General features: G+C 39.0%; 1 protein-coding gene across 1 annotated transcript; it reads right to left on the bottom strand.

Annotated features, from left to right (window-relative positions):
- Positions 1–36,651: 36,651 nt before the first annotated feature.
- ALKBH8 (alkB homolog 8, tRNA methyltransferase) lies at positions 36,652–98,530 on the bottom strand (the record flags this gene model as incomplete). Its single annotated transcript, XM_080700837.1, has 12 exons — positions 98,496–98,530; positions 91,381–91,516; positions 86,148–86,385; positions 84,183–84,314; positions 83,031–83,126; positions 80,629–80,733; positions 79,528–79,598; positions 63,914–64,020; positions 56,488–56,639; positions 50,050–50,306; positions 41,189–41,338; positions 36,652–37,206 (listed from the first exon to the last, which is right to left on the bottom strand). Exons 1-12 carry the CDS (start codon positions 98,507–98,509, stop codon positions 36,652–36,654), a joined length of 2,013 nt encoding a protein of 670 aa, XP_080556963.1. The 5' UTR covers positions 98,510–98,530.
- Positions 98,531–138,446: the final 39,916 nt, after the last annotated feature.

The raw sequence follows: 138,446 nt of genomic DNA, 5'->3' as shown, positions 1-138,446 counted from the left end.
TCTATCTGCCTGATGAGTCCTCCTCGACTCCTGGCTTTCCTTCCACTGTGTTAAATTGGGGCTGGATTCTGGACGTGGAACCTAGTTCTGAGTCTCTGCTTGGTTGGAGGAAGATTCTGGGTCATCTTCTCCTTTTTCTAGGGCTAGACTCTGTTTTTGTTATCTCTTACACTATTCTGAATGACTGCCCAATCTATGCTTCTGATCCCCACCAGAGTACTGTCAAGGCCCTTTCACTTGACCCCTTAGATACTGATACCTTCCCTAGTTAGAACAGACTTAAGCTTCCCTGATCTTGGTAACTTACCATGTTGTTTCTCCATACAGGTGGTTTAGACTAGCTCTTCCCACTCAATAAAAAACATTGGTGTGCTATATGACTTGGAACCAAGTGATCCCACCCAACTCAGTGGTTTGAAACTCAGACTGTTTGGCCTGGTAAAGCTTTTACTCATCCATCATCTGAGTTGGCTGAGCCTGTATCTGGCAGATTTGTAATCCTCTAAGCAAAGTGGGAAGGGAATGATCATCTATGAATTTCTATTTCTCATACATAAACATCATTGCATTTTGAGTACTGATGAACTCTTAATTATCCACAATAATAAAAAGGGTAATGCCATGTTTCTATACAGCATTATCCTGAACCACATGTGATTTTCTCCAGTAGCAGATTCACTTTGCTAGTTATGATATGCTCATAATTTTATCAAAGTGAGTCTATTTCCCTCAACACTATGCTTTATGATTGTAGGAGAAGGAATCACAATGGCCTATTTGGTTGCGAGTGTCAGTCAGTCTTGGATTAGATATTTAGATTAGCTACTTACTATAGAAACACTGAATGCATCTGTTGAAGGGGCATTCGTTGTGACTGCTTTAGACATCACGTAACAAGATCATTGATGGGATTAGGGTTGCAAATGGGGTACATTTGAAATGAGGCATTGAAAATGTAGATACCAAACACTAACAAAAGAACAATAATAGGCAAAAACTCAGAAAATGAGAGAATAAATAATAGGAAAATAAATAATAGTCAAAAGCTAAAAAATGAGAGGATAAATAACAACTTGTTGCAATATTCATATGTTTAGAGACCACTGTTATTTATTTCATGGGGAAAATCATTTCGTGCTGTAATAGTGAAAGGTTAGAGGGCTGGAAAGAGAAGAGGACAGACTGAGGAGAAGGATGGAGGGGAAAGGTCACATATCCTGAGTGTGTCCTTCAGGACAAGCAATTTACATTAGTCTTTGCAGCAACCTTATTAGGAAGGTAGTATCATCATCGTCATTTTACACACAGGCAAAAGTGACTCAAAGAAGTGGAGATATATAGGAATCCAGGATGAGGCAGGAGCCTGGCTATGTCCTTGAAGAGTACCCTTAGCTAGAAGACTAGAAATAAAATTTAAAAAGTAAAGCTTCTTCACAGGCTCTCTCTGAGGGGAACAAAGCAGAGCCCTGCTTTCCTGGGCCCTGCAAGATAAGGCACTGAACTGCTAGAATAAAGAGAATCAATATACAGACTGCCATCCTGCTTCTGGATACTGCTCATGCTAGGCAAAACAAATCCACGCACACACCTCCCTTCTGAAAATTATGTGAGCAAATGCATAAAAGAAGTTACATGTTCTGAGATCAAGGCTCAGAACTGGAGCTTTGCTCACTGAGCTGTATCAGTGAATAAAAAAACCTGCTATCCGTCTCTGGCCTCTGTTTACTTATTCTCCGTGGACTCAGCCCCCTGCAATAGTTTGGTGAGCCAGCTAGAAGGCACTTTCGGGCCAGGCCCGTCCTGAAGATGGGACCCATCTGTGTCTTGGGAGTCGGCCTCCCCCATTGCAGATGTCAGACCACTGAGCCTGCTGGAGGCCTTATTGCCACTGTATGGGAGACCCCACCTGGAGGTGGGAGACTCTGGGACTAACAGCCACTGAGATGGGAGGCCAGGGATGGAAGAGGTCATTTTGTAGTGCTGATGTCAGAATCATAGTAGCCTTCCCTGGAGCTCAGTCTGGTCCCACTGTTAGAATAGAGGAAGAGGAGTCTGATAACCCTCTGGGAAATTCTCCGAGTAGTGTCTGAGGGACATGAAACTAAATTCATCATGTTTCAGATCAGGTGTGTGTGTGTGTGTGTGTGTGTGTGTGTGTGTGTGTGTATGTGTGTGTGTGTGTGTGTGTGTGTGTGTGTGTGTGTGTAGACAGACCAAGATCAAATTCAGTCTCTAGGTAAAAATGTAAAAAAAAATGAATAGAGTAAATTGCAACTACTTTGGCCATCTGCGTAAGTTCCCCTTGGGGTGTACACCATAACGCTTTGATTCCTCATGTGTAGCTCCCTCTTTTTGATTTGAGGCCTTTGGTTAGTTCCCTTTGTGAGAACATCTATGGCCCCTCTCATGCTGGAATCTCATTTAAGTAGAAAACTGAAAATCTTATCCGGGAGACTTGTCCCCATCTATAAACAGGGGTTTTTGTCCTGCTGGATTATCTGCTGTCTAGATTCCCATCCTCTGTCTGTGGGCCCATCTGATTGATTCTCTCTGTGTGTGTCTATTTGTATCTGTTTCCCCAGAACTACCAGTGCTATGTCACTCCTGGCTCCCCCAAAGGATCTCTTTGATAGTTTCAGCTAAATGTTTTGCTTATAATTGTAAGGGTAAAAGTAAAAACAAAAATCAGGAAGTTAAACAAATCATAGAGGGTTTTAAAAATTGTTAATCATTTGTAAAGGATAAAACATAAAAACTTTATACATATAATAAGGTTGGTTATCATTAAGAGGAATTTTTAAAGGGTTTTTTTTTAAAGTCACATTTAATGATTTGATTTTATGTTTAAAACAATTATGTTTTCTTAAGACATTAATCTACTCTTGGTAAAAGTTTACAAAAACTAGCCTAGAGAGAAAAAATCTGGCTTTTTTTGTGGTAATGGGTATTGAACCCAGAGGCATTATATCTCTGAGCTATACCCCAGACCTATTTTTTAGTCTTTTTTTTTTTTTAAAGAAAGGCAGACTCCCACATGCAGCACCTCATTTGGATGTGTCTGGAGTCTTAGAAGCTTGACTACCCTAGGTTCTCCTACAAATGGACCTTGAGAGCTTGTTTGGAGGTTCTAGCAGGGGAGCACAGCCACTCATATACCCTCGACCGAAGACCAGTCCTCCTCTATTCGGGGAAGGTCGTCCTCTTCAACCGAGCACGCAGCTTCGGGAGGGACGCACATGAACCAGTGAGGGAGGAAGGGGACACCCGCCTAGCCAGCCAGATCAGCCGAATCAACCCTGGCGATCAATGGGGTGACAGATGTCGCAGCCAGATCGCCCTCACATCCTAGTCTTTTATTTTTGAAACGGTCTCACTGAGTTGCAAAGGGCCTCACTAAGTAACTGAGGTTGTCTGTGAACTGCGATCCTCCAGTCTCTGCCTCCCAAATGCTGGGATTAAAAGTGTGCACTACCACACCTGGCTGCATATTTCTTTGTATTTACTTTGAACCTTACTATAATGTATAATTACAATCACTAATAAAAGTATAAAAGGTCTATATTTAGGGAAAATAGTTTTGTTTTATCACCATTCCCAAAGCCATCAACACTGTGCCAAATTCTTTGCCATCTTCTGACTTCTTATTATTGCCCTCTTGTCTGTGATTTCTTGGGAACACTACTCTTTTTTTATTCTCTAGATCCCTTTCCATGAAAACATGTGTGTCACAGAGATTGGTAGAAGACAAAAAGAGATTGTCCCTGAAAAGATTTAAAATTAGTATTAGACATTATCACAGAGAACAGAGTATAGTTTTGTAAAGCATCTCTGCTTGGGTCTGGGTAAACTACAACTGAGGAAAAACCGTATGGAATAAAGGGGAAAGTCTTTGGGATCCTAGAAAAGGAAAAAGTATTAGCCATAACCCAAGAGAGAAAAGACTTTTTTTTTTTTTTTGGTAGTACTGGGGTTCCTGGAAGCCCTTCTACCTCTGGGCTACACTCCCAGACCTATTTTATATTTTTATTTGGAAACAGGGTCTCCTAAGCCAGCACTGCTGGCTTCGAACCTGTGCGATCCTCCTGTCTCGCCTCCCAAGCGCGGGGATTACAAGCGTGCGCCACCACGCCCGGCGAGAGAAAAGACTTTAACATGCTAAGCACCAGAGAGATTTGATAATGTTGATAATTTTCATAGTATATGATAAATGCTCCTCATAAGTCTCTAATTACCCATGCTATGATTCCTACTGCTGTCACATTGCACAAATCTAGGAGACTCTATTCCTATTCTATTTTATGGATTCTACAATTACCCTTTGATCATTAATTGAGCCTCCTAAGAACCTTAGTACTAAAACAAGGGAGTTTCTGGAACCACAGTAGGGAATATACAATAATGTCATTATTGATGTCTAGTATCTGGAAAGAAATGTCTTTTATTACATAAGAACAAAGGGGCTTGATCAGATCTTTCTTTTCTTGTTATATTGTGGATGGAACCCAGGAGCATTGTACCTCCATGCTACACCCCCAGAGCTATATTTTAGTCTTTTTTATTTTTTGAAACAGGGTCTCACTAAATTACAAAGGGCCTTGGTAAGTAGCTGAAGTTGTCGGTGAACTGCCGTCCTCCAGTCTCAGACTCCTGCCATGCCTGGCTTAATCAGACCGTTTTAGGGAACAAAGAGTCGGTCCTCTGCTCCAGATCAACTCCTATTGCACCATCAGAATTGAGTTTCTGGACCTACAACCTTAAGCCCAAACCTGAACTTATGTTAATCACCAAGAACCTTTCAAGTCAAGTAGGACACCCTATCTGAGCAGCATCAAGTCTCCGATCAATACACCTATCAATGCAACTCCTATCAATACAAAATTATTGATAACTCAATAATTCACATTAATGTATATTAGCTGAATGTCATCAATGACCAAATGCTATATATCTCACAAAATAAACATAAGGTCATTCTCTAGTAAATATGTAGTATGAAGAGATGGTTCTCCAAGGGACAAGATTTTAATGGTGCACATACAGTTAGACATCATTCATTCATTAGAATTTTAATAAGAAGAATTTTATCCATTATTAAGATAGAAACCTTATCCTGTTTGCTAGGATACAACATATTTTCAAAGTACCTCAGCTCACACAGAGTAGTTAAAATACACAATGGAAACTCATGTTTGCAGTGAGGATTTATCTGATAATGTCCACTTGCTTCTATGAACAAGTTTCACTACAAAAGATAGCATTTACCAAAAAGAGGTAAATATGAAAAGTACAACACGGAAAGCTGTAGATAATGTCTTTTTAATGTTTATCCCTAAATTCAAATTTTGAGAACAGTACTCTTGGGATTGTTAGCCTGTTTATTGTATATTTTCCCCTAAGGTTGATGCTTCCTACAATAGTGCTGTCCAATAGAACTTTCTATGATGATGAAAATATCCTATTTCTACTATCCACTCTGGTAACTACTAACTACATGTGGCTATTGAGCACTTGGAATGTGACTAGTCCCACTGGGGAACTCAACTTTAATGTGATTTCAATTAATTTAAATTCAAATAGCCTCATGTGACTGGTGGCTACCATATTGGACAATGTAGGTCCAGAGCAAGGAAGAGTTTAAGACCTTGCCTGTGTCAGAGAACTATTAAAAAGTATTCTCCCTGCTTCCATGGAACTCACCATCAAAGGCCAATGACAATGTCACTGGTGGTAAACAGGACCAGAAAACAATATTTTATAATTTCCTTCAGTCATCCAGTGAGTTATAAAAGAGCAACAGCTGCCAAAAGCTTAAGTATGTTTATGACTTGAAGGTGGTACTTCATAAACAAAAGCTTGACTTGCATAAAACAGGTCTCCTAAATACGATTTGCAGATTGGGGTTACTTTTCACTAGATCACCAATTAGTCTCCTTTCCAATTTTCTCTGGTCAAAGTAGTTGTTAAATCTTTTTAATAGAATTTTCACAACCAATTTTTTCTTTTTCCTCCCACAATTATCGAACCACCTTAGTTTTATATCAGCTCATTGTCAAAGTCAGTTAAGCAAAGAAAATCACCCATAATTTTTACATTAACATTTTTTTCCAAAGTATAATTATCTGAACAACATTACTAAAGCATTTGAAGCTACTAATAGGCACCAGAGAGCTTTAAATCTGTTGTAAGAAAAGAAGGGGAACAAAAGAGTGAACAATAAAATTTCTGAGGTAAAATAATTGTCTTCTCTTCATATTAATAGGTTACAGATCAATTATCATAGTGTAAAGGAGCTAAAAATACATTCATGCTGACAACTTTCTTTAACCTTCAATCTAACTGTCAAACATTACAGTTTCAGAGTTAAGCAAGGAAGTTAAGGAAAGAGTTAAGGAAAAAAGTTTATTTTTCTGCTCTTATTTCTTTATAAGGAAGCTATATACGTTTTTCTATCACATCATCCATGATCTGTTTTTAGTCAGTTTTTTATTACACTAATCAAGTACCATAGACTTGGTAACTTATAAAAAGAGAGGCTTAGTTATCTCATGGTTCTGAAGACTTGAAAGTCCAAGAACATGGTACTGGCATCTAGTGAGGGCCTCTTGTTTCACTGAACATGGTAGAGGGGATCATAAGGCAAGACAAAGAAAGTGTGCCAGCTCAGGCCTCTCTTCCTTTTCTTATAAACCCACTGGTGTCATAATGGGGACTCACCCTCATGGAGCTCATCTAATTCTAATCACCTCCCCTAAGACTCGTCTCCAAATCTATTAACATATAAATTTTGGGATTTTCTTTCCAACATATGATCCTCCAGGGTTCATATGTTTGACAGAGTCAAACCATCACTCATAGTCTTCTCTACTAGCCTCTGGAATGATCTTCAGGCACCCTGATTTGCTATCCCTCCTCCAATCCCAATCCACTTTACATACACAATCAGATTTATCTTCTTGAATTACTTACTGCTTTAATTTAAATTGGCTTTAGGTGGCCCAGACTTTTGTGGTTTTAAATCTCCTCAGGGTACTCTGATGTGCACCAAGGTAGAAAACCACTGATCTAGTCAAACTAGATTTTTACTGTTAGCAATTTCTTCCCTATTTGCATCTATTAAAATTCTTTGTTAAAAATCAATTGGCTGATCCGGGTGTGGTGGTGCACACTTGTAATGCCCACACTTGGGAGGTGGCGACAGGAGGATCACACAGATTCGAAGTCAGTCTCGCTGGCTTAAGAGACCCTGTTTCCAAAAATAGGTCTGGGAGTGTAGCCTGGAGGTAGAAGGGTTTCCAGGAGCCCCAGTACCACCAAAGAGAAAAAAAAATTAATTGCCTCTAAGTATACAAATTTGTTTCTATTCTTCTCCATTGGTCTATGTGTCTGTTTTTGCGCCAGTACCATGCCGTTTTTATTACAGTGGCTTTGTAGTATAGTTTAAGGTCAGGTATTGTGATTCTTCCTGCATGGCTTTTGTTGCTGAGAATTACTTTGGCTATTCTGGGATTTTTGTTGTTCCAAATGAATTAAAGAAATGATTTTTCTATGTCTGTGAATTATCTTGGTAAATTAATGGGCCTTGCACTGAATATGTAGATCTTTTTTGGAAGTATGGCCATTTTGATGATATTTATTTTGCCTATTCATGGATACAGAGATCTTTCCATCATGTAAGGTCTTCTTCATTTTCTCTTTTTAATTGTTTATAAGTTTCTTTGTAAAGGTCTTTTACCTACTTGGTTAAGTTTATTCCTAAGTATTTTATTTTTTGTGGGCTATCCTGAGTGGAAGTATTTCCTGGATTTCTTTTTCAGTACAGAAAAGTTTCTGATTTTTATGATTGATTTTGTATCCAGACACTTTCCTGAATTTGTTGATCAGTTCCATAAGCCTTTTGGATGAGTTTGTTGGGTTTTCTAAGTATAGTATCATGTCATCTGCAAATAGTGAAAGTTTGTGTTCTTTTTCTATTTATACTCCGTTGATTTCCTTTTCTTGCCTTATTGCTCTGGCTAGAGTCTCAAGTATTACACTGAAAAGAAGTGGTGATAATGGACATACTTGTCTTGTTCCCGTTTTGAGGGGGAATTCTCAAAGTTTTTCCCCATTTAATATGATGTTGGCTTTGGGCCTATTATAGATTGCCTTTAACACTGTAGATGTCTCTACAGTGTTTTTAACATAAATAATGTTGGATTTTATCAAAGGCTTTTTTTATCAAAGGCTTCAGCATCTATTAAAATGATTGGGTGATTTTTGTCTTTGGTTCTGTGTATGTGATGAACTCCAACTAGAATGGCAATCATTCAAAGAACAAACAACAACAAATGCTGACAAATTGGGAACTCTAATAACTATTGGTGGGACTGAAAATTAGTGCAACCATTTTGGAAAACAGTATGGAGGATTCTCAGAAGAATGGGAACAAACTCACCATATGATCCGCAATACCACTTCTGGAATCTACCCCCCAAAAATGGAAACCAAACCACTAAACTAATGCGTGTGTATCTATGTTCAAAGCTGCACAATTCACCATTGCCAAACTTTGGAACCAGCCAAATTGTCCATCAACAACAGATGAGTGGATTCCAAAAATATGGGATATGAACACAATGGAATTTTACTCAGCCATAAAGAAAAACACAATTATGTCATTTACAGGGAAATAGATGGAACTGGAGAACATTATGCTAAGTGAGATTAGTCAGTCACAAAAATTAAGACATTGGATACTCTCTCTAATATGAAGAAGCTAGGGAGAAAATGGGTTATAAAAGGAACTCTAGACAAAGAAGGAGATACTATAGATGAGCAAATAAGGTGACCTACCTGAGGGGGATAGGAAGGGGAAAGAGGGAAATTCTTTAATGTACATGATGTACATTAATAAATATATCAATGCCAATTACTAAGCCAAATATAGAAGGAGGGAGGGGGAGGGAATGGGGTGGGAATTGGGTATGCACTAATTGGGTGATGTGTACATGTATGCCTCTTTTACTCCATTAAGATGTATGACCATAATGCACCAACAAAAAAAAATAATTAAAAACCAATAAAATCCTTAACCAGCCGGGCGTGGTGGCCCACGCTTGTAATCCCCGCGCTTGGGAGGCAGAGACAGGAGGATCGCGCAGGTTCGAAGCCAGCCGCGCTGGCGTAAGAGACCCTGTTTCAAAAATATAAAATAGGTCTGGGAGTGTAGCCCGGAGGTAGAAGGGCTTCCAGGAACCCCAGTACCACCAAAAAAAAAAAAAAATCCTTAACCATTCCTCCAAGTCAGCCAAATGCCACATTTTCCATGAAGAGTCCTCTAGTTTCCATAGCCCAACATTATTACAGCCTTTCCCTAAATTCCTGTACCAATTTGTCCCACTCACATATTTCATAGTTATAGTAATCAAATATTATTTACTTAGATACTAAAAATTTTGGAAGTTCTCCCATAGATCTTTCTTCTAATCTTTTATCCACTGTATAATGGAAGCTTACTGTCCCCACTTATAAATGAGGAAACTGATTCAGAGAAAATATGTAATTTCTTTCCCAAGCCCACAAAGTTAGTAAGTCATATTCTGAGTCCCAGTCTCTTCATCATGTAATTCTGCTGGTGGAAACATTTTAAAAAGAAATAGAATCAATTTCCTTTTCACCAGCAGAGTACACAAGCATCACCTTAAAAAGTGTATCAAAATGCACTCGCCGAGGTCCCAGCCTCAGAGACTCTTGCTGGATATTGCTGAAACCTAGGAGTCTGAATTTTCATCAGGCATTGCCAGGTAATTCTCATGAAGGTGGCGAGAGGCTACATTTTGAAAAACACTGCTCTAGGTGAATGTACGCCATATGGAGATTGTAGGAAAATCTCCAAAGGGGCCTTTTATCCATGTAAAGTGATAACTCAAAAATAATTAAGAATTAATAGATGGAAAAACCTTTCTTGGCCAGGATAGATCACAGCCCTGGGCCCAGGAGCACTTTCTCTGTAATTGTGAAAGTGTTTCTTTAAACCCCCATCTGTCGATTTCCAGACCAGCAAACAGTGCACTGACCAGATGTCTGCCTGGTGGTCAGTGCAAGCCTCTTCCCCCTCAATGGAGATGATGTGCCCACTTGGCCCCTCTCCTCTTGGAAACCCAGAGCTCACTCTGAACATTTCTCATTTCAGAAGGGTTTTAGAGGAAAGTTTATTTGGTTCAGAGTTTTCAAACCAAAATTTTCTCCTGAGAGAATTTTCCTGACATTTTGTTCAGTTCATTCAGGGCAATGTTCTATGGCCACCTGGAAGAAAAATCTCTGCTCAGGTTAGAAAAAGACCATCTGCATACACAGGAAAAGGATTTAGTATTTTTTGAGTCTTTACTTGGACAGTCTCCTTTTCAAGTATTCTAGATTTAAAAGAATGTTTGCTTTTAAATCAACTACCTTCATTTACAACATTTTCTGACTTTTTTGCCTTTGAATGCCTATTGCAATACCCCATCCTCATTTTTATTTTGGTTTATAATAACAAATAACAAATGTTTGCTTGTCTTTTTCTTGTTTCACAGCAACCCTGTAAATTAGATAGCCCAATTATTGTCATCTTCATTTTTATAAATGAACTAACTTAATGAGATCAAAAGAGAAAAAGATAAACATGTTTTGAGCATGTTAAACTGTTCGCCTTGCACTTATATTCTAAAGATGCTTCCTAAATGCACAACATTGTATTCAATCACTCTGAACACTTCAGGCATCTCGTTTGCTGTCATCATGTCTCCATGAAAACTATTCATCCATGTCAGTGGCCATCAGCTGACGCAAGTACTAATACAATCAGGCATGGTGGTGCATGCCTGCGATCCCAGGGCTTGGAAGAGAAGGGCTGCAGGATTAAGGACAACTCTGGCAACATAGGAAGACTCTCAACAATCTAGTGAGACCCTGTTTCAAGACAAAATATTAAAAACGTTTGGAGGTTAGCTCATAGCTTGGAAGTAGAATGCCCCTGGGTTCAATCCCAGTAGTGTGGAAGTGTGTGCGCTCACGCAAGCATGCACACACACAGACACAGACACAGACACACACGGTACTGATACATATCACACTGTACATTATACATCACATTAAGGGATCTAGAGACCAAGTGCAGTGTGCACATGTTTGCATCACTGTGGACCTCCCTATGATGTATACTTACAACCACAGAAGTACATTTTATTTTTTAGATCAAGTGATTTTAAATAAGATGCAATTTCACAATCAAGAAACTCTAAAGAAGATATATCATTTTAGTACCATCCAAGATAGAAACTGCCATTTGGCATAAACTCTCTCCTATAGGTCCAAATGTGTTGACATACCTGGCTGATATGTATGAACTTTGTGTAGTCCAAGAAGATGATTTGGGTCTATTTCTCAAGCAGGATGTCTAAAGAAAGTTGCTCCACCAGACATAATGGTGCATACCTGTACTCCCAGTATTTGAGAGAACTGAGGAAGATCACAGGCTCAAAACCAGCTTCAGCAACTTAGTGAGGCCTTAGAAACTTAGCAAGACCATTTAGAATAAAAATTAAAATAGGGCTCGGGTTGTAACTCAGAGGCAAATTGCCTCTAGGTTCAATTCCCACACCACAAAATGAAAGAGAAAAATAAAGTTGTTTTATAACTGGAAGCACATAGATTTTTCATTCCTTAAAGAAATCTTCACTCACTATGTAGCATTATGTAGAGAGAGGACAAAACAAACACTGTATTGGTTAAGGCCCTGTACCAAGTATAAAATGAAATTTAAAATAGAGTACAAGAGCCGGGCGTGGTGGCGCATGCTTGTAATCCCCGCACTTGGGAGGCAGAGACAGGAGGATCGCGCAGGTTCGAAGCCAGCCGCACATGCTGGCTTAGGAGACCCTGTTTCCAAATAAAAATGTAAAAATAGGTCTGGGAGTGTAGCCTGGAGGTAGAAGGGCTTCCAGGAACCCCAGTACCATCACCCAAAAAAAAAATAGAGTACAAGCTCTCCATTGTCTTTATTTACACTGGACTATTTAATTTAATTTCAAATCCTATATTCTTTCATTTTCTCTTTTTTTTGTGTGTGTGGTACTGGGGATGGAACCCAGGGGCATTCTACTTCCGAGCTACACCCCAGCCCTAGTTTTTATTCTTTTTATTTTGAAACAGGGTCTCACTGAGTTTCAAAGAGCCTTACTAAGTGAAGCTGTCCATGAATCATGATCCTCTGATCACAGCCTCCCAAATGTTGGGATTACAAGCATGTGCCACTACACATGGCATAATTTTCTCTCTATTGACACCAATAGCTACAGTTCCAATAACAGCAAAAAAGGGGGTGAGAAATATTTTACAGGGGTTTGGGTTCCGTTGCTAATTATTAAAAGTCATTACATTATTGGTGAAACTGCAAATTAATAAACCACTATGGAGATCACTTTGGAGGTTCTTCAAAAGCCTAGGAATGAGACCACCATATGACCCAGCTATACCACTCCTCAGTATTTTTAAAAAAGAATATAAGTCAGACATGCATATACATGTTTATGGCAGCACAATTCACAATAGCCAAATTATAAAATCAGCCTAGGTATCCTAGGTTTATCATGAATAATGAAGATGTGGTATATACCCACAATGGAGATTTACTCAACCGTAAAGAAGAACAAAATTATGTCATCTGCAAGGAAATGGATGGAACTAGAAAATCTTATGCTGAGATCAGCCACTCTCAGAAGGACAAGGGTTGAGTGTTTTCTCTCATAGAAGAAACTATAAAGAAAATAAGAAATAAAAGGGACCTTAGGTCATTGTGGAGACCAGTAGAAGAGTAGAAGAGGAAAAGGGAAAGAGGTGTGAAGAGGAAAAAGGAGAACTGAGGGAAAAATTTCAAATAATGTTATGTCCATATATGAAGGTGTCACTACCAACCTCACTAGTATGTGCAGGGAGGGGTGGGTAGCAGGGTGGGAATCCAACAGAAACACATCAAGTCCCGTGTGCCCTTGTGTCTGTATCATGCTAAACCTCACTATGATGTATAGTTACAATGTACCCGTAGAACTATTTAAAAAAAAAGAATCCGACGTCATTAAAAAAATTCAGTCAAAGAGAGATATATGTTGATTTTATAGAACCCATTTTGGCAGTCGCATAGAAAACCAGAAAAGAGGCGAGGCTTGAGACTGGATGAAATGCACAAGAAACGTGTAGAAGTCTTAGCAGGGTTTGGTGACCTAAGGAATAACAAGTGGTTACAAAGGCAACTGAAGCGTGAACGCAGAGCTCTTCAAGGATGCTGCGGTCTCCCCCCAAATTTAAGCTCTCCTTGAAGGTGAGATCATCTCTATTCACTGGCATGCTGCCAGCCCCACTCCTGCTTTTAACACCTCCTGCGTGGCGCTAAAGTTATGTCTGGCTGATACTTGAAACCAAAGCAACCTCACTGTTCTTCCTGTCATTGCAGACATTGCTACACTGTGGGCATCAGAAGATGCTGCTGCATCATAGCTGCCCTGCCAGAAAGCCTTTCTCTGTCAGAGCTGCAAGGGTGTACAGTGTAGGTTCATCTGTAGCCTTTTTTAAAGGGGACTTAGAATTTAAAACAATTGTAAATTTCTTGTTGTCACAGCCCAGCATGCAGCCTTTCTAGTCAGTATGGACCAAATTTCCTGTGAAACTTTCTTCCCCATTTCCAATCCCACAGTTTTATGGGACTAAGGTTACCCAAAGATATACAAGAAGACCCTGATCATCTGAATCCAGTCAAGGAATCCCATTCTCCTGGCCAAAGAGTTAGGTGCAAAGAAATACACACAGCCCAGGCATGAGTCAGTCAGCTCCTGCCACAGGAAGAAACAAAAAGATCAGAGATTAAATGTACAGTCTAGTAAAGAGGGACAGTCTGTAAAGGTTTCTTTATTTTTTTATTTTTATTTTTTTATTTTTTATTTTTTGGTGGTACTGGGGTTCCTGAAAACCATTCTCCCTTCTACCTGGCTATACTCCCAGACCTATTTTTATACTTTTTTAAATTTGGAAACAGGGTCTCCTAAGCCAGCATGGCTGGCTTCGAACCTGTGCAATCCTCCCGTCTCCGCCACACAAGTACAGGGATTACAAATGTGCACCATCATGCCTGGCTTGTAAAAGGTTTCTTAAAAATTATTAGCTTAAGACGGGCGTGGTGGCGCACGCTTGTAATCCCCGCGCTTGGGAGGCAGAGACAGGAGGATCGCGCAGGTTCGAAGCCAGCTGCGCGCGCTGGCTTAGGAGACCCTGTTTCCAAATAAAAAAATGTAAAAATAGGTCTGGGAGTGTAGCCCAGAGGTAGAAGGGCTTCCAGGAACCCCAGTACCACAAAAAAAAATTATTAGCTTATTGTTTTATCTGGTCTGCCTGAAAGTGTAGAGGTTTCATTATTTTCAATTTAACAGGGACATTTATTAGCATGGGTTCTTATGATTTCTGTGAAGAGGGGTAAAAAAGGGAGCCATGGCTTCTGTATGAAATATCCCTAGTATCCTGAATAACACTTACTTATCTTGCTTCTTCTATCCCTGCCTCAAGGTTAACCACAAATAAAGCTGTAAGGCACGTACCACATACTCATTGAGTTTTCACTCACAGTCTCTTTCCTACATAGGGTCCAAAGGGCTGGACTGGAGACTATTCAGATAACAATCATCCAACATACCATCCTCCACCCACACAAACTTTGGCCACGTCTTTTCTCCAGCGTATGAGTTTGGACCCTTCGTCAAAGATCAGTTGACTATAGATGTGTGGGTTTGTTTCTCTGTCTTCTATTCTGTTCCACTGGTCAGGCTGCCTATTGTTGTGCCAATACCATGCTGTTTTTACTACTATTGCTCTATAGTATAATTTGAAGTCCGGGATTGTGATGCCTCCTGCCTGGTTCTTGTTGCTGAGAATTGCTTTGGCTATTCTGGATCTTTTCTTCCTCCATACAAAATTCATAACTGATTTTTCCAGGTCTATGAGAAATGTTTTTGGTATTTTAATGGGGATTGCATTGAATCTATAGATCATTGTTGGCAGAATGGCCATTTTGAGGATATTAATTCTGCCTATCCACGAGCAAGGGAGATCTTTCCATCTTCCAAGGTCTTCTTCAATTTCTTTCTTTAATGTTTTGTAGTTTTCTCTGTAGAGGTCTTTTACATCTTTGGTTAGGTTTATTCCTAGGTATTTTATTGGTTAAGAGGTTATAGTAAATGGATAGTTTTCTTTAGGAGAAAAGACAGCCTTTTCAACAAATGGTGCTGGGAAAACTGGCTATCCATTTTTAGAAAGTTGGATCTGAATCCTTACTTCTCACCATGCACAGGAATCAACTCAAGATGGATCAAAGACTTAGAAATTAGACCTGAGACTGTGAAGTTATTAGAGAAAGGAATAGGATCTACACTCCAACATATAGGTATAGGGAGTAACTTTCTCAATAAGACTTCCAAAGCACAGGAAATTAAAGCAAGAATTAATAAGTGGGATATCTTCAAACTAGAAAGTTTCTTCTCATCAAAGGAAACCATAAAGAACCTAAAGAGGAAGTCTACAGAATGGGAGAAGATCTTTACCAGCCACCACTCTGATAGGGGGCTAATATCCAGAATATACAAAGAGCTCAAAAGACTCTACACTAGCAAAACAAACAACCCAATCAAGAAATGGGCAACTGAAATAAATAGACATTTCACAAAAGAAGAGATACAAATGGCCAATAGATACATGAAAAGATGTTCTACATCATTAGCCATCAGGGAGATGCAAATCAAAACTACACTGAGATTCCATCTAACCCCAGTCAGAGTGACAAACATAAAGAAACCAAAGAACAACAATTGTTGGCGAGGATGTGGGGAAAGAGGAACTCTTTTATACTGTTGGTGGGAGTGCAAATTAGTTCAGCCACTATGGATATCAGTATGGAAATTCCTTAGAAAACTGGGAATAGATCCACCATTTGATCTGCCTATACCACTCCTGGGTATCTTTCCAAAAAGGTTGAAATCAGAGAACTATGTTAACATATGCATACCCATGTTCATAGCAGCACAGTTTGTAATAGCCAAACTATGGAACCAACCTAGATCTCCATCAACAGATGAATGGATTGCAAAATTATGGGAAATACACACAATGGAATTCTATTCAGCTATAAAGAAGAATAAAATAATAGCATTTGCAAGAAGATGGAAGGAACTGGAGAACATTATGTTCAGTGAGATTAGTCAAGCACAGAAAGAGAAGGGACATATGTTTTCTCTAATATGCCCAAGCTAGGGAGTAGTGGTAAAACCAGAGGGACTCCAGATGATGGAGGGGAAATCTCAGCAAAGCTTGAATGGAAGGATAGGAGAGGAAGAAAGCGGAGGTTGGAGGAGCTACATACGAGTATGTGTAATAGCACAAATACAACATGGTTAACCTGGACACTCTCTATTGGGGGGGAGGGAAAGGGAGGGAGAAGGGCATGAAGCACAATGTAAATGTACACCACTCTCAATATGTTCCACTTATAAAAATAAAATTAAATAAAAAATAAATAAATAAAAAATAAAAAATGCATAAGCAAAAAAATAATTTATTTTTTTCCTTCTTAAAACAAAAGAATTTTATTTTATTTTTTATAACAATTTTTTATTGAACATAAATAGTATACATTTACACTATATTTGGTGCCCTCTCCCCCCCGCCCCCATCTTCCCTTCCCCCCTCCCACCAATGGTTGTCCAGGTTAACCATGTCTTATTCATAATTTTACACATGTTCAGGTGTAGAGCCTCATTAATCAAGACCGGCCTTCCTCCTCTCCTATCTTACCATCCAAACTTAGCTAATATTTCCCCTTCAATATCTGGAGTCCCACTGGTATTCTTTGTGTTTCCTAGTTTGGGCATATTAGAGGAAACATATGTATCTTCTTCTTCTGTGCTTGGCTGATCTCACTTAACATAATGTTCTCCAGGGCTTTCCATCTTCTTGCAAATGATATAATTTTGTTCTTCTTTATGGCTGAATAGAATTCCATTGTGTGTATTTCCCACAGTTTTGCTATCCATTCATCTGTTGATGGTGATCTGGGTTGGTTCCATATTTTGGCTATTACAAATTGTGCTGCTATGAACATAGGTATGCATATGTTGCTGTAGTTCTCTGAATTCAACCCCTTTGGAAAGATACCCAGGAGTGGTATAGCTGGATCATATGGTGGATCTATTCCCACCTTTCTTAGGAATCTCCACACAGATCTCCATAGTGGCTGAACTAGTTTGCATTCCCACCAATAGTGTAAAAGAGTTCCTCTTTCCCCGCATCCTCGCCAGCATTTGTTGTTATTTGATTTCTTTATGCTTGCTACTCTGACTGGGGTTAGATGGAATCTCAGTGTAGTTTTGATTTGCATCTCCCTGATGGCCAGTGATGAAGAACATCTTTTCATGTATCTATTGGCCCTTTGTATCTCTTCTTTTGTGAAGTGTCTATTTAGTTCATTTACCCATTTCTTGATTGGGTTGTTTGTTTTGCTAGTGTAGAGTCTTTTGAGCTCTTTGTATACTCTGGATATTAGCCCCCTATCAGAGTGGTGGCTGGTAAAGATCCTTTCCCATTCTGTGGGCTTCCTCTTTAGGTTATTGATAGTTTCCTTTGATGAGAAGAAACTTTTTAGTTTGATGTTATCCCACTTGTTTATTCTTGCTTTAATTTCCTGAGCTTTGGAGGTTTTGTTGAGAAAGTTACTGCCTGTGCCAATATGTTGTAGTGTTGAACCTATGCTTTCCTCTACTAACTTCACAGTCTCAGGTCTAATTTCTAAGTCTTTGATCCATCTTGAGTTGATTCCTGTGTTAGGTGAGATATAGGGGTTTAGATTCATCTTTTTACAAATGGTTAGCCAGTTCTCCCAGCACCACTTGTTGAAAAGGCTGTCTTTTCTCCAGCGTATGTGTTTGGCCCCTTTGTCAAAGATTAATTGACTAAAGATGTGTGGGTTTGTTTCTGTATCTTCTATTCTAATCCACTGGTCAGTATATCTGTTTTTGTGCCAGTACCATGCTGTTTTTACTACTATTGCTCTATAGTATAGTTTGAAGTCTGGGATTGTAATGCCTCCTGCGTGTTTCTTGTTATTGAGAATTGCTTTGGCTATTCTAGGTCTTTTCTTTCTCCATATGAAATTCATGATTGATTTTTCTAGGTCTCTGAAGAATGTCACTGGTATTTTAATGGGAATTGCATTGAACCTATATATCAGTTTTGGCAGAATGGCCATTTTGATGATATTTATTCTGCCTATCCATGAGCACGGGAGATCTTTCCATCTTCCAAGGTCTTCTTCAATTTCTTTCTTTAATGTTTTATAGTTTTTGTTGTAGAGGTCTTTTACATCTTGGGTTAGGTTTATTCCTAGGTATTTTATTGGTTTTGAGGTTATAGTGAATGGAATTGTTGTTTTTATTTCTTTCATTGTGGATTCGTTGTTGGCATAAAGAAAAGCCACTGATTTCTTTAGGTTGATTTTGTAACCTGCGACTTTGCTGAATTTGTCAATCAGGTCCAGAAGTCTTTTGGTTGAGTTCTTTGGGTCTTCCAGATAAAGGATCATGTCATCTGCGAATAAGGATAATTTTAATTCCTCTCTTCCTATGTGAATTCCTTTGATTTCCTTCTCTTGTCTGATTGCTGCAGCAAGAGTCTCAAGGACTATATTGAAAAGGAGTGGTGATAGTGGGCATCCTTGTCCTGTTCCTGACTGTAGCGGAAATTCTTGCAGTTTTTCCCCATTCAATATAATGTTGGCTTTGGGTTTGTAGTATATTGCCTTGATGATGTTGAAGTACTTTCCTTCTATCCCAATTTTTTGCAGTGTTTTTAACATAAATGGGTGTTGGATTTTGTCGAATGCTTTTTCAGCATCTATTGCTATGATGATGTGGTTTTTGTTCTTGGTTCTATTTATGTGGTGAATAACATGTATTGATTTGCGTATGTTGAACCAGCCTTGTTTTTCTGGGATGAAACCAACTTGGTCATGATGTACTATTCTCTTGATATAGTTTTGAATGCATATAGCTAGTATTTTGTTTAGAATTTTTGCATCTATGTTCATTAAGGATATTGGTCTGTAGTTTTCCTTTCTTGAGGTATCTTTATTTGGTTTGGGGATTAATGTAATACTGGCCTCATAGAAGGAATTTGGAAGAGTTCCATCTCTTTCAATTTCCCGGAACATGTTATGCAGTATTGGTATTAGTTGTTCACTGAAGGTTTTGTAGAATTCAGCTGGGAACCCATCTGGGCCTGGGCTTTTCTTTGGTGGAAAAATTTTTATTGCCATTTCTATTTCTTTAGTTGTTATTGGTTGGTTTAGGCTTGCTATGTCCTCTTGGCTAAGTGTAGGAAGGTTAACTGTGCTTAGAAATCTATCAATTTCTTCCAGGTTTTCAAGTCTATTGGAGTATAAATTTTTAAAGTAGTTTCTGATAATATTTTGAATTTCTTCACTATCTGTGGTGATATCTCCTTTTTCATTTCTAATTTTGATGATTTGAGTTGATTCTCTTTTTCTTTTGGTTAGTTTGGCCAGGGGTTTATCAATTCTATTAATCTTTTCAAAGAACCAACTTTTTGTTTTATTGATTCTTTGAATTGTTTTTTTGTTCTCTATTTCATTTATTTCTGCTCTAATTTTGATGATTTCTTGCCTTCTGCTGGCTTTGGGAATAGACTGTTGCAGAATTTCTAGATCCTTGAGTTGTGTCATTAGGTTCTTTACTTGGTGGTTCTCCGTCCTTTTTATGTGGGCACTCAATGCAATAAACTTTCCTCTTAGTACTGCCTTCATGGTGTCCCATAGGTTTTGGTAGGTTGTGTCTCTGTTTTCATTTGTTTCCATAAATTTCTTTATTTCTTCCCTAATTTCTGCTCTTACCCATTCGTCGTTCAATAGTGTATCATTCATTCTCCATGAATTTGAATACTTTCTTTCGAGTTTCCTGTTGTTAATTTCTACTTTTATTCCGTTGTGGTCTGAAAAGATGCAAGGAATTATATTACATTTTTTGAATTTGCTGGTATTTTCTTTGTGTCCCAGGATGTGATCAGTTTTGGAGAAGATTCCATGGGCTGCTGAGAAGAAAGTGTATTCTGTAGTTCCTGGTTGAAATACTCTGAAAATGTCTATTAGGTCCATTTGGTTTATGGTTTCCTTTAGTTCTAAAACGTCTTTACTCATCTTTTGCCTTGAAGATTGATCCAGTGGTGTGAGAGGCGTATTAAAGTCTCCCAGAATTATTGTATTTGGGTCTACTTGGGATCTTATGTCCAGAAGGGTTTGTTTTACAAATGTGGTTGCACCCATATTTGGGGCATAAATATTTACTATCATTATATCTTCTTGGTATATTGTTCCTTTTAGTAAAAGGAGGTGCCCTGATTTGTCTCTTTTGATGTGTTTTAGTTTAAAGTCTGTTTTGTTGGATATTAGGGTTGCTACCCCTGCTCTTTTTTGGTCAGTGGTGGCATGGTATATCTTTTTCCATCCTTTCACCTTCAGCCTGTGAATGTCTTTGGCTGTGAGGTGTGTTTCTTGCAGACAGCATATATTTGGATTATGTTTCCTAATCCACATTGCCAGTCTATGTCTTTTGATTGGTGAGTTAAGTCCTTTGACATTAAGAGATATTATTGAAATATGATTTTTGTTTTCTGCCATTTTGTGTTCTGTCTACTCTTGGGTGGTGTGATCTTTCTTCTTTACTTAAGTGGCCCACTTATTAACTTCCTCTCTTCTCTGATTCTGAAGTCTTCTTCTTTTTTCTTCCTTATGGTTTATTTCTTTAAGAATTTTCTCTAGTGTTGGCTTTGAACTCATGAATTTTTTGAGATTCTGTTTATCGTGAAAGACTTTGGATTCACCATTGATCTTGAATAGTAGTTTTGCTGGATAGATTAGTTTGGGCTGGAAGTTATTTCTTCCAGGGTCTGAATCACGTCGTACCAGTCTCTCCTAGCATTCCTAACCTGGGTTGTATAGTCTGGGGTGATTCTTATTGTTTTGCCTCTATATGTCACCCGTCCTTTTTTTCTCGCTGCTTTTAAGATTCCTTCCTTAGCCTCTATATTGGTCATTTTGGTTATTATGTGGCGTGGAGTGGTCTTTCTTTGGTTTTGTCTCAGTGGAGTTCTGTATGCCTCCTGGACTTGAAGATCGAAGTCTCTTTCCATATTTGGAAAATTCTCTGACATTATTTCCTTGAAGATATTACAGATGCCCTTGGTCTGTACCTCTATCCCTTCCTCAATGCCTATTATCCATAAATTAGGGCGCTTCATATTATCCCATAATTGCTGGATGTTTAGGTTTTGTTGCTGTAAAGATTTCTGTATATCGCTGACTGTGTTTTCGGTTTGGGATGTACTGTCTTCTAATATTGATATTCTGTTTTCCATTTCATCTAATCTTCCAGAGTTTCTTTCAATTGCTGTCTTCATTTCACTCATTGCCTCTTTCATTTCATTCCAGACCTCTTTCTGATTCTTTTTTAGTGTTTCTATTTCACCTTTAACCTCCTCTATACTTGTTTTAAATCCTTTCATCATATTGAACAACAAGATTCTGAACTCCCCTTCTTGCATTTCTAGTAGGTCAGTATTCGTGATTTCTGCTGTCTCTTCATAATTCCTGGTTCTCATATTTGTAGCGTTCTCTGTCCTGTTTTTCTGGTTTCTACCCATCGTTCGTGAGTATTATGCTTAGTCAAATTTTAATATTAGGAGTTGGGGTATCGGCTAGTCAGCAGAGCATTTCCAGTGTTGAGGGTGGGTGATGTGGGAGGAGCTGGGGTGATTAGTAAAGGAGTCGGATTAGGTAGAGGATATGTTTAGGTTGAGAAAGACTTTAAGTATGGTAAGGTGAAATCTTGCTAGGAATGAGAGAGAGTTAACTACTAGGACTCTTGTCGTTCGTGGAGTAATTATGGATGTAAGAAATACTTAGAGTATTAGACCAGGAGGTATATTATGTGGAAAAGTTTTGGGGGGGAAAAGTGTGTAGGGTTAGTGTGGGAAGGTTTGTAAATAGGGGTGATGGAAGGAGCAGACAGACATAAAAAAAGAATAGAAAAAAAAATCCACACAAGATACCAAGACTATTATGTAATCCAAGAAAAAGGGAGGAAAACCAATCAAAGGAGGAGAATGAAAATAAAGGAAGGAAAGAGGAAGAAAGAGGAAAAAAGAACAAGAATAAAATAAAAGGAACTAGCAGCTGTGTGAAATAAAAAAATAAGGCAAACTGTCCAATATATATATATATATATATATATATATATATATATATATATATATATATATACAACATGTGAAAGTAAGAGAAGTGTGGGTTAAAAGAAAAAAAAATAAAACAGCAATAACCATACCAAAACAAAAGCACTGTAAAAGCAAAATAAAACAAAACATCCACATTAAAAGTAAAATAAACAGTCCTCCTTATTTACGCATATGGGGTCAGGTCTATATAATATGTGCGTATCTGATTGCTTTGGTAACTTTCAGAATACCATCCAATGTCTCTTAGTTTTCTTTGTACTCTATTTTTTATCTTCTTAGGTCACTCTGGGTGTTTGGACACCTTCTCTCCTTTAGTTGCTTTAGGTTTATGTGTCCGAATGTCTGGTTTCACTTTTATTTGATTCTGTACAATTCACAGGTTCTGCGAAATTCTAACCTGTGGTCAGTACCTCTGCACTCACCACCCTAGACTCCAGCCTGTGCTTCCCTACAACATGGGTGGAGCATGACCAAGGTATAATTAGAACCTCCCCCTGAGGTCCTGTGCAGATATTGTGGCCCGATGGATTTTCCTGTGTCTCTGGAAATTCCAGCTGGGTTAGCCGGTGTGTCCCAAGATGTACCCTGGGCAAATGGGTGCTGGTTCCTGGGTGCCCACGCTTGCTGCCAGAGCTCTGCCTATTCCAAGAGTGCAGGCTGGGTGTGCTGCTTTTACTGGACCCAGGAGTAAGTGGATGCAGCTGTCTGTTGCTGCTGGTATGCTCTTCCAAGGTGTATTGAGCTGAGTTCTCGCTTAGAACTAAGCATCTGGCTACCAGGAGTGTGGGAACACCCAGCGGTGGGGCTGGAGTGCAGGATAGGTGTTCAAGGATCCAGTGCGTGGTGCCCAGTAATGGTCTCTGCCTCCCGCGGGATGTAGAAACTGGGGGTGCCCCAAGGAGATTTTCGGTTTACACAGGGCTTTCGCAGCCTGGAAGGCAATCTCTGGCAAGGTGGCAGGGGGGCTAGACACACAGGCAGGCTCCAATTTAGTGGAGAGAGTGGGACAGGCACTGACTGCTAACAGGGGACCGGGGCGCAGACAAGGTGCGCAGAGGGGAGTGCTTGGGTCTGAGGCTTGGGCGTGCTGGGGGGTTGGGGTGCAGTGCACGCTAGGGTCCGCACTTCCCTGGGCGCCCGCAGGTACCTGTCTTCCTTGGTTCAGGATTCGTGGGAGTCTCTATGCTGTTGTGATCCAGTCGCTGGTGAGCACACAGAATTCTGACGTGGGTGCTGCTCGCTGTTTTCAGTCCCGGATTATCTTGCTGTGGGACTATCGGGACTATTGGGCAGGCAGCTCCGCGGGCCCGTGAAAGCAGCCCGCTGCCGGTGATTGTATCTGCAACTGGTCCGGTGTCCGATCTATGTTCTTCTTCTTCAAGTTCAGAGTTCCCCCGAGGTACCAGGATTTGTTTTGGTTCCTGGTATGTATTTATTTTGTTGATTAAGACACAGCTTTCTAAGTATTTGAACTTTATTTGCTTCAGCTACTGAGGAGTGCTGTGTCCCTCAGTCGCCATTTTGAAGGAAAAAAAAAAACAAAAAAATAATTTAAAAAAAAACTTTGGCCACGTGTTTGGAAGCTTTGTATGATACAAAATCCAGGGGTATCTTTCATCTCGTGTTTAGACTTTGGGGCTGTCTTCAAATCTCCATAACATAAACAAGGAAGGTCACACCTGTTTCTTGTTAGTGATCTTAACTTTTTGTGCAACACTAACAGAAGCACAGACCCTTTCACAAAGAAGACATGCACACACAGTTGGAGTTTTGTATACAACCGCAGGACATTTCACAAGCTCTCTGAAGCTTATCCAAGGACCATAGTTTAAGAATACCTTCCTTAACTTGAAAGAACTTTTAGCTCTTTGTGTTGCCTTACAAACAGCCTCTAAGGGATCTTATTTCCTTAAATGCCCTGTTTTTCTTACTGGGAACTACAAAAACCAGAGTGGACACTCCTAAAAATATTAGATATTTGTTCGCTATTTCTCATTAATCAATAAAAATTCTAGCTGCTTTTGCAAAAGTGAAGACAATGAAGCTGTCCAGAATGACAAAATGTTTGTTTTTATCCTTTGCACCTGTGTTTTTTTTTATTTGGAGGGGCTTATGGAAGATCTATAGAGAGCCACATCAGAAGATGAGACAGCAATAAAGCTCTTAACTCCCTCTTTCTTTCCATCACCATTATCCCCCTTTGTTTTTGCAAAAAGTATTTGAAGGTTATGCCCATGGATGCCTAGACCTTCTAGGGGAAGAATGTCTATTTAGGGATTTACTAAAAACTAAAAGTACCATCCATCACCAGCCCTTCCATTGCTTACAGTGATTTGGAATCCCCGAGTGTGTGCCTAATGGTCTCTAAGGGAATTAATGATCACCATCCTTCACTGTGTTCTGTTTATTTGTATTTTCAACACTGACTGCACATCATACTGCTCAGCAGTGCATGGAATATCTGAGCTTTAAGTAACTGCTGAGTTTGTCCACAGATATTTTGAGGAGGATTTGCTCAAAAGAACACCCTAGTGCCTAAAAGCAAGGGAGAAAAGAAACGGACAAACCAAAATTGCATGTGAACTAAATAATGGCAGATGTGAGCACTGTAGAGAACTTCTGCTTACGCAAATGTGGGCAGAGTGCTGACTTCATCTATTCTCATACTCATAACCAACGTATCAGAAATCCCAAGGGTTCAGCTAGGTGTGGCGGTGCAAGCCTGCCATCCCAGTATTTGGGAGGCTGAGACAAAAGGATCACAGGTTTGATGATGTTTCAAGCAAGTAGTGAGACTCCTAGCAACCTAGTAAGAACTTGTTTCAAGACAAAAATTTAAAAAAGGGCTGGGGGTATAGCTTGGGGTTAGAATGCCCCTGAGTTCAATCTCCAGAGTCACAAAAATGGGGGGCTTTATGTCTAAATCTCATGTTCAGAGGCCTATTATTTCTCACTGACTTCACTACTATAACATTGTCGGGAGCCCCCTATTTCTGATCCCTTTACTGTTGAATCTCCACACAGCTATAACAGACTACTACAACACTTTCTGTGCCCCTCTTACACTCTTATCCCTTTAGTGTCTACTCTAAACTGCATCCAGAGGACCCCTTCAAAATGGAATTCAGTATGTCACGTCTCTGCCCCAAACCTTTCAAATACCTCACCATCTTACAATGAAAATCAGACTTTTTTGCATGTCCTATGTGATCTACCTCACTTCCCCGGTAACTCTTGCACCTTATCTCCAGTGACAGTCATCCCTTAGCATCCATGGGGGTTGGTTCCAGGACCTCCTGAGATACCCAAACCCACAGGTACTCAAATCCCTGGGGTAAAATGGCACAGTGTTTGCATCTAAGCCACACATTGCTCCCACATTATTTATAATACCCCAAGCAATGTAAATGTTATGTCAATAGTTTTTATGCTCTTTCATTTAGGGAATAATGTCAAGAAAAATGTTTGTACACGTTTATTTCTGGTGCAGCCTTCCTCCCAATATTTTTTATCCACAGTTGGTTGGACACATGAACCCATGCCCATGAGGGGCTGACAGTGCTCTCAGGCACTGAGCTCCAGCCTTGCAGTTCTTCATCTTTGGCCTTTCACTTAAGGAGTTCCCATGAGCCTTTTCCCCTGTAAGGAAGATTCTTTCCTCAGATAAGTACATAGTTACCCCACCCTTCTTAAAGACTTTGCTCAAATGTCACCTTCTTATAAAGAACCACCCTGGATACACTTTTAAAAAAATTGGAACTCACCTGCCCTTCCCATTTCTCAACTTCCTTTTTATGCTCTACCTCTTCTTTTCTCTGTGGAGAAAAAAATATATGTCAATTTATAACACAATATAGTTTACTTATTTATCATGCTTCTTACTGTCTATTCTACCACATTCCGTTATATTATTCCTTCCAACTATAATGGAAGCTTTGAATGTAACTATTATCTAGAGTCATGCCTGAAACAGTAAGCAATCAGTAAATGTTCTTGATTGAATTGTATGAATTAATGTATTAATATCAATGTCAAACTGACCACACACACACACACACACACACACACACACACACACACACACACGGCTAAAGAGCAAAAGACTACTGGGAGTGGTGGGGCATGCTTGTAATTCCAAAACTAGGCTAAGACAGGTTTATGGCCAGCCCCAGAAGCTTACTGAGGCTTACAGCAACTTAGTGAGACCCTATTTTCTAAATAATATTTGAAAATAGGGCTTGGGGTACAGATCAAATATAGAATTCTCTTGGATTTTACCTCTAGTACCATGAAACAAAAGGAGAGAGAGAAAAAAAAAGGAGGAGGAAGAGGAGGAGGAGGACGAGGACGAGGAGGAGGAGAAGAAACTGGAGCAGAGAGGAGAGAAAGAAAAGATGAGGGGAGAAGTGGAGAGGAGAGGAGGGGAGAGGAGAGTGGGGGAGGGGAATAGAGGGGAGGGGAGGGGAGAGGGGAATGGTAAAGACCAAGTTGCTCTTGAGTATACAATTAAGGCAGGAGATGGAGAAGGAACATAAAATAAGTATAATGCTTGATACTTTACATGCTCTGTCACATAATTCATCAAACAAACTTGCAGGTAGGTTTTAACTATCCTCTTTCATATATAGATTCTCCGAAGTTTCATAGCCACTAAGAGGTAGCGTTCCATTTCAAATCTGTAGCTGACTTGAAAATTAAGTCATTTATTCATTCATTAATTTGTACTGGGGACTTCTACATCTGATCATACCTACCTGACCCTGTTTTTTTTTTTTTTTTTTTCTTCTCTTTTTTAAACAGGAACTTTGTAAATTGCTGAGGTTGACCTTGAGCATGGGATCCTCTTCATCTTAGCCTACCAAGTACTGGGATTACAGGCATGTGTCATCATGCCTAGCTTAAAATACTCTGTTTTTTTAGAACTACCAGACCAATTTACCTCTAGTCAGAAGTACACTGGCTGAGGTTATTTAGGAAGTCATGTGATAAAAAATAAAGTAGGCATATAGTTGCCACCATGCTATGACAAGCATGAATAAATTTTCAAAGATTCAGCTATAATTCTTAAAGCATACAAAACATGATTTGGGTGCTCATAGCTCCATAATTTCTTATACTTTTATTTAATGGTGTGCTAATGTGGACAATACTACCTTCCATAATGTACATAAAGTTTTAAAATCAAATGTGGGAGCTAGGTGTGGTGGCACATGCTTGTAATCCCAGCACTTGGGAGGCTGAGACAGGAGGATCATGTAGGTTTGAAGCCAGTCTCAGCTACTTAGTGAAGCTCTCAGCAACTTAGTCAGACCCTATTTCCAAATAAAATATAAAATAGGTCTGGGAGTGTAACCCAGAGGTAGAAAACCCTGGGTTCCATCCCCAGTAACACACACACACACACACACACACACACACACACACACACACACACAAAATCAAATGTGGGGAGCTAATATTTCTTTCTTTTATTTTCAATACTGGAGATTGAAACCAGGGGCATTCTTCTTTCAGGCTACAACCCCAACCCTATTTTTTATTTTTTATTTTTGAAACAGGGTCTCACTAAGTTGTGGGGGGCCTCAGTAAATAGATGAGACTGGCCGCGAACCTGTGATCCTCCTGTCTCACCCTCCCAAGTACTGGGATTACAAGCCTGTGCCACCAAGCCTGGCAGTGGAGCTAATATTTCTTTTTTATTATTATTTTTATTTTTTTGCAGTACTGGGGATGGAATCCAGGGGCATTCCACCTCTGAGCAACACCCAGCCCTATTTCTAAAATTCTTTATAATTGAAACAGGGTCTCACTGAGTTGCAAAGGACTTCACTAAGTAGCTGAGGCTGTCCTTGAACCACAATCCTCCTGTCTCAGCCTCCCAGATGCTGGGAGTGTGGGTTTATTTCTGTATCTTCTATTCTGTTCCACTGGTCAGTCTGCCTATTGTTGTGCCAATACCATGCTGTTTTTACTACTATTGCTCTATAGTATAGTTTGAAGTCCAGGATTGTGATACCTCCTGCCTAGTTCTTATTGTTGAGAATTGATTTGGCTATTCTGGGTCTTTTCTTTCTCCATATAAAATTCATGACTGATTTTTCTAGGTCTATGAAGAATGTTATTGGTATTTTAATGGGAGTTGCATTGAATTTATAGATCACTTTTGGCAGAATGCCCATTTTGATGATATTTATTCGGCTAATCCATGAGCAAGGGAGATCTTTTCATCTTCCAAGGACTTCTTCAATTTTTTTCCTTAATGTTTTATAGTTTTCTTTGTAGAGGTCTTTTACAACTTTGGTTAGGTTTATTCCTAGGTATTTTGTTGGTTTTGAGGTTATAGTGAATGGAATTGTTTTCTTTATGTCTTTCATTGTGGATTCATTGTTGGCATAAAGAAAAGCAACTAATTTCTTTAGGTTGATTTTGTATTCTGCAACTTTGCTGAATTGGTTAAACAACTCCAGAAGTCTTTTAGTTGAGTTCTTTGGGTCTTCTAGATAAAGGATCATGTCATCTGCAAATAAGAATAGTTTTAATTCCTCTCTTCCTACTTGAATTCCTTTGATTTCCTTCTCTTGTCTTATTGCTGTGGCAAGAGTGTCAAGGACTATATTAAAAAGGAGAGCTGATAATGGGCATCCTTGTCTTGTTCCTGATATGAGAGGAAATTCTTGAAGTTTTTCCCCATTCAATATGATGTTGGCTTTGGGTTTTTTGTATATTGCCTTAATGGTGTTGAAATATGTTCCTTCTATTCCAATTTTCTGCATTGTTTTTAACATAAATGATTGTTGGTTTTTGTCAAATGCTTTAGCCCTACAGAATGGGAGAAGATCTTTACCAGCCACCACTCAGATAGAGGGCTAATATCCAAAATATACAAAGAGCTCAAAAGACTCTACACTAGCAAAACAAATAACCCAATCAAGAAATGGGCAACTAAACAGAATAGACACTTCACAAAAGAAGAGATACAAATGGCCAAAAGATACATGAAAAGATGTTCTACATCATTAGCCATCAGGGAGATGCAAATCAAAACTATGCTGAGATTCCATCTAACCCCAATCGGAGTGGCAAGCATAAAGTAATAAAAAAAAAATGCTGGCAAGGATTTGGGGAAAGAGGAACTCTTTCACATTGGTGGTGGGAGTGCAAGCTAGTTAAGCCACTATGGAGATAGGTGTGGAGATTCTTTATTTTTTTTATTTTTTTTACATATGCTGTGAGATTTATTTTATTTTTTCCCCTCAGGTATTAACTTTATTTTTTTTTTACTTTTTTAAGTTTTTTGGTAATCATACATCACTTTGGAATACAAGACTTGAGAGGATATACAAGCACACATCATCCAATAAGCCCTCATCCAATACCCATCCCATTCCCTCCCCCTCACTCGATCCCATGCTTAATTGGGGATTATCTTTGATATATTTGTTTATGTACCTCATGAGTTTTAAAGAAATTCCAATCTCCCCTATCCCCTCCCCTCTGTTTGGTCACCTTAATTGCTTCTCAATAGGGCCCTTTCTACTACTCGACCTCCTCCTATTACCCCTTTCCTCCTAGTTCTTGCTAATTAGGGGAAGCACCTGGATTTCATTTTCTGTGCTATTTCTCTGTGCATGCTGCATTGCAAGTTCCGATCCCACTCTTGATGGCCCCAGTAGTGGCCTGACCACCCGGAGGACTCTGATCCCGACCTCGCTGGCTCCAGCACCAGTCTTGCCTCATGGGAGGCCCAGATCCTGGCTTCGCTGGCCCCCACACCAAACTAAACCCTCGGCTGGCTCCACTCCCAGCCTCAGAGGCCCCAGCACCAGCCTAGCCTCATGACAGGCTCCGATTCCGGTCTTGCTGACCCTGGTACCGGCCTAACCCCTCAACAGGCTCCTATCCTGGTCTCTCAAGTCCCAGCTCCGTCCTTGCCTCATGGCAGTTTCCAATCCCAGCCTCGTTGGCCCCGGCACTGGCCTTACACCTCGGCAGAGTCCGATCCCGGCCTCAGAGGTCCCAGCACCGGTCTTGCCTCACAGCAGGCTCCAATCCCGACCTTGCTGGCCCCGGCACCGGCCTAACCCCTTGGCTGGCGCCGATCCCTGCTTCAGAGGCTTCAGTGGTGGCCTTGCCTCACAGCAGGCTCAGATCCCAGCCTCGTTCGCCCTGGCACTGACCTCGCCCCTCAGCAGGCTCCGATCCTGGCCTCGGAGACCCCAGCACTGACTGGCCATACCTCAAGGCAGGCTCCAATCCCGGCCTTGCTGGCCCCGGCACTGGCCTAACCCCTCAGCAGGCTCCTGTCCAGGCCTCAAAGGCCCCAGCACCGGCCTTGCCTCACAGCAGTCTCTGATCTGGCCTCGCTGGCTTTGGCACTGGCCTAACACATCAGCTGGCTCCGATCCTGGCCTCGGAGGCCCTAGCACTGGCCTTGCCTCATGGCTGGCTCCGATCCCAGTCTCGCTGACCCCGGCACCGGCCTAACCACTCGGCTGCCTCCAATTCTGGCCACGGAGGCCCCAGCACCGGCCTTGCCTCATGGCAGGCTCCGATCCTGGCCTCGCTGACTCCGGGACTGGCCTAACCCCTTGGCAGGCTCCGATCCTGGCCTCAGAGGCCTCAGTAGCAGCCTTGCCTCACAGCAGGCTCCGATCCTGGCCTCGCTGGCCCCGGCACCTACCTAACCCCTCGGCAGGCTCTGATCCCGGCCTCGTAGGCCCCATCACGTGCCTTGCCTCACGGCAGACTCCGATCCCGGCCTCGCTGGCCCCGCCACCGACCTAACCCCTCGGCAGGCTCCTATCCTGGTCTCTCAAGTCCCAGCTCCATCCTTGCCTCACGGCAGTTTCCGATCCCGACCTCGCTGGCCCCAGCACTGGCCTTACCCCTCAGCAGAGTCCAATCCCAGCCTCGGAGGACCCAGCACCGGTCTTGCCTCACAGCAGGCTCTGATCCCGACCTTGCTGGCCCCAGCACCGGCCTAACCCCTTGGCTGGCGCCAATTCCTGCCTCGGAGGCCTCAGTGGCGGCCTTGCCTCATGGCAGGCTCCGATCCCAACCTCGCTTGCCCCGGCACTGACCTCACTCCTCGGCAGGCTCTGATCCTGGCCTCGGAGGCCCCAGCACCGGCCATACCTCAAGGCAGGCTCCAATCCTAGCTTCGCTGGCACCGGCACTGGCCTTACCCCTCAGCAGGCTCCTATCCAGGCCTTGGAGGCCCCAGCACCGGCCTTGCCTCACAGCAGGCTCCGATCTGGCCTTGATGGCCCCGGCACTGGCCTGACCCTTCGGCATGCTCTGATCCCAGCCTCGGAGGCCTCAGCGCCAGCCTTGCCTCATGGCAGGCTCTGTTCCCAGCCTCGCTGGCTCTGCCACTGGCCTAACGCATCAGCTGGCTCCAATCCCAACCTCAGAGACCCCAGCACCGGTCTTGCCTCATGGCAGGCTCCAATTCCGGCCTCGCTGGCCCCGGCACTGGCCTAAACCCTCGGCAGGCTCCAATCCCGGCCTCGGAGGCCCCAGCACCGGCCTTGCCTCACAGCAGGCTCCAATCCTGGCCTCGCTGACTCTGGGACTGGCCTAACTCCTTGGCAGGCTCCGATCCCGGCCTCGGAGGCCTCAGTAGTGGCCTTGAATTGAGTTTATACTTTTACATCTTTAAGCCTGCCATAGGTGGGGGATCTGATTTCTGAAACATCTCTCCTATTATTTCACTGTAAAATACTTAGCTCTTTTTATTTGGCCCTAATATTTTGTGTGGTACTGGAGATTGAACTCAGGGGCATTCTACCTCTGAGCTATACCCTCAGGCCTATTGTCTCACTGAATTTCAGAGGACTCCACTAAGTTGTTGAAGTTGGCTGTGAACCTGTGATCCTCCTGTCTCAGCCTCCCAAGTGCTGGGATTACAAGCATGTGCCAACAAGTCTGGCTCTTAAAGGTACTAATTTCTCTAACAACTGTACCCTCCTTGGCAGGGCTTCCTACCCACACACCTTGGCACTGGGGATCAAACTTAGGGCTTCATGCATACAAGGGAAGTACTCTCCCACTGAGCTATATATCCTGCCTCAACAACACCTTTATGTTACTCCTTTCCTGGCCTAACCTAAAGTTTTCCAAATTGTTCCACTCTGCTCCTCTTTGCTCCTAATTCTACCAATAAATCTGTTTAAAAGTACTGAGTAATATCCATGAAGCTGCCTGAAAGCTATGGTGCCTTCAAGTCTACCCCTCCCCCCATAAACTAGTCCATTACCTTTAAATTTTGCTTTGTAATATGGATGACTTCTAGTTTTCCCAATAGAGTATTTACTTTCATTTGAAGCTTCTGGAGCATTACCTTTACTGTCCCCATTTCAGCATTTTGGTTTTCTGAGACCTAGTTTTCCTAGTTTTTTCTTCAAATGTTTCCAAATTCCATCCATAAACTAATCCCAAATGCTCTTCCACATCTTTTCCACTATAATCACAAAGTGGCCTTACACTTGGTACAATTTTTTTCTGTTAGGTACCTTTCTGTTACTGTGACAAAATATGAGATAGTCAATTTAAAGAAGAAAGGTTTCTTTTGGCTCCATTTCAGAAGTTCCAGTCCATGGTTGATGGCCCCATTGTTTGGGAGCCTGTAGCTCCCAAACATTATGGTGAGAATATATGGTTGAGATGGCTTACCTCATGGCAGGTAGGAAATTAATGATAGAGATGGAAAAGAGCCAAGGTCCCAATAACCACCTCAAGGGCACACTCCCAGTGACCTAAATTCCTTTCCCTAGGCCCCTCCTATTAAATATTCTACCACCTCCCAATAGCACCATGTTATGAAATATATTTAAAATATTTACCTGTGCATTATTTTAGAACTTTCTATTATAAATTGCCATTATATGCACCAAAAAGGTATACAAAGCCTAAGTGTACATTTCAGTGAATTTTCACAAAGCAAACACCCATGTAAATACCACACAGGGAAAGAAAGAGAACACACTGTGAACACCACAGAAGGCCCATTCAATCTCTCCACATACACATTTCCTATTACTAATCCTTGTAAAAATGACCTTTTGTATGGTTATTTTTTAATCTTTTAAAGTAAATCATCTGATTTACTTTAAAAATCTTCTACAAAGATCTTGTTCTGGCCTTTTTTTCTAGGTTCCTAGAAAGTGATCTCTACCTATGAAATGTCCTGCCTGATAAATGTGTTTATTTGGGGACCTTAGGCCAAGCAGTATCAGTTCAACCTCCAGAGAGACTGGAGACTAAAGGTCAGCCGCATTTGTAGTCAACCATGTCTACATAACTGAATCTCAATAAAAACTCAGAACACCAAAGCTCAAGGAGCTTCCTGGTTGGTAATCATCCATGTGTATTGTCATACAACATTGCCAGAAGTCAGTTCTGTCCACAGCTCTCCTGTGAGAAGACAACTAAAACCTCCATGGTGAAAGTCTTCTGGACTCTGCCCAATGCATGTATTCTGCTGGCTGATTTTTAACTTATATCTTTTTCTGTAATAAACTATATAACCATGAGTATAGCAGTTTCAGTAAGTTCTGTGATCCCTTCTTGGAAATTATCAAACGTGAGGTGGTCTTAGGAACCCAGATGACATCAAACTGTGGGTATTCATGGGGATGGCTAAACTTTGTAGTTGGTATCAGAAGAGATGGTGGTCTTAATGGACTCTTGAACTTCTACAAAAATCATATGGTACTATTTGTATATGGCTTATTTTACTCAATATTATGTTCCTGATTCATTCATACTGTAGCTTGTAAGTATAGTTTCTTTAATTCCTTGTGTAGTAACATATTGTATAAGTTGACTATAATTACTGCTGATGGACATTTGAATGTTTTGATATTTGCACTATTATTATTGACAGTCCTACAAGAACAGAATAGAAAAATTCATAATCATAGCATGAGACTTTAACACACCTGTTTCAACTGATAAGAACAAGCAGACAAAAAAGTAATGGTTTGAGTTTAGAATGACCTTTAGCCTGTATGGAAAAAAGATAGCAATGTTGAAAACACAGCTTGGTTGCTAAGGAGGGGTCCCTCCAGAATGTGGCCTTGGGGATTATATAAAATCTCCTCTCCCCTTACTCCCTCTCTGCTCCAGGCCTCCAGGAGATGACAGCAAAGCTTAACTCTCTTCCTCTCTGCTTCCTGCTGCGTGCCCTGAGCTCTACATACCCAGCCTGAGATGGACTGAACATCTAAATCTCCAAAACTGAGAGCAAATAAATCTTCCTTACTCTAAATTATGTGGTCAGTCGCTTTGGATTATGCCACTGAGAATGTGTCCAAGACGATCAGTAAAAAACATATTTTTAATATATGATTAACAAATTGAACTTGACTTCACTCAATTCCTAAAACTTCTCTGGGCCTTCTTAGGGAACAATAATAAGAAACATCTCCCAAATGCATACTGTATTCTACGAATCTAAGACCTACATAAGTAGTATTTCATTGAATTTTCAAATAACTCTTCCAACTTTACAGCTAAGAAAACTGAAGTATAGAAAAGGTATGAAGTTTGCCCAAAGTCACAACTAAAAAATGGCAGATCTAAAATTCAACTTTCAGGAAATATGATTCTAGAACCAACTTCTGAATTTCTATGCTATTTTTCACATGTTCTATTTTTCTCTCAATCACTTCTTAAGCCAATTTTAAGTTTTTTGTATATTCCTAGAAAAGCATTTATTTCATCTAGGTTTTAAAATTTATTAACATGACTCACAGTTTTTTGATGTGAAGTCTTAGAATTTGTATCAAAAATAAAGCTATTTTTAGGCATATATTTTTCCTTCCCACATCGTGAATCTTATAAATTCACTTGAAGGTAACAGTACATCTCAATCTTTTACTGAAATTCCATGACAAAAATATTCATTATCACATCTAAGACCAATTATTTATCACTACAGATTTCTCAAAATTTAATGCTTTAAGATTAAACATCTCTAGCATTCAAAACAAGACATATAATTATTTAGACAGTTATAATTCACAGAAAGCATTTTTACTTTAAAAGTATATTAAGCATGATTACTAAAAAAGCAATGCCCGCTAGAAAAAAGTGTTTAAATTTTTGTTTCTAAGCATTTCTCTTCTGCATGATATTTTAACTATTATAAATTTTCTACCTTTGTTCCTCTTAGAAACTTGACATAAGTTGTTAACTGAGTTAGTATGCAATATAATGTATATAAATAAATAACCCTTGATTGTTCCTGGACTGAGATGAACTATGAATAAACTAGTAATGACAGCATAGCTTTGACTATAAGGACATAGTTAGGTCTGATGGACAGCATTCTAAGTTTCCTACTTAAATGTGAAAGGGGCATTTTGAGATTGTCTTCAATGTCTAGACCAATGAAAGGGAATGACACTGACTTATGGTAATAAATTATAGCCAGGATTAGTTGTTATTTCATCCGTTAAAAAAAATCTTTTAGATGAATGCATCTTTACTTTCCATTTTATCTTTTCATGGTATTTATCACTTCCTGACATGTAGTATCTATTCATTTGCTTATTATTGTCTTTCTTCCCTTATAGCTCCATAGGGCAAAAGCTTTGTTCTTTCTTGTTTTGCTTTGTGGTGCTGGGGACTGATCCCAGGACCTCACTCATGCTAAGCATTTGCTCTATCACTGAGCTTCATTCCCAGCTTCTGTTCTTTCTTCTTCACTACCCCATTCCCAGTACTTAAAATTATACTTTACTTGGCTATAAAGGCATAGTTAGGAAGGAATGACTATAAGAGCATAGTTAGTAGAAATGAACCTCCTACTAACTTATGGGTATTATCTGACTTACTTAGTTTTTACTGAGTACCCACCACATGTTAAGTCCTGTGGTGAGAAATTGATTATAACTGCAAGGAGACAACAGTTGTAGACTAAACTTCAAATAATTTTTCTATTGTCCGGGAATATTCTTTATTAAAATGTTACATAATTACTTCACTAAGGACATTTTATAAAAAAATGTTATCTTCAAAATGTTATACTCCTATGCAAAGATGTCAAATAGTTTACAAATGACTCTAATCACTTTAAACACTATTCTTAGTAGGAATGTAGGCGAATTCTACAATTATGAAATTAGCCAGCAATAGGAGCCTGAATATTTCCTAAATAATCTCTATTTCCAAATTCCTCTCAGGAACTCTCCTTTGGTACTTTATCACAAGTTTTCTCTTCAATGAAAAGAAAATTAATTTTTTATAAGTTAAATATTTCTTCTGTATATGGTATTTTTATATAAATAATCAGACTTTTTGCAGAATCACACACCAGTTTCCCTGATCATAGTAGCTTTGCAGAATGCTGACGTTACTGAGAGTCTGGCAGGCAGCTTCCAATTCTCCATCACAGAACACATGGTAGTAACGATGAAACACAGAACTTGGGTCTGGACTAGATGGCTCAACTGGACTAGATGGCTCAACAGGTTTGTCTTTACCAGGGTTTCCTTTATGATGCCAGGGAACCAGGACATCTTGAGACTGAAAAGACGTCCTGTTAGTATGAATAGGCAGTTCAGAATTAGCAATTTTCCTTGAATTACATCCTCCCTCCTCAACATCAGTAATGGAGGAAACAGAAGATGGTGAGTCTTGATTGCCCATTTGATCTACAAGCGACCCTTGCATAGATGTATCACTGATGATCTCTTCTTTCTTTCCTTTGCTAATTCTGTTTCCTCTAAGATACTTAGACTTCTGATGATTATATTCTTGTTCCATTGCCCAGACGTAAATAAGTGCCTTCCCACCAGGTCTCAAGAGTCGAGCAAGTTCTTGGAGAGCTGCCACTCTCCGCTCCTAAGAAAAAGAAAAAGAAAAGCATATTGCCATTTATCAACCCAGAACAGGCACAGAAAGAAAATGTAAAAACATAACTAACTGTAGGAATATTTTGACTATAATGAATTGTAAAAAAAAAATCTAAAAGAATATTTACATAAACAACAACAAAAAAGAAAGTGGAATTTTGTTCTGGATTAAGGAAAAAAGATCTGAGGATATATGAAAAAGGACATTTTTAATTCTGTTAATCTTTCCTGTGCCTTTCCTTACCTGACTGGCTGGAATACATGAAACAACTTGTAGGTACTTGTAGGGCTATGAATATGAGGCACTTTTGGGTGATTCAGTACATCTATATAATACTATTTACAAAAAAAAAAATTGTGTACCAGGCCTGGTGGTGCACACTTGGAATCCCAGTACTTGGGAGGCTGAGACAGGAGGATCCGGGTTTGTGGCCAGCCTCAGATACTGAGTGAGGCCCTCCACAACTAGTGAGACCCTGTTGCAAAAAATAAAAAATAAAAAATTAGGCTGAAGGTGTAGCTCAGAGGTAGAATGCCCCTGGGTTCAATCCCTAGTACTACACACACACACACACACACACACACACACACACACACACACACACATTTTATGTAAACTATGTTATAGAGACTTCTTGTAACCTTAATGAAGTAATTGGTATTAATTCTCCCACTGAGACCATTTACAAAGTCTAAGTGAAATACAGTAGATTATCCCTTACCAGAAATACTTGGGACTAGAAGTGTTTCAGATTTTGGATTCTAAAACATTTTCATTTAATGAGATTTCTTGAGGATGGGACCCAAGTCTAAACAAAAAATTCATTTATGTTTTATGTATACCCATACAAATAGCCTGAAGGTAATTTTATACAATAATTTTAATGTGCCTATGTTTTGCTCATGACTCACCTCTAGAGAAAAAAGATCACAAAATAAAAGGCTCAAGCATAACTATGATTAATATGTTCATAAAACTAGAAGAAAGAAATTTCAGTAAGAAAATTCACCATGTGAATTCAAATGTAAAGTGGTATCATGTTGGTGCTCAAAATGTTTTCGGTTTTGGAAAACTGCTAAAGTTTAGAGTAGGGGTACTCAATCTGTACATAAAACAGATGCCTAAGGGCAGTAGAGATTAATTCTACAGACTATATCCAAAGGGTTATCATCCTTGAGAGAATTTGCTAATTCACAGTGTAGAGAAAGAGAGTAAGAGCAGAAAGCAGAAGTCTCACTGGCCTGAGGTGACAAGGTTCAGAATCCAGAGAAGCCAGAATCCCTGGGAATTGCAGGACAGATTCATAGATAAATGAGGAACTATAAGGAAGTGATTCCAAAAAACTATATACAAACTGCCCTAGTGGGTATTTTCCACCTCCTGACTGCACTAGCTCAAGGTAAAATTCAAAGAACTCAGCAGAGGAGCAGCTGGAAAGCTAAAAAGCTAGGCAGATATTTTAATAGCCAAACAGTGTTAGAGAGAAAGAGAATGAGTTATGGTCCACCAAGCAGTAATGGACCTGGAATACACCCCAGGCTTTCACTTTAGATCCAAAGGGCCATATTCCAAAAGTAGAGAAAAATAAAAAGATATAAATCAGCCCTAATAAAGCCTAAAACCAATTCTTTAAAAAATTAAAGTTAATTGCTTATATTTATGTACTTGTCCTATAATCCCTTTTTGAGGACAAGTATTCAAATCTTTCAATACAAAATGTCCAGCATCCAATAAAAAATTATAATGTATGTCAAAATCAATCATGACCACATGACTGAAAACTAGAGAAAAAAGATCACAGAAATAAAAGGCTCAAGCATAACTATGATGAATATGTTCATAAGACTAGAAGAAAGAAATTTCAGTAAAGACATAAACCATTAAGAAGTCAGGTACAAATTCTAGAACAGAAAATAGATAATGCTTTAATTGTCAAAATGACACAGTACTGAAGTATCTAAGTAGCCCATTCAAAATGGCCCAAAAGCCCAAGAAATAATCTCAGGTTATGTGTTAAAACAGGAGGAAGCATCCTCAGCATGAGTAAGTGAGTTAATAAGAGAAAACTTAGAATTTTTTAAAGTGGTGTCTTAGGAGCTGGAGAATATCGTGATATCAATCTAAAAATATAAACATTTCTCCCACTCTGTAGGTTGCATTTTCATTCTATTGAAAGTATTGTTTAATGTGAAAAGTGTTTTTGATGAAGTCCAATTTATCTATTTTTTATTTTCCCCCATTTTGCCTATTTTTGTTGTTCTTACCTATGTTTTCTGTGCCATATCCAAAAAGTCATTGTCAAATTCAATGTTATGAAGCTTTTTTCCCTATATTTTCTTTTTAGGTTTTTATAATTTAGGATTTTATGTATTGGTCATTAGTCTTTACTGCACTTTGAGTTGTTTTTTGCATATGGTCTAAGAAAAGGAAAGGGCCAATTTAATTTTTTATATGTGGTCAATGCATTTTTTTTTTTCCAGTACTGGGGTTGGAACCCAGGGGCATTCTACCTCTAAGCCATGCCCTTGCCCTATTTTTTATTCTTTATTTTGAAACCTGGTCTCAAAGGGCCTAAGTAGCTAAGGCTGTCCATGAATCCAGATCCTCCTGTCTCAGCCTCAATGCATTATTTTTAAATAAATGACAAGAGATATGGAGTAAAATAAAAAGATTATGCAGAAGTTCATGTAAAGGATAAGATCCAAGATTCACCTACAATTACCAAGAAAAAAAAATGGAAATGTATTTTACTTTCTTTATAACTTGAAGATAAATAATCCACTACTACCAAATGAGTTGTGGCTGAAGAAAGTAGAATATACCAAACATGTCTCCCAAATGAAGGGGATTTAAAAAATTTACTGGGATAGCTGTTGCTTGCAAGCCTTTCTGTTTGCAGTAATGCTTCTAAGTGTACTGACAATTAATGGCTTTTACTTTGAAGAGCCCCCTCCCACTGTTTGCTGTACCAAGCAGAATCCATTGGTTACTACTAAGAAAAAGTTAGCAATTAAGGGATAAATGACATACAGGGTTTTCTATTTTGTTTTGTTTTTAACTCAGTTATGGTCATATGGTCTTCAGAAACTGCCGGTGACCCAGGAGATGAGCTGTTAAGTTCTTGTTTAGATCATAGGAGAAATCACATGAACCTAGGGAAAATGTTTTTTTTTTCCTTTAAGGAAACTGTAAAATAAATTTAAATTCACTTATTTAAAAATTAAGAAAATTTAAAGAGTCAACATGTTATTACCAACTAAATAAGAGAGTTTTGAAGAAAGAATAAGAAAGGATTAGAAAGACATTAAGAATGACATGTTAGTGATAAGAGTATGGGGCTGAGAAAAAAAATAAAAAAGAGAAACAAAGTAAAGATTCAGTCTGAAAAGCAAGTATATTCAAGAAGTCTGGAACTGATCTCTTCCAGCTAAAAATCTGCGATTCTGTGGGTTTAAAGGAAGCCTGTGTGTGTGTGTGTGTGTGTGTGTGTGTGTGTGTGTGTGTGTGTGGTACTGGGGTTCCTGGAAACCCTTCTACCTCCAGGCTACACTCTCAGAACTATTTTATATTTTTTATTTGGAAACAGGGTCTCTTAAGCCAGAGAGGCTAGCTTTGAACCAGCACGATCCTCCTGTCTCTGCCTCCCAAGCCCGGGGATTACAAGCGTGCGCCACCACGCCTGCTTAAAGGGAAGCCATTTAGAAGCAAATGAGGGCTAGGGTAGAAAAACAGCTACAACATACTGGTATAAAAGTAGATTCTCATCAGGGCCTGTTGAAGTAAACAGGAGATTCCATGTAGCCCATCTTAATTATTCATGTTCTCTTACCAAAAAAAAAAAAAGTGTGTGATCAGAAGTGGAAAAAAAAATAAAATAAAAAGCTAAAACAAGGTCCTGAATCAGAAAAATCCATGAACTTTTCTTCCTATTTTCATTATAAGAACTTGGAGAAATAAAAACAATACTTACTGCTGTTGCAAAATGGTGAATAACAGCAATGGAGATACAGGCATCACAAGACCCACTGCGAATGGGAACAGCCAACGCATCGCAGACAAAGGCCTGAAACTGCCTCTCTCTGCAGATGTCCGTAAGCTTTTGGCTACGATCACATCCAATCTATAAGAAAGAAAACATTCATTGTATTTTGTTTAAATGTCACAAAAAATTAAGAGCTATTGGTTTAATCCATACATTAAAGTCACTACACAGATTTTATATTCACTGTAAAATGGTCTGAGACCATGGTATTATTAGTTCTTACAGTTAATACAATGTCAAAATATATAATTGTTCAAGGGATCCTTTATTACCCTAACAAATATCAAACCAAACTCAGTGACAGAAACAAAATGACCAGAAAAAAATGACAATGATGGAAATGGAAGGTCAGATTTACACTTAATTTGTCACCATTCAGAATACAGATATTTCTATAATGTTACATATTAAAAAATGAAAACTGTCCCATAAACATAGACATTTCAACCTTTGGAAGGGAGCTGCAAAGACGATGCTATAAAGTTTCACACATTCCTATATACTAATTATATTGTAATGACTTAAGTAGCAGGATGGGTGAATGTTTTCACTGCTTCTTTATGTTTTTCAACATGAATTACTTTTTGATCAGAAACCTCACCCCACAACAACAAAATAAAATAACATTTCATTTTTCAAAGCTCTTGAGTCTTTTTCTATTAAGCATCTAGTTTTTATCAAGATTAAAGTACTGAATTCAAAATTTATAAAAGGATACTTAGTTAAACCTTTTAGCATAACCAAACCATCCTATGGGAGCAATGTCACTGAAACATCTGGCAACATGCTTTCATCTCCCCAAGCAGGGAAGGCCTAACCGCCCTATGTTGGTCTCTGGATCTGTGGAAAGTGTTGGGGGACTAAGACTTCCCATCTTCTCTGCTGTTGTTCTTGTACACAGATCTGCTATTTAATTCTAACAATATACATACATACATACGTACGTACTTACATCCATCCATACATACATACATAATATATACATGCGTGCATACATACACACACATGCACACACACATAAAAGATGCACATAAAAACAAGAGAAAAAATGAGGGAGACTTAAGAAATGTTAAATCAGCTGGGTGTGGTGGCGCACGCTTGTAATCCCAGCATTTGGGAGGCTGAGACTGGAGGATAGCAGTTCATAGACAGCCTCAGCTACTTAGTCAGGTCCTCTGCAACTTAGTGAGAACCTGTTTCAAAATAAAGAATAAAAAATAGGGCAGCAGGTATAGCTCGGAGGTCAAATGCCCCTGGGTTCCATCCCCAAACCCGCAAAAAAAAAAAAAAAGAAAGAAAGAAAGATGATCACTAATGAATAATTATCCAATGATATCTCTTCTTAACCTAATCTCTATAATTAGGAAAAAATTGCATCATCAAATTTAACCAAATGGAAGTGGCCAATTCAAGATCTTACTTACTTAATTTTTTGATATAATGAACACCGATCCTTAGGGTTTTCTCAGTCCTTCTGAGAATAAAAAATATTAATCCTCATATCAAAACAATTCTTGAGGAGTTAAACTACACTGCCATGATGGTCATATTTAATGAGTTTGCTCAACTTCTAATTTGTATTAAACAGTTTCTATATTTTATCTTAAAGTTGCTTTAATTTATAAAGTGGAATAAAAGGTCAGGGAGAGGTAAAGTATAGCAATTTCCTATGATATATTTTAAGATGGAAAAGTACTAGGGGCTATTAATAACAACAGGGACACAATTCCTAGTTAACTGCTCTCTTTATTTAATACCCATGCCTGACATCAATTTCATTCATCTTTACCCATATTCTATGTTACTCAGCCAACCTTCACAAAATCAAGATACTTATACCACTCAAATAACATATATAGTATAGTCTAGCACTTGCTACCTTTTGTTACATTTAAATTCAGTTTACAGAGTCATAAGTTTCAAGTATGCCCAATTCTGACAAATAGCTAAACCTTACCAAAAGTGAATAAAAAGAAATCCAACCTGCCTATAAAACAAATCCTCAGAGATAGTTCTTCGGAGGAGAAGAGTTATTTTTGGAGAATCACAGATTTAAAAAAAAAAAAAAAAGAAACGTAGCCAAACAAAACAAGAATAAATTTCTCCTTGCCAGTCTCTTATGGATATTTGTACATAGCTCTCCTTTTCATGCACAAGTAACAGCAAAACAATTTTAATAATAAAGCACCAGGTCTATGATAGATTCCCAATAACATGGAACTGACTCACATCTAACTTAGTACGTAACCTCTTTAATTATTTTTTCTGAAGTTTTCTATATACTATAATCTATTCATCATAGTTGTTTTCCCTTCCTTTTCTATTTTTAAACTCCTTTAGAATTTTGTACTAAGTATAATAAAAAGTATTTGAAATTCTCCCTAATAATGCTGCATAATGTCAACAACCAAACGGAAAATGGCTTACTTATGAACACTCACATATATTCAAGTATTCTTGTAAAGCCACATACTTCTGTATGTCAGATGAAAATCATATATATATATATCTTCAATAAAAAAATTAAATATACAAATCCAGAAGATAGGTAAACATGAAAAATAGCCAGCCTAGTAATCAAAGGTACAAATTTAAACAAGGTTCCATTTTTCTATTAAACTATCAAAAGTATTTTAAAACCAAAATATATCACAGTGATAGAAATATGAAAAACTTTCTTTCATTCAGTGTTTGTGTGAGTATGAATTAGCGCAATCATTTAAAGACCAACTGATCAAACTTTTTAAATTGAGATAAAAATGTTTACTTTGGACCCAATAATTGTCCTTCTAAAATTTATTTTTAATAATAATCTAAAATATAAAAAAGCTAAGTAAGTTAACTAAAAAATACCTTTTCCTGAGTTTCCTATACATATTAAGATAGATTCTTTGTATTAACATACTTAATTCTCATAACACACTTTGATTTAGGTAGTATATCACCATGTTACAGATGAGAACACATGTCTCAAAGAAAATAAGTAGTGTGTCCAAAGTTGAACTATAGTTAGGTGGTGGAGCAGAGATTTAAAAACCTGGCCTTTTCATTCTAAAAATCCACAATGTTCTTCCTTTGTCCCAATTTTCTCTCAATAGGTACATTCATTACAGTGTTATTTATAATTGCTCAAAACTGAACACAACCAAATGTCCAGGAACATTCACTAATACTATCAAGACCAAAAATTTTTATAAAATTACATATTAAAATGAAAACTTTAAATGATATGAGTTATCAAATTGTATACTTGCTCATTTCTATACAAAACATTTATAGGAAAACAATGGAAGGATAGTCATCATAATAAACTGATTTAATAGGGTAATATGGTGAATATCTTCCATTAACTTCCCAAATGATAGTTATATTATTTTATTTCTTAAGAATTTGCATTTTTAGCTGAGCATGGTGGTACACACCTGTAATCCCAGAGTTTAGGAGGCTGAGACAGGAGGATTGCACAGGTTCGAAGTCAGCCTCAGCTACTTAGCGAGGCTCTCAGCAACCTAGTGAGACCCTGTTTCCAAATAAAATAAAAATAGGTCTGGGAGTATAGCCAGGAGGTAGAAAGCCCCTGGGTTCCACCCCCAGTACCACCAAAAAAAAAAAAAAAAGAAGAATATGCTTTTTGTGTGTGTGTGTGGTACTGGGGACGGAACCCTTCTACCTCTGGGCTACACTCCCAGACCTATTTTTTACATTTTATTTGGAAACAGGGTCTCTTAAGCCAGCGAGGCTGGCTTCAAACCTGCGCCATCCTCCTGTCTCCACCTCCCAAGCGCAGGGATTACAAGCGTGCGTCACCACGCCTGGCAGAATATGCATCTTTCAAACTATTAAAAAGACATGCAAGCCAGCTCTGGTGGCACACGCTTGTATTTCCAGTACTTGGGAGGCTGAGACAGGAAGATGACAGGTTCAAAGCCTGTCAGGGAAGCGCATAGCTTGGAGGAAGAATGCCACCAGGTTCAATTGCCAGTACAAAAAACAAAAAGGCATGGAATTGTAAGAAACTCATCCTGGCAGTAAATTGTTTAAAGGGCTTAGAAATAGGAAAAGCAGTAAGCTACAGAAAAGAGAGACACTACACTCTATTCCTGAACCCTGGCTTCAGCAATAACTAGATTAATAATTAGGAAAGCTACTTAGTATTTCATAGCTTCTTTCTAAAAAGTAAAAATAAAAATATCTACTTCTTAGGGTTAATATAAGAATCAAATGAAATGATCTAGACTAAACAGTTCATTAAACATAAAGGTGTGCTGCAAATTTTAGTTATTATATTGGGACAATGAGTAGATTAAAAAAAACTTGTCCTAGATTCTAAGCATGAAGAGAACCCTATGTCCTGATGCTATCCTATCCTGAGTTAAGGCTCAACCATTTTGAGGTTGTCTCTTCCCTCAAGGTTGCAAAGTACTACACTGTATATATTCTGGTTTCCTGTAAGTAACTGAAGGTATATTCACAAGTTTGCTTTTCACCATTAAAACACACACACACACACACACACACACACACACACACACACATACACACTTCTATTCTATGTGCTAACGATGTAGAGAACAAAATAGACACGATTCCTGCCCTCTCTGAGCTTATAGCCTGGTGCCCTCTGTCACTGTAGCTATCCCTTAAGGTCTCTAACCCGAATGCTACAGAGTATGGAACCTGGAGTCAGAGGTGAAGTTCTAATACTTTCTCTGACACTATGTAACTTTGGGCATATCATAATCTGATGAAGCCTCAGTTTTCCCACTTGTAAAATGGAGACAATTATACTAATCTTGTAGTTTATACATATAAAAGCACAGAGCACAACACTAGGCATATAGCGGATGCTGGACACTGTGACTTCACTTTCCTTTTCTAGGGTAGTCTATATAGTTAAAACAAAATGAAAAGAACAGAAATATACAGGTCTATATGAACATATCTCCAATTGTTATAAATAGAATCTCGACACTATTAAGTGTTATATTTGCGATCTTAACTACGTACAGCAACTAAGAAAGTTCATACTACAAAATAATTATCTAGAAAACAAATGTGAACTGAATGAGCTGAGACCAGTGCATACAAGCATCACTTAGTGAATGAACCAGACCAAGTAAGTACATCTCCTACGTTTGGTATTGTTGTGTAGTCAATAACTATCTTGAAGGTATAATTTTGCTCATAAAATTTAATTCCACAGCCAACCTGTGCAACATAGCAGTATCTTATCTCAAAAAAACTATCAAGACGTCTGATTTCCAAAATAAAACTGGTAGCTAGTATTGATGAGAGAAATGAAAAGTAACTGAAGAAGCATAAAAAATGTAGTACTTAGCCAGAAAATAGAAATTTGGAATTAGAGTAGAAGAGCAAAACCAGGCATGGATCAAATCTATAAAAAGAACAAATTCAAAGGAATTTGGGGAAGGGCTAAATGAGTGATGTGTGCATGTATGCCTCTACTATCTTGTACTCCATTAAAATGCACCAATAAAAAAATTAGAAAGAATAAATTCACTATGTATACTTCCTACAGAAATTAAAAGCAGAAGCAGTTCATGAGATCCCAAACTAACATACACTGAGCATCACTAACTCAAAATTCTAAAATCCAAATCTCTTTGAGTGCAACAGGACACTCAAAAATTTGGGGGGTTTGGGATATTTCAGAGTTTTGCTTTTCCAACTCAAGGATGTTCAACAGGAAAAGTCTATGCAAATATTCTAAAACCCAAAAAACCCAAAGTCTGAAACACTTCTGGTCTCTAGTACTTCCAATCAGGTTGTATAAAAAACTTCCTTTAGTTTTTAAGGACACTGTATGCAGTAATGATAATAATCATTTTGTAGTTTTTGACCTAGTCCACATGTGAATACCTAAAATGAATGTGTCGGGCCACATGCCCTCATTCATGAATGTCAAGAAATGTACATATTTTCACGCCTAAGAGTGGCTGCTCAAAAAACAATCAACTATCACTGCTCCCTCCAGCTTGGAGCCTCAGCAGCTTAAAAAAAAGCAGGCTTTCTTCCAGCTTTTATCATACGCAATTCCATTTTCTGGTATAATGAAATCCTTAACTCCTTCCAGATGAGCAGTTTTCATTCATCCATTGAACCTTCACTTCAACTGAACTGGGGGCCAATTAAATCAGTAATTAACTCAGGGCAGACAGGAAGAAATACACATAGTCTGCTGCTAATAAAATGAATGTGGATAAAGAGTAGTAGGTATTCTTATGATTTTCTAAATATATTTCTTCTTGAATTAGTTTCAGATTTTGTTCCCTGATTATCAAACCATTCTTCTTAACTGTAACAAATTTATTCCACAATTATTGACTAAGTCAGTGTGGTTCATTACAAACTAGCTTCACTGTCACAATTAGTTGCTGATAATGCTGACCAGATAAAAGCATGGATTATCAACAAGAAATTGCAAAAGCAGAGCCTACTAAGAAACACTTTTAGTCAGCACCTTAATACTAAAAACACCAAAAGATACCTTGTTTACAACTGTGGTTAGAATTATGATTTTAAATGACACATCCAAAAACTACTTCCTCTTCAACATGGACACACTTAACTTAGTAGCCCTTATGCTTTATAAACTAAATTTAATTATCATAACAATATATTAATATCAATGTCTTATCTTGATAAAAAGTATTTTTTTACTTGCCTCTTAATGTCAAAATGTACCTTTCCTCAACAAGAGAGAAGGAGAGAGAGAGAGAGAGACACACACACAACACGAGAGAGCACAAGTGAGCGACAGGGGATTGAACTTAGGATCATTCTACCTCTGAGCTATGCCCTCAGATCTTTCTCTATGTTGTTCAGAGTTTCTCTGCTTGCTGAGGCTGTCCTTGAGCCTGTGATTCCCCTGTCTCAGCTTCCCCAAGTACTGAAATTATAAGAATGTGCCACTATATCTGGCATAACTTTCTTTCTTCATGCAGGTGCATAACATCTAGGATGGGGTAAAGCTTATAAGCAGTCTGACACACTCCAGTAACTCAGGGATATAAACTGTTTTTGTTCTTCTTATCCATTCCTTTATTCTAGTCCATAGATTCTCAAGCTTATTGGTTTACCACCCTCTATTCAGAAAAAAAATACTCAGTGTCCCTCTGGATGCTTCTACTGTCCCATTACCTTTATTTGACACCCCCAATTGTACCCAATGCTATTATTGTCCCCTCCATCATTCCAGCTCCCATAAACACACACACACACACACACACACACACACACACACACACACACACACCAGTATCACTGGCTTTGGGAATCTATGTCTAGCCTTTCCTCCCCAATTCCTGAGAACGGGAAGCTCCACTCCTCACAGAGCAATGTTAATATGAGTATTCACAACAATGCACTGCAGCAGGGAGAACTTCCTATTTATAGACCAGCAATAAATAAATAAATAAATAAATAAATAAATAAATAAAGTGGTCCATTGGGGGAACAAAATAGCAACTGAAAATAGATACTTTGGAGTCAGACAAAAATGGATTTAAATCCTAATTTGGGTATTGTAAATTTCATCAAGATTAACCTCCTCAACATTAAGACATTAATAGTAAAAGAATTCCCACCCCCATAAGTAAAAGAACACTGGATATGGAGACCAAAGAAGCAGGTTCATGTTTCAGTTATGTCCCAAGAGAAGTTGACTTTGTGTGTGTGTGTGCGCGCGTGCGCACGCGTGTGTGTGTGTGTGTGTGTGTGTGTGTATGTGTGTGTGTGTGTGTGTGTGTGTGTGTGTGTTTGCTGGGGATTGAGCCCAGGGGAATACTATTTTTGAGCTGTACTTCCAACCCTATTTTATTTTTTTAAACAGGATCTCACTAAGTTGCTAAGGCTGGTCTTGAACCTGCGACCTTTTTTTTTTTTTTTTTGGTGGTACTGGAGTTCCTGGAAGCCCTTCTACCTCCGGGCTACACTCCCAGACCTATTTTTACATTTTTATTTGGAAACAGGGTCTCTTAAGCCAGCGCGTGCGTCTGGCTTCGAACCTGCGTGATCTTCCTGTCTCCGCCTCCCAAGCGCGGGGATTACAAGCGTGCGCCACCACGCCCGGCTGAACCTGCGACCTTTCTATCTCAGCCTCCCAAGTACTGGGATTGCAAGAGTGTGCCCCACCACCCCTGGCTGAAAAGACAACTTCTGAAACCTTTTTTTTTTTTTAATATAAGAGAATAATTAAAATATTTGCTTTGTCTTCCTGATCCTTAGGAGGATTCAGGCAAAGAAAATTGTTTCTATAAAAAATAGAAATCAGGAGTCAGGTATGGTGGTACTTATCTATAATCCCAGCATTTGGGAGGCTGAGACAGGAGGATCTCAGGTTCACAACCAGCCTCAACAACTTAGTGAAGACCTCTGCAACTTAGTGAGACCCTGTTTCAAAAAGAAAAAAAAAGAAAAGGTAAAAGAAGGTTAGAGGTATAGCTCAGAGGTAGAATGCCCCTGGGTTCAATTCCCAGTACCATGAACCATGAAACAAATCTAATCTATAAGGAATTTTATAAATGTGTGAGTTTACTGATTTTACTGATAGAACAATCTTATTAGAAAACAAAATCTAAAGAGGAAAAAAAATACAATGACATCCCCACATATTTCTAGGGAAATAAAAAAACTGAAGGCATTGTTCAATTTCCAATCTTTTTATCACTTCTCTGCAATCACCTAACAAAGAGCATGCATCATGGGAAGAATGATAATGACGACATTACACATACAGTAAAAACAAAGTCAAGAGTGACATCACTTGCCATGTATAACTCCTTATTGATACCAAGGTACTTTCCATTTCCACATCCAATATCAGCCACTATGGAGCCACTTGGCAAAGCTTTCAAAAACTCCACGATACGTGGCCAGGGGGTATGCCTCGTGTTGCTGAAGTGCCCAGCGATCTCTTCATAAACTCTATGGACATACTCTTGCTCCAGCTGTGAGGCTTCTTTATCACTCTCTGGAAATGAGGGAGGAGTCTCTTTCTTCTGGCTGTCACAGACAAAGGGATAACCTATAAGGAAAAAATAAAGCAATATAAGCCTTTTTCATTTTTATCTAAATGACTCAAAGTATCAAGTTTTCTTAAAAGAGAAAGAAAATCAGCCAAGAATGGTGGTGCATGCTTGTAATCCCAGTACTTGGGAGGCTGAGAAAGGAGGACTGTGGGTTCGGGGCCAGGCTCACCTACTTAGTGAGGCCCTTTGCAACCTAGTGAGACCTTGTTTCAAAATAAAAAATAATAAAAAATAGGGCTGAGGGTATAGCTCAGATGATGTAGGATGCCCCTGGGTTCCATCCCCAGTACTGGAAAAAAAAATTATATATATATATATATATGCCAAGACATCCTGCTGCCTCGGCATCTATGTGTTGAGACCCCACTCCACATAGTTAATCGGCAAAAAAAAAAGCCCCGAGAAGGAGGTATCGTCTCTGGCCAAAGTACCCCCCACTTTTAGATATCCTTCACTATTATTCCTTTTAACTTTCTACACGAATTGCTCCAGTGATGTAAAATCAGGACTATAAAAAGAAACTGAGTCCGTGGAAATAAACTCTCTAATAATTTGTCTAAACGTCCTTGGCTTTTGCTCAATAGTAATGAAAAAACTGGCCAGAACTCAGATGCTGTGATAAACATTCCAGCTGCAGCAATCACTAGGTTAAGCCATTAACTCCGGTAACCGGTAGCTCAGTTCAAGGTAACTGTTTATCCTTGAGATCCTGCCTAGAGACAGAGAAGATAAAACCTTGTGTGTGACCTTAAAGCAATTTAGTTGATAAACAACTTAGCTGCCCAAATACAATAGACCCAAGGAAAAAGATTGTTGACTTTTACCTCAGTGTGAGCATTCCTGGAGAAAGGGAGACTGACCGCATGGTTAAGAAATGAATATGACAAAATAAAGGACAGATGTTCTAAATATATATGTATGAAGGAAATGAAATACCGTAAGAGTAAGAAAAGCATTTCTGCATGAAAAAGAGCTTATCATAAGAAAGTCCCAACTGGGAAAGAAAGGAATTAGAAAGTTAGAAGCAGGTTGCAGAGGGTTTGTGACAGGGAAATGGATTATTAAAGATGAGTAGGCTTCTAATAGGTTTGTTGTCTAAAGAAGAGTGTTCAGCAGTTAAGGAAATACATCTGACAATTAAAACCAAGAACTTTGTGGTGTTGTTTGTGGTATTTTGTCTGCCAAACTGTGTTGTGAGTATGCTTAAGCTTTCAGATTTAGAAGGTAAAATGCCAACACCTGAAGAAACCCTATCACATCCACCTGAATAACCACATCTCCCCACACTTGCTATATGGACTGAGCACAAAAGATAGAAAGTTCCAAGAAAATTAAAGAAGATTCCCGGAGAAGCCTCCAAGCCTTAGGCGTGCCCGTTTCCTCTGGAAGATTGCCCTTTGGAACTGCTTGTCTGCAAGATCAGGGAGGAGATCCGGAGTTAATCTCTGGATAGCCAAAAGCCAGCTGAAAACCGGACTAGTTTTTTTTTTACCTTTGTTTACGTGTCATTCACTATTGTTTCACAGTGATTGCATTCACTTCTTTTTCTCTTATTATTAACTTTACTGGTGAAGGGTATAAATTCTTCGGGGTTCTTGTAATAAAGTGTCATTGGCTCAAGAAGCCTTTGTCCATGTCAGATTCTTTCTAGGGAGCGCCGTCATTTAGGGACCTAAAGAAATTTAGTCCCTAAAGGGAAAGAATCACTGCAGATAAGAGGCTGCAGCATTTCACTCTAATTCTTCCCCACCTTTACTGAGGTTCTCGATTGCGAGTGGACTCGCCCCCCACAGGACTGAGCCGGTTTGCGGCATATATATATATTATATATATATATATATTATATATATTATATATTATATATTATATATTATATATTATATATTATATATTATATATTATATATATATTATATATATTATATATATTATATATATTTTAATTAAAACATCCTTTCAAACTGAACGTGATGGTGCATACTTGTAAACCCAGTACTTGGGAAGCTGAGCAGGAAGATTGCAAGTTTGCAGCCAGCTTCAGCAACTTAGTGAGGCCCCCCACAACTAGTGAGACTCGGTTTCAAAATTAAAAAAATTAAAAAAATTAAAAAAATTAAAAAAAAATTAAATTAAAAAATTAAAAAATAAAAATTTAATTTAATTTTAAAAAAATTTAAAAAAATTAAATAAAATAGGGCTGGTGGTATAGCTCAGAGGTAAAATTTCCCTGACTTCAACCCCCACAAAAAAAGTTCTTCTCTAATAAGTCCAATTATATGTGAGAGGAGTTTGACATTAAAAGAGGGAGGATCCATTTGCAACAATATATGACTTCAATTCTGCATCTGCCTTAGAATGAAGATGTCTGTTTCATCTTGGGATTAAGAGTCTTCTTTTTTTTTTTAATTTATTTTTTATTGGTGCAATGTATTCATACAAGAGTCTTCTTATTCAGGAAAATATTTTAGCAGGTCTAGCCTAACTGGGAGAAATTTAGCTAAATTAACAAGATTTAGAGATTTTTCCCTTGGCAGGTAAAAGAGATAAGAGTTCTAAGAATCCTAGGACTCTCAAAAGAACAAGATCTGGAAGTAGCATGTTAGTTTAATAATCATGAGCATTTACTGAACACTATTTGATTCATGCTGCAGGCATCACAATACCTTATTTCAGCACGCATAATATGGGTTATTTAATTCAAAATGTTTTCAGATTTTGACTATATCCAAAAGTTATTGGTAGATACCACCCTTAATTGAAATACCCAAGATTTAAAGAGGATTTTACTATTACTGTCATTACAAAATATTATTTGTAAAACAAAAAATTTTGTTAACTGTATCCAAGGAATCCAAAGCATAATGTATTTATGTAGGCAATTCAAAAACACAACCTCTTGACAAATTTTTGTATACTTCCTGTTAGTCTCTTCTAGGTTTCCAAACCGACTAAACCATAAACCATATCTTAATCCCCTATGGTCATCTACTATAGAGAACTTGTCACCTCCAACGTCCCTATTGGAATCATAAAAGGAAACTTCATGAGCTGCTTCCAACAAAACCCATTTTTGTACATGTGATATTCTATTGTCCTACAATTCTAACACTATTACTGTTACTTCTGTAAATAATATTTTCTTGGCACAAAACCATGCTAAAGGAGTTTAAGTATGGGGAAAAATTTAATGAGTATCCAATGTAGCCCCTGCCTTCTAAGAATGCAAACCGTAATGAGGTGATTCTGAAAATTATTAAGAAAGTACAGACTTCCGGGAAGATGGCGACCGAGAAAAGCGGGGCTTAAGAGCCCCGCTAACAACCAATCTCCATTACCACAAAACCAGCGCCTTTCATAGCCAGAAAACACCATCACCAGAAAAACAAAAAAAACCACCAGGCTCCAGAGAGAAAGCGGACTGAGAACAGAGCTCAGAGCCACAGAGGAGATACACGCGCCCGAGGACGCGGCAGCAGCGCCATACTGCCGGCGGCAGCGGCAAACTCACCGGACGGCTACAGCAAGTCAAGGTGAGCCGCTGTGGAACAGCCAGGCGGGATCTTTCGGCGCAGAGAGCATTTAGAGCTCCCAGTGGCTGAGCTCAGCACACGCTGCAGGAACTCAAAGTGGAACTCAAAACGAGAGAAGAAAAAATACGCCAGCCTCACGGCCGAGGGCGTGGCAGCGGCGCCATATTGCCACCAGCGGCAGCAGCAGTGAATTCACCGAGTCCAGTACAGCTACATCTGCGTACTCAAGAACAGTGAGTCAAATTGTGGGCCACAGAGGAGAAATCCCAGTACTGTACCCCCTGGGACTTGACGCAGTGAGGGAGTGGGGGTGGCAGAGATATCACACCATAGGAGAACGTGCAACCTGGCACCCCCCATAGTTTAAAGCAGCCTCTATCAACTCCCTGGGTCGGAGACTCTGTGATACAACCCAGTAAAGGAGTAGTGGGGTCTGAGATACTACAGACTCGAGATCCAGAGCACCTTAAGTGAAGTCATAGTGACCCAAGGGAAGAACCCAGAGAAGGCACAAACCTCCGAAATCATGGGAAAGAGGAATAACACTGGGGCAATGAATGCCCACAACCCCACAACATCAGAACCTGATAAAACAGAAAATCAGAGATTTCTAGAAGATCGAATCAGGAAAATAACTGTAGAAATAATAGAGGTGCTTCGAAAAGAACTCAGAGAGAGCCAAAAAGAGATAAAGGATGCAATTAATGAAGTAAAGGCCTCAATTCAAAGCACAAACAACCAATTAGAACACATGGAGAACAGAATCTCGCTCTTAGAAGATGAGCAATCCAAAAATGAACGCATAGTTTCTAATCTAGAAAAAAATATACAACAGCAGGAATCTGACATTGAAGAAATATGGGCCCATCTTAAGAGAGCTAACCTAAGAATAATTGGAATAGAGGAGGGAAAAGAAAGTGAAACCAAAGGGATCAACAATCTCTTCAAGGAAGTAATAGCAGAAAATTTTCCAAACTTAGAGCAAGAGGTTGATACACAGGTCCAGGAAACTTATAGAACTCCCTTTAGACAGGATCGGAGAAGAGGATCCCCACGCCATATAATTGTCAAAATGACCAATGTGGAAGCCAAGCAGAGAATCTTAAAGGCAACAAAAACAAAGGGCCAAGTGACATTCAGAGGCAAACCAATTAGAATCACTTCAGACTTCCCAAACCAAGTCATGAGAGCCAGAAGGGCTTGGAGTAACATATTCCAAACTCTGAAAGAAAACAACTTCCAGCCAAAACTGTCCTACCCAGCAAAACTTTCTATCAAATTAGATGGAGAAATAAGAAGCTTCCATGACAAACAGAAACTGAAGGAATTTATGTCTTCAAAACCAGCACTAGAGAAAATACTCAAAGAGATTAACTACAAAGAAGAAATAGGTAACACTCACCAGAACCAGAGAAACAAGACTTTACATCCAACAGACAACTAAGATTGGTTATCTGTGGAGATTCATTATTTATGTTAGTCTTTTACCTATCTCTAAATTGTATTGTTTGCCTTTATTGTTGTTAATTTTTAGGATTTCTAGTTGGAATATTAATATACCTTCAGATATAGCATTTGGAAATATTTTATCCAATTCTATTAGTAACTTTTAACTCTGTTTACATTGTCTTTGGATATACAATATTTTTTTATTATTTTTTAGGGAGTTTGTATATTCTTCTGTTGCCTGTGCCATTGAAATCATATCCAAGAAATCACTGCCAATTTCAATGTTGCGAGGTTTTATGACCCAGATTTTCTTCTAAAAGTTTATAGTCTTAAGATATATATTTAGGTCTTTTATCTATTTTGAGTTAATACTTGTATGTGGGATTAGGTAAGGGTCCAATTTTATTCTTTTCCATGTAATTATTATTTTTCAAAAATATTTAATTAAAAGATTATTATTTCCACCACCAAATGTTCATGGAAACCTTGTCAAAAATAACTTGGCAATATAGGGAAGAATTTAGCTCTAGGCTTGTATTTAACTCCAATGGTTTATATATCTGCCTTTAGAACAGTACTACACTGTTTCAATTATTGTAGCTTTATATGGTTTGAAATCAGAAAATATATATCTGCTAGCTTTGTTCTTTTTCAAGATTGTTTTGGGTATCTAGAATCCATATTCCATATTAGGATAGATTTTTTTTCTGAAAAATAAATATATAAATATATGATAGTTTCACCTAAAAAAACAAAAACAAAAATATCCTCTGGTAGGAAAGAAAGCAAAAAGAAATATTGAAATGTTATCTTTAAGTCATCAAAAGCTTGGTATCAGACAAATGAAACTGTTATGTGAGATTAACATTTTTAATTTTGGATAAATTGCTATAATACTAGATGTCAACCACTAAGCCAAGCATGGGAAGGAGGGATCGGGAGAGAATGGGGTGGGTATTGGGTGGGGGCTGACTGGGCGATGTGTGCATGTATGTCTACAAAAGTTTGTATCCCACTATGATGTATGAATACAGTGCACCAATAAAATAAAATTAAAAAAAAAAAGTACAGTAAAAGGCACAATACAGGAAATGCTATTAGAAAAGTTAAGAAAACATTCTCCTGGGTACTGAGGACACCTTAAAGAATTTTCATACAAGATTTACTCCATTTTATACTAGAAATAAAATTATACTTACTACAGTTACAAGGCGTGTGCCTCACTTTCCTGAACGTAAATGATGTCCGCACTCCTCTCTTGCTTAAAGTTAAGTCTCCAATATCACTGGTGATTAGTCCACTTTTGTGATGCTCAGATGCTTGAACAGTATCAAATTTTCTAGGTGTGATTCTAAAAACAATAGGCAAAATAATTTACTTAATTTGCATTAATAAACACATTTCAGGTCTTCTAAAATATTGGGGGAACAGAGCAAATCTAGAAGAGTTTACTACAAATACCTACTGGATTCTCTGAATTACTGGGCATTGTGAAAAAAAGTAAGCAAAGTATTTAAAGAAATTACCTTCAGGGTAATAACACTAAAAAGAAAGTGCAGCTAGCAAATTATTCCAGGGAAAAATAAATATTCAATTAAAAAGAAGAGATGGGCAAAGAGGAAATAGATGGTAGTGAGAGCAGACATTTCTGCCTTAATACCTAAAGGAAAAGAATTCAATATTTTATTATTAAATATGATGTTAGCTGTGGGTTTTTCACAAATACCCTTTGTGATACTAAAGAAGTTCTCTTCTTGTCCTAGTTTGGTGACTTTTTATCATGAATGGACACTAAATTTTGTTAAATATATTTTCTGCATCAATTGAAATGATTATATTTTTTCTCCTTTATTCTTTCAGTGTGGTAAATTACACTGATTGCTTAAAAAATGCTAAACCAAGGTTATAATACTGGGATAAACTTCACTTGGTCATAATGTATTCTTTCTTACATATTGCACAATTTGACTTTATAATTATTTGTTATAGATTTTATCATCTCTGTTATGAAAGGACTGCTATATAATTTTCTTTGATTGTAATGTCCTTGACATGTTTTATTGTTGAGAGTAATGCCAGACTCAACTTAGTAAAATGGCTCTTTGAAAAGACTTTGTGCTATAGGAATTTTTAAAAGTAAAAGCAGCCGGGCGTGGTGGTGCACGCTTGTAATCCCCGCGCTTGGGAGGCTGAGACAGGAGGATCGCGTAGGTTCGAAGCCAGCCTCAGCTACTTAGTGAGGCTCTCAGCAACTTAAGTGAGACCCTGTTTCCAAATAAAATATAAAATAGGTCTGGGAGTATAGCCCGGAGGTAGAAAGCCTCTGGGTTCCACCTCCAGTACTACCAAAAATAAATAAATAAATAAAAATAAAAATAAAAGTAAAAGCAAGCAATTGTTACCTGAATATATGTTACTTTAATTGCTTCAAATACAGAAATGATGGTGTTTAACAAAGTCAAGATTTTAGAAGGAGTGTCTCTGAACTCTTGTTAGGAAGGTGATTCCTCTCTTGGAGACTAAGAAGGCCTCCATTATCATTATTTTAAGTCAATTATTTAGGGTCAAAGAGTTTTTAACTGCTTTCAGCACTGACCTCAAATTTTTAAAAACATAATCACATGTTAAAATAATGATTTATTTAAATATCACTAAATATACCCCCCCACATTCAAATTATAATCTAGTTGGAGCCAGGTGTGGTGGTGCTACTTGTAATCCCAGTACTTGGGAGGCTGAGACATGTGGATTGCAGGTTCAAAGACAGCCTCAGCAAATAGTGAGACTCTCATTAACCTAGTGAGACCCTGGTTCAAAATAAAATAAAACAGGTGAGAGTGTAGCTCAGAGGTAGAATACCCCTGGGTTCAATCCCCAGTGCCATAAATAATTATAATCTAGTTAGGAAAATATTCAATAAAATGATAAAAATATGTCTGTAGATTTAACTAATAATTCAATATAACAGTAAAGACATTTCAAGGCAGTAGGAGACAATACAGTCTTTAAAAGTTAAGGGAAAAGTTATTTCAAGGTAATATAATCAGAAACAGCTTTATATAAATTATAATGCAACTAAAGGCTGAATGTATCTGAAAAACAAAGTAAGTGGAAAAGGAAACCTACTGTCCTGAGGGTTGACAAAAGTGTGAAGGTTAGGAGACAGAGAAGATTCAGAGGTAGGGAGCAGACAAGTATACCTGGAGCCAATGGTTAAGATCAGAGATCCTAAAGCAAAGTGGCCTTTGATGTTGGCTCTGTCACGTATTGGTTTTGTGATTTTGTACAAGTTATTTCTTTATTCTCCAATTTCCTTTAAAAATGGAGACAAAACCATGGAACCCATTTCCCACTGAGATTGTGCTAATATATGTAAAGCTTTTGAAACCATGCCTGGTACAAAGAAAATGTTCCAAAAGCAATTTAAAAGAAGAGCTCATATAATCTGATAAACTAATGGCTCCCAAGGTCAGTCTCAATGCATAAATAAATGAAGCAGGTGATCTATCTAGAAATCCATTGTTGGCCATTAAACACATATGAACAGTCTTCATTTCAATAAAGCAAAGTAGTCTCCATTTTTCTGGGAATACATACTCTCAGTCTAGCTTTCCATTTCCTGCTTTTAATACAAACGTGAATTGAAAAACTATTCTATTTCCATTTGACACTATGATAAAAAATAATAATGCAAACATGGTGATAAATAAAAACTGTCAATCTTTGATCAAGGAGTAAAGAGCAGGAACTGTAGAAAACTGGAAAAGACCCAAGCTTCAAAATGGGCGTGGTAGCGCATGCTTGTTATCCCAGTACTTGGGAAGCTGAGACAGGAGGATCACAGGTTCACAGCTGGCCTCAGCTACTTAGTGAGGTCCTCTGAAACTTGTGAGACCATGTTTCAAAATAAAGAATAAAAAATAGGGCTAGGAAGGTAGCTTGGAGGTTATAATGCTTCTAAGTTCAATCCCCAGTACCACACACACAGCTGAATGTCACCGAGAGTGTCAATTACTGCTGCCAAACAATAATGTGGCCCAATGTTGCCAGATTTTCTTGACTTTCAGGAGAAGCTAAAAATCCAGATTTTTATATGAACGCTCATGATTTCTACTTGTCACAAACTCACCACATGGACCACCCCTGTACCAGCCAACAGAACATATCTGACTGTTAAGTTTACCCATGTGCTGCCAACTTTATACCTTTGATTTAGAGACTGGTAGCTAGAATAGTAAGTTTAAACTCAATCAAATTAAAGTTAGAATAAATTATTTGGAATTAATATTATAGGACAGTATTAACCTTTTCAAATCTATGACCCTCTACAATGATTTTTTTTGGCATAGAAAACAAAAGTTCTTTTTTTGTAATCAAGGATTATGTCCTGTATTTATATACTTTTTTAGGTATATTAAACATGCTTTTTCTTTACCAAAGATTCTGATAAACTTCATCAACTGGTATATGCGTGTGCACATGCATGTATGTCTTTATCTTCCCCCCTTTTCTCTCTCTTCTGTACACACACACACACACACACACACACACACACACATTCACTCATATTATGGCCAATGGATGTCAGTGACAGCCTTTAAAACAAATGGTGCTGGGAGAACTGGCTAACCATTTGTAAAAAGATGAATCTAAACCCCTATATCTCACCATGCACAGGAATCAACTCAAGATGGATCAAAGACTTAGAAATTAGACCTGAGATTGTGAAGTTAGTAGAGGAGAGCATAGGTTCAATACTACAAAATATTGGCACAGGCAGTAACTTTCTCAACAAAACCTCCAAAGCTCAGGAAATTAAAGCAAGAATTAATAAGTGGGATATCTTCAAACTAGAAAGTTTCTTCTCATCAAAGGAAACCATCAATAACTTAAAGAGGAAGCCTACAGAATGGGAAAAGATCTTTACCAGCCACCACTCTGATAGGGGACTAATATCCAGAATATACAAAGAGCTCAAAAGACTCTACACTAGCAAAACAAACAACCCAATCAAGAAATGGGCAAATGAACTAAATAGACACTTCACAAAAGAAGATACAAAGGGCCAATAGATACATGAAAAGATGTTCTTCATCACTGGCCATCAGGGAGATGCAAATCAAAACTACACTGAGATTCCATCTAATCCCAGTCAGAGTGGAAAGCATAAAGAAATCAAACAATAACAAATGCTGGTGAGGATGTGGGGAAAGAGGAACTCTTTTACACTATTGGTGGGAATGCAAACTAGTTCAGCCACTATGGAGATCTGTGTGGAGATTTCTAAGAAAACTGGGAATAGATCCACCATAATATCCAGCTCTACTACTCCTGGGTATTTTTCCAAAAGGGTTGAATTCAGAGAACTATAGCAACATATGCATACCTATGTTCATAGCAGCACAATTCATAATAGCCAAAACGTGAAACTGACCCAGGTCCCCATCAACAGATGAATGGATTACAAAACTCTGGGAAATATATACAATGGAATTCTACTCAGCCATAAAGAAGAACAAAATCATACCATTTGCAAGATGGAAAGTCCTGGAGAGCATTATGTTAAGTGAGACCAGCCAAGCACAGAAGGAGAAGGTACATATGTTTCCTCTAATATGCCCAAACTAGGGAACCTAGAGGATACCAGTGATACTCCAGATAATGGAGGGGAAATACCAGCAAAGCTTGAATGGAAAGATAGAGGAGAAGGAAGGCTGCACTTGATTAATGAGGGTCCACATCCCAATATGTGTAAAATTATGAATATGGCATGGTTACCTGGGACAATCATTGTTGGGAGGGGGGAAGGGAAAAGAGGGGCAGGAGGGGGGAGAGGGCATCAAGTATAGTTTAAATGTATACCATTTATGTTCAATAAAAATTTTAAAAAATAAATGACAAATCTCAGTATTATCAACAAGAATGCTGACTAGGTAGTATGAATTACCTAGAAACTTTTTAAGATTCATAATTATAAAGCAACACTCTTAACTGGTATGTTTCATGCTTTGACCAAGAATCAGTACCTTGCAGGTATGTTAGAAACATGATTCAGGTAATTTAATTCAGACTTGATGGTGTTAACCTTCACTGCATACTTACTATCGGCTTACTGAATCAAAGAAACTGTTTGGAAAATATTGATTTCTTGCCAGATAATTGTGATGGTTTTTAGTTGAGTAGACAAATGTAGCAATGCTTTAGGATTTGCAGCATGTTAACTTTATGACCCAATATGTGTTTTGAGAGTTTTGCTGTGAAAGGGACATCATTTAAAAATAAATAAATAAATAAATAAATAAATAAATAAATAAATAAATAAAACTAATGATGGAAGCCGGGTATGGTGGCACACACTTATAATCCCAGCATTTAGTAGGCTGAGAGAGGTTGACTGCGATTGACAGACAGCATCAGTTACTTAGTGAGGCCCTTTGTAACTCAGTGAGACCCTGTTTCAAAATAAAGAATAAAAAAAAGGGCTGGAGGTATAGCTCAGAGGTAGAATGCCCCTGGGTTTAATTCCCAGTAATGAAAAACAAACAAACAAAAAAAAACTAATGATGGGTGGGAAGTTTTTCCCCTGAAAATATTATAGACAATTCTTATTCTAAAGCAAGGATTAAAAGTATTACCTAGCCGGGTGTGGTGGCGCACGCTGGTAATCCCCAAGCTTGAGAGGCGGAGACAGGAGGATCGTGCAGGTTCGAAGCCAGCCATACTGGCTTAAGAGACCCTGTTTCCAAATAAAAATATTTTATAAAAAATAGGTCTGGGAGTGTAGCCCGGAGGTAGAAGGGCTTCCAGGAACCCCAGTACCACCAAAAAAAAAAAAAAAAAAAAGTATTACCTATAACCCAACCTTCCAGAAATAACTACTAACATTTAATGGCACAATATACGTTTAGCAAAAATAACGTAACCAAAATGATGTTTCAGAAGAACCTATAAAACTACCAAATACAAATTAACATATTTTCATAATATATATTTGCAAAGTCATTTCTTATTTGCATGTTTGTAATACCATTATACTTAAGAAGCTTAAACATTAGCAATAGCAAAAGTGCTCAAATCCAAAAAAGAAAATGTGATTATTTCAAGAATACTTGAAACAATGGATTAGATTATCATTTTCATTTATTTAATTACAAATATTTTAATTAAGTCATGAAAAAGATCAAATAAATTTAAGCCTAGTACACAAAACAAGGATGTCTATTCTTTATAACTTATATGTAAGACAGATTACAAATTTATTTACAGGTTCATTTCTTTGAATTTTTATAAAAATGTGTCAGCTAAAATCTCCACACAGAACAAAAGAAAAAAAGTACAGAACTCAGCCATATTTTAAGTGACAAGATATATATGGGTTAGCAGTGTAATACTCTTTCCTCAAAAAGCTAAAGAGGCATTCCAACTAAAGCATATAGCCCATTGTTTTAGATTTAGATTAAATAAAATAAATTGAGGAGCATCCTACAACCCAAGTGGCCTCTTGAAAAGAATTACTGTCATGAGGAACAAAGAGATGTTGAGGAAGTATTTAAAACTCTAATTAAAGATTAAGTAGAATTGACAGATAAATATAATGCAGGATCGTGGACTGAATCCTGAATCAGGAAAAAAGCTTACTCAAAAGTACAAATAGCAAAATTTGAATTGTATTATCTGAGTATTTTATCACTACTGGATTTTCTGAACTTGAGGGTTTCACTGCTGTTTTATAGAACAGGGGTTAGGACACATTTTCTACAAATCTCTAGATAATAAATGTTGTAGGCACTGAAGCCACATATAATTTTTGTCAAATATTCTTAGATATTTTTGTTTTATAACTCTTTCAAAATATAAAAACCATTCTTAGCTTAAATTCTATTCAAAAATGACTGAAGGCTAAACTTGGCCCATAAATCATAGTTTACCAATCCTAAAATAGCCATTGTCCTTGTTCTTCAGAAACATGTAATAAAGATTATAAAGGTAAAAGGTCATGATGTCTCTAACTTTCAAGTGATTCAGTAAAATAATGAGTGTGGCATGGAGGCAATACTATAAATATCACTAAATATCTCCTTTTCCCCTCTGCATTCAAATTATAATCTAATTGGAGCCAGGCATGGTGGCACATGCTTGTAATCCCAGCATTTGGGAGGCTGAGACAGGAGGATCACAGGTTTGTGGCCAGCCTCAGCTACTTAGTGAGGCCCTCTGCAACTTAGTGAGAACATGTTTCAAAATAAAGAATAAAAAATAGGGCTGGGAGTACAGCTCAGAGGTAAAATGCCGCTGGGTTCAATCCTCAATACTGCAAAAAGAAATAACATATGTGAGAGAGAAAGAGATAAAAGATGTGGTAAATGTTTACCATTGATAAACATAGGTGAAAGGTAAAGGAAGTTCACTCTTCTATGCTTCCAACTTGGCTTTAAATTTGAATTGTTTCCAAAACAAAAAGGTAATGTTAAAAGAAACAAAAGATCATGGATGTCCCTGGGAGAGTTAAACCCAAAAGCATCAATGTGCAGGCACAAGAGAAAATTCCAATGGCTGAGACAGAGAGGAATGAAAAGTCTCATAAAGCAAAAGATGCCTTAGCATCAAGGTCATTTCAGTACACACCCATGGGTCCAGAGGTATCTAGCTTCTCCTGTCATCACCAGCAAACTCCGCCGAGGCAGCATAACTTGCACTGTGACACCATCTGGGTGTTTAAAATCCATAACAATCTTGAAGCAAAAGCAGAAGCAAAAAATCAATATAAACTCCATGGATGAGAATGATTTATTCATTCTGATCTATTTTCTTGGCTAACAAATATTAAATAAGTATGCTTATAGAATACCATAGCACACTTCTCAAACTAACTTTAATGGTGATCAGAGTCGACCAAATGATGAAAAAACAAACTTTACCCATAAAAATTCAGGGCAAGCACATCTGGGGTAAGGTTCAAGAATCTGCATTTCTAACAAGCATCCTAGAAAATTATGGAGCAGGCAGTGAGGGTCATACATGGAAACACTACTAGGATTGTAGTCAAATACAAGGCCTTTGGAGTTGAGACATCATATCTTGGTTCTTCTGTCTACTGGCCACATGACCTAGGAGAAGCCATTTAGCCTCTCTCTGGCATGGTTTTCTCAATCCTAATAGGATTGCTACATGAATTAAATACATAATGCATATAAATCACAGTGTGCCTGTCACATAGCAAATACACAAATGTAGCCATTATTTTCATTATTTATAGAATACTACTAATAATCAAAAGATAAATATGTATTTTTTTATTTTTTATTTTTTGGTGGTACTGGGGTTCCTGGAAGCCCTTCTATCTCCGGGATACACTCCCACGGGCTACACTCCCAGACCTATTTTATATATTTTTTTAAAATTTATTTGGAAACAGGGTCTCTTAAACCAGCGCAGCTGGCTTCAAACCTGCACGATCCTCCCGTCTCCACCTCCCAAGCGCGGGGATTACAAGCGTGCACCACCACGCCTGGCAATAAATATGTATTAATGCAGGTTCTCATATAATCCATTTTGCACCTTGAAAGTCATACAACATTCTGGAGTAAATGATGATTAATATGAGATAATTAAAGAAAACAGGAGCATTTGCAGCAACTTTTCCTATTATATTTAGATATTATTCTGAATAGCATCAGGTAAAGATATAACACCCAGGAAGATTTTTTTGTCTAAAGAACCCATCATACACCAACTACTTGAGTCTAAAAATAAAAACAGCTAACAAGTATGAACTTAAAAGGCATGCCACAGGGCTGAAAAATATTCTAAGTGAACAAACTAACCAATTTTAACAATAAATTTAACAACAAATATAAGTAGGATGAAGAGAATATAGTATAGTACTTCCCTTAAAGGTAAACTCAACACAATACCTGGCACAAAATTAGCATTCAATAAACATTACTGGATGTTACTAATGTTATTACCATTAATAACATTTGATCAAACTACATAGTATACATAAAAATTTTCTGTAAACTATAAAGAATCGCACAGATGTAAGATGGCTTATCTTCCCTTTCTCACTTATTAATTTCATCTAAATATAAAAAGTAAAGTGAGAGACTTAAATTTTCTAAGCTATCTGTATCAAATATTCACATATAATTCTCATAGTCTTACTCTAAAAGCATTTTATTCATAAACACTTGCAGACTAATTCTGAAGTTTGTAAGGATGAAGACTACTGATGCAACTTTCCTAAAATGTATAAATAAAATAAGACTAATGAACAGACAGAAGGAAGGAGAGAGATATTTGATAAAGCATATATATTTAAATGTTAGTTATAGAATCTAGGTAGTAAGTATAAAGGTATTTACAATTCTTTCAACTTTTCAATATGAAAAAATTTCCTAATAAATTGCTGAGGTAAAAGGGAAAAAATTCACTGTGGCCCACTTTTAACCAATGCATACAGGTTTCAGTTTCTGAACAGAAGCTAAGGTACACACATAGTTAAGAATAATAGCTGGAGCCGGGCGTGGTGGCGCACGCTTGTAATCCCAGCATTTGGGAGGCTGAGACCGGAGGATTGCAGTTCGCAGACAGCCTCAGCTACTCAGTGAGGCCCTCTGCAACTCAGTGAGACCTGTTTCAAAATAAAGACTAAAAACAAAATTGGGCAGGGGGTGTAGCTCAGAGGTCAAATGCCTCTGGGTTCCATCCACAGACCCGCAAAAAAAAAAAAAAAAAAAAAAAAAAAAAAAAAAAAAAAAGAATAGTAGCTGGGCGTGGTGGCACACACTTGTAATCCCCGTGCTTGGGAGGCTGAGACAGGAGGACTGCACAGGTTTGAAGCCAGCCTCAGCTACTTAGTGAGGCTCTCAGCAACTTAGTGAGACCCCATTTCCAAGTAAAATATAAAATAGGTCTGGGAGTATAACCCAGAGGAAGAAAGCCCCTGGGTTCTACCCCTAGTACCACAAAAAAAAGAATAATAACCATATAACCATATTAACTATTTTATTAAAGACAATCATAATGTGGCTTAAAGGAAATACAATGTAGTGCTAGAAAAATGTTCTAGAAGATGAGACTCTGATTCATTCATTAAACATTTAAAATTAATCATTGTAAGGCATCAAAGCAATGATAAATAAAATGACAATGGGTCTCTGCTCACTTAGAGGTTATAACTTCTGGCTAACATTTTACATTTTACAAAAATGCACAATACATACATATTTGTTGAATACAAACACATCCTTCCTATCAAACAAGAGGAATGATTTTAAAATAAGAAAAATTCAGTGTAAATACATTACTAAAATTGATGAGAAGTATGAAAAGGACACTATTTGGAAATACTTGTCTTGACATATACAGTCCATATTTTGAAGAAGAAAACTATACAAATGAATAAGTCAAATATTAGAAGTGCTAAATGTATGGAATACTTATTATTAATAATCATTATTGATCTGCCCTTGCCTGCTGCATTTATTGAGCACCTATTTTCTTTTTTATATACTTTTATTGGTGTATTATAGTATCACATCATAATATAAATCATGTTTATAATGACATAGATGCACACAGCCCTTGGAGGGCATTCCCCTGGCTCCCGCCGCCATCTCCCCCTTCCCTACAGAGGGGTACTGAGATTGACATTGGTATTCTCACAAATTTACGCAGTTTATTACTACATAAAGCCAATGGTAGTAATGCCTTCATCGATCCTCACTCTTTTTCTCTTCCCCCTTCCCCTTCCCCTTCCTCTGGACCACCTCCCTGGCTCCACTGAAGTTTCTCCTCCATTATTTGGAGTCCTCTGGTATCCCAATCACTCCCTAGCATCCACATATTAGAGAAAACACATGACCCTTCACTTCTGTGACTGGCTAATCTCACTTAACATAATGTTCTCTAGATTCTTCCATTTTCCTACAAATGACATAATTTTGTTTTTCTTTAATTTCTGAGTAGAATTCTATTGTGTGTGATAGGTCGGGTCCCCTCCTTCCCCCATGGAACCCTGGAAGCCAGAGCAGAGATGCCACAAGACTCCCGACATCATGGGGCAGACTCCAGATGTTGCAAGACAACAGATGTCTCAAAAGGACCGACTAGCCCCACCCCAAGACCCAGCTACATCAATACCCTCACTTCCTCTCTGCTGTGTGACTCTGCTGACTGCAGACTCTGCTGACTGCCGCTCTGCTGACCGTGACTCTACTATTTGGTCACAGGTCCCTTCCCCCACAGTTGGCAGACTTCACCCAAAGGTGCTGGTTGATTAAAGAGTCCTTTAATAACTTGGCTGGTTCTTGACTCCTTTGCAACCCCTAACTCAATTTCAACATTACAGTGTGTATATCCCATATTTTGTAATCCACTCATTGATTGATGGATACCTAGATTGTCCCATACTTTGACTATTGTGGATTGTGAGCAACTACTTTCTAAAACATTATGTGAGAGACTAATCAAAATGAAGTCAGTTAACTCACTCATCATATTTTCTATCAAAATAACAATTCATTTATTCATTTATCTAGCCAAAAAACACTATATCAGACACAGAGCTAGGCAAGAAAATACAAAAGACCTAAAGCTTTCAAATATGCACTGTTGGTGTTATTTTTCTAATAATCATACTAAAAAAACTAAGAAGCAAAAACTTTCCCACTATGAAATAATATAAAATAATGTGATCATAATGACATATACTTTAAAAATAAACATTTTAAGTGCATTAATGAAATATAAAAACATACAGAGAATAAATATCCAACTATGCAGAAATAACTATTGCTATTAACAACTTCTTTCTGGGCTTCCCCTAGGTATTTTAAAAATTTTTATGTAATTGAGCACATTTTAAAAATTAAAATATCACATTTTGCTATTTTCACATAGCATTATACAAGACACTAAAATATCTTTGGATAGTTTTAAAACATTAAACAACTGAAATATTTCAATATATTCACATTTAAAGTATCTGCACTTTAAATGTTTGTTAAAAGATTGAAGAAAATTTTAAAACTTCACAAAGAATTCACACTCAGTATCATTCCCCTGCAACAGCCAAACCATTCTGCCATGTGACAGCTTAGCTACACAGGAGCTTTTTCCAATAATTCTTTTTGGTTTTGCCTATTTTCTGTCCTTTTTGACAAAGTCAATAAAGATCAAGTCCCCAGAAAGTTCATGAGGCCTGACTGAGGATAATGTTCAGTTCAAAGCAAACAAACAAAAAATATTAGATCATCTGATCTTGTACCATCTTTACACATCCAAAATGCAGCAGAATGAACACTCCAGAAAGCTATCATCACTTTATCACCTAAGAAAAGATACGATTGGTGACAAAGAAGTACATGAAGTAATACACAGATCCATGTTGGCTAAACAGAAAAATGAAAAATATACTGCTACTGAGAACACTTCTGAAAAGAAGTCAAAACTTAATCCTGAGCCGTGATGGTGAGAAACATTAGCCTTTTGAGAGAAACGTGAAGAATGAACAAGTGACAATATGATGTGAGAAATGGCATGTGATTTGTAGAAAATGATGAAAGCGGACAGGTCAGAAGTTACATTACTTAGAGAAACTATTTCACAGTTCAAATTCTATCTGTTTCCCATAAACTACCATAAACACAAATCTTTTAAGCCAGGCATGGTGGCACATGCCTATAATTCCAGTACTTAGGAGGCTGAGACAGAAGGATGTCAGGTTCATGACCAGCTTCAGCATTTTAGTGAGATCTTGTTTTAACATATAAAATAAAAGAAGTTGGGGTGTAGCTTGAAGGTAGAATGCCCCTGGGTTCACACCCCTGTATTTAAAAAAAAAAAGTCTTTTATAGTGCTAACATCTTCATTTGGCCAAAATAAGTAAAATTCTGCTTTTTATTTTAAAGAAAATAAACATCTAGGTAAGTGAGAAAGAAGGTAAGGAAAAGAGGAAGCAGATTTGAAACAACCCAACCCGAAGACATGAGTCCATTCAGCTAAATTTCTTGAAAGCTTGAATCCCAAAATTACCATGTCTTGTGAGATGATATACCCTGAAACAATCTTAGAGGGCTTCCCCTTTAAGAGTGACAAAAACGGGCTGGGCGTGGTGGCGCACGCTTGTAATCCCATCATTCAGGAGGCTGAGACAGGAGGATCGCGGTTCACAGACAGACTCAGCTACTTAGTGAGGCCCTTTGCAATTCAGTGAGACCCTGTTTCAAAATAAAAAATAAAAAATAGGGCTGTGGTTGTAGCTCGAACCTAGAATGTCTCTGGGTTTCATCCCCAGTACTGAAAGAAGAAAAATAAGAGTGACAAAAACAAAAAACAGTATCTGGTCCTTTCTGACAGTTGGCAGCATTTTTTATAAGGTAAGAGCCTCTATATTCTGGTCATGAGAGTGCAAGTGCTTTCCAAAACTAAGTCTCAGCTGCAGAATGGATTCTACCACCTCTTCCTCTCCACTCCAAAATTTTAATTATTTTGTCTGGCTACGCTCAAGTGTAATGTAAAATAAAAAGGGAAGGCATCTTTTAGCTCAATTGCCAAATAGCAAAATGGAGAGCAAAATATATATTGCATAGAAGAAAAATAAACTTTGAAAATAAAAGACTCTAAACTCAAAGAGATAATATGTTCATGCTTATGTGTTTATACTGAGACCACTTGCTATAATCTCTCATTTATCATACTATGGCTTTATTTCTTTGCAATAACTATGAAGTGGAATCAACCATCATCCATGAATGGGATCTCAAAAATGCCAGTCACATACCACTTAATATAGATGAAAAGACTACAGAGGTAATGAGACATCATAGCTTAAAAATAAAATTTTAAAAATGTATCCCTGTTTACTTGTTGGATCTTATTTATTGCATTATGCTAAGTGAGATTAGTCAGTCACATTATACTCAACAAATTTTTGGATGTATTAACTATTCATAAATAATGTGAAAAAGGGTAGAACATCTTACATTTTTAGACAAAAGGCTTCCTAAATTCCATTTGCATGTTTTTTGGGCCTTCCTTCTTCAGCAAAATAGATCAATAGATTCCTCAATGTAAAACCAAAATGAGACAGCTAGAGTAACAAAGAACAATGGTCGAGAGTACACTGCTCCTGAGGCCCTAAACTGCTCCCCATAAGGAAGAGGTCACTTAGAGCATCTACCACAGTCCCAAGCCTTGAACAGGTGGTTGCTGGTGGTGACAATCATGGTAATGGCAGTAGGAGAAGAGCAATATTATTAGCACTAAATAGTTATCAACTCCTTATGATTAAAATGCAAGTACTATGTGCCACTTAAAGATAAAAACACCAAAATGAAGTGAATGCTCATTGGTCAATTAAAAGTTAATAATTAGGATGAGCTAGAACCCAAGGCTCTTGACTTATCCTATACTAAATCCAATCCTGGTAGAAACGTATAAGGAGAAATAAAAAACATACATACACATAGGCTTTTTTTTTTTTTTGGTGGTACTGGGGTTCCTGGAAGCCCTTCTACCTCCGGGCTACACTCCCAGACCTATTTTATATTTTTGAAACAGGGTCTCTTATGCCAGCGCGGCTGGCTTCGAACCTGCGTGATCCTCCTGTCTCCGCCTCCCAAGCATGGGGATTACAAGCATGCGCCACCATGCCCCGCTACACATAGGCTTTAACTTCTTCATTTTCTAGCACTTCATTAGAATATTTAATTGAATTATACCAGAACTGCCACCAGGGGCCTATTTTAATTTCTATTCTTTGTCTGAAAGAAATAGCTATGGAATTCTGAAAGCCTTTGGAGTTGATTCTATATAATACCGCATTAGCATCTGTAGAAAAATGGAACTAAATTCTTACCTCTCACCCTACACAGGAATCAACTCCAGATGGATCAAAGACCTAGAAGTTAGACCAGAGACTGTGAAGGTATTAGAGGAGGGCATGGGATCAACACTCCAACATAGAGACACAGGTAGTAACTTCTTCAACAAGACCTCTAAAGCTCAGGAAATTAAAACAAGAATTAACAAATTGGATGGCATCAAATAAAAAAGTTTCATTTCATCAAAAGAAATCATCAAGAGTCTAAAGAAACCAAACTATGAAAACAGCCAAGATGTCCATCAAGAGATGAATGGTTTACAAAACTATGGGATATGGACACAATGGAATTTTACTCAGACATAATAACAAACAAAATTACGTCACTTACAGGGAAATGGATGAAACTGGAGAACACTATGCTAAGTGAGATTAGTCAGTCACAAAAAATAAGAAATTGGATGCTCTCCCTAATATTCAGAAGCTGGGGAGAAAATGGGTCATAGGAGGAACTCTAGATAAAGAAAGGAGAAAGTATAGATGAGCAAATAAGGCAACCTAACTGAGGGGGATGAGAGAGAGGAAAAGGGAAATTCCCTAATTTACATTATGTACATTCACAAAAATATCAATCATTAATCCAAACATGAGAAGGAGGGAGAGGAGAGAGAGAATAGAGTGGGAACTGGGTAAGGGCTAACTGATGTGTGATATGTGCATGTATGCTTCTACCATCTTGAACTCCATTAAGATGTATGACTACAAAGCACAAAAAAAACAATAATTTTAAAAAGAATCTAAAGAAAAAACCTACAGAATGGGAGAAGATCTTTATCAGCTATCCCTCTAAGAGAGGGCTAATATCCAGACTATACAAAGAACTTGAAAGACTTTACACTAAAAAATCAAATAATATAATCAAGAAATGGGCAACTGAACTGAACAGACACTTCACAAAAGAAGAGATACAAATGGCCAATAAATACATGAAAAGATGTTCAGTATCATTACCCATCAGGGAGATGCAAATCAAAACTACACTGAGATTCCATCTAATCCCAATCAGAGTGGCAAGCATAAAGAAATCAAATAATAACAAATGCTGGCGAGGATGTGGGGAAAGAGGAACTCTTCTATACTGTTAATGGGAGTGCAAACTAACATTTCAGCATTTTCTAACTCAGTTATCAAAAAACCCCAACTATATACCACAATCACTTGTGAGGTTTCTAAAAACATAGAAAACCAACCTTCATCTCAAACATTTTAAATCAGAATAAGGCACAATATCTGCTCTGGAAAAAGACAATTCAGCAGAGGGAGAAGAATCACAGAAATCTCAAATATTTAAATATCAAACACAGGCTATAAAACAAAGATGTTTCCCATGTTCAAAGATATAAATACTAAGCTTGGACAATTTCAGCAGGGAATGGAAATGATAAAAAGAGACACCAAATAGATATTCTAAAATAGAAAAATACCATGACAGAAATTAGGACATCAATGAATGAGTTCAGCAGCAAATTACACATGGCAAAGAGAGAATTAGTAACAGAAGATGCTACTTGGAATTAAGCATGGAATTAAGGGGAAAGTAAAATAAAGAATACAGAGAAAAGTTAGATGAACAAAAAAAATGGAACAGAAGTAAAATCTAGCGATAATGCCTAAGAGTTTTACAAAACTAGTAGACAAAAACAGTCCAGAGATTCAAGAAACCCAATAAACCCCAGTATAGAATAAAAAGGCATACCAAAGTTGGCAGAATAAGCAGGCCCATCAAAATGAAGCTACAAAAAAATATAGAAAAAAAATTTAAAAGAAGCCAAAGTTACCTTTAAAGGTAAAAAGAGCAGTAACATTAGCCAGAAGTAAATGAAATCTTTAGCACATGAAATAAAATAAGCTAAAGTGCTTTTTGAACACTGGATATTTGGGTCTAACATCTGAGGGGTAAAAAAATCAAGGCTGGAAATATTTTTGTAGCGCTCACACTGTTGAGGAAAATAATGCATGAAGAAACTTTTGGAACTGATTTATCATTATCTTGACTGTGGTAAAGCTTTTTTATAGTAAACAAGAAGCCCTTACTGTATGTTAATTTCACTTCTATAAAGCTGGTTTTTTTAAAAAAATGGGATGCAATAAAACAGTACTTAAAAGCAAAATTTGTAGGCCTGGGGATGTAGCTCAGTAACAGAGATTACCATAAATGGGGCCCTGGGTTAGATTTCCAGCACTGCATGCACACACGCACACACACACGCACACACACACACACACACACACACACACACACGAACAAAATTTATAAAATTAAAAATACATGTGAAAAATATAAGAAACCCAGAGAAAGCAGAGAGTTGTTTTATTTTATCTGAAACACTGACAGTGAGTGGTAGACATCTGAAGAGAAAGATAATGAGCTTAATTTAGACAAGTTAAAATTTGGAATCAAAATTAAAATGAGAAAGAGACTGTTTGGCTTCTGAGCTTGTAAACGCTGCTTATGAATGCAAACACTGAAGGCCGAATCTGAGGCTAGAGATGCAGTTAGTCTGTCTGGAGTCCAGATTGTATTTGTTGTTTTAAGTTGTATAAGAAAAATGTCTGTGTGTTTTCTCTAGTTTGTGCTGAAGATCAGAAAATAATGAAACATTTGTTTATTAAAACAATGAATTGCTGACAGATAGAGATGATAACATCTCTGGGGCAAACTAAACTAGAGACCAGACAAGCAAAAAGGTTGGAAAGCAATCATACCATTCAGCTGGGTATTTCAGGACATTTCACACAAAAAAAAATTTATTCATTGTTCTACTACAGAAGACCAGATTGAACTCAATAGTGATTTACTAAAAGCATGAGCCTAGAGAAAATAAAAAAATATAATAAAAGACAGCCTATGACTAGGCATTCAACAGATAGGGTCTTCTTTCCTTATTTCCTTTCTTTTCTTCTTTCCCCCACCCCTGAGATATAGACATAGAGAATTATTTAGAAAAGTAAGAGATACACATTCAAATGAGATTGTGGGCTATCCCAAAAGTGAGCGAGGTCAAATGGGGTCTTCTTTACTCATGTATCATCCCAATCCCCTAAGAAAATAATAGTAAGAAATATTTACTGATGAAGGAACTTCTTATAAAATTGGTAATGGTCCAAATATTTTTTTATATTCAACACCAGCTGCTATTTCAGCCCACTGTGGTCACCCCCATCATCAGTCTTTCAGTGAATGCTGATGTTATAAATATTAGCCAAATGCAATACAAATATGAACAAATTGAAATCACAATTCTTGAAAAAGAAGACTTTCTGAAGTTAATGAAAGGAATGTCAGAGAACCACAAATCACACGCACAGCCATTCAAGATTTGAAAATCTGACTGTCAGGACTTTTACAAGAAAGAGAAGATAACACAACAATGATGCACAGAGCTTTTAAATGAAATGTGAATATCGAAGGCTTAAGGCTCTTGAAAAATCCAATGACTTCAATAATTTTTCCAGAAAAGGATATCTCTATAATAAAGTGGTAAAAGCCAAATAAAGAAGTTTTGATCATGCTTTCATATTTTATTTAAAAAGCAATAACAAACTAATGCTCATGTGACATAGTTTTTGTTCTAAATATTAGTGTGGTAGGGTGTGGTCGCTCATGCATGTAATCCCAGTACTTGGGAGGCTGAGACAGGAGGATCGCAGGCAACCAGCCTCAGCATCTTAGTGAGGTTCTCAACAAATAAGACCCTGTTTCAACATAAAAAACAAATAAATAAAATAGGGCTGGAGATATAGCTCAGAAGTAGAATGCTTCTAGGTTCAATCTCCAGTACTGCCAAAAAAGTACATAAGTAAAATTAAAAATTAGCATAGTTGTAATATAGTATAAATATTGTAAAATTAAAAAATTTATCTTCAGAATTTTGTTCCATTTTTCCACATATGCCTTGATCAAAACTATTTTTCCAACAATCAATATTTGGCACTGGTTTTAAGTAGATGCATACTAAATGGTCATTTTCATCCTCAGTTGACCTAGTCTTATGGCCTTTGCTCTGCTGATTATCTGCCCAGCAACAGTATTTGTTCATTATCACAGAGAGGGTTATGGCAAGAGCACCTCTCAAAACATGCCAGTCCAGCACAGGCAGGCTGCAATTAGAGCCAAATTGGACAAAGTGGACAAATCTATTAGCGAAGGAGCAGTGAAATGCAAAAGCCTCACTGACTTCACAGGGTGCACAATTATTCTCATGAATCCTGATGCATCCTACTCCTTGCTGGATATTTCCCCAAGCTAGTCCTTAAGTAGGAGAGCCTGGGCATTGGAGAGCAAAAGGACCTGTTTGGTTCTCTGATTAAATCATCAAATTAAGGCATCAAATTAAAACTTTTGTAATTTACCCTTTCTTGAAACATCTAGATGAGATACTGTTTTGGTTGTATAATCATTTTTATTTGGGTGTTTTACTGCTATTTGTAGCAAAAAGCATCCTCACTTATATAAATATCATGAAACATGGCTATGCATATATGTAATACTTTGGGGGATAAAGAACATCAAAATTTAGTTGCAGGGGCAAAACAATTATATCTGAAAAAATAAAAGACTATTTTGGTTCTCTGTAAAATGTACACAACTTTTAAAAAGAATTATAAAAGTTTTAAGAAGAATGTGCTAAATTAGATAAAAAAAATAAAGCAGTTAAGTAAAATTTATACTGAAGTTAAAAATAAGCCAGGCATGGTAATATGCACATCTGTAATCACAGTACTTGAGAGGCTGAGACAGAAGGATCAGAGGTTAAAGGTCTTCAGCAACTTAGTGAGACTCTTGTTTCAAAGTAAAAAATAAAAAGGGTGGGGGTATACCTCAGAGGTTTAACACTGGGTTCAATCTCAAGTAACACACACACACACACACACACACACACACACACACACACACACACACACAGTTGAAAATATTTAAGAGTTAGAACTCTTAAAAATTAATTAAGAGATATCAGAACTTTTCTAAAAAAGGGAAGAAAGTAAATAGTAAAGTATGACCTCAAGAATTTTAGCTCAGGAAGAGCAATAACAAAACAAAACAGAACAATAAAAACAAAATATTTAAGAAGTAAAAGCCAGGTGTGGTGACAAATACCTGTGTTGTCAGTACTTGGGAGGCTGAGACAGGAGGACTGCAGGTTTGAGGCCAGGCTTGGCAACTCAGCAGCCCCTCAGCAACTTATCAAGACCCCGTTTCAAAATTTAAAAAATAAGCTGCGTGTAGTGGTGCACGCTTGTAATCCCAGGATTTGGGAGGCTGAGACAGGAGAATTGTAGTTCGCAGACAGCCTCAGCTATTTAGTGAGGCCCTTTGCAACTGAATGAGACCCTGAACCTCAGAAAGCTGAACTGAAGGGTAGGAAACGAAGAAGGCTGAGGAAGACTAATGGAGGAGCTACATCCGAATATGTGTAAAGGTCTGAATGTAGCATGGTCAACCTGGACACTCATTGCTGTGAAGGTGGAAGGGAAGTGGGGGGAAGGACACCAAGCACAGTCTGAATGTAGCCATTTTCAATATGATCCACATAAAAATAAAAATAAAATTTAAAAAATAAAGCATAAAAAATAGGGCTGGGAATGTATCTCGGAGGTACAATGCCCCTGGCTCCCATTCCCAATACCACAAATACATACATCCATCCATACATACATACATACATACATACATAAAATAGGCATGGGGGTGTAGGTTGGAGGTAGAACACCAATGGGTCCAATCTCCAATACCACACACACACACACACACACACACACACACACACACAATGCTGCCACTGACAAAATTATTATGATGACATAAAAGCTGATGTAGGCACTAAATTTCTCAAAACAACTCAGGACATCGAGAATAACATAATAAACAGAGATGAAAGTGTGGTACCCAGTGTTTACTTCTTGGGAAAGGAGATAGAACAGAATTGAAGCAATTACAAGGCGAGAGAAAGAGAAAGAGAGCGCGCGTGAGCGAGTGAGCAGGGGTGCACACTCAAGCAGCACAAGTGCAAGAGTGGGTAAATGCGAAAAGAAAAACAGGAAAGCCATCTTTCTAGCTAACCAACTGAAATCCGACTTCCAGGCTGTGAGAACATGAGCTTCCCCTTGTGACAGATGTGAAGGCTTCAAGCAAGGAGCCCTAGAAGAAGCATACCTCAATTATCCTTTACATGAATGGATTGCTCTGAGCTTGAAAAACTTTTTCTCATACATTAATTCATTTTATTCTCATCAAAATCCTTCAACCAGGAAAGAAATGTTATAAATTCTATTTTATAAATGAAAGTAAGAGGTTAAATTTAGGATCCTATGTTAAATAGCATGATAAACTAAAATAATTAGTAAACTTTTTTTAAACTTACAAAAATTCACTTACCCTCAAAAGCTATCTTTTAAAGAAAAAAGTTCCTGTCTTAACTTATAAAACACACACACACACACACACACACACACACACACACACACACACACACACACACACACTTCCAACTGTTACAAAGATAGCTTTAACAGAAGTCCATCTTTCTTTCTGGCAGCTGAAAAGTATATGCCTCAAGAGACCCAAGTGGAAATGATTGCAGTAGATTTTAGTTCAGGCAAAGGATGGTTCCCTTTTGAACAACTTTTAATTAAAAACCGCATAATGACTTTGTAGGGTGATGGAAGAATACTGAGTCCCCATTCCTCATGTTTCCCTGGTAGGGGAGGGAATCTCCCCAGAAGTGAGACGCAGCAAGCGCACCTAGCTTTCCCCCCTCGCCGCTTCCTTTCCCCAGGAAAGCAGCAACACCTTAGCCGGACAGTGAGCCTGCAGCCGGCCGCGCTCAGCTCAGTCCTTTACTCTTGCTTTTCCAGAACCAGCTAGCTCTAACACACACCCCTTCACATCCTGTTATAATGAGGCAGCCTCTGCTTCTCTGGGGAAGGTCTCCCAGTGTCCCGTGGTGCCAGTAGTAAGGTCAATATGCTTCTCTTATTCAGAGATAAAAAGCCCACTTGATGACAGATCTAAAGCTGAGTTGTGCCATCAGTTTTCCCAGTAGCAAAGTCCATTCACAAATCTCCATTTACCTTTTTGACTCATTTCTCAAATGTTTACAACATTGAGGAAAGAAAAACAAAGGTATTCTTTACTGGTTCATTAAAGTTACAAGCAAGGAAAAGCAGTAAAAATAAAAATAAACCACACAAAAAAGAGCTCTTTCTTTTTTTCTCCCCATCTCCATTATTTTTTTAAAGCTCCTCCATTAAGGATCCACACATGTAGTTGATAAGATGAATCTGTCATTGCAAACAAACAGCCACATGTAACAACATGATCACACCAACTCAGCAAAGCTTAGTAATCCTAAGCCTCGGTGACCTAGTGATGGGAACCATGAAAATATTAGGGGGAAAACTATACAAATGCAGAGAGAAAACAAAAACTCAACCAGGCATAGTATCTGCCTCTAGAAACAAGATCGATTTTGAGGCAACCTCTACTTAGATTAAATTATTTCATACTTTACAAATTATTGTATATGTAAAGATTCTAGATTTATCTAGATTTAACGATTCAGTATTTCTATATAAAATTCTATCTGCTTTGATATTTTCTTTAACAATTCTGTAGCTACAGAAACAAATCAGTGAATAAAAATGAGCCTCTTATTCTTAATTTGTAAAATGTGGATGTGACCCTCTACTGATCTGAGGTTTTAGAAAGGAGTCAATCCGGTAACATACATTAAAAAGTCTATAAAAATTCCAGGCACAATTTTAGTTTTCTTTTTCTAAGACCTGCAGCTACTATCTTTGCCACTAGGTGGCAATGCCACACCAGTAGATCAAAAGTTGGCCAAATGGCACTAAGAGAAATTTGGATTTCATTTAATAGCTAACGTGAAATATGTAAATAATAAAATTACAGGCATTTTCCTAACATCTGACAAGCTAAAGAGGGAAAGCTCTGGACATTTAAAAGGAGTCCAAACTAGGGAGTATTGGGGATATCAGAGGGACTGAAGATAATGGAGGGGAAACCTCAGCAAAGCTAGAATGGAAGGGCAGGAGAGGAAGAAGGCTGAGGTTGATTAATGGAGGAGCTACATCTGAATATGTGTAAAAGTATAAATGTAGCATGGTAAACCTGGACACTCGTTGTTGGGAAGGGGGATAGGGGAAGAAGGGTGGGGAGAGGGGCACCAAGCACTGTCTGAATGTATGCCATTTTCAGTATGATCTACATAAAAATAAAAAAAATTTAAAAATCTTAATTCATTTCAATGAAGAACGTAGATAGTCCTATGAAAAGAGTAGTGTACAAAATAAGACATATACTGACAGGTAATAAAGGTATTTGAACATTTACCTCTGACCCCAAACTGAGAGAGATGATTTCATCCTCAAAAGCAGAATGTGTGTCAATATGAGCTGGAATTCCTGAGATGTAAAATAGAATAATGCGTCACTTCATTATACCTTTAGGAGATGTAAGATGGCGCTAAACATAGCCTCACATAATTATGGTGGAAAACTGTTTTGGCTGAAAGAAGGTACTATAATTTTTAGTTAAAAGGAAACATGGTGAATATAACTAAAATTAAACTAATCCAAACTAAAATATCTTAAGTTCAAGATAAAGTGCCATTGGGACTCTAAAATCAAGGCCTGGGAGTCATGCTTAACTAGGAGACATAGTCAATCCCAGCCCAAAAGAGGGATAAATACAAGTCCCCTTTTCCCTTCAACACTGGATTCCCAAGTACTTCGAGAACAAAGGCAAAAGCCATGTGTAGAACTAAGCATGTTAATAATTAAGCTATGGCTCCCTCCACTGATCTATCAATCTGTTAACTGAGGACCTCTTACTACAAAACTTTTTATATGGTAAAGGAATACAGAGCAAGACAGGCAGCCCCTGTCCTAAAGAAGTTTACAGACTAGTAGAAAGCCAGTAAATTTAAAAAGTCATTTAAATTAGTAAATTAAAAACTATCATGATAAAGGAAAGAGAAAAAAACACTGACAATAAAACCCTTAAAAACCATTTTATAACTACAAATATCAGAGGAAGATGCTAACAAACACAAGAAATCTATAACCTAAAGATTTCTCACTAACATGCCACCCTTGAATTGCCTTCCATAGTCTCAAATAGAGAAAGAAGAAAAGGATCATGCAACCAATTAGATTTCTTCCCCCTGTAAATTATTTGGTTCTCCTATTATATATGTCTTCTATGTCTTTCAGGCAATTATCTCCTCTAAATAAAATGTTGAGAGAGGAAAAAAAACAAATAACAAAAATTACAAACATCAATTTATGTCAGTCTGTTTACACTTTGTGAAGAAAGTTAAGCAAAGTAATCTACAAGTTAAAGCTAAAAAATTATACCCTTGACCTTAAAAAGTTGCATAACTTTCTTAGTTCTGAAATATATGACTGAAATTTTAAGAGAAGATATACTTACCATGCCCAGGTTCATATTGATTTATAGTCAGTTGATCAGGTTTATGTTTAATGTAACCTTTCTTTAACCAGTTCTCCAAAATGTTATCACAAATGTCAGGAAGACCTAAAGTCAGTAATCAGGAAGGCAAAACATATAAAAGTATTTATTTCTCATGTTTTACTCAAGAATAAAAAAGTCAATGTAATAGAAATCACACAGATTTCATATATCAGTCAGATCCATTATTAATTTAACAATACACCTATAAGCAAAAGCAAAAATAATAAAAGCAAACCTTCTTAAGAATTTTTCAATTTTTTTATTAATCTGTTTAATTTTTACATTTGTGTTTGGTCTTATGGTATGATTACAAGATAATGCCATTTTAAAATTTACATAGCCTATTCATGAAATTTTCTTAATTTGTGTTTCTAAAAGTCCCTAGGTGCTCCATTCAATTTTATACAAAAGTTTTAAGTTTATAAAAAAAAAATCCAAAAGAGTAATTTTGGTATTTCATAAAACAGGAGAAAATAACCTTAATCCATGCTGAATATTCCTTATCTAAAATGCTTCAGACCAGAAATGCTCCAGATTTTTGAAATTTTTTGGAATATTTGCAGATACCTAAGTTTTTTGTTTTTGTTGTTTTGTTATTATTGTTGCTGTCACTGTTTTACTGTTTTATTGTTGTGGTGGTGGTGGTACTGGGGGTTAAGCCCAGGGGCATTCTACCTGATCTACACCTCCAAACCCAATTTTATTTTTTGTTTTGAAACAGAGTCTTGCTAGATTCAAGATAAAGTACTATTAAAAGTCTCACTATGCCAGACGTGGTGGCGCACGCTTGCAATCCCGCGCTTGGGAGGTGGAGACAAGAGGATTGCACAGGTTCAAAGCCAGCTGCACTGGCTTAAGAGACCCTGTTTCCAAAAATAAAAAAGTCTAAAATAGGTCTGGGAGTGTAACCCAGAGGTAGAAGGGCTTCCAGGAACCCCAATACCACCCAAAAAAAAAAAAAAAAAAGTTTCACTACTTGCTGAGGCTGTCCTCAAACCTGCAATCCTCCTCTCCTCAGCCTCTCAAATTCTGAGATTACAAGCAGGCACTACCAAACCCAGCTGAACCCAAGTTTTATGACTAAATTCATTTATGTTTCATAAATACCTTATACATATAGCCTGAAAGTAATCTTATTTAATATTTTTAGTGTGCCTTTGACTGTGGCCCATCACATGGACTCAAATGTGTGATTTTTCCATTTGTGAATCATGTCACAAAAAAGTTTCAGATTTTAGAGCATTTTTAATTTTCTGATTTAGAGTGCTCAACCTGCAAATTATATATTGGAAGTTAATTTGTTCACTTTTTATTTTAATGTATTCCATTTATTTCAAATTTGATTATTATAAATGACTGCCCTTAAGACACCACATCTTTCAACGTAGAAAATTTTATAAGAGTCATAAGTGTTATTTTACAATGGATGAAAAGCCTTAAATAAGACCAGGGTCATAAAAAATAAATCAAACAAAAAATTATACCAAAAGATTTTTGTGTAGAATACTTAATAATCACAGAACCCATCTAAAAAAACTAGTAAGATATATGAAAGGGAATTCAAAGAAAGGGAAATACAAATGGCCAACCTCACTACTAATTAGGAAATTACAAATTTAAAGGTTTTACAAAATCACCTCTAAGTAAGAGTGGTGGGGAAAAGGTACACACTTGGTGAAACTACGTGGGCACAAATATTTGCAGGAATAATTTGTATCTATTAACTCTGTTAAATAATCTGAACCTTTGACGCAACAATTCTATTTCTTAGTAGTTTCCCTTAAGAGACTCACATAGTACATAAGGAGGCATGTACAAAGATATTCACTGCAGCACTACTTATAAATGCCAAAAACTAGAAATGGCCTGAATGTCTTTCAATAGGAAGCTAAATGAATAAGCTATTATGGACCTTCAATAAAAGGAAAAACTACCTACGATCTGTACAACATAAGGCAAAGAAAAAAGAACAAGTTGAAGTGATAACATGTAATATGTGAATAAATAATGCATAAATACAATATAAACTACATATATTAAATACGTACTTTAATAGGTATGTATATATTTAGATATTAACCATTTTAAAGGATTAGAAGAAAACATATTAAACTGTTAATATCACATATTTCTAAGAAGAAAGAAGTATGGAAGAAAGTATGGGAGAAAGATTTAGTTTGATCTGTATGACTGAATATTTTTAACAATAAATATCATCATTTGTCTTAAAAAGCTTTCAAATTAATCAACTGCCTCTAAAGTTTACCTACAAATGACAAATGAAACACCTCAACTATGAAAAACTTTTAAATGGCACACTTTTTTTCTAAACCACCATTTACTGTTTATTAATTACTTACCCCCAGGTAATGGCTTATCTTTCTCTATATTGTTGTTCTCATAGTGGAATTCATAACCAAAATGCTTTACTCTTCTGTGTTTTAAGGATTTTTGAACTGTGTGAAGAAAAGAAAATAAACTATTTGGCAGAAAAAGAACAGCAATTCTTCATATATTTTGGTCAACATTGTAAGTATGAATTAGTTTAGTAATGATAACTTCTAGTAACTAGTAAACTACTGCCTAATAACATTAACTATTCTGCTCATATTTGGTGTTAAGTTTAAAATTGGTACAGATTTTCACATAAACTGCTAATGATCTGGTAGGTCAGAGTAATCTAATTTGCAAATAACTCCCAGGGACTCTGGCTACACGACAGTGGTATGGCAGTGCACAGCTGATTCCTCAGAGGAAATCTGCCTAAGGGTAGAGAAGAGCATATAAGATGATATATGTGAAAGGGCTTAAAAGGCTAGCTATACAAATGTTGGCTGATGCCGCGTGTGGTGGCGCACGCTTGTAATCCCAGTACTTGTGAGGCTGAGACAGGAGGATCACACAGGTTTGAAGCCAGCCTCAGCTACTTAGTGAGGCTTTTAGCAGCTTCATGAGACCTTGTTTCCAAATAAAATATAAAATAGGTCTGGGGTATACCCCAGAGGTAGAAAGCCCCTGGGTTCCATCTCCTGTATCACCAAAATATATATATATTGGCTGATAAATATTTATCAGTTTGGAGTTTAAAACTGATAGTTCTAGCCAGGATGGTGGTGCATGCTTGTAATCCCAGTACTTGGGAGACTGAGACAGGAGAATTGTGGGTTTGCGGCCAGCCTCAGCTACTTAGTGAGACCCTCCGCAACTTAATGAGACCCTGTTTCAAAATAAAGAATAAAAAATAGAGATGGGGATATAGCTCAGAGGTAGAATGCCCCTGGGTTCAATCCCCAGTACCACAAAAAAAAAAATTAGAGTTCTATAAATGTTATCTATTATTAATGTTCCTAACAATAGTTGCATGACTTGCCATTTGGATCCAGGCTACGTTCAGTGATCTTAAGGAAATATTAGAGTTTTAATGAACCAAAAGATTTAGGGAAGAAAGTAAAATTCACAACAGGATATTTTGCAAGAACTTTTAAATATGAGATTTAGAAAGTTTCACTTACAATTTTGATCATTTGTATCTTCTATCCAAATAACACTTTCCAAAAGCATTTTCTCATCCTCAGAAGAAATAATTTCTTCTACTACCATGAGACCTGGAGGTAAGGTTTGAAGCCCCAGTTCCTTCCACTGTGCTGTGGAAAGCCACGTTAAAATCGTCATATACAAAACACAAGATATCCAAACAAGTCTGTCCAAGGGCTACTTAGCAGTTCATAAGACTCTCGATGCTCATTTTGTAGAAATAAAAATGCTGAAAGGCACATAGCATATCAAAAGTGCAAACACAAGAACCAAAACCAAATGTATGGCACGTTTTATCCTGTTATTCCTTTCAGCAAATAGAACCATACTTATGTATAGTTTAAACATGATTGAGTTGCTTTTAAGACCTCATTAAAGTCAAGATTTTTCATAATATTCACCTCGATAAAAATGTCAAGATTATCTCTGTATATTAATACAGGAATTTAAAACTCATTTTTGCTCTTCAGGCTCCTAATACAAGCTGTGATCAAATAACAGAAAAATGTAAAATAGCACATAACTTTCTAAGGAAATTTAAAAAGCACTTATGAGTGATTATTTAATATATATTTAAAGATATAACTTCTTGTGTCCTTTAAAGTATTGAATAGGTACAGGAAAATATAAAATAATTTTCTACCAAATATCTGAAGTTTTTCAGCCAGGCAATTTCTATTTTTGATAATTTTATATAAAATTTCACAAAATAATAAATATTCTCTAGATTCTATTAATACTATTTCAAAAATATAAAGAGCAAATTATTTGATTAATATATGACAAGTGCCTACCATGTGCCAGATATATTAATTATTCAAATTTTATAAAAATATTTTGGGAAGAATTCCTTAAAGTTAGGCAATTCATAGAATGAGTAATTTATATTTAGTTTCCTAAATATGTTTTTAAAATAGATTTAAAATATGTCTTGTATTTGCTCTCCAGTGGCTATATAATAGCAGATACCAAAGCAAATATCGAAATACTTGTGATACAGTTCTATTTGCAATTAAAAATGATTTGCAAGTTTACAAATGTGAATGCTACAGTCTTAGAGGTATATCTGGATCTAATGAAGGACTTCATATGAAGAATACTCCTAAATTCACTTTGCAGTTTCTGAGTGTCCATGAACTGAATAAGGGGAAATCCAAAGAAGTATTTTCTGATTAAAACTTACTCCTTAACCACTGTTTTCAAAAACCGATCAGACATACATAAAGTGCAAGGGTAATCTACTTATTAAAATCTTTGAAACTTAAGTCATATTTAAAATTAAACACATAAGGACACTGAAATATAATTTTAAAAAATTCTTTAAAAGTTTTTGAGTCTTGTTTTATGAAAGCATAAATCTGCTCATATTTCACTCTCCTACCCAACCCCAGGATATCTAAACAGAGCTTTTTTATTGCCTAAAAGAGTGGCATTATGAATAAAAGACTAGATGTCTACATATCCAAGTTCATCTCATTTCCGTTCCAGGTGTGGTAGCACACGCCTGTACCTGGGATGCTGAGATAGGGGGAACACAGGTTTGCGGCAGCCTCAGCAATTTAGTGAGGCCCTCTACAACTTAGTGTGAGGCCCTGTTTCAAAATAAAAGAATAAAATAGGGATGGGGGTGTGACACAGAGAACCCATACCTCTGGGTTCCATTCCCAGTACCACACACACACACACACACACACACACACACACACACACACACACACACAAAGAGTATTTAATACTGAGGGGATACTTACTTGATGTCCTTCTTTTGTTTCATAGTAACTGAAACCTCACACAAATGCAAGAACCATTATTTAAAAGAAAACTGTATTTTTTTTTTTTTTACAAGTTTGTATTGAACATATTTGGCTTACATTTAAGCTATGCTTGGTGCCCTCAAAAAAAAAAAAAAAGAAAAAAAGAAAAAGAAAACTGTATGATAATACCTTTTTCCACAAAATTTAAGTACAGGATGATCTTTTGTCCTAAATCATCTACTATTTCTTTTCCATTAAGGGTAACATATGCTTTTCTGGATTCTTCTATAGTTTGGTATCTTACAAATGAGTAGGGTTTGTTAGGTGGCATTAAGAGAGCGTCCACAAGTCCACACTCCTCTAAAACTGGGAGCAGTTGCTTCCGACTCACACCATTGCCCAGACCACCATTGGCAACAACCAGGCTCTTCAAAACAAAAAAGAGAAATAACATAAGCAACTGATATTAACCTATTTTAAAATAAGATTAAGTAAGATTATTTTAAAATAGTATATCCACAAAGATATCGTTACAAAGAAAAGGTTTACTCACAGTGGTTATTTGGTTTCCTAAATCTATACAAAATATGTAAACCAATTTACTAAACATTTGAGAAATAAAAATTACTTCTATGTTGTAAATAACACTTGTACTTTAATAGACTATTTCTGCAAATATTCATCTCTTAATAACCATAATTTTTTTTTTTTTTTTTTTTTTTTTTGCGGTACTGGGGATGGAACCCAGGGGCCTTCTACCTCTGGGCTACACTCCCAGACCTATTTTATATTTTATTTGGAAACAGGGTCTCTTAAGCCAGCTGAGGCTGGCTTCGAACCTGCACGATCCTCCTGTCTCAGCCTCCCAAGCACGGGGATTACAAGCGTGCGCCACCACACCCGGCTTTTAATAACCATAAATTTTAAAAAATGACTTTTTATAGTTCAGAAATATAAGCTTAACATAATGAAGGGAAAGAAAAAAATGGAAAGGAATAAGCAGTCATATAATACTTGCTTTTTGCCAGCAAAAGAATATTCTGTTCTTTTACCCAGTTATTCTGATTAACATCATAGTCACAACAAAGTAAGTTTATTTGGGTATTATGAACACCACCCTCTAGAGAAAGAAACTGAGGGTCAGAATAATTAGGTTAAGCTGGCAACGAAAGGAAGCTGGGTTTCAAACCTCTTTCTGCTAAGTTTTCCAGAAACCACATTCCTAAAATAAGCATTATACAATGAATTACTAAAAACCTAAAAATAAGGAAAAATCAACTATAAATTCTACTAAACAGAAAATTTCTTAGCCAGGCGTGGTGGTGCATGCTTGCAATCCCAGCATTTGGGAGGCGGAGACAGGAGGATCGCAGTTCGCAAACAGCCTCAGTTACTTAGTGAGGTTCTTTGTAATTCAGTGAGACCCTATTTCAAAGTAAAGAATAAAAAATAGGGCTGGGGGTGTAGCTCGGAGGTAGAATGCTTCTGGGTTCCATCCCCAGCACTGAAAAATAAAAATAAAAATAAAAGAAAGAAAAAATTTTAAGGAAATTAATTCATTCTAAGTAATTTAGTCAAGAATGCAGTTAGAAATGTTTCCTTTGGAAGTTTTATGCTTACTTGTCGTTTGTAGTCCTACACTAAGCTCTATTTAAGGGATTTCAGGTGGGAAAGTCCTTCTATATTTATTCTGATATTTATGGCCCATTGTCCTTATAATCTCTGTACTTAAAATCCATTCTACAGAGTTTTAAGATCATTAATCTATGAACTATAAGGAGACAGTTCAAATAATACTATGGCAATTTGTTAATGTATGATTACCAAGCTCACTAACTCATTCAGGGAGGGAAAAAGAGGGCAAAGGGTGGGAAATATACAGAGTTGTGTGCATATATGTTTTTAATACATGGAACCTCGCTATGATGTATAATTGCACCCAAAAGTTACAAAAACCACATTGTACACGGTATTAAGATAATGTATGACCTCTGATTTTTAAAAACACTGTAGTATAAAAAGCGAACTCTGAATGCCCTTCTCTCACTGATTTCCTCATTACACCATTTATACCTTGGTAAAGTTCTGAAGAGTCAGATAACAAATATTTTAAGGCTTCGCAGACCATAAAAGTTTCTGTAACAGTCTTCATTTTATCTTTAACAAACCTTTAAAATGTAAACCTATTTTTAGCTCACAAGCCAGATTTGTTCTGAGGACAACAGTTTGCTGACCACTGGCTTACACTAAGCCCAAGATTAGTACACTGTGTATTAGATTTATTACACAAGACAGGAGTATCTATAACCTTGCTTGTAATAAAATCATCATTAAGTTGAATAATAAGACGGGTAAAACTGTATTCTGCCATAAGACAGCCAATACTTTATATGTTCAAAAGTATGTACATACATGTAACAAACAAACCCACTACTATGGTAGGTGGCACAAAATTTAGTCTCAGATGGCTTTCCCTGAACCACATTCCATGAGGCTTTTAATTAAAATATAAAAATAACTTGGTTATATATGAATACAATTACAAAAACATTTCTATATCCCTAAATACAAGAAATAAAGGAGGGAGAAAAGTGCTTTTTCCTATTCCCATACACTCAGTACAACAGGATAGACAATATTTCTCTGTAGGGATTTCGCCCCATCAGCAATTCATAACTTCTGCAACAGGACCTCCAGTACATACCAGCTAAATGTCTTCTAATTCAACTTAATTCTGACACCATCTAGCTGGTGATAGCATAAGACTTATAGGTTGAGAGCTCAGTCCCACAAGACTGCCCCTGATTTCAGAAGCCATAGCAAATAGTTGGTTATCAGCTATCCTTTTTTATGTGGTATTGAAACAAGAAGCATTCTACCTCTGAGTTACAACCCCAGCCCCCCCCCCTCCTTTTTTTAAACAGGGTTTCACTAAGCTGTGGAAGGCCTCACTAAGTTGTTAAGGCTGGCTGCAAACCTGTATCCCCCTATCTCAGTCTCCCAAGTACTGGGATTACAAGCATGTGCCACCACACCTGGCTGTCACCTCTAGTTTTGACAGCAATCAATCAGGGTTCCTGGGACTCCTGCTCTGGTTCAATTAATTTGATAGAGCAGCCCACAGAATTGAGGCAAACATCTTATTTATACTTGCCCACTTATTATAAAGGATAAAGATGAATAAGCAGATGGAAAAATACACAGCGCAAGGTTGTGGGAAGAGACACAGAGCTTTCATGCCCTCTTCAAGGATACTACCATCCAGGAACCTCCACACAATCGGCTATCTAGAAGCTCCTCTGAACTCTGCCTTTTCCGGTTCTTATAGTTTCATTACACAGACATGCTTGATCACATCATTGGCCATTGGTGATTAACTCAACCTCCCTCCCCAGGAGTGGGTAGGGCTGAAAGTCCCAACTCTCAGGTCATGCCCTGGTCTCCCCAGTGACTAGCCCCGATCCAGAAACTATCCAAGGACCCCAGCCTCCAGCCATTTCACTAGTACATCAAAGATACTCTCTTCACTCCAGAGATTCCAAGGGTTTTAGCATCTGTGTGCCAGGAAATCAAGACAAAGATCAAATATATACTTTACAGTATCGCACCACAGAATTCCAAAGGTTTCATAAATGTAAAAGGTCCACTGCCCCATCTAGGAATGGAAGAAGATGAGGTACAGACTGAGGAATAGTAGCAGTCCTCAATATGCTTTCCAAGTGATTTGTGGGAAACCCTAAAGGCAAACCACACAAAACCAGACACAGCGGGGGAGTGGAAAAGAGGCACTTACCTCCTATTCCATGGGAGCTATACATTATGATTAAATGTAGTAACTGTTTTATTTGTAATTGTTCATCCAAGCAATTTTCCAAGAAGTAGAAAATTCAGTTTTTGAAGTTCTCTTCAATTCTAACTAGGTAAGGATCTTTGATCTAGAAAATCTTTAATACTATAAATTTGCAGAAAGATACATATATTTATAGAACATCAGTAAGAGAGCATTTGTTTTATCTGAGTACAGTGACACACACCTGTAATCCCAGTACTTAGGAGGCCAAGACAGGAGAATTACGGGTTTGAAGCCAGCACACAGTAACTTGGCAAAACCCTGTCTCAAAATAAAAAGGGCTGGGGGTGTAACTCAGAGGCAGAGTGCTCTTGGGTTCATTCTTCAACACCACACACACACAAGAAAAAAAAACGTTTTCCATAGACAATAAAATATAATTGGAAACTGGGTATGGTGGTGCACACTTGTAATCCCAGCATTTGGGAGGCTGAGACAGAAGGACCGCGGTTCAAGGGCAGTCTCAGCTATACTTAGTGAGGTCCTCTGCAACTCAGTGAGACCCCGTTTCAAAATAAAGAATAAAAAAGGGAGGGCTGGGGGTGTTGCTTGGAGGTAAAATGCCCTTGGGTTCCATCCTCAGTGCAAAAAAAAAACTATATATATATATATATATATGCATATGTATATGTATATGTATATGTATATATACATACATATACATACATATATACATATACACACATATATACATACACACACATACACACACACACACACACACACACACACACACACACACACACATACAAATTAGAGGTCCCTCTACAGTTTTATTTTATTCTTTTCTTTTAAAAATATTCTGGAGAAAATAATCAAAGTGCAAGTAAGATGTCACTTTGGAAGCCATAAGGTGAGATTAAAGTTTCTGGAAATACTAAAGAAAAGGCAGATCTAACCAATAACAAGTTTCAGAACAGCAGGCACAGAATGAGCAAAGTGCCTTTTTTCTCTTATATGTAAGGCGAGAGTAGGTCCACCAAATTTAATCTTGTGTATGACTCATAGCTGCAGTAGCTCTTGCCTGAAATGGCAAAGTATATGCAAACACGTTAAACCTAATTATTTTCCATTTCATCATCTTTATAGAAAATAAAGAGCTAATAAAAAATTAGGGTTACTAAATGAAAAATGTTTTATAATATCAAAATACTTAAGAATATAGGTGAGGTTGAAAACAGAAGAAAATTCCTATTCAACTACTTACTAGTGTTTATCAATAGACTTATAACCTTTTAAGACTTTAGTTTTCTCAGCTGTCTCAAGGATTTTTAAGAAATTAAATATAATAAGAAATATAAGTATGCTTTGTCAACTGAAAAAACTTGTACAGTGTTATTATTATTAATATAAACCTACAATTTCCTCTAATTCAACCAATATGAACAACAGAAATTCATACTAAAGGCTGGGGTATGGCCCCAAGTACAAAGTTAGTAGGTCCTGCCATAAGTATATGTAACATGGGTGTATAACACATGACTGAACAATTACAATTGAGCATTATGAACAAATATTAATATAACACATTAACAATGCATTTCCACTGAAATGAGAACAGTTTTAGATCACCTGAGTAGCATAAGATACTGCGCCGATCCCTTCGTGTCTCAGCAAAGTATGCCTGGCTTTACTTTGCTTCCGTAAGAACTTCTTCTCAGTTTTATTGAGTTTGAAATTATTTTGATGGTTGGTATCCATAGCAACACTGGGGGAAAAAGTAAAAAAGTCAACCTTGAGACTCCTAAAGGAAGAATTATAATAATGTTGCTCATGTTTTGTAGTTTATAAACATTTGTATGTGACAGCTTTTAAGTCCTTAGTTTACCTTTGAGCAACCCAGAGAAACAAGAACAGACATGGAAAATAAAGTAATACCTAAGAAGGTAACAAAGAAGTACAAACATCTAATAATATTTCTAAGTGTTTTGCTTTAGTTCCATTAAGTGCAGGGTTTTACCCATAGGGGATGTATTCCCTGTTACTTATGAAGTCCTACATAAAACATGCCATGGACAAATTTCCCAGTCAGGACATAAGGCAAGGAGGAGAGGAGCAAACAGGGAAGAAACCGCAAAAAAACCCAGAACATCATACAGTGCAACTCTACTGAGAGTAGAGCTCAAAATCCAAAAGCAAGCTGTTACTGCTGAAAATTAAATAGATAGCAAAGCAAAAATAAAAGCAAGGAAATTATAAACACCAAAGTTAAGAGACAGTTATTTCAGAGGGAAAAAGACTAATGCAACACATAGGTCCATCAGAAGTATTTCTTAAGCTAGATAGTAAACATAAGTGCTTTTTATTATTGTTAAAACTGTGCAAGTTATTTATTTTACATATATATTTACATATGTGTGTATATGTGTATATGTGTGTGTGTGTTGCTGGGGATTGAAGATTGAAGCCAGGGGCATTCTATCTCCGAGCTACACCCCCAGTCTGATTTTTTTTTTTTAATTTTCAAAATTGTTTTTATTTTTTTATTTTTTAACACAAATTTTTTATTGAACATAAATGGTATACATTTAAACTAGGTGCCCTCTCCCCCGTACCCCCATTTTCCCTTCCCCCCTGCCACCAAGATTGTCCAGGGTAACCATTCCATATTCATAATTTTACACATACTCAGATGTAGACCCTCATTAATCAAGTTCAGCCTTCCTCCTCCCCTATCTTTCCATTCAAACTTTGCGGGTATTTCCGCTCCATTATCTGGAGTCCCTCTGGTATCCTCTACGTTCCCTAGTTTGGGCATATTAGAGGAAACATATGTACCTTCTCCTTCTGTGCTTGGCTGATCTCACTTAACATAATGCTCTCCAGGACTTCTGAAACAGGGTCTCACTAAGTTGTGGAGGGCCCCACTAAGTAGCTGAGGCTGGCCACGAACCTGCAATCCTCCTGTGTCAGCCTCTCAAATTCTGGGAATACAACTGTGCACCACCACACCCAGCAATTTATATTTTTTATTTTTTATAAGATGTAATTTGTTATTGCAACTTTCAATTAGAAAAACAACCTAGAATGTACTTTTTATTTAGAGTATACTTTTTTTTCCTTTTTTGGTACTGAAGATTAAACCCAGGAGCATTCTACCTCTTAGCTATACCCCCAGCCCTATTTTATTTATTTTTTTATTTTGAGGTCCTGTTGAGAAAGTTTACTTGTGCTTATGTGTTGCAGTGTTGGGCCTATGCCCTCTTAAAGTAGCCTCAAGGGCTCTGGTCTAATTTCCAAGTTTTTGATCCATCTTGAGTTGACTTTTGTGCAGAGTGAGAAAGTGGGGTTTATTTCCATTTTTCTGCATACAGTTAGCCAGTTTTGCCAACACCATTTGTTAAAGAGGCTATCTTTTTTCCAGAGTGTTTTTGGCCCCTTTGTCAAAAATCAATTGGCTGTAAGTGTGTGGACTTGTTTCTGAATCTTCTATTCTGCTCCATTAATCTATGTATCTTTATTTGTGTGTGTGTGTGTGGTACTAGAGGTGGAACTCAGAGACTTTCTACCTCCAGGCTATACTCTCAGACCTATTTTATACTTTTATTTGGAAACAGGGTCTCAATAAGTTGCTGAGAGCCTCACTAAGTAGCTGAGGTTGGCTTCAAACCTGTGCAATCCTCCTGTCTCAGCCTCCCAAGCGTGGGGATTACAAGTGTGCACCACCATGCCCGGCTCTATGTATCTGTTTTTGTGCCATACCATGTTGTTGTTTTTTTTTTACTATGGCTTTTTAGTACAGTTTAAAGTCACTTATTGTGATTCCTCCTGCATGGTTTTTGTTGCGGAATACTACTTTGGCTAATTCTGAGTTTTTTGTTGTTCCATAACTGGCCTTGAACCTGCAATCCTCTTGTCTCAGCCTGTCAAGTACTGGGAATAAAGGCATGCACCACTGCCTGTGTAGAGAACACTTTTAATTGTAATTCACTATATGCAAATTACCTTTAGTTGATCAACACTAAGGCCTAAATAAATAGGGCGACCTTTTCTCTCTGCTCAGAAATAAGAACACAATAAAATTGTGTTACCACCTTATTTTAGTATGCCAATCATCCAATAGTTACTAAGTACTCCCAAAAGGGGAGTACTTATCCATCTTCCACTAGTACTTAGTGGAAGTACTTCCATTAGTACTTAGTACTAATCACTCCAAATCAGCATCCTACATCATGCTTTATCACAGTAACCAACTTTATTTTGTTCACAGATTTTGACACAATTTATGATGATTCACCTGTTAGCTTAACTCCACCATTATGATGTAAACTCCAAGAGAGCAGGAATGCTGGTATACAGTAGCTGCTCAGTAAATGTTTATTGAAGGAATATTAAATATATAAACACATGCATGCCTATTATGGTCTTGCACCTTACACAATCCAACTGTAACACACAGCATATGCTTTCAACAAGTTTATAAGTTACATAATGTAAACAAACACTAACCAAAGAATATGACTCATCTTTATACAATTAAATGTTAATGATATTGCCAGGTATGGTGGCGCACACTTTTATTTCCCGCACTTGGGAGGCAGAAACAGGAGGATCGCACAGATTCAAAGCCAGCCGCGCTGGCTTAAGAGACCCTGTTTCCAAATTAAAAAAAAAAAAAAGTATAAAATAGGTCTGGGAGTGTAGCCCGGAGGTAGAAGGGTTTCCAGGAACCCCAGTACCACCAAAAAAAAAAAAAAAAAAAAATGTTAATGATACAATCATTAGGTATGACATGAGTTAGAGAATAAAAAAGAAAAGATCAACATTAACTGGAAAAGTTGGGAAAATTTTAAACCAGAAGGGGTTCATGCTCAGTAGTGAAAGATAAAATACCACAGAATTACATGAAAAAGATATGTAATGAGATAATAAAGAACAGAAGCTAAACTATAAACAGTTATGTCTGGCAAAGACAGTGTGATGTAGACATAATATTTTTGGAGCAGAGGAAGTTTGCTGACTCTCCAATACTACTCTCTGTACACTTTAGTCTTCAAAATTAACAAATTAAATTTAGAGGGTTAAATAAAATTATATTTCAAATTAGCTCACTAACAGCTAGTCAAAATTAATTACTAGTCTCTACATATATAAAAGAAGATCCAGGCGTGATGGTGGGACATGGTGGTGCATGCTTGTAATCCCAGCACTTGGGAGGCTGAGAAATGAGGATCCTAGTTCTTGGACAGCCTCAGCTACTTAGTGAGGCCCTTTGAAACTTAGTGAGACCTGTGACCCTGTTTCAAGATAAAAAATAAAAAATAAAATAGGGCTGGGGGTGTAACTTAGAGGTAGTACCACAAAGAAGAAGAAGAAGAAGAAGAAGAAGAAGAAGAAGAAGAAGAAGAAGAAGAAGAAGAAGAGAGGAGGAGGAGGAGGAGGAGGAGGAGGAGGAGGAGGAGGAGGAGGAGGAGGAGGAGGAAGAGAAGGAGGAGGAAGAGGAGGAGGAGGAGGAGGAAGAAGAAGAAGAGGAGGAGGAGGAGGAGGAGGAGGAAGAGGAAGAGAAGGAGGAGGAAGAGGAGGAGGAGGAGGAGGAAGAAGAAGAAGAGGAGGAGGAGGAGGAGGAGGAGGAGAAGGAGGAGGAGGAGGAAGAGGAGGAGGAAAGAGAAGAATGGCAAGTCTATTGAAATGCTAGCAGTTCAGCTTCCTAGAGCACAGGGCACTGGTGATAGGAGGTGATACCAACAAGGTGGGCTGCCTAAACAGCACAGTAGGGAGGTGAGAGAGAAGACCTGCAATGACCCAGCATGGCAAGTAGAGATGCTGGCCTGATCTACACTAGAGGCACGAAAGAAAGGAAATAGAGGGATGAGAAGAGTGAAGGAAATGTTGAGATAGGATCAAGAGGCCTCGGTTACTACTCAGATGTGAAAAAAAGAGGGACCAAAGATCACTTATAAACAGGATAGAGTCTAAGTAATTTAGAGACCAATATGTCATTTCCAAACTAAAAACTCAGGAAGAAGGTTGGAAAGGGCCTTTCCAGAAGGGAGGAAATGAATCAGATTTAGGTATGGCTTGTTTATCCTGCTGAGGAGCCATTCAGCAATGTCTGTCTGGCAGGTGACAATATGAAATGTCTCCTAGGAAAAGGTCTGAGGTTAGAAAACTATAGAAGTCATCATCAGAGAGGAGAGGATAACTAACTCAGTATTTCTAACGCCGCAGTAATTATAACTATTCCATTACCTGCACCTTCCATTGGACTATGAGCCCTTTGTGGGATTAAATCACACTTTTCTTAGTTAGCCCAGAGCCTCCTTTGGTAGTATGAAGCAATATAACACAGTATTGAGAAGTCCATGTTGAATTCTTAGCTCCACCACTTACTAGCTATATGAACCGGACTGAGTTAGTTATATGTCTCTGTGCTTCACTTTCTGTAAAGATGGATAAGGATAATAATCATAGTGCCTCTCACAGCTTTCCTAGAAGAATTAATGTACCTATTATATTACTGTTAATTTTCAGAAGAGCTAGATCAGACTGGTTTAACAAAACAAAAAACAGGAGGGGGTCATCAAAAGAGCTATTTAACAGCCATTTCCTTCCAAGATCTCCATCTTTGAAACAGCAGCTTTGCAGTACATCTTAGAAAACAAGGGATGAGCGTACTTCAAACTTTTCTTCTTAATGCCTCACAGGAGTAAGGACCGTAAAATGGAAGAAATAAAAAAGAAAATATGTTGGATACATCTTTTTAAAAGCCACTAAGTCTAGCACCAGCAGATGGAGCCTCTAAGCCACATTTTGGTCCTCCCCTTTTTCCTCCTTCCCCTAGTTATACAGCTCTACTGCATGTGAAGAAAGGGAGATCCAGATAACATTTTAGGCTTGTTTACCTCCATTCCGGTGGCTCAGTAATGTGATGGCCCAGCAGATCTAAGTTATGTCAATAAGAAATAGGCTAATACCAGCTGCTGAGGTCTGGAGGTGTCGGCGTTCTATTAAGGCCACTGCCCTATCCAGGGAGGTTTCCACTATTACAGATTCTTAGATGCACTTTGCCATGTTATAGGAGTAAGGTCACTAGCCATGCTAGGTTCAATTTAGCCACCCTTTGCCTGAACACATTCTCTGTAGGACAAAAAGAGTCCTGCTCTGCGACTTGCTTTCTAGCAAGTTTAACTCCCCGTACATCCTACTCATCCCCATGGCAATAGTAGTATATGTGTACATCCTCTCTTTGAACAGAGTTTATTATGAATCAAGCAGTAGAGACAAAACAATACTGCGTCTATGTGTAAATTACACAATAGCGATGATTAGAAAGAACCTAAATTTCTATCCAATGAGGCCTAATTTTAAAGGATAGCACAGGTATATACAGTATACATATAAATCTTTTGAACACACAAAAATTGGTAATTATAGGTTGCCTTCAGGGAGGGGAAATGAGTAGGTGAGTACAGGAATGCAAGAGCGCTTTCCTTTTTCATGACTTATGAATTTAGTAGGTATTCAAATTGCATTATTTAAAAAGTAAAGGCTTTAAAACCAAGAAAAGTTCACCCTATCATTTATCATATCATCCCTTTTTAATTCATCGAAGTACACTTTCTATACTCAATCATTTGTTAATTCTGTCTTCTTCCTACAACTTAATAGAAAGTCTACTCCCCAGAATAGAGATTTTGTCTTTATTGTTCACCAGGTGGCGCTCAACACCTAAAGAGAATCTAATACCGGTGCAGCCACTGAGTTTGGAGGCCTTCTTCACCGTTTTCATTCATAACTGGGGTCTCTCTCTCTCTCTCTCTCTCTCTCTCTCTCTCTCTCTCTCTCTCTCTCTCTCTCTCTCTCTCTCCCTCTCTCTCTCTCTCTCTCTCACACACACACACACACACGCACACACACACTCTCTGTTTCACTCTGTTTCTCTCTCTGTGTTTCACACACACACACACACACACGCTCTCTCTCTCTCTCTCTCTCTCTCTCTCTCTCTCTCTCTCTCTCTCTCTCCCTCCCTCCCTCCCTCCCTCTCTCTCTGTTTCACTCACTCTCTCTCTCTCTCTCTCTCTGTTTCTTTCTCTCTCTCTCTCTCTCTCTCTCTCTCTCTCTCTCTCTCTCTCCCTCTCTCTCTCTCTCTCTCTCTCTCTCATTATAATTACTGGTTTGTGTGCCGAGCTCACTCAGAACACCATCAGAACCTGAGGGACTGGATGCCTGACATACAGCTGCCGGTGTTCAATGGAAGGGATCGACGCCACAGGCTGACACCAGCACACTCAAGGGGCACAGGGGCTGCTCAAAGAGGAGCTCAGGAAGCCGCGGGCCGCCAGCTGCGCCTCTGCTTCCCGAGTGGACACTGGGAGAAAAGCCCTCGAGGCCCCGGAATAACACGTCCCGGGAGGCGACTGCCGGCCTCCGACACCAAAGAAAGCAGGTTGACACAGACACCACGCGAGCACCCGTGCCAAACACGCACACGCGCAGCCTAAACACTAAGAGAACCCACCACACGGACACCCGGCAGCCCAGAGCCTCCCCAGGAGCTCCGCCTAGATCCTCCCGACGCCAGCGAGGCCGATCGAGAAGACCAGAGAGGCTGACAAGAGGAGAGGGAGAGGTGCCACACACCTCCGCCTCGCCCCGCCAGGCTCCACCGCCCGAGGGCTCTCCTCCTCGCGGGCCTCTCCAGTCCAGCCCCAGAAAGTCTTGAAAAGACTTTGCAGCGCGCTTACCTGGGCGCGGCCATGTTGGAGACCAGTAGACTACATTTCCCAGGAGCCCACGGGACGGAGGTCGTGATCCCACAATCCCCTGCGCTCCAGAGCCCTGCATTAACCCTTTCTCTGCCTCATGTCTTTGTAATCTATAACAATGAAAAATCAATTGTCTTATTTGAGTAAGCAACGGTAGGGGTAATGGTAGCGGTAGTGGTAAGTGTCGCTTAATTTTATTAGTCGCTCCTCTGACGAGGTCAGACAAGTAGAGTCCTTTAAGTGCATCAATAAGTGTCCCCAACCATAGAGTCAATATCTTTGCCTGGATTATTTTGTTTGTTCTCGTTTGGTTTTGTGGCACTGAGGATTGAATCCGGGGGCATTCTACCTCTGGGCTGCAATTCCAGTCCTTTTTATTTTTATTTTATTGTGAAACAAGGTCTTGCTCAGTTACTGAGGATTTCACCAATGCTTGCTGGGGCTGTCCTCAAACCTGCAATCCTCTTGTCTCAGCCTCCCAAGTACAGAAATTTCAGGTGTGTGACACCACGCCCAACTTGCCCTGATTCTTATTAGAGCATTAGAGAAGATCTTGGGGTAGGCACGAGGGAAAGAAGTGACTGCAATGCAGAGTAATAGGAAGATGGATGCAAGAATGTTGAAAGAGGCAAGACAGAAAAGGCAGGCTGCTACTAAATTATTAGAACAAACACCCATTCTGTTCTGTAGACCTGAGGGTTCTCAGAAAGATTGGGAAAATGGAGTAATATGATCAGCATTTTCTGCAGAAGGTGGGAGGAAAGACTAGAAGACAGACAGCTGTTGCACTAGTAAAGTGAAAGGTGAAGTATGAACTGGACACAGCACAGGTAGAGGGAAAGAAGAAACAGCTGGCAGAAGATCGGAAATAAGACAAGGAGAGGGTGAAGGTAGCAATTATTCCTACCCTAATGTTTTTTGTGACATAAATATTATAATTGTTCTCCCTGCTTTGGCGAAAAAGCTATTTGAGTGCAGGGAAGGAATCTCAGAAGACGGGGGAGAAATCGCCTTCCTAGAATGGGGATACAGTGGCCCATCAGCACCCACCACATGGACTACGAGAAAAGGTTAAGACTGACTGGCCAGGCAAAGTGGCACTAAAGAGTGTTGTTGAGTGAGAGGATGATTTATGATGAGGAAAGGTTAGGAGAGAAAAGAACAGAAGCTGGGGGGCGGCTAGGCAGCCTTTGCTGTAGTCCAGGACAGAAACGGTGAGACCAAAATGTTACGGATTGGGAGAATATGGTTTGGGAAACTGTTCCCGGGAATCCCTGCTAAGGTCCTGGACACACTTTCCCCCAACCCATAACAAAAGCCAAAATGACCAAAAACAGAAAATTGCCGCGGGTTCTTGTCCTAAGCTAAGAATAAATATGCATAGCTTGGACAGTTGCTGAAGATTTAAAGAAGTTTATTAGAAAGATAGAAATACAGAAAATAGAAATACAGCCCCATGCCAAAATGGCATGGGGGGGTGACTCGAAATGAATACACCAAAGGGATTACATGTGGACCGGACTTTTATACCCATGACCTCCATCTTGTTTGCGTGGCTCTGATGTAGTGAACGTCCCTGTAAGGTACCTCCCCGTAACCCTGAAAGGTACCTCCCCCAGCAAGGTGTGGCAAGGTGTCTTCTTTCATGAAGGGCAAGGTCAAACCCTGCTCCCTCCTCCCTAGATCATCATGTAGATCTGTCTTTAGATAAAAGCCTAGTTCTCCTCTCTTAAGATCTGTCTTTAGATAGAGAAAGGCCTAGTTCTCCTCTCCTATTGACTGGTTAATTACTTTGAGCTAGGTTAATTTACATTGGAATAGCTACCTATTTTAGGCAGAAATCAAGTCCTTTCTTTACCCATGTCTGCCGCCATTTTGACACAACTATTTTGAAATATGCCAATTATTTTCTTTTGAAATATATTAATCAGAGCTTTCCCAAATCTTCCTAGGCCATTCCAATACTGGTACACAAAACAGAATCGTGAAGAGGGTGAGTCAGGGGCAAGCTGTAGAGATGAGATGAGGCAGAAAGGCAAACGTGGTCAGTCTCCCCCACTGCAATCTTGCTTCTGATGCTTTCAGAAGCACCCCAATAGAAATGTCTGCAATGATGGAAATGTTTTATAACCTGATCTGGTCAGTATGGTAGATACTAGCAACATGTGGCTTTTGTGTTACAGATTGGGAAACTGTCCCCAGGGATCTTTGTTAGACCCCTGGGAATAATTTCCCGAAAACTCACCAAAGAAACAAAAAAACAGAAAAACAGAAAAAGAGAGAAAGATAGAAATACAGAGAATAGAAATACAGCCCCATGCCAAAATGGCATGGGGGGGTGGTGACTCGAAATGAATACACCAAAGGGCTTACACGTGGACTCGGCCTTTTATACCCATGACCTCCATCTTGTTTGCGTGACTCTGATGTAGTGAACCTCCCTATAAGGTACCTCCCCTTACCCTCTAAGGTACCTCCCCTAGCAAGGTGTGGTGAGGTGTCTCCTTTCATGAAGGTCGACCCCTCCTACCATCTTAGCTAGCTTATCCAATCATGTAGATCTGTCTTTAGAGAAAGGCCTAGTTCTCTCTTAAGATCTCTCTTTAGAGACAGGCCTAGTTCTCCTCTCCTACTGACTGGTTAATTACTTTGAGCTAGGTTAATTTACATTGGAATAGCTGCCTATTTTAGGCAGAAATCAAGTTCTTTCTTTACCCATGTATGCCGCCATTTTGACACAACTATTTTGAAATATATTAATAATCATAGCTTTCCCAAATCTTCCTAGGCCGTTCCCAATACTGGTACATTTTGAATATCTTAAATGTGGCCAGCACAACTAATAAACTAAACTGTGGGTACTACATTTTTATTTAGTTTTAATCCAGTTACAGTTAAATAGCATTATGGGACAGTGGATGCCAAATTGGACAACACTGTTAAAAAAATCACCTGAGCTTCTATTGACCAAACTCCAATACTTCATCTCAGTAGGTGTTCTCCTGAAGGTGCTGAAGCTCTTAAAACTTGACTTTCTAAGTGTCTGTGAAACTACTCTCTTTTAATTCTTGTTATATATTTTGATCACTTGCTTTCAGAGTTTTATTTTTTTTTTTACTACCTTTCCTCCTACTGTTCATAATTAAACACAAGAAATCCCTCGGGTGTATGTTTGACCATTTTCTCTTATTCTGTAGTGTTTCCCTGTCTGCCCATCTCCTGGATTTTACAAAGATTTTATCCATCACTCCCTCGTGTTTGTCTTCAGACTTCCCTTTAAGAAGCAGTGTGGATGCCATGTGGTAGCCTGTGCTTGTGATCCCAGTACTTGAGAAGTTGAGACAGGAGGATTAGAGGTTTAGCATGGCCCTCTGCAACTTAGTATGACTGTTTCAAGAAAAAAAAAGGGGGGGTGGTGGAGCTGGGAGTATAGCTCAGAGGTAGACTGCTCCTGGGTTCAATCCCCAGTAACAAAAAGCAGGAGCAGCAGGAGCAGCAACAGCGTGGTCTAGTGAAAAGAGTATGGACCTTGGCATATGACCTGAAGTAGAAACCGCAAAAAAGAATTTACCTTTTGGGAATGAGGTGGTAATTTAATAAAATACACTATACACAGTAGCTATTGAGTCATTAGTAAATCCTTTTCTCTTCTCCTGACGTTCAGACCCACATTTCCTGCTATCTACTGCACATCTCTGCTTGTAGCCCTAGGAAAAGATAGGTACATATAAAATTTTAAGCACTGATAATGTAACTCAGGGGTAGGGCTCTTGCCTAGGATGTGCAAGGCCCTGAGTCTGATCCTTAGTCCTAAAAAAAAATTAAAAATGCAAGCAATTCTTTGTATGCAGCAGGCCCTTATCTTTTCTTGGAGTATTGCACAGACCATTTGTCCCAGAGAAGATGACTCCCTGAGTGGTTTTCAGCTACACTGAGACCATGTTTTATTCATTTCATAACCCCAGTGTCTTTCAGAGTCTTGTAATAATAGGAACTTAATAAAGTGAACTAAACTGAAAAGAATTGAATTTGAAGATAGAATTCATTTTTGCCTATGCCAACATCTTTACATGGTGATCTATAATAATTTTTTCAAAGTTATTGAGTACTGACCTAATGACTCTTTTTAGTAAAACTCTAATCTCATCTTCATGAGTTGAGTACTCTGTCTGATGTGCAGTGGTTGGCATGATTTTTCTATATAAAAGACACGATAATATTTTCAGCCTTGTGGCCACATTTTTTAATAAACCCTTTAAAATGTAAAAAAAAAAATTCTTAGCTCCTCCTATATATGCCCACCGAATTTGGCAGTAGTATAGTTTGCCAACCCCTGGACCCTCTTCTTGACCTCTGAGATTGAGAGAATAGGCTAAAGTAAAGCTGTTAATGACTCATCACTGAGGATATTATGCATTATAATGCAGTATGCATAAATTTAACCAACTGTCCAACACTACATTTTTTATTTTTATTTTTAATTTTTTTTTTTTCAGTATCGAGGATGGAACCCAGGGGCATTCAACCTCTGAGCTACACCCCCAGTCCTATTTTTTAATCTTTTTATTTTTTGAAACAGGGTCTCATTGAGTTGCAAAGGGCCTTGCTAAGTAACTGAGACCGCCATCCTCCCGAATGCTGAAATTACAAGCGTGCACCACCACACCCGGCCCAACACTACATTTTATGTATTTATTTTCATAAACACTGGAGCTGTGTTTATTGCCAGGATGCTTTTTTTAAAGTTTTTTTTTTTTTTATTATTGAAAATGGTATACATTTAAACTGTGCTTGGTACCCTCGCCCCCCACTGTTTTCCCTTACCCCCCTCCCAACAATGAGTGCCCAGGTTAACCATGCTATATTCATACTTTTACACATATTTGAATGTAGCTCCTTCATTAATCAACCTCAGCCTTCTTCCTCTCCTACCCTTCCATTCTAGCTTTGCTGAGGTTTCCCCTCCATTATCTGGAGTCCCTTTGGTATTCCCAATGCTCCCTAGTGTGGGCATATTAGAGAAAATATATGTCCCTTCTCTTTTTGTGCTTGGCTGGTCTCACTTAACGTAATGTTCTCCAGGTCTTTCCATCTTCTTGCGAATGCCATGATTTTGTTCTTCTTTATTGCTGAGTAGAATTCCATTGTGTGTATTTCCCATAATTTTGCAATGCATTCATCTGTTGATGGAGACCTGGGTTGGTTCCATATTTTGGCTATTATGAATTGTGCTGCTATGAACATAGGTATGCATATGTTGCTGTGGTTCTCTGATTTCAACCCCTTTGGAAAAATACCGAGGAGTGCTAGAGCTGACACTACATTTTAAAGCATTGGAAAGTAGAGTTCCAAGCCGGGTGTGCTGGTGCATGCCTATTATTCTAATATTTGGGAGGCTAAGACAGAAAGATTGCAAGTTCAATATCAGTCTCAGCCATTTAGTGAAACCCAGTTGGGCTTGGTGGCCTACACTTGTAATCCCAGTACTTGGGAGGCTGAGACAGGATCGCAGGTTCACAGCCAGCCTCAGCTACCTAGTGAGACCCTGTTTCAAAATAAAGGATAAAAATAATAGGGCTGGGAGTATAGCTCAGAGAGAGAATTCCCCTTGGTTCAATCCTCAGTACTGTAAAAAATTAGCAAGACCCTATTTCAAAATAAATAAAAAAGAAAAAGTGCTGGGGATGTAGCTTGGAGGCAAAATGCCCTGGCTTTAATCCCCAGTACCAAGAAGAAAAAAAGAAAAAGAAAATAGTTCCAGAAATAAGGGCAAGGAGCAACATATTATTTTAAATTGTTTTCAGCTGACAGTAATAGATAACTGAGACAACTAAACAAATAGTTATTTTTTTCCCAAATGAGAAACCAATAGGACCAAGGCAAGTACTGCCATGGTTCAGCGGCTCAGTGATGTCTCTCGAGCTTCTGCTCCACCACCAGCTTTGGTCTATAGACATTTTATAGTGTGTGTGTGTGTGTGTGTGTGTGTGTGTGTGTGTGTGTGTGTGTGTTTTACTGGGGATTGAACTCAGGGCCATTCTACCTCTGAGATATACCCCAGCACTATTTTTAATCTTTATTTTGAAATAAGATTTCACTAAGTTCCTGAGGGCCACACTAAGTTGCTGAGATTGGCTACAATCTACAATACTCCTTTCTCAGGCTCCCAAGTACTAGGATTACAGATGTGTGCCACCACATCTGGCTTTATATTTATTCTTAATATCTCCTGGTTACAAGGTGGATGCCACAGCTCCAACTATCTTGTCACCGTACTAATATCCTTAACTGGAAAAAGAGTAGCAGTGTCCCCATATTTTCATGCAGGAAATGAAGCTCCCAAGACTTCTCTTGTTTTTTGTTTGTTTGCTTTTAACTACCTATGAATTGCATTCTCTAGGAGGCAGAAGAATGGGCCCCATAGACTTTTTTCTCTCTAATTCCCACAACCCATTAAAGATGTGTATGTAATTAAGTTTAAGATAATATCTTAGATTATTCAAAGATCCAATATAACTACATTAAAACAAAAGTAGTAAGAAGGATTCCAAGTGTGATGAAGCCAACACTGTTACTGAGATGTAAGGGTCTACACGCCAGGACTGGAGAAAGACCTACAGCTAGGTAGAGGCCACCCGCAGTTGACAGTCAAAAAGGAAAGAGGACCTCATCCTCTAACAACAAAGAGCTAGGTTCTATCAACAACCTACATAAGTTTGGAAGCAGATCCCTCCCTGAGAATCCTGATAAGAAGCCAGCCAGTCACTATCTTGATTTTGCCTTTAGGAAACAGCACAGAGAAATCAACTGAACCACCCTAACTTTTAACCTGCAGAACTGTGGAATAATACATTTGTACAACTGTTAAAATTGTGGCGATTTGTTACAGCAGCAGTAGAAAACTAAAACACATGCTTACTCCAGACCCATCACTAGGTAAGGGGAGCAGAATTATCATGATTGTTTTAAGGCCCACTGTGATTTTCTGTATGGGGCTGGTGTGCAACTTACTCTCCCAGACAGCACAAGACTGTAATTGGCCAGGCATGGTGGCTCATGCAGATAATCTCAGTACTTGGTTGTCTAAGACAGGAGGATTGTAGGTTTGAGTCCAGCCTCAGCATCTTAGCAAGGCCATCATGCAACTTGGATCCTGTTTCAAAATAAAAAGTAAATAATAAAGAAAAAATAGGGCTGGGGATATAGCTCTGAAGTAAAATGTCCCCTAAGTTCGATCCCCAGATCTAATTAATTAATTAATTAATTAGGTCAGAATTGATTATTCTCTGTCTAAGGGGGGGGGTAGGAAGAGGGTTTTGAGGCATTTCCCGAGAGAGAAAGGTTAGCTCTAGAGGTATTTTGAGGAATGAATATATAGGAACCAATGAGAGGGAGGGAATCACAAGTGAGTCCAATATTAGCAAATCTCATCCTGAAGCCAGCTGCACGGTGAATCTAAACTCTGGTGACTGCAGTGAGAGACTGAGGAGTCCCTGCCTTCTCCTCACCCTCAGGATGGAGGTCCTACCTTGGTATGGTGCTGCTGACAATATTGGGCCCTGATTTTTAAAAATTGAATTCTATTAGCAAGAAAAAAGGAAGAAATTTGTTGAGGAGACAGTCAACAGTGTGTTCCATGAGGGAGTTGAATGATTATTTCTGGCCAGATTATCATAATGGTATCTGTCTCAAAACTGAAGAGAAAGGGGTATTAGAGGGATGAGCATGCTCATCAACCAATACAGCACCCAAAAGTAGAATTCTAACAGCCATTGGAGTCTATTTCCAGACTCTTCAATTAAAAAAAAAATTGAGACTTCCGGGAAGATGGCGACCGAGAAAAGCGGGGCTTAAGAGCCCCGCTAAAAACCAATCTCCATTACCACAAAATCAGCGCCTTTCATAGCCAGAAAACACCATCACCAGAGAAACAAAAAAATCACCAGGCTCCAGAGAGAAAGCAGACTGAGAACAGAGCTCAGAGCAACAGAGGAGATAACTGGCCTCACGCCCAAGGATGCGGCAGCAGCGCCATACTGCCGGCGGCAGCGGCGACTTCACCGGACGGCTACAACAAGCCGAGGTGAGCCGCTGCAGAACAGCCAGGTGGGATTTCTCGGCGCAGGTAAAATCTAAAGCTCCCAGTGGCTGAGCTCAGCACACGCCGCAGGGATTCAGAGTGGAAATCAAAACCAAGAAGAAATACGCCAGCCTCACAGCTGAGGGCGTGGCAGCGGCGCCATATTGCCACCAGCGGCAGCAGCAGAGAATTCACCGAATCCAGTATAGCTACATCTGCGTACTCAAGAACAGTGAGTCAAATTGCAGGCCACAAGGAGAAATACCAGTACTGTACTCCCTGGGACTTGACCCAGTTGGGGAGGGGCGGTGGCAGAGATATCACACCATAGGAGAACGTGCAACCTGGCACCCCCCACAGTCTAAAGCAGCCTCTACCGACTCTCTGGGTCGGAGACTCTGTGATACAACCCAGCAAAGGAGTAGTGGGGTCTGAGATACTACTGACTCGAGATCCAGAACACCTTAAGTGAAGTTGTAGTGACCCAAGGGAAGAACCCAGAGAAGGAACAAACTTCCAAAATCATGGGAAAGAGGAATAATACTAGAGCAATGAATGCCCACAACCCCACAACATCAAAACCTGATAAAACAGAAAACCAGAGATTTCTAGAAGATCAAATCAGGAAAATAACTGTAGAAATAATAGAGGTGCTTCAAAAAGAACTCAGAGAGAGCCAAAAAGAGATAAAGGATGCAATTAATGAAGTAAAGGCCTCAATTCAAAGCACAAACAACCGATTAGACCACATGGAGAACAGAATCTCACTCTTAGAAGATGATCATTCCAAAAATGAATGCATAGTTTCTAATCTAGGAAAAAATATCTGACAGCGGGAATCTGATATTGAAGAAATATGGGCCCATTTTAAGAGAGCTAACCTAAGAATAATTGGAATAGAGGAGGGAAAAGAAAGTGAAACCAAAGGGATCAACAATCTCTTCAAGGAAGTAATAGCAGAAAATCTTCCAAACATAGAGCAAGAGGTCGATACACAGGTCCAGGAAACTTATAGAACTCCCTTTAGACAGGATCGGAGAAGAGGATCCCCACGCCACATAATTGTCAAAATGACCAATGTGGAAGCCAAGCAGAGAATCTTAAAGGCAACAAAAACAAAGGGCCAAGTGACATTCAGAGGCAAACCAATTAGAATCACTCCAGACTTCCCAAACCAAGTCATGAGAGCCAGAAGGGCTTGGAGTAACATATTCCAAACTCTGAAAGAAAACAACTTCCAGCCAAAAATTTCCTACCCAGCAAAACTTTCTATCAAATTAGATGGAGAAATAAGAAGCTTCCATGACAAACAGAAACTGAAGGAATTTTTGTCTTCAAAACCAGCGCTAGAGAAAATACTCAAAGAGATTAACTACAAAGAAGAAATAGGTAACACACACCAGAACCACAGAAACAAGAGTTTCCATCCAACAGTCAACTAAGATTGGTTATCTGTGGAGATTCATTACTTATGTTAGTCTTTTACCTATCTCTAAATGGTATTGTTTGCCTTTATTGTTGTTAATTTTTAGGATTTCTAGTTGGAATATTAATATACCTTCAGATATAGCATTTGGAAATATTTTATCCCATTCTATTAGTAACTGTTAACTATGTTTACATTGTCTTTGGATATACAATATTTTTTTTTTTATTTTTTAGGGAGTTTGTATACTCTTCTGTTGCCTGTGCCATTGAAATCATATCCAAGAAATCACTGCCAATTTCAATGTTGTGAGGTTTTATGACCCAGATTTTCTTCTAAAAGTTTATAGTCTTAAGATTTATATTTAGGTCTTTTATCTATTTTGAGTTAATATTTGTATATGGGATTAGGTAGGGGTCCAACTTTATTCTTTTCCATGTAATTATTATGTTTCAACAATATTTAGTTAAAATATTATTATTTCTACCACCAAATGTTCATGGAAACCTTGTCAAAAAAACTTGACAATATAGGGAAGAGTTTAGCTCTAGGCTTTTATTTAACTCCAATGGTTTATATATCTGCCTTTAGAATAGTACTACACTGTTTCAATTATTGTAGCTTTATATGGTTTGAAATCAGAAAATATATATCTTCTAACTTTGTTCTTTTTCAAGATCGTTTTGGGTATCTAGAGTCCATATTCCATATTAGGATAGAGTTTTTCTGAAAAATAAATATATAAATATATGATAGTTTCACCTAAAAAAATAGAAAAAAATATTCTCTGGTAAGAAAGAAAGTAAAAAGAAATATTAAAATGTTATCTTTAAGTCATCAAAAGCTTGGTATCAGACAAATGAAACTGTTATGTGAGATTATCATTTTTAATTTTGAATAAATTGCTATAATACTAGATGTCAACCACTAAGCCAAGCATGGGAGGGAGGGATGGGGAGAGAATGGGGTGGGGATCGGGTGGGGGCTGATTGGGCGATGTGTGCATGTATGTCTACAAAAGTTTGTATCCCACTATGATGTATGAATACAGTGCACCAATAAAAATAAATAAATAAATAAATAAATAAAATAATAAAAAAATAAAAAATTGAAAATAGCTTCCATAGCTCTAAAAAGCTGAGTCATTTTTACTGTGTTTCCAAACTAAGACATTATTTTGCTACAGTTTCAAATTCAATTCTTATTGTATTCAAAGAGATTAGATGCTGCCCTAATTCCTGCATCTGTGAGGTTTCCAGCCTCCCTTCCTCTTTACCCTCTCATTTGCCTCCGGCTACCTTCTGGTTTTTCTTCCACTTGCCCCCAGGGTCAAGTGTACTAGTTTTGCTTTCCTCTCCTATTTATTAAAAAATTTTAAAACTTGTTTCATTAGCCTTTACTTTCGACTTACTCTTCTGCTACTCATTTTATCCCTTCTGGATAAATGACAAATTTGTACCAACTTTCCTTTCCAAACTTGTATATTCTCTACTGCTTCCCAGGATTGTTGGCTTCTTGAAACTCCAACAAGTTTGTATTATATAAAAAACATTTGATGATCACGGTGACATTTCAGGACTGAATGAATTATTCATGCTATAGTAATAAATATTCAATGGTGGGGGGGGATTGTGGCAGCCACTGCAACCACAGCCGCCAAATAGGACATGCATTCCTCTGAGAAGCCCTGGACACCAGATTTTGGTTTAATATCTGATTGGGACAACGTAAGGAGACATTTCCAGCCATGACTTTCTATCTAGAATACAGGAGAGAAAGAGTGGATAACAGCAGAATTAGAAGCAAGGTGACAACGAGGCACCCTCCATGCAAGAAAAGTGATTTTTGGAAGAACATCCCAGAAGAGATTAGAGAAAAGACCAATTTAGCTGTGCATGCTAGGGAACTCTTAACAACATACCTTGTAAGAAAAATGATCCGGGCATGTTGGAGGGAGCCCAGCAGTGCCGGGGCGGGAAGCCCAGCCACGCTTCCTGGGGAACTCAGTGTGCCTGGCCGCCGTGCTCCTCTATGCTGTGATGGGGACTGTGGTGTGCTCAGAACAGCAGATCCTGCTCTACGCGGTGAGGCTGTGGGCCTCCACTCTTGGAGGGGAGATAAAATCCATTGCTCTTAAGTGCTCGCTCTCACAATCTCTTCAAAACACACATACTTTTTATTTAAAAAATTTTATTTAAAAAATTTATTAAAAAATATTGAAAGCCAGGCATGGTGGCACATGCTTGTAATCCCAGCATTCAGGAGGCTGAGACCAGAGGATCACAGTTTTTGGACAGCCTCAGCTACTTAGTGAGGCTCTCTGCAACTCAGTGAGAAATAAAGAATAAAAATAAAGAATTTATTTTTATTGGTTTCAAAATAAAGAATAAAAAATAGGGCAGGGGTTGTAGCTCAGAGGTCAAATGCTCCTGGGTCCCATCCCCAGAACCGCAAAAAAAAAAAAAAAAAAAAAAAAAAATTGAAGAGGGGCCAAGATGGTAGTGGTGGCGGCCAGTATTCAGGAGATGCAGACAAATCCTATCCAATCCACCTTGAACTTTTGAAAAAAATCTCTGCGAAGGGGGACTGCTCCTGCTGCACATGCTTAGGAATTCTGGACAACATACCATGTAAGGAAGGTGGTGCTCAGGGGAGAACCAGGAGGACGGCAGCGGCAGCAGCCTCCAAGGCTGGAATCAAAGTCTGCTGTGTAGAGAGGCCAGTGCCTGGGCCAGTGAAGCCGGGATCGGAGCCTGCCGTGAGACGAGGCTGTTGCTGGGGACTTTGAGGCCAGGATCAGAGCCTGCCACGAGGTGAGGCTGGTGCCAGGGCCTCCAAGGCTGGGATCAGAGCCTGCCGTACAGTGAGGCCAATGCCAGGGCCAGCTAGGTCGGGATCAGAGTCTGCCATGCAGCAAGGCTGGTGCGGGGGTCTGCAAGGTTGGGATTGGAGCCTGCCATTCAGCGAGGCCAGTTCTGGAGCCAGCAAGGTTGGTATTGGAGCCTGCCATGAGGCAAAACTGGTGTTGGGCCTCTGAGGACCAGGATTGGAGCCTGCCATGAGGCGAGGCCATTGCTGGGGCCTTAGAGGCTGGAATCGGAGCCTGCTGGGTGGTGAGGCTGGTGCCGGGGCCAGTGAGGCCGAAATCAGAGATTGCCATGCAGCGAGTCCAGGGCCCAGGTCTCCGAAACCAGGATCCGATCTTGTCTTGTGGATTGCTGAGTGGCGAAGCTGGTGTCAAGGCCTGCAAGGCCAGGATGAAAGCCTGCCATGCGGTAAGGATGGTTTTGGGGCTAGTGAGGTCGGGATTGGAGCCTGCAGTGCAGTGAGGCCGGTGACAGGGCCTGCAAGGCCAAGATCGGAGCCTGCTGAGCGGCAAGGCCAGTGCTGGGGCCAGCGAGGCTGGAATTGGAGCCTGCAGTGTGGCAAGGCCAGGGCCGGGGCCTTAGAGAATGGGATTGGAGCTTGCAATGCAGCATCCACAGAGAAATATCACAGAATATAAAAAATCAGATGCTTTCCCTAATATGCAAAAACTAGGAAGAAATGGATAATAGGAGGAAATCTAGTTGAAGAGGGGCCCTATGGAGGAGCAATTAAGGGGACCTATCAGAGGGTATGGGAGGAGGGAAGATGGAATATCTTTAAAGTACATGATGTACTTAAATATATCAAAGTCAATCACTAAATCAAGCATGGGATTGAGGGAGGGAGAGGGAATGGGATGGGGATTAGATAAAGGCTAATTGGGTAATGTATGCTTGTATACCCTCACAAGTCTTGTATTCCATTGAGATGTTTCACTACAATGCACCAATAAAAATATATTTTAAAAAGTTTCAATGAAAAAGTTTGCAGTTGTATAACTCATATGGTGAAAACATTCCTGGTGAAGTAATTTGAGGCAAAAAGTAAACTTCCTACCAATCCTACCCCCCAAAACAAAAGGAAAAGGAAAAAGAAAAGAGCCAGTCTTTAATTTGGAGGATTGTTTTGGTCACTTAAAAAAACATAACTTGTAAACTGTGAACCAAAATGGTTTGTTTATTTTTGAGACTGAAGACCAATTTACTCTGCAGAATATTTTTTTCCTGACATATATTTTTCAAACAGCAGAGAGTAGAAAAACAGTAGGCAATTGGAGATAGTTATAGGAAAGGAATTTGTAGGTTCTAAAAGGTTATGAGAAAACAGTGTGTGTGTGTGTGTGTGTGTGTGTGTGTGTGTGTGTGTGTGTGTGTTACGAGAATTGAAGAGAGGGAATTCTACCTCTGAGTTCCATCTCCAGCCCTTTTTTATTTTTTCATTTGAAACAGAAGCATCTCTCCATGGGAGCCTGTTGACATTCTCAGAATGAGGAATGGAGAACCAGCATTGATTACAGCACACTTTTCCATGAGTGTTAACACAGTGCTATTGACTGAATGGTGGTTCTCCCCACGCCCCTAATTCACAAACTGAAATGATCCCTGTTAAGTATCAAGAGGGATGACTTTTCAGACGTGATGAAGTCAGAGGGCTGCATCCTCTTGATGGGATTATAGATGAGGGTTGGGGGAGCATGTTTGCCCCTTCTGCCCTTCCACCAGGTGAGGGCTCACCAGGAAGGTACCACCTATGAAGAACAGAACTGTAACAGACACTGGATTTGCTGGTGCCGAGCTTCCAGAACTGTATAAAATAGGTTCTTATTGCTTAGACTGGCCATTGTATAAGGTATTTCATTATAGCAGAAGGGATGGACTGAACACATAATAGATCACTTTCAAGAATTATTTCAAAGTGTAATGAAGTTGAATTGTTGACTTGGTAATATAGGTAGACCACTATCTCAGCTTAACATGTTTTCCCTGCCTGTCATCATTATTTGGGACTTAAGAGTTTCTGACTTTAGTTCTTATATCATCCCCCATGTTACAAATCCCTCCATCATTTTTAATGTTCTTTCAGTCCAATGAATATAAATGTTATGGAAGGAGCAGCTTTGCATTAATTGGCTCTAATATAATCCAAGGAGACTGAGGTGAGGTGAGGTGAGGTGCTTAGGCAAGACTTGGCTGGGAATTCATAAGTGTTGGAAACAAATTGTTAAAGACTAAGGAATCTAAGACCTAAAGGAAAACAGGAAGCCACTAGCCATGTGCTTTCCAATGCAGTTGGCACCTTTGACCAGGAGATGGCAGCAATAGAAACAGAAACCTCCGGTAGGAGTGGAGGTGGGGATGGAGAGAAAGCCCGCATTCTGACTTCATGGAGGGCTTCTGGCTGCTATGGAGGCCTTTAGAAGATCACACTTCCCTTAAGTGACCCCGGGTTTCTGTCCAGGGTCCAGAAGAGGAGTCACGTGTCAAAATCAAGGATTAGGCCAGGTGTGATGGTGTACATCTGTAATCCCAGTACTTGGGAGGTGGAGACAGAAGGATCTCAGGTTTGAGGGCAGCCTCAGCAACTTAAACCTGTTTCAAATATTTTTTTAAAAACACATATATTTTTTAAAGGGCTAGGAAGTATGACTCAGAGGTAGAATGCCTTTGAGTTCAATCCCCAGTACTCAAAACCAAAAAAGTACCTAGATATATTGAGATGGAACAATGGAGCCAAACTGTGCAAATTGAGTGTCAAACTAAGAAACTTTGTTTGGCGTTCTGACCCAAAACACTTAGACCTGAGAGATCCATTTACATTTTCAGAGCCAGAATGTGGCTGTGCTTCAGGAGTACTACATCTGTTAGCCATGCTTTTCAGGTTTTATGAACAGGGTTGATACTGGCATGCATTTATTGGGTTGCTCACCTGGGCCAGAGCCCAAGGTTAAATGAGAACGGTCACTTATTTTTCTTGTAAATTCTAGGAAATGGTGGTCAGCATGTAATACTCAGCAGAGCCTTAGATAAACCAGATAGGTGCAAACAGTCCTCCCTAATATCAGGTTTCAAGCTCATATTCTCCTGTCTGGGTCGTGCTTGGGATCAGTGCTTGGTAGAGATTGTCCTGTGGTAGAAGATTGCAGGCAACATAGGAGCACTGCATAACCAGGGTGCAAATGGGACAGGAGAGTCCCCAAGGACGTCTGATGTCTAGAAGTTCCTGAAGCATTGGGGTTTCAGACTTTGATCACCAAGATCTAGGGCAGGTGGCCATGAAACACAAGAAGAACACACCACTTGCTCACAGAAAACCAAGAGGAGGCTGGGAGTGAGGTCCATTAGTAATGGAATGCTGGTCTTCATCACTGAAAGGCCAGAGACTGCAGAAGTGACAGCCTTCAAAGGGAGACCCAGCCCTCAAGTGTATGCAGTCAGTCAGGCTATTCCAAAACAAATAAGCATTGCTAAGGCTTGCACACCTTCAGGAGCAAGTGCCTACAGGTGAGTTCCCATGTGGATCTGGAGATTTCATCTCCAACCGTAGTCTCTCACTGAAGACATAGCCAAGGCTGACAAAGATCCCATCCTGTTAGAATAGGGCATGCTCAGTATATAGTTGTTGATTTATTTTGTTTGCTTTTCTATTTTTACTTTTTTATTGGTGCATTGTAGTCCTACATCTTTTTTTGTTTGTTTGTTTTTTGCAGTACCGGGGATGGAACCCGGGGACATTTTACCTCCAAGTTACCTCCAGCTCTATTTTTTGCTCTTTATTTTGAAACAGGGTCTCACTGAGTTGCAAAGGACCTCACTAAGTGGCTGAGGCTGGCTGTGAACCGAGAGCCTCCTGTCTCAGCCTCCCCAGTGCTGGAATTACAAGTGTGCACCACCACACCCTGCTGTAGTTATACATCTTAATGGGGGTACAGAATGGTAGAGACATACAGACACTCTGTCTGCAATTTTGTGTGTGTGTGTGTGTGATACTGGGGTTCCTGGAAGCCCTTCTGCCTCCGGGCTACACTCCCAGACCTATTTTATACTTTTTTTTATTTTTTGGAAACAGGGTGTCTTAAGCCAGCACGGCTGGCTTCAAACCTGCGCTATCCTCCTGTCTCCGCCTCCCAAGCATGGGGATTACAAGCGTGCACCACACGCCTGGCCCCATCTGCGAATTTAAAGGCAGAGTGATACAGAAGAAAACTGCATGATGGAATGAGTAAGGAGAATTTCATTCTGGTAAGTCCTGTGTCCTTTCTGTACCTTGGTTGCTTCTCTGTAGAATAGTGACACTGGACCAAGCCACTGATTTTTCAAATTATGTTCCTCTGAGCCTTATTTGGTTTCCCAAAAAGTAGTGACATTGCACAGTGGGGAGAAGATCCTGGCCTTCCTGACTTTACTGAGAACAGATCTGCTTTTGTGGGTTTAGAGTTTATAATAGAAGGTCATTTGTAGAGCCTCTCTGGCTAAAATTTTAAGAATTGCCTGACTCTATTATTTCAAAGATCCCTTTCACACTACCATTATACGATTTTGTGATTTTGTTAACCTTTAAGTAGAACAAGTGTCATATTTAATAGTGGTTCATCCCAGTCTAAGACCTGTGCTTCCTTTTACCTTCACCAGCCTCACATGGATACCCAAAGTGCACAGTGCTGCCTCCTGGGGGCGGGCACGGGAATGATAAGGGGGTAGCAGTCTCAGGGGGGCACTGAGTAATTATTTTTCTGAAAAAGTGACAGTAAACTATCACATTTGGGGACATCTGCTAGGGATATCGCTCCCTTTTGCATAGATGCTGTTTGCATCTAACTGCATACCTCCTTTGCACTCCAAGGCTCAGTAATCTCAAGCATGTAAGCTCTTCCCCTCCCTCCAACCTTCCTATGAGCCTAACTGATGTCATAATTGTTGGGAGGGTCACCGGGGGCCTCCCTCTCTCCCTCCACTCGACTCACATACCTTCCTGGTTCTTTCTGCCTTTCCTCTACCACATATTCTCCCCTTGTGTTACTCACCAGTCCACTTTTGCCTGGTGTAGTGTTTGTCTTCTCAGCCTCTTCACTTTCACTGCTCACTGCCCCTGGCTGTTTAAGCCTGAGGATACCAAAGAACACTAAGAAAAATCGGTGGGTAGTATCTGTGAACGAAATGCCTAACCAATTGAGAAGGAAAAGGGATGGGGGAGAAATAAAGAGAAAAGATATAAGGAGAACCAACTGAGGGTGAAGCTCAGTGCAGAGCACTTGCTTAGCATCCATGAGGTCCTGGGTTCCATCCCTAGCAACACACACACACACACACACACACACACGCACGCACGCACGCACACACCCCGAAAGAAGAGGATAGAAGGGAAAAGGGAGCGTGGGTGGCTTCTTGGCATAGGTGAGAGCTACTCTTACTCGCCCTTCTCAAAAATACACTCCAATTTTCACTTTTGACACAAAATCAGAATAGAACTTGGAGCCTCCATTCCCTCTCATCAGATGGCAGTCGTCTAATGGGGCCTTGGGAGACAATATCACGTGTAGTTATAACATGGGGTCCCCAGTCAGGCTGCCTGGAATCTTGCCTCCATCATTGCTAGATTTGTATCCTTGACCTATCTATGCCTTGGGTTCCCCATCTGAATGGAAAGTGGAGATAATAATAGAACCCACCTTTAAGGTTGTTGTGAGGATGAAATTAAATAATATGGGTAAAGTGTTCTGAATAAGGCCTGGCAGCAAGTAAGGCTCTTGCAATGTTAGCTGTTTAAGGCATTCTAAGACAATGTTTTGCTTTAAATTCTTTCCCCATCTCTGTCTGATACTTCATGTTCCCTTGAAAATGAGTTGACCCAGTCCCTTGTGGCCTTACCATGCCTACCACGGCCTAATAAGCATTAATGGTAAAGGTTAGCGAGAGTTTTGGGGAAATTGACATTGACTTCTCTCTGCGGAATGCCTATTAAATGCTCTTACTGTTACACTAATAATGTGTTGGTTTCATTTAGACAAAGAAAGGAAATAACCACCATGTAGTCTATCCACAGTACGCCTGTTTAGGAGGTTTGGCCTCAGGCAACATATATATTTTATTTTTACTGCAAGAATATAACAAAATGTAAAACAAATGAGCTTTGGTTGCTGCTTTTAGAGAACATGGTTCGTCTCCTGTGTGGCTCTTAATCAGCTATGTGCATTAGAATCACCTGGGGGAATTGTTAAAAAAAACATACAGGCCTGAACCCCATCCCCCAAGGATTCTGATTCATGGGGCCTAGGTGATGTTCTGGCATGCTTATTTGGAAAACATTTACCAGAGTGATTCTGAGGCAGAATCGCTGCTCCAAACAGGCTTAGCCCCTTTCCTCCCACTCAACTACACCAGCTTCAACTGGAATATAGACAATCTGTGATTTTGACAGCACTGTCCATATAATGAGGTATGCTACAAATGTCTTATCAGATTTTCCACTCAGAAAAGAAAATGCCAAAAGAAAGTGCCAATATACCATGAAATTATGAATTACGAATTGTGCATCCTTAGGATTGAGCAGCTCTTCCAGTGGGTTGTTTCTGCCACTTGTGGTACTTCTGTGGCTCACTGATTTCTCTACAAGCTTGCCCTACATAAGGGTGCTGAGAGGGCGATGGCATTGCTGTTGTCATTTCTGTTTTCCTCTTGGATGATTTTTCCCTGCTTTTTTTTTTTTAATTTTAGGATACTTGTCTACAACTTGTAGATGGGCAACCCAAGTCATTGAGATAAGAGCAGAACAGAAGACATGAAAAATTGAATTCTATTCTATGCAACTTGAGAATGTTTTTGTTTCATAAAAGAATAGATGTGATAAATTAAAAAAAGACATATTCATTCATCTATGCTGGATCCTGAGCCTCCAAAATTCTCTTGTTACCTAGGTGAGATGGTACATTCCTGTAATCCCTGTACTTGGGAGACTGAGACAGGAGGATTGCAGATTCAAGTCCAATCTCAGCAACGAAGGGAGGAGATCTTCAGCAACTTAGGGAGATCCTGTTTCAAAATAAAAAATAAAATAGGGTTGGGGTTCTAGGAAAGAGGGAGAATGACCCTGGGTTCAATTCCCAGTACCCCAAAAGAAAGTTGCTTTAAATTTTTTTGTTGTTGTTGTTGCGGGTCTGGGGATGAAACCCAGGGGCATTCGACCTCCAAGCTACATTCCCTGCCCTATTTTTTAGTCTTTATTTTGAAACCAGATCTCACTGAGTTGCAGGGGGCCTCACTAAGTAGCGGAGGCTGTCCACGAACCGTGATCCTCCAGGTCTCAGCCTCCCAAATGCTGGGATTACAAGCGCGCGCCACCACTCCCGGCTTAAAAAATGTTCTTAACCCTGCGCCGGGGGTGGAGGCACATGCTTGTAATCCCCACGCTTGGGAAGTGGAGACAGGAGGATCGCGCAGATTTGAAGCCAGCCTCGCTGGCTTGAGACCCTGTTTCCAAATAAATATATAAAAATAGGTGTCTGGGAGTGAAGCCCTGAGGTAGAAGGGTTTCCAGGAACCCCAGTACCACACACACACAAAATGTTCTTAACCCTGTTCCAAGTTTATAGAAAACAATTAAGTCTGAGACTTGTGGAATCCCTCATTTCATTCTAGTTGAGTCAGCATATAAAGTCCTTCAGACAGTGCCTGCCACATAGTAAGAGCATGGGTAAGTGCTGCTTATTTTAAAATTAATAAGACTATCCTTGGGATATGACTAATTTTTATGACCTAACAACAAGGAATCATCTTCCCTGGAAATACATCTTATTTATAGACGGCACTCAAGAAATGCGTGCTGCCGGGCGTGGTGGCGCACGCTTGTAATCCCCGCGCTTGGGAGGCAGAGACAGGAGGATCGCGCAGGTTCGAAGCCAGCCGTGCGCGTTGGCTTAGGAGACCCTGTTTCCAAATATAAAAATGTAAAAATAGGTCTGGGAGTGTAGCCCGGAGGTAGAAGGGCTTCCAGGAACCCCAGTACCACCAAAAAAAAAAAAAAAAAAAAAAAGAAATGCGTGTTGAATTGAAGGTAATGAGTATGAATTGATAACGTTGAGTCTCAGAGAAGCTTCATAGAAGAAATGCCTTGTCTCCAATAACAAAAGAACAGGTGCTCTAAACACATCTGTTATGAGGAATTTCAAGAGCTGAAAAACCAAAAGCACATCACTCCAGGCAGCTCAGTGTCAGGATCAACACCCCTAAGTGCACAACAGACCTTCCCACGATGCACCTGCACTATATGGACAGGGCACCGTCATGACCTGCCACCCAGATAAGAGCAGGCATGATCCTTGGCACGTTTTTACTCTCTGTGGGAAACGCTTGGACATACTAAAGGGAGACATAAGAGACATTTCTTTCAATGGGTTCCTGTCAGAAATCCGTCCATGTCACCCACCAGTCCACCACTGAGTCTTTTGCTTTACGTTTATCAGTTCCTGACTTTTCCTACTAGACTGTGAGCATTTCGAGGGCGAGTTCTACATTATTCATTTGCATACCACCAGTGTTCACCAGAACCTAGCACATAGCACTTGAGAAATGTTGAATGGGTGCTGGGCATCATGGCACACACCTGAGACAAGGAGATCATAGACTCGAGGCAGCCTCAGCAGCTTAGTGACACCCTGTTTCAAAAAGGGGGAGTGGGGCCTGGGTTCTCAGTTCAGAGGTAGAATGCCCCTAGGTTCAATCCCCATTATATATTTTTAAAAAATGTTGACTTCCAAGCTACACTCCCAGCACTAATTGTTTTTTGTTTGTTTGTCATTTGTTTGTTTGTTTTGTTGTTGCTGTTTTGGGTACTGGATTGAACCCGGGAGCATTCTACTCTGAGCTATATCACCAGCACTATTTTACTTCTTTTTAAATTTTGAAACAGGGTTAATCACTACGTTACTGAGGTCCTCATTAAGTCGGTAAGGCTGGCGCCTCGAACCTGTGATCTTCTTATCTTAACCTCTTAGGTATTAAGATCACAGGCAAGCACTACCATGCCCATCTAACTTTTTTCCTAAAACAGGGTTTTGCTATGTTGCTGGGGTCTTGCTAACTCTCTGAGGCTGTTCTCAAACCTGCAATCTTCTTTTCTCAGACTTTCAGATACTGTGATTACAGATATGTGGCATTACCCTCAGCTATGATAACATAATTTATAAACCAAAAACTGAGACACATTACCTAAACACAATCTGACAGTGAGACAAAATATTTGAAATATGAATAGTCTCAAAATTTCTGGACAGATTAAAGCCGTATTCATATGCTAATTATGTTATTATTCATTCTTCCCTTTTTATCTTCATTTATCTACTCATTTATACACGTATTTATCTCTCATCAATCCATCCATACATCCTTTACTTGTTCAAAACATAATATCAATTCATACTTCTAAAAACAAGGGATAAATGTGTTGCTTTGGACTTATAATAATTACAGTGAAAAGATTACTTTTTTCCTTTTTATAGAATTTTTATAGTTATTATAACATGCTATCTTATTTAAATTGAAGAATACATTTTTTTAGACTTTTACAAACATTTAAACAAAAATCTAAATAAAAATTTTCTCTACTACATAAATATCATGGGAAATAATACACTGTGTGTGGGGAGAGTACAAGAGATTGAAACCTGGGGCATTTTACCCCCAAGCCACATACCAGCCCTTTTTATTTTTTATTTTGGAACAGAGTCTCACTGAATTTCAGAGGCTGATCTCAACCCTGTAATCCCCCTGTGTCAGCCTCCCAAGTACTGGGGTTACAAGTATATGCCACCACACCTGACTATAAGAATATTTTATCCTATTTTACTGTCTTTCTACAAGAAGCTGATAGATTCTGAAGAAAAAAAGAAAATCAAGGAACCAATATCTATAGCATAACTATCTTCAGTTTTGTCTCACCTGAAAGTAAATCAATTACATAGAAATTCACAAGAACTGGAATTCCTCAGTATTGAAATAAAATGAAAAACCTCTGTATCACAGACACAAATAAGCTTTTAGGTTTTACGTTCATTGTGAAGTTAACTAAAACATTCAAGATTAAGTCAAAGCTAGGTGTGGTTTGACTTAATTCACAACCTGTGTTGGAATAAGTCACTGGTAAAAATGTTTTAATGTATAATAGATATTCTTAGAATGTTTCAGTCATGTCCTTTGAGTAGTTTAATATAATTAATGTAATTTGCATGAGATTTTGGCCTCCTTTTTTTTAATCATTGCTGACTAAACATCCACCAGAATTCTAAATAAACTAGGACTTCATCCCAATTTTTTTTTACTATATCCACATTGTTTGACCATGTAGACTTCTCCCAAAAGTCTGCAAATTATAGTTTACTGGGAGATTTACCATGATATAAAATAGAGAGAAGACATGACATTATGGTAATGAAGACCATATATGAATTCAGGATTATTTAGGCTATCTGGGTATTTAGTCTTTAAAAAAAAAAAGCAGATGTGAAATTTTTCAATACTTGTTTCTGACTCTCCTCTATCACATAGGTTCCCCATTTGGGGGATATTGGCCATCCTAGAAGAACAATAGAATGAAATAGAGACACATAAAAGAATGAAAATTTTTTGCTGGATCTTTCTCTTTATTTGCTTAAAGAAGGTAGACTTTTGGGGGGCACTGAGTTTTTTTTCTCTAAAGGAGTTATAAGCCACATATGTCTGGGAACCTCTAGGATGAAGATCTCTTTTCTGTGGATTATAAAGAAGGATTTTTTAAAATTTTCTTGCCATGCTGGCCACAGTCTTCTCAGTTCTATTCTCCAAGTCAACAGCAGAAGCCATGGGGAGCTGGGTGCTCTCATGTATATTTTGAGGCAACCAAAGGGGCTGCGAGTTCTAGTTTTCAGCAGTCTTTGATGATGCCATTGGCTACGGAAGCAAAATTCACTATTCTTTTTTTTTTTTTTTGGTGGTACTGGGGTTCCTGGAAGCCCTTCTTCCTCCGGGCTACACTCCCAGACCTATTTTATATATTTTTTTGAAACAGGGTCTCTTATGCCAGCGCCGCTGGCTTCGAACCTGCGCGATCCTCCTGTCTCCGCCTCCCAAGCGCGGGGATTACAAGCGTGCGCCACCACGCCCGGCCAAAATTCACTATTCTACCTGAGATGACATTGATGATGATGAGCAATTCAAACATTTATTACACCTGAGCTTCCTTTCATCACCAGTGAGCTCTAAGAAAGCAACTGGGTTTCTGACCATCAAAAGAAATGATGTAGCTGGGCATGGTGGTGCATGCCTGTAATCCCCATACTTGAGAGGCTGAGACAGGAAGATCATTTGGAGAACCTGCTTCAAAATAAAAAGTAAAATGGTCTGGGGGTAGTTTGGAGGTAAATTCTTCTGGGTTCAATCCCTAGTACAAAAAAAAAAAAAAGAAAAGAAAAGAAAAGAAAATAGAAATTATATCACAGACATACATGTGTAGCACCATATACAAAGTGATATTCCCATCTAGTTTTGTGTATTTTAGGTCATATTTGGTTACTTCTTTTTCAACAGATACATTTCTCATTTATTGTCCATGCCAAATATTTTTCTGTGAATATTTTGCTTGTCCTTAAAGTTTACCTCAGGAATAAAACAGATATCACAGGTTTGGGGCCAGCTTTAGCAATATAGTAAGCCCCTGTTTCAAAATTAAAACTAAAAAAAAATAAAAAGGACTGAAGGCTGGGGCTGTAGCTTGCCCCTGGGTTCAATTCCCAATCCTACAAAACAAAGCAAGACAAAAAAAACAAAAACAAAACCAGACGTCAAACTTGAGTTTCACTTCAAAGTAGGTAAATGCCCATAGATCACAGGTTCACAGCCTGTCTCAGCAACTTAGTGAGGTCCTCCACAACTTAGTAAGATGCTGTTTCAAAATAAAATAGCTGGGCGTGGTGGCACACACTTGTAATCCCTGCGCTTGGGAGGCGAAGACAGGAGGGTCGCGCTGGTTCGAAGCCAGCCTCGCTGGCTTAAGAGACCCTGTTTCCAAAAAAAATATATATATAATAGGTCTGGGAGTGTAGCCCGGAGGTAGAAGGGTTTCCAGGAACCCCAGTACCACTAAAATTAATTAATTAATTAATTAAAGAATAAAATAGGGCTCGGGTGTATCTCAGAGGTAGAATACCCCTCAGTTCCATCCCCAGTAACACACACACACACACACACACACACACACACACACACACCCCTAGGTAGCATCAATTTTCTGGAAGAAATAATACTGTTTCTTAATTGGGTCTGTAGTCTGATTGTCGTAGACTGTTAGAAGACTACATTTTCTCCCATTCACTAAACTTAACTGAATTTTATGCCGTCAAAAATGTCAATTTTCACCTTAAAAATAAATTCTGACATAGAAGCTGTCACCTCTTAATGTCAATGACTCTCCTGGAGTTTACCCATTAGTAAAGGCCAATCCAGCCAAGACTGGCTCATTAAAATGTCTAAGTAGGAATAGCATATGTGGTGTCAGTCACAAAATAAATATACAGTTTACCCTATCATTTGACAGCGGTTTCTTGCTTTTAGTTTTCTGAAAGGTTGATCATCTCTCAGAGAGGAATTTAATCCCCTTGGATTTATTTGGCAGGAGAGGTCATGTGTGTACCAGGACTAAGTGAAGTTTTATTTATTTATTCATTCGTTCATTCATTCATTCATTCATTCATTCATTCATTCATTTTGTGGTGCTGGAGATTGAACCCAGGAGCAGTCTATTTCTGAGCTACACCCCTGGACCCATTTTATTTTTTACTTGGAAAAAGGGTCTAAATTGCTAAGGCTGGCTTCGAACCTGCAATTCTCCTGATCCAGCCTTCCAAGTACTAGAATTGCATACCTGCACCATCACACTTGGCTCTCGACATAATTTTTACCTTTATTATCGTGAGAGAATAACCTCTTAAATGAAAAAACAGGAACAGGGGAGTCTGGATAAGTGAGAGGAGAGGAGAAAGGACAGTAACAAAGATTTAATTATATACTGGAAACAAACCTTGAAAAAAAGCCCGTGTGTGTGTGTGTGTGTGTGTGTGTGTGTGTGTGTGTGTGTAGATTATAGGCAGTGTTTTACCCAACTATGTCTGCCCAGTATCCAGCATAGCACCTTATACACTAAGTGTTAGGTGATTAAATGAATCGACAGCAGCATGTCCTAAAGTCTTAGTTTATTTGGTTTAAAGCATTCTCTAATATGATGATTAACTTGTGTGTAAACCCAATAACAATTTATCACTATCAATAAATTAATTGGCACCTTGAGTACAACTGACACTGTTTTTGTTCCCAGAACTCCACAAACCTATGAAGTCTATTCTTGCCGAGCACATGCCTCTAATACCAGCACTTGGGAGACTGAGACAAGAGGATCACAGGCTCACTGCCAGCATCAGCAACTTAGTGAGACCCTGTTTCAAAATAAAAAATAAAATAGAGCTGGGGGTGTAGCTCAGAAGTAGCATGCTCCAGGGTTTAATCTCCAGCACTACACACACACACACACACACACACACACACACACACACACACACACACACACGTCCATTCTTTTGGAAAGCAGATGGCCTTATGTTCATTTTTAAACTTTATAACACAATTAGGTAGAATTAGACAAAGCCTAATACTTTTCAAGTCTAGAGGCTTTCTTCCTATTTAATTATCCAACAAATACACTAAAGAATACTTTTCTATTACCAATTCTCCAAGTCGCAATGCTTAAAATCAGAGCTAGACTAAAAATAAATAAATGGGCCATGACTTCCACCCCACCCACAAAATGATCCAGACAGGAAATTCCTACCTGCTCATTGCTCAACATAACTTAGCTAAAGAAAGAAACTTCTGGGTGGGGAGTTTCTTATACAAATAAATTCCTAAGGGTGATGCTCAGTATGAGATCTCCTGAACAATGAGGTGTATCCACCTGTCTGGAAGACAAGCTCTGTCACTTATAATGAGCCAGGGTGGTGTATAAGTAGACAACAGTACTAGGTAGCTCTTAGCTCCTGCCTTCCTCTTCAGTTCTTCTGCTATAACTTTGAGCACAACATCCTCCTCTGTGGATTCTTTTTGTATTACTTATAAAAGCTAGGTTCACATGATCTCAGTTCCTTCACCTGCCTTCTCTGTTCACTGCATCTGCCAAATAGATTTTTAAATGCAAAAATAATTCAGAATCCAAAAACAGAAAAATGTTCATATTTGTGGCTAGCTAAAAATTAACAAACTGGCCAGGTATGGTAGTACATGACTGTAATCCCAGTACTTGGGGGGCTCAGATAAGGAAGATCGTAGGTTCACAGCCAGCCTCCTCAATTTAGCTACAACTAAGCTTTAGTGAGGCCCTCTATAACTTAGTGAGATCTTGTTTTTTAAAAAATTAAGAAATAAAATGGGGCCTGGGAGTGTAGCTAGAGATATAAACTCTCTCCCCAATCCCCAGTACCACAAAAAAGAAAAGAAATTAATAAGCTAGGAAAAGGAAAAAATGAGCCGAATGCTGGTGGACTGATTCTAAAAGTAGTAGCAAGATGAATTAGAAAAGAACTATAGTCTGAGAAAGTAAATACAGTTAAAAGTTACATTCATGCATCTATTTCATGAACTTTTATTGAGGATCTATTACTTATTATCTGCTAAATTCTCTAATAAAAGGGTAAATGAGGCCTTGCACTGGCATCGTCCACATGAAACAGGGGCAAGGTTGTCCCTAGTTGCTATGGATACATGTATACAAATATGTGCTTTGGAAAAGTTGGCTCTAAGTGGTATGAAGTCAGCATTCATGCTCAGACAATAGGAAAATCATAGAGAAAAGCTTAAGTCATTCAGATAGTGGTAGATTCAAAGAGGCAGATGATATATGACAGAGAATAACTATTGACATAAATCTAGGCCAAAGGTGGCAAGAAGGTAAGGGACAGGAGTGGTTCGAGATCCTAGAAGAGATGTTTGGGACGCAGGAGACCTGGGGATCCAGATTGTAGCTGGCTAATTCTGAATACGGTTCCTACAGGTAAGAAAAAGGACATAATTTAGTGCAGAAATTAAACTCTCTGTGTCTGTTCCATCACCTTCCATGTGTTGCATGGAATGGCAGGTACATATTTAGGTTGACTTAGGATTAGGACAGTGTTAGTTGAAGGAAAGAAGTAAAAATGACAACCTGGCAAGAATCCATGTCCACGCACTTTGCTCAGACTAGGATGTGTGTGTGTGTGTGTGTGTGTGTGTGTGTGTGTGTGTGTGTGTGTTTCCGGAGACTGAACCCAGATGCATCCTACCTCTGAGCAACATCTCCAATCTGATTTTATTTCTTATTTGGAAATAGGGTCTCACTAGGTTGCTGAGAGCCTCACTAAATTGCTGAGGCTGTCCTCGAGCCTGCGGTCCTCCTGTGTCAGGCTACCAAGTACTGATATTACAAGGATGCACCACCACACTGGAATTATAAGTGTGTGCCACCACCCTTGGCTCAATATTAATATTTTATCAATGTTATTTGAAAGGATGAATCAAGATCCTATAGACTGTCATAGATAACACAGAGACAAAAAATACTTGATCTTTGTCTTTAGTGATTATTTCTAGTTTAGGTGTTTATTGCCTGTTGTTTTCAAGTAGACTCTAAGTTCCTTGAGGGCAGGAATCTCGTCTGTCTTGTTCATCATTCATGTAGAATAATGCTTGTACATAATAGTTGCTTAGTAAATAATTGCACATTGCTTAAGCAGTAGAAAAGGCCTGTAGTAAGTGCTCTAATAGCAGTGTGCACTGGTGCTATGACAGTAGAGTTTTAGTTCTGGCGTGGTGTTTGGGGTGAGGCTTCAGGGAAGGCAGCTTGTGAGCTTGAACAGTGGGTAGCGCTCCATGAGTAAAGGCAGAGTCCTGTGGAGAACATTGGGTGCATAAGGAGATGATGAGAAGTTTTGTGGGTTTTTTTTTTCCAGTACTGGGAATGGAACCTAGGGCATCACCCCCAGCCCTATTTTTTATTCTTTATTTTGAAACAGGGTCTCACTGAGTTGCGAAGGGCCTCACTAAGTAGTAGCTGAGGCTGTCTGAGAACTGTGATCCTCTTGTCTCAGTCTCCCAAATGCTGGGATTACAAGTGTGTGCCACCACTGCTCAGCTTGGTTTTTTTTTTGTTTGTTTGTTTGTTTGTTTTTGTTTTGTTTTGTTCTTTGTTTTTTGTTTTGTTTGGAAATTGAATCCAAGGGTATTCTACCTCCAAGCCACACCTCAGCCCTATTTAAATTTTTTTTTATTTTAAAACAGAATCTTAGTGAGGCCCTATGCAACTTAGTGAGACCCTGTTTCAAAATAAAGAATAAAAAATAGGGCAGAGGGTATAGCTCGGAGGTTGAATATCTGTAGGTTCTATCCCCAGACTAGCAAAAAACAAAAACAAAAAAACCAGAGTCTTGCTATGTTGCTGAGACTGGACTCAAACCTGTGATCTTCTTGTCTCCCATGTACTAGGATTACAGGCATATGCCTCCATACCTGGCAAAAAGTTTATTTTTTGAAAGTTGATACGTTAAACAGCAAATAGTATGAGAGGCAAATTTCCTTCCATAGAGTGAAATGTTACTTTATCAATCAATACTCATGAAAGGACCACAGGAGGATGTGAGTAAATTAAATTATTCTTAAAAGACTGTAAACTGTGCATGGTGGCCCACACTTGTAATCTCAGTACTTGGGAGGCTGAGATAAGAGGATCCCACAGGTTCAAAGCCAGGCTCAGCTACTTAGTGACACTCTCAGCAACTTAGTGAGACCTTGTTTCCAAATAAAAAAAAAATAATAGATCTGGGAGTGTGTTTCAGAGGTAGAAAGAAAGCCCTGGGCTCCATCTCTAGTAACACACACACACACACACACACACACACACACAAAAGACTGAACAGTGAAAACCTCTATCACAAGGAAAAACCTATACCTAATGGATCTGTAAAGCAAAAGCATTTATTTCTAAATCAGACCCATGAGCTTTACCTAAGAGTTTTATTCATAATTGTAGGAAGAAATAAAATGAAAAGTAAATAGTGGCTAACATTTTTAACAAGGACAAATCAGAAAGATTAGGGCTTTAAGGGCACTTAATGTGAAGAGAGACTAGAGCAAGTGTTCACCTTTTAAGGATCATCACCTCAACCTTACATAAAAAAAGAATAGAGGATGTGAAACTTGCCCAGACTTAAATTCCGTGAACGTCTATGACAGGTGCATCGCCCACCAGGCTGCTCTCCTGGTCTTTTCAGGGCCGCTGCCTGGGGTGAGCCTCAAAACAGCCCAGAAAGGTACATATATATGACCACTCTCCATTTCACAAATTAGGACACCCGGGTTCAGAATGGCTAAGTAATCCACTGGCGTGGAAAATAAAACTGAAATCAACTTCAGCTTCAAGGCCCATGCTCTCTCTGACCTCTGCCGCCTCTCAGAAGCTTTTATGATAAAGATGATGATGATGACCCGGGCGTGATGGTGCACGCTTGTAATCCCAGCATTCGGGAGGCTGAGACCGGAGGATAGTGGTTCGCGAACAGCCTCGGCTATTTAGAGAGGCCCTCTGCAACTCAGTGAGACCCGGTTTCAAAGTAAAGAATAAAATATAGGGCATGGTGGTAGCTCAGAGGGCAAATGCCCCTGGGTTCCATCCCCAGATCCGCAAAAAAAAAAAAAGATGATGATTATAAAGATGATGATGACATTATTATTAGCTATAGAGAAGACACGCTTTGGCAAACACGATATACAGTCCCCAAGAAAAGCACAGGTCTTCGTGTGTGTGTGTGTGTGTGTGTGTGTGTGTGTGTGTGTGTGTGTGTGATGTGTGCATAGGAAGGGGCCAATCTTATGGCTCTGCGAAGGGAAGAATGATCCCCAAGTAGTCCCAGACCACGGTGTCTATAATTCATCTCTACAACTAACCTCGGGGTTGAGGTATTGCGATGCAGATATGGAGTGGGAGAACGGACAAGATCTCTCATTTACCTCTAGTTAAAGACCTGGCTCTTTGACAACTGACCTGACTGGTCAGGGTCGGAAGGGGGGTGCTGCCTGGGAGGTCTCGGGGCGCAGGATCTCAGAGGAATATTGGGTCTCTGGACGGAGGGAGCCACTCCTGCTTGGCGAAATGTCAAGGCTGAAGCTCAACTAAAAACAAACTTTGGTCTCTGGACAATTCTTCAGGGAGGATTTGGGGACACGCCTTGCTCTGGATCTTTCGGGATTCCCATGGACAGGTTTCTTTAGCGCGAAGTGGGTGAGGCAGATCTACCCAGGTACGATAAAATTGGGCTTCTTGCAGCCAGCCCCCATCCTCAGCCCACAGCAGCCAGGTCCGCAGATTTAACCCTTTCTCCCCAGGCTCCGATGCTGGGGACCACCCTCGGCTCCCCGCACCGCGCCCGCACCCTGGGCTCCCGGACTGAGCATGCTCAGTCGCCGCCCGCGTCTCGCTCCCAGGGAAACCTCTGCACGCCCTCGCCAGAGCCGGGGGTGCACCCGGCTGGCTCGGCTCGGCTCGGCTCTGCGCGACCCAGATTCCCGCCCCGCCCCGCCCCGCCCGCGCCCGCAGCCAGTGCGGCAGCCGCGGCCGGCTCGGTGCAGCTCGGGCGCCCGGACCAGCCGCGTCCTCGGGGGCCTCGCAGCGCAGCCAGAGCGACCCGGGAAGGCGGAGATGGAGCCGGCTCTGCTGCGCGCCCGGAGCTGCTGAGCCCGCCGCCGTCCGAGTCCAGGTGAGACGTGACTCCCGAGGAGCCCCGGCCCGGGAGGACGCCCTTGGGGAGCGGAGAGCTGCGCTGTCCAGGGTGCAGCGGAAAAGCTAGGGCTTTGGGCATGAATGAAAGTGCACACTGCCGCCGTGCAGGAGCTCTGGGGGTCACCCCGGACCGTAATCCTCTTCCCCATCCTCCCCCCTCTCCCGAAATTAACACCCGCTGCGCTGCGGGTCAGCGCGAAGGCTGCTGGCATCTCGGCCTGGACGCAGGTCGCCTAGCGACCGAGCGCCGCGGGCTGGGGGAAGGATGCCACGCCGAGCCCAGCGCGGGAAGTGGGCACAAAAGGCAGCGTGCTGGGGTGAGGGGCCGCCTCGGTCTCGAGGGACCCTCCACCCTTCCGCCCTAAGGCGGTGCAAGGGTGACGGGGCTGCGGGGCCGGGGTCTTGGGCTTTTCAACCTGGACCAGCTGTCCGAGGAGCTGGTGCGCTGCGCCGCCTCCAACAGCTGGCAAAGTCCTCCACTTAGCACCTCATCCTGGGCGGGCAGGACTGAGCAGGCGAGTGGGGGGCGACAGCCAGCAGGACAGTGGAGAGTGGCGGCGCGTCGTGCTGTTTCTCCAAGTGTCTTTTCCAGGAGTGGGCACCGGCTGCTCCTACTCGCGAGGTCTCTGCTCGGCCTCAAAGTGGCGAGTCCGGTAACACACCTCATGAATATTTCAGAAACGACCTTACTGTCTCGCTTGCTTCAGATCAAGTTTAATGAATACGTTTGGGAGCCTGCCTGGTCTGCGCAGGCAGGTAGAAACCCCAACCAGTGCCTCTGAGCTTTCCAAATTCCACCCCTTTCCCCCACCAGCAAGGGGGCGGGGAGTCGCTAACCTTCAGTGAGTTTTAGATGGGGGGCATAAATTGATCGTGTCGTTTGGAAAGCGCAGTTTTGGGCAGACATCCAGGCATTGTTCTGCAGTGTGTGCAGCGTTGTGTCGGTCTCTTGACAACCGTCCTTAACTGGTGCTGCCAATATGGTGGGAAGTAGGTAGTGTGTGGTATGGGGATAAACATCTTTATTCATTATCATCTTATATGACAGCGCATAGTTCCAGTAGACTTAGTCACAAGCTGCCTAGAAGTTTTCTCTGAGGTCAGTCTAGTTGACATGTTGGCAAAGGCGCACACTCTTCTATCCCTGCCTCTACATTGGGAAGCGTTTCTCTTTTCTTCCTCTCTCTCAAGGGAATAAAAAAATGAATGCCTTTTCTGCGCGACATCATTGTCAAGAACACTGAAAGAAAAATCCATTCTTGTAGGGAACTTTCAGAACTGGAATGGGCTGGGGTCACCTTTCACTGCACCTTGGGTTCAACTTCCACGGCACCATCAACCTTCATCAGTGAGCGGGCACACGAGAGGGATCAGTACTCTAAAATGGTACTCTTTGGCAGAAAAAGTCTGCCCCCTACCCGACACTTAGTGAGGTGTGCAATCTTTTAAAGGATCTATAAGAAATTCCTTTGTTGATGAAAAATTTCAAGGCTCCCAGCCCAGGAAAGTGAAAGAGGCTACTCTCTTCTCTTGCCAGCCCAAAAACAGTGAAGCCAAAGCTCTCCAGTTTACAGATGTCTGACAGCTGGGGGAGGCTCTCCCAACAAAGACCTGCTGCAGTTACATCACAGGCTCCACCCCCGGCCAGCCTGTCTCTCCCAGTCTGCTAGTGAGGACAGTATGTGTGGCTGTGCTGCATAAATGAAGAAAAATCCCCAAAATGAGAGGCATGCTTATTTTCTTTATTGTGTCTTGCTGATTTACTGGAAAATAGGACATTTTCAAAAACTGTGAATTTTTAATAGTCATAATCAGGATTTAGCTCAAGCATAGCAATAACTCTCCGCATATTTGCTTCTCGAGGGATTTTTTTTGAGCCAACATTACAGCATTCCTTGTATAAGATTATGGATATATGGCATTAGAGAGAAATTCTGAAAAATTAACCAAATAAGCAAAAATGTTATATAATAAGCCGCCCGCTTCCTAAAACACGTTGCTGCGCTGCTCAGAAGCAAACCCAGCTGCAGTAGCAGACACAGAATCTGTCTTCTTGAGAAGTTTGCAGAACTCAGATACAGGCCTCCAGGTGTCTCAGGAAGGATTCCCTGTTCATTGAGAATATTTATTTATTTACTATTGTACTAGGGTGAATCCAGAGGCGAAATTCTACCCCTAAGCTACATCCCCAGCCTGATTTTTTAATTTTGAAACAGGGTCTCACCAAGTTAACAGGGTTTCTAACCTGTGATCCTCCTATCTAGCTAACCAAGTACTAGGATTACAGGCACGTACCACCATGCCCTGCCTTTGAGAATTTTTAAATAGTCACTAGTAGGGGTGCCCAGTTTAGCAAATAAAAATTCATCCTTCCTGGTTAAATTTGAATTTTAGGAAAACAATGAATATTGTTTTATTTAAACACATCCCATACAGCATTTGGAATATACTTATACTAAAAAAAAATTCATCGTTTATCTGAAATTCCATTTGAATTTGGCAGTCTATTTTTTATGGCAATCTCAGTTAATGGAAATATTTCATTCCTCCTTTTTGGGTCATTTATGGGGGGTTGAAAAAAAAAGAAAGTGGAGCAGATATCATATGCTGTTCTTCAGACAATCTGGGACAAGCACATTCTGGCTTAAGCTGTTGAAAATAACCCATGTTTGCAGGAAGTAGTTTCAGTTCCGTATACATTTCCTGAGTACCTCTGCATAGAGCTGGGCATTGTGGGAGGTTCCCAGGATGCAAAGTCGAGAAGTGAGCTCAGGAGGGATTTGCATCGTAAGATGTGAAACTTGCTATGCCAGAAGTATGAAGTGGGAGAAGAGAAGTCTACTACAGGAGCCTAGGCGAGGCAGTAAACTCTGCTGGACAGCTCCAGTCAGTTTTGACTAGGTTGGACTTGAATAAAACTGAGATCTAACCATGGGAGAAAAGGAGTAAATAAAGCCATGAATTTATAGATAGTGAAGTAGAAATGAAAATTGAAAGATTTTACCTGATGGTCTCAGTAAGAAAAACAAAGCAGTCTACAGAGAATGGGGAAAGTCAGAAGGAGAATCTAGAAAAGATTTTAAATACCTGCTGATGACTGGGTCTTTAATCCCAGTACTTGGGAGACTGAGACAGGAGGATCACAGGTTCAAGGACACCCTCTGCAATGTAGGGAGACCCTCAGAAACCTAGTGAGACTCTGTTTCAGAACAAAAAAATGAAAAAGGGTCCAGGGTGTGGCTGGGAGGTAGAATGCCCCTGGGTTCAATCCACAGTACCACAAAAAATAAAAAATAAAATAAATGAATACTGCTGGGAATGAAAGAGGGAGATAAAAATAAAGGGACACATACAGGGACTGGCAAATCATACTTGGGTGAATGCACCCCCTTGTATTTTATAAAGCAGCCCATCTGCCCTGGACCACTACTTCAAGCGGTCTTTCACTATCCCACTGCCATCCTGGTCTCCACAGGTACAAAGTCCTCCTCACACAGTATTGGAAGATATTTTTTTGAAGTTTCATGACTTTTATACAAAAGTAGATATCTCAATGCGACGTTTTGATATGCTGATCAATATTCAGTTTACTCCTGGCACGAATTCCAGAAATAAGATAAGCAGATGTTTTGGTTTTTAGCAAATCTGTTGCTTCCAGTAGGAAAAGACATTAAATTGCCATCATTTTCTGATTTGGCCAAGTTATCTTTAAGGAAGCAGATTCCGATGAAGGAAAGAATGCATCCTTTATGAAAATAGCAGCGTGTGAAAACCGCCATATGCTTGTAGTACTGGAGAGTACCTCTTAGTGTTCCAAGAGAAATTAATTCCAAAACCAGAGCACACCACATACATCTGTGTCTTTGAAGACCCAGAAGGAACTTTCACTACTGATCAGCACAGAAAGGGTCCAGGGAATTTAAAGATCAAACCAGTGCAGTCCATGTAGAAAACACTCATTTTCTGAACACTCCAAATTCCAGAACTCCAACAACTGAAAATCGAGGACCGTTCTAAATTGCACTTCTGTCAACAAGTCTGGTTATCGTTAGGACCCTCCTTCAGAAGAGCTTCATATGTATTTGAGTATCCATTATGTGTTAAATTTCCACTACACATTTTACAGTAATTCTTAAAATCATAAAATTACCCAGATGCAGAACTGTATAATAAAGTAGTTTATTAGGTCTTTCAAATAACCATCCTTTAAAATAGTGCAAAAGACAGATGTGGTGGCGCATGCCTGTATTCCCAATACTTGGGAGGCTAAGACTGGAGGACTGCAGGTTCAAGACTGGCCTTGGAAACTCACTTAAGAACCTCAGCAACTTAGATAGACCCTGTTTTGTTTGTGGTACTGGTGTTCCTGGAAGCCCTTCTACCTCCGGGCTACACTCCCAGACCTTTTTTTTTTTTTTTTTTTTGAAACAGGGTCTCAAGCCAGACAGGCTGACTTAGAACCCGCGCGATCCTCCTGTCTCCGCCTCCCAAGCACGGGGATTACAAGTGTGCGCCATCACGCCTGGCTAGCTAGACCTTTTTTTTTTTTTTTTTTTTTTTTTGGTGGTACTGGGATTCCTGGAAGCCCTTCTATATCCGGGCTACACTCCCAGACCTATTTTTTTATTTTTGGAAACAGGGTCTCTTAAGCCAGCGCGGCTGGCTTCGAACCTGCGCGATCCTCCTGTCTCCGCCTCCCAAGCGCGGGGATTAAAAGCGTGCGCCACCACGCCCGGCTGACCCTGTTTTAAAAATAAAAATAAACCGGGTATGCGAGTGCACACTTGTAATCCCAGCATTTGGGAGGCTGAGACAGAAGGATAGCAGGTTCGCAGACAGCCTCGGCTACTTAGTGAGGCCCTTTGCGACTTAGCGAGACCCTGTTTCAAAATAAATAATAAAAATTAGGGCTGTAGCTCGGAGAATGCCATTGAGTTCCATCCCCAGTACCGCAAAAAATAAATAAGTAAATTAATTAATTAATTAGTTAATTAATTTTAAAATGGCGGGGGTGTAATTCAGAGGTAGAATGCACCTCGGTACAATCCTCAGTACCAAAATATTAAAATAACACAGAAAGTTCTATTTCAGGTATTTAAACTATTTCTCTTTGCATTATCTGCCAAACATGTCCTGTCTAATACTTCACTTTTGATAGTACATGAAAAAACAGGTGATCAAAAACATTTTGGAGTTGCTAAAATGCTAAGGCAGATTGTCCATATACTTTATTTTTAAGCAAGGTTTCATATGAACACATCTTAATAAAGAAAGGCTCACTGCAGTGATTTCTAGGGATAGCTCATGTAGGCTATCACCCAAGGAAAGTCTCAACTAAAATTATGTTCTCCAATCACATTCTAGGTCTTTAGTAAATACTCTGAATTTAAACATTCTGAAGACAGTATAGTTTTGCATTTCAGGAGCTTTTAACCTTCCAATTACTTACGCTGAACATGAGCAAATCAAATCATATTTTATATCAATTTCCATGCTATAAAATGGAAGATATGCACATTAAAAATAATACTGTGCCAACCACAACCTATATCTATAAAATAAACTTTTAAGTGTCACTGAAGTTTTAAGAGATGGTTAACTTTATTCTCAATGAAATTAGACAATTTGTATAATGTCAGTGTCCTCTATATGGTATTATGGATGCAACTGAAATAATTTACAAATAAATATTTTTGCTTCTTTGGTGAGGAATAAGGTCATTGTGATAAATACTCAAGGAAATCTTATTAAAGCCTTTTTAAAATGACCCTCAAGTGAGTTAAGGACTACCAAATCAAAGTTCTTCACATGGCTTTTCAAGGTGGTTTCCATTTTAAATATTAGGATTAGGGTTTGGCCAACTAAAATGCGTGGTACAGGAGTTTAATGTGACTATAAATCTTCTTCCTATTTTCCCTTGTGCAAATAGTTGGTGAAAAGCTGCCATGTTTTGAAGGTTTCATTCATGATGAAACTAATTATTTATTCCACAGCTGGTTGGTTGTTTTTTTTTTTTTTTTTTTAGCAGATATCATCAATGACATAGATTCTATTTCCTAAATCTTTTGCATTTCACCAGTTGGCATTATAAATATTTAAAGCATGAACCAATCTCTGGAATGAATTCACTGTACATTTCTTCCTTCAAAAGAAGCATAAGAATATTCTACAGTTCAAAATTTGGAAGCCAGATTTTCTAAAGATGCTGTATTCCAGTAGAACACTTACATTTTAATTTCAGATTTTATGGCCTTAGAATCCATTTAAATTAGCAAAAAGATGTAAATAAATGCTTTTAGTTGGGAAGCTCAATCATATAGTCTCTTAAAATGGTAAACATCAGCTGGGTGTGGTGGCACACTTATAATCCCCGCGCTTGGGAGGCAGAGACAGGTTCGAAGCCAGCCTCTCTGGCTTAAAAGACCCTGTTTCCAAATAAAATATAAAATAGGTCTGGGAGTGTAGCCCGGAGGTAGAAGGGTTCCATCCCCAGTACCACCAAAAAAAAAAAAAAAGGTAAACATCTGAACTCTTTTTGTTTGTTTTTGTTTTTATGGTACTAGAAATTGAACCAAGGAGCATTCTACCTTGGGCCACACCCCCAGCCCGCCCTATTTTATTTTTTATTTTGAAACAGGGTCTCTCTAAGTAACTGAAGGCCTCAATAAATTGCTGAGGCTGTCCTTGAACCTATGATCCTCCTATCTCAGCCTCCCAAGGACTAGGATTACAGTCATGTGCCACCACACTGGCTTCAGAACTGTTTTAATTGAATGCATATCATTCATCATAATTTTAAGAGCCATTGCTAAAATATCCTACATGTTCTGTCTCATGAATAATGTATATGTAACCCAATGTGTGAATCTAGTAAATGAAACATCAAGACTTATAAAACAGACACATTGCTTCACTAAAGAGTTCTGTACTGTACAAAGTATTTGCCCTACTATTCTTTTAAGTTGTACATAACCTAGAGCAATTAAAGTAGAACCAGACTCGTTTTACATATATGCATTCCCTCTGTGACACAGCTACCAACTGGGCTCTTGAATAATATTTGTGGTTGAGATGCAGAAATGAGGCCTAGGATATGATCTCATAGCTGGACTGGTCAGCAGTATTCAAAGAATATTCGCAGATATGGATGCCAACACAGAAGGTTTCCATTGGTCTGCTTTAAATTACTTGAGTGCAGCATTTCTACAATGATATCAATGATTCAAATATATAGATATCACACGGAAAGCTGAAAGAGAATAACAATTTTGAACAGCAATTAGGATTAAACTTGATATCTTTTAGCCTAGAGCAGAAACGAAAACAGAATAATTATATTTTTTTAAAGGATGAATGTGAGGTTCATTTAGGTCCTAGAATAGCTGCCAAGAACAGGATGTGGAAATCCTCGTTTACCAGAGTTGAGTTATGAAAAACAGGCTTAGTTCACTTGAATATGGATAACAATACAGAAGAAATTATTGCTATGCTTTGGTTGGACTCGTAGATGAATAAAAGCCTAGATTAAAGTAGGCTATAAACAAAAATTATAGCATCCTGTGATGCACAAAAAATCATAATACCTAAAATATGACACATTTTAGATCACATCTCAGGGATGTAATGAGAGGGGATGCCTTTACTGAGTAGACCATTGGCTCAGGTGACCTGCAAAGCCCCTCCTAAATCTGATAGTGCAGTTCAAGTTGAGTTTCTAGGTACTAATAAATGAATCTGAGCTGGGTGGGGTGTGCACACTTGTTTTGTTGTTTTGTTTTGTTTTGGGTGGTACTGGGGGTGGAACTCAGAGGCTTTTCTACCTTCCAGACCTATTTTATATTTTATCTGGAAACAGGGTCTCACTAAGTTGCTGAGAGCCTCACCAAGTAGCTGAGGCTGGCTTTGAACCTGTCCAATCCCCCTATCTCAGCCAACCAAGTGCGAGGATTACAAGCGTGAGCCACCACGCCCAGCTGATGTGCACACTTGTAATCCCAGTATTTAGAAGGCTAAAACGGAGGATTGCAGGTTCGAGGGCAGCCTCAGCTACTTCATGAGGCCCTCTGCAACTTAGTGAGACCCTTTTTCCAAAAAAAAAATGATAAAACAGGGCTGGGAGTATAGGTCAGAGGTAGAAGTCCCCTGGGTTCAATCTTCAGTGCTGTAAATAAGTAAATAAATAAATAAATAAATAAATCTGCCATTGTCCAGTTTAGCTTAGTAATATTTATGTCACAGATAACTATTGTATCTCACTGCCAATTTATAATGACCCTATTCTTTTCCATTTAATTATTCCTTAGATAATTAATCAATCATAAAATAAACGCACCTATTCTATGACTACCACTAGGTTAGAGAGGCTATTTCTAGACATTTTTAATTATCTCATATCAGATTTGAAATACTTTGCTCCAAATGATGATTTGTATTTGAATAGCCATAAAATAGGCATGTGTATAATTCCTAAGATTAAATTACACTGTATACCTAATCAAAGATGACAGGTAAGCACAGGAGCATGCTGAATGTACTCAGTATGTACCTGCCACCACTCTGCCTTGTGTTTTGACTTTCAAAGCTATTTATTTGTCATGTAGAGTGGACACTTGTTATTCCTTTTAAGCACTACCATTGGAATCCCCAAACTCCTATCTCATGTTGGGGAATATATCAGTCAAACTCCTCCAGAGAAACAGAGTCAATAGTATATATACAAGCTGGGCGTGGTGACGCACGC

This window comes from Muscardinus avellanarius, assembly GCF_963383645.1.
Source record: "Muscardinus avellanarius genome assembly, chromosome: 1".
NCBI classification, from domain to species: Eukaryota; Metazoa; Chordata; class Mammalia; order Rodentia; family Gliridae; genus Muscardinus; species Muscardinus avellanarius.
The sequence above is the reverse complement of the archived record's forward strand: the minus strand, read 5'-3'. Positions and strand labels throughout refer to the sequence as shown.